Genomic DNA, 117,333 nt, shown 5'->3' on the forward strand with positions numbered 1-117,333 from the left:
GCACACAGTTAAAAGTTTTTTAATATTATTACTAGTATTACTATTATTACTATTATTAATATTAATAATACTTTTTTATTTTCATAAAACGAGCCTTTGTTGACCTTCATGCAATCTAAAACTAATATTATGACTCCATATCCAAATTTCTGTTTATGTAACCTAGGCTATATTGTCTGGTTAAATCAGTACCCTGGTTACGGAGGCCTCATTACACCTGAGATGTAACCTGGCACCTCATGAAGACATAATTTTCCATTGTTAAAAATATGTTCATGTGGAGATAATAATATAACGAGTGAGAAGGCATTGAGTAAGAAGGGTTTTTATAGCTAGATCTCTCTTCATTATAATGTTGCAATAGAGAAAAGCTACTATAGCCTAGATTTCAAAACGTTTAAAATGCTATGGGACCAAGCTGTTGGGTTCTACGAATGACAAGAACGGCGGGGAAACACTACAGAGAGCGCCACTGGCAGCATGAATAAAGGCAGACAACGTGCAGGGGGGTGGGGGTGGGGGGGGGGAGTTCCGAGGCTGGGGTAGGCTCATAGGGTAGGCTACGGGAAAACGAGGTAGAGGCGGAGCTTATCTTTGAGCGTGTATGCATGTGTGTGTATGTGTGTGTGTCCTTGCTCACCCCTCCTCCTTTTAGCTACCCCACCCCCACCTCTCCTGCCCCCCCTCCCCTCTCGGCTGCCCGCCCCTGAGTCTGGAGCAGCAGCAGCAGTGGAGCTTCACTGCCTCTCCTCGCCTCACAGTGCGGGAATATACCAGCGGAGAGCGGAATGGATACGGAAGGGAGCCAGAGCAGCCTGTCCTCCGGCACGGACAACTCCCCCCACGACCCCTGGTAAAAGCCTCAGCCCGTCCGCCTGCCTTTTGCTCGCCTCTCGGCCTGATTTGAGTTCACCTTGGACTTTAGTTGAGTTCAGTGCGGGAGCGGAGCAGCGCCGAGACAAAAGACAAGCACGCTGTGTGTGTGTGTGTCTGTCTGTGTCTATGTGTGGGATGGATCCACTCAGCGAAGGAGACACAGACGCACCGCTGCTTTCCGCCTGTTCCCCCCCCCCTTCTTGTTTGTTTATTTATCTCGGGTTTCCTCCAGAAGGCCACATTGCAACTTCTCCTCCATCATCTGGAAAATCCTCTCCTTTTTTTCCTCCTCCAGGGGATTATAACGGCCCGACTGGCCGATTGGTGACTTCGCAACATGGCCGATGCTTTCTTCTTACTTTATTGATGCTATATTACGCATAATTTCCTCCCGTTTTTCCCATTGAATGTGCATGTGATGTGCTCAAAAGACGGCGTGTTATAATGTGTGATTTACAGCTTGTATTTCTCTCATTCAGCAAAATGTTCATCGGGGGTCTGAGTTGGCAGACAACACAAGGTGAGCTGTCCCGCACGCTACTTTAATAAGTCTGAATGAAAGCCTCCTGTTTACTCCTGTGTTCCACACATACATAGCCTATAGCTTGCATCTCACCAGTGAGGCTTCCTGGAGTTAAAGAGAAACACTGTAGCCTAAATAGTTTAATCAAAGCCTCCTATTCAATAAGGATCAGCTCGTAGGGTTTAGACTTGCCGAGACGCAGTGAGATTAACACGGAAAGTGCATGCACATACGACGACTTTGTCTGCCTTCCTGCGCGCTCCTTACACAGAAGGGCATTTAGTAAAAAGCGATCGATTATTCAGAAGTTATCGCTCGCGTGTTGTGTTCCTTATTGTTACACACTGCTGAATCCATTCATTTATTTTAAGACCCATGGGCGCAAGCTGATGGACGAATACAGTTTCTTCTTGTTGCGGCAGCCCTTGTTATTATCCCGCTGCTGGCTGCTATGTCACAACAGCAATCGTCACCAAGTGTAGCTTTGTTTGTGGTCCGCAGGGCCTAATGGGTTGTTATGTTGAATGGCCAGATAGCCCGTGCATACAGTCTCTGGGGACTGGAGGGACACAAACACAACGTGGTCAGCCAGACCCCATTGTCTCTTTCCAGTCACTGCCTGCACACCACCTCACCAGGGCCTGTAGGAAAAGTCACATCTGATTATGGATTTATTTAATCATGTACACTTTCTGTCTTTGCAGAGGGCTTGAAGGAGTACTTCTGTAAATTTGGCGAGGTGAAGGAGTGTATGGTGATGCGGGATCCCGTTACCAAGCGGTCGAGGTAAGAAGGAGGCGTGTGCCCTTCGCCGTCCTATCACCAGATGCCTCATGCTCTTCCATGCTTTAGGCTACCATTAGGCTGTTTCAGCTGCCGTGAATTTGCATTATGCTTTTGACTTGAATTGCTTGTTTTTCTCTCCTTTTGCAGGGGGTTTGGGTTTGTAACATACGCCGAACAAGCCGGTGTGGAGAAGGTTTTGGCGCAAAACAGACACGAGTTGGATTCCAAAACGGTGAGTTATACCTTTGAAGAGCTGGATGCTGCCAGCGAGTTGTTCTGGGTAACTTTTCCAAATTCTGTGTAGCATGTTTTTTCCCCCCCTCAGTGCATTTTGCCTCCCACCGTATGGCTTGTAAAGTTGAGAAGTGCGTTTTGGAGCAGCCCCCCTCTTCCTCTCTCTCTGCTCATTTCCCTCTCCAAATCCCGGTTCAGGGCGCCAACATGAAAGCGTTCTTTCTTGGTCTTCATTGCCATGGTTACCTGGGGACCTGAATGGGGTAGGAGCCTCTGCTAAACCCTCACAAGGTTTATGCAGAGAGCTCACAAGTTTTTTCTTCCTTTTTTTTTTTTTTAATTGAAAATATCAGCACCAGTTTTCTGGTGGCAACTCTCAAAGGGACAAAGTTTGAGGAAAGAAAACAGTTGTTTCCAAACTGATGTCAGGGGCAAATCTGTGAGGTCCAAGTGAGTCTGAGTTGAATTTAAATATTGAATTAGAAGCTGAGGTTTGTTTGAACAGCTACTGTGATCAGAGGGTTCTCTGTGATTTCCCCTCCTACACTACTGACACATGAAGATTCAAATGTGAGTAAATGGGACAAATCATTTACCAGATATAGAAGTTCGAACACACAATGTGCTCGTAGCTACATAATAATAATAACTTGGAACTATACGGAGGGCGGTGACATGTAGATGTGTGTGAATCCCTGCTGTTGAGTCAAAGCTGCTGACTCAGATTTAAATATCTGTGAATGTTGTTGTCTTGGCTATGTAGATTAGTTGTAGAAATTGGAACTGGGTGTGTCAGTTTGTGGCCTACACACATACATACATACATAATAGGATCATTTGAGAGTGAAAATCGGTGGCAAAGAAAGGCAGCAGAGCCCAGGGGTGGAGAAAGGTAGAGTTGGTTAGCTGTTGGAGCAAGCCTGTTGCCGGGGGTGACGCCAGCCACAGGAGACAGTGCTGTAACTGCACAGCCTGATGGGATTTATGTCTCCATAACAACTTCTCAGCTATTTTGCATCAACTTAAGACACTCGGCTCGGTTGGGTAGCAGAGACACATACACACACACACACACACAGATAATGGTATGTCACGGCAGACCTTTATACTTAGGTGTAAGTGCGTGTGCACGATTATCTGTGGGCTTTTAAGTGCAGTTTTTAAATATTTGAATTTAATTGCAAAGTTGGTTCTTTCTGCGTAGTTGCTGTGAGTTTTATTACAAAATTAGTGTTTCTGTTGTAATCTGTCATTTTTTTTTCAGTTAGCTTGGACGCAAGTTCTAAGCAACTGTAACGTGTTACTCTATGAGTCATATTGACGATTAAACCAAGGTACAGTCTTTGAGAGCCAGCGTGTGTGAGTGTGATGTGAACATTGTTGGCAGGCCACTGGTGGGGTTAGGCGTTGCCCTATTATAAACCAAAATACAGCATAAGGCTAAACAATAATAATGTTAACCACTCCAATGCAGCTGTGGTTGCTCAGGTTGTTGTGGCAGCAGTCTGCGGGGGAAGCACACCGTGGTACCATTTATCCAACCAGGCGTTTTAAACAGGGTTGTGGTTGCCATTTTGTTGTTTACATTTCGGAATATTGGAGCCTACATTTTCTCTATGTGTTTGCAAACCTCTCAGTTAAAGACAATAATGACTGTATTGCGTATCACGATACATTACAATGACAATACATCAATAAAATATCACTGATGCAAAATGACCGAATGTTGTGTAGCAGATAAACAGCTCATTCCTCAAAAGCGCAACATGGTTTCCAATTTTTTGTGCTCATATAAAGCCTTTCAAGAGTACATCATTACTCAACTGTGGGTCAAATTCTGTTTTTAACAACATGCATAGCTTTAAGGGATCATTGACAACCTCTCTGTAACGTTTCCAACACCTGTCCGAGTTTATTTTTTTCTATATTTATTTATTTCTATGCACTTTGTGTCTTCTTGCACCTGGACTCTTTTTTTCCCTCCCTCTCTCCACAGTTAGAGGAGGATAACTATTGTTTGATCAGCAGGAGATGTGAGAAAGACATTCCTCTCTGGAATGAAGAAGAATATTCGAGGCTCTGACCCCCCCCCCCCCCCCCCCCCCTTTCTTTTTATGCTGAGCCTTTGGTTTGAGAGAAAAGGCGCTACAAGGCCTGAAGCAGGAAGAAGAGAGACAAGGAAGGTGAATGAAAGGGATGTAACAGAGCAACAGGGTGCTGTGTAAGGACCCAGGGTTAGAAGTAAACTACATAACTGGTTCATACCACTGGTTACAAGTGGTATTAAACATTTACTGTCTAATGTTATACTGTTACGTCTAGCATTATTTTAAAGCAACAGTCCAAACACCAATTGAACGTAATGATTACTGTCAATACCTGTGCGCCTACGTATTTACATGCAACAAATGAGAGGTTGTCTTTTGCTTTTTAGAGTGATGTTGTTTTGGTTGGAGGTTAGATTTCCTGTCAGAACAGAGTATGGCCTTAGGGCAGTGGTGTGCTGTTGTATTTCTCTGGACAGAGAAGAAGGGCACAACTGGTATTTGTTTTCTCTGAAGGAAATAGTTTACTGGAACCAGTTACGGGTGGAAGAAAAAATGAGACCAGATATTCTATGAAATGCCACTTCTCATTTACTCATTTAATCACTTACTGTGATATTATTTGTGATGTAGTAACGGTACATGAGTTTTCAGATGAGACAAAATATTTATGGGATTTTGTGACATGTTATTTGTCCGCACAATTTTATTTCACTTATTTAGGCAAATAAGTAATGGATTATTGTGCACTTTTTAATTATTAAGATAAATAAACAATTTTTTTTTAGCCACGTTCAAAGTGCAGTAGACAGTACTTGATGATGATTTGCTAGTAATGTGTGTAACATAGTAATTGGTGAGGGGGTGAGAATCTTCACTATTCTCTAATCTCAACAATTAATGTGATTCAATGTGACAATGCATCACGATGCACCACCTCCTCAAATGTCCTATGTATTGCTACATTCATACACATTTCATCAACAAATTCAAGCAGTCAGATATGTATGACCTCCCATTGACATTATCTGAACACAGCGGACAACAGGCAAAAGGCAAAAACAAAAAAGCAGTGAAAAAAACAACAAGAAATATATCTACAAACAATAATCAGTTATTGTCTGTCACTGCATCAATGCAAAATCATCCACATCATGATGCATCGATGCAATGATTAATTTCAACACCCCTAGTAATTGTGTAGTGTCCCAAAATAATCCCTTAATAACCCAAGTGTAACGAACAGTAATTGAAAGAAAATTATCTATTTTATAGAACAGAATGACAAACATAAGGCACATACAGAAGATTCTTTATTTATTTATTTTTTACACCAGGTAAACAAGAATGCCATTTCTGAAATGGTTACAGTAGGTGGTAATTGCTGCTTTTAGCATGACCATCTGTGAAGGTACAGTTGTGGTCACCAGCATGGTGCTTATATAGCGGCTTCCTTCTATTACTGTGCACTTTAACAACCTACAGTATGTGGCATTGCAGTCTGCCATGGCTACTGGTCAAACACTTAGTTAGTACTAGTGGCTAGTTGAGTTCAGATGCTAGCACCAGCTCCCGATGGGAGATTAGCTGTTAGTGCTGACGTGGACAAAACTGGAGATGGGGGATGGAAAGGGTGGAGGAGAGGAGAGTGAGGGAGGCCCAGCTTCTGTGCTGTAATTAGTATAGATCTGAAAAGCAACTAATCCGATTGAGAGACACAAACTGGATTGGGCTTCCGTGGTCCATGCGTGGCCTCAGATCCGGGGATAAAGCCTGGATCCAGGGTTCTCTGTCCATGCACAACCCTAACCCCCTTACCACCACCACACACACCGCCCTGGCGAGACGTCCTAGCGAGGTTACAGGGACAGTGGTTGGGTTGGGGCTTGCGGGGGGGGGGGGGTCCTCATTAGTGAGCTTCGTTAACTAATTACTGTGCCATTGTTCAGTTGTGCAGATTGACCCTACTGGCCTGAGCCCAAACCAAGTCTCTCTTTTGCTCTGCATGCATGCATTGACATGCCAACTCCTTTTGTCTCCTCTTCAGTTTATAGCTTTTTGTTACGCTTATATTGATTATTATGCTATAATGAGGCAGACTGTGGTGCCCTTTATGTCAGTGTGGGTGTTTGCCATTTTGTTGCAAGAATGTGTTGGAAGGTTGGCTAATGTGTCACAGCTTAAATGTCTGTATATGACTCTGTGATGGCAATGCACTTGTTGTCAGTAGAGGTGGATTAGAGTTTCTTTGTGTATTAATGTATTCTTGCCTATTTAATTACATACTGTGCGCCACTTTGTATAAATGTGTTGCTGTTTGTGATTGTGCTACATCATGTGGGTGCTTGTAAGTCAGTGTGTTTGCATGTGTGCCTGTGGGGGTAGCATGGGAGCCCCAGTTCCTCTACGGGCCCATCTGTTTTGTACTCTTTGTCCTGTTAATTAATGAAATCAGAGGGGCTGCCTGCTGGGACGGCCCCGCTGTACCGCCACACTGGACAGGCCCACTTTCTCATGGGCTGACTCTGTTTTCCAAATGAATGCCTTCTCTTTCTCCCTGTGCTTTCTCATTTTCACACTCTCTCCTTTCTCTCTTCCTCTTCCTCTCTCACTCTCTATCCCTATCTAGCTATCCATCTATTGATTTGACGTCCTATTTTTTATTTGTGTTTTCCAGTTTGTAACACTGGTGGATGCGCTGGGCCACGTGAGGTGAATATTGGTCGTAGATTAGTCTAGTCTTCAAAGCTAAACCACTAAAATCATATTGTAGGCTCACTGTGCTACTTAAGGTTGAGTGGAGGTTGGATGTCATGAAGCAGGATGTTAGTCAGACCATTTCACGAACACTCAGTCATAACTCTTCTTTGTCAGTCTGGGAAGAGCAACTTTTTTGTCCTAGAAAGGTTTAAACATCATTCATGCGTAGTTATGTTGTCACCACTGTTGATTGGGACTGTTGCATCGCAGAGCCACTACTCAAATGTCCAGCCTCTGAAGAGCTATTTCTGAGTGTCGCAAACAATGACCTGGCTAAGTCATTTTACTTTTTGCTTTGTGGCCTATCTGTCTTCCCTGAGGCTAATCCGACTGTCTGATAGATGCTTTAGATTTCATTTATTTTAGCCTTCTTCTGAGTACAGCCAGATGTAGAAATGACTTGTTAGATATTTTCTGTTATTTCGCTGAAGTGGAATGTTTTTTTTAACAGCATGGCATGACTGTAGCCGTAGTAGCACTACTACAGATATTGCATTAGGTCTAACCTAGTCTAGTTGGTAACCTTTTGTATTTTAGGATGTCTTTTCAGAGCTTTTGATGATTTAAAAACTATGAAATATTGATGTTATGACAACATGTGAAATATGGATGGAAAATATGATGATATATTTCATGAGACATAAACATTTGTCAACGGATCTTCCTTTACCGTAATGTCTATGATTACATTGCATTAACATGATTGTTGCATCAATGTTTTAGTTTTAGTTTTTCAATTGTTTTAAGAAAAGTGTACGACAATATATAGTAATTTTTTGACATAATCTAGATATGCTGATTACGTACCTCTAATGTAAAAAGGGCAATTTTCAAGCAGAACTGAAGAAAAAAAATCGTACAAATTTCCATTGACAGCAGACTGGTTTTCAAAATCACCACATGTGGTTAAATTTGTAAAAAAAATGTTGTTGGGTGTTTGTGTTTGATAGTGCTGATAGAAACTGAATTTTGGCAAATATTTTACTGAATACACTATACGCGATTGCAGCCTTGTGTCAAATGTGAGATTTGGTTTCTGACCGCTGTAAGAGTGAGCTTGTGGTCTGTCACATAATGGTCTCAGGGTAGCAACTGTACTATAGTTTTGTTAAAACCGGGGTAAAGGAAGCTCTCAGATGCCATATTTCCCAACCACTTTACACCAGGACTGTTTTGTAAGGGTGTGTTATTGTAAAAATATGTATTTATAAGATTACGTGGCACAATAGTTAATAATGGCTAGGTACATTGCTGCCTGTTGTGGTAGTCTTCTAGGTTGATTCTGTAATTGTGTATCCTTCAATGGTCTCTGCACATCTGTTACTTGCACTGTGAACTGCGAGACTTGGAGTATATAGAAATGGCTACATCTGTATTTGCCTTTTATAGTATTTGCATCTTTTGCCCTCATCTTTTTGATTGAAAAAAAAACAGGTGGTGGTACAAAGGTCACCGTGGTGGTAATCATACAGTATGAAGCCACACATCTGTTATGTTCCATTTGGCCCACTAAGCACAGATCCTGTAAGAAATGCTGTGTTGTTGTTGTTTGGTGGTGTGCTCTGTTGTTGCTGTTGCCCATAGTCGCTGGTGGCTTTGTTTGTCCTTGTCACCTTTGTCTTTGTGCTCACGCCAGCTGGAGGTGACTCCTCTCGTCTTTGTGCCCCACTTTAAGGTGCAAAGACCTTCTGCAATCCTTTCCAAGGACGCTCCCGCTGCATTTTACACAGCGCTGTGTTCTCGAAGAGGTACTTAAAGGTCCTCGTAGGATACTTTCGTCTGTAGATTTGTCATCAGAAGCGGTAAATCATCACAGGAAAGAGATGAAAGGATTGTTAGAATATTGAAAGAACACACTCTCCATGTATTGTGTGTATTGTTCACATTATAAGTACTTATTTCTGGCCATTTGGTAGGCTCCTCTTGAGTTGCCAATATCAATTCAATACCTCTGATAGCGGCTGTGTGAGACACAAGGGCTTTTGCTTCACACATCCAATTATTAGAACAAAGATGGAACTCTAAGACCATAATACACTACAAGGTCTTGTGACCTAAAATCATCTCTCTCTCGTTGGCTCTAGTGAGAATAACACAAGATTCCTCACAAATTTAAAATGCCAAGCCAGGCTTTGCATATTTAGCATTATTAAAGGCCAGCTCATTCAAAACTCATTTGCTTCTAATTTTATCTGTAACCTTGACCACTGCTGAGACATTCCATTTGGGAGAAATATGTATACAGTCAAATCTGGTTAATCCAAAATGGAACTTGTCTGGATTTGTGAGATTTATAAATATATATATATATATATATACATACATATCCATCTGAAATGTATTCAGAATATTAAATGCTCATTTTGGATTCCAGACTGCCCTGCTCCATCAAGCTTGTGGCTAAGATGTATTTAGTTGTGTCTCAACACACAATTTAGAGAATATAGGTATTCACGTCTCACTGTGTATTTTGTTCCCTACGCCTGTTTGTTTGGCTGGTGTGTTTGGATTTTTTGGGGCTTGCATAAACAAGGGTCTACTATACATACTCGCAGATTAGCATATGTTCCATTTCTGGACATGCAAGCCTTCAGATGGGTTCAGACTTAGAGGCTCTGGTTAGTTAACAGTGTGATAATTCATTAATGCCCAGGGCAAAATTCCGTTTACACAAGCACAGGATGAGCTACTGAACATATCCGGAGCAGGTAGAGATTTAGTGTCTTTGCTCAAAGAAACTTAAGTGGGGGGGGGGGGGGGGGGGATTTTTTCTATTGCTTAACTTTTTTTTTAACAGTAATATTTTTTTAGGCTCCTGAAAACTCAGAGCCTTCTTTGACAGCTCAAAATACATCTGACTTTTTATAACTAAATTAGGATTTCTTATAAATGATTTTTAACTGATTACATGTTTTAAAAATGACACACTACTTCTGTATGGGATGGTTATCACTTAAATCATTTTCCACATATGAGGTTTTAATAAGGCCAGAAAAAAGCTTTGTTGATTTTGCAATTTTTATGATTATTTTTACACTTACAGCAGTGGGGTCTTTGCTTCTCCAAAACATTGAGACGGTATTGAAAATGTCAACCACAGCTCACTTCTAGTAGAATCCTCTAAATATCTGTAATAATCGGCCTATCGTCACAGTTCATCAGTCATCAAAACATTTAGCATTTAAATACACACTAGGATGTCTTAAAATGTATACGTTATTTCAAAAACAGAAATATTTTACTATTACCAATTTAAAACTCATCTTAACTCATCTCACCCCTACAGATCGACCCGAAGGTGGCGTTTCCCCGCCGGGCCCAGCCTAAGGTGAGTACACCCTGAAGGGGTTAACAGCAAAACGGAGTAGTGATGATGTCATATGTAACCCCTCATCACGCAGTCTTCTGGTTGGCTGGGATTAGAGTCAGGCAAGTGACCAAAGAAGAGCGGCAATCCACTTGTCCAGCCTGACACATTGACCCCTGACCCTAACCAACCCCTGACCATCAGCACCCAACATCAAACACACACACACATGCACGCGCACTAAGCTAAGCTAAACTAAGTACAAGCTTAACACAAACAAATACAAAGTCTCTTTATCACCAGCATCTACCTCCTGCCTAATGTGATTAGCGGTAAACGATGCCTTCTTCTCCTTCTTCTGTGTTACTAGCTGGTGACCAGGACAAAGAAGGTCTTTGTCGGAGGACTGTCAGTCAATACCACCATCGAAGATGTGAAGCATTACTTCGACCAGTTTGGAAAGGTAAACTAATAAAAACAAATCTGGTATCTATTTGTAGGCTCCTGTCTTTCAGATTATCTAATGCAGTGGTTCCAAACCTTTTGTGTCAGATGAACCTTAAAGGGGAACTACGCCCAATTTCAAAATTTATACATGTTATTCCTATGGTCCAAAAATATTAGAAAACATAAACAACTCTCTCAAATCGCAAAACTAGAGTGCTAAAACTCAATTTTACCATCAAGTATGAAGTCTGCTCCCTAGATAATGAATTGGGAAAAATGTTACAGATGACACAGAGCACCCAGGGGAATGTTCTGAGTATATGAACATTTACTGAGACACACTACAATAGAATACAGCTCATTTGGGTATAACAAAGAAAACAAAATCAGTCTCCAATTCATAGTCTATTGAGCAGGCGCAGACTTTCTGGCTTTAAAGGAGAGTGACAAATATTGATTGAACTTTCCTAGGCCATGGAAATAACATTGGAATTCTTCATTCGGGTGGTGTTTCCCTTTATCAACAACCTCCCAACATCATGTTACAAGTTTGTTTACATTCGGTTGAGTTCAAACATGATATTGTTTAACTAATCATGATATAAAAGTGGACATGACACTGTATGTTAAAATATTTTTTAGGTTAGGTTTGGTTAGGTTTTGCATTTATAGGCTACTACTACCACCTGGACTGGTAGAAGCTGGATGTTTATCTAATAAGTTTAGCTATTTCAATTGCTTGTTTAATAGCTAACTATTTAAACAGTTTATCCATCGCTATTAGCTAATATTCTCTATTTGAACTATTTTTTTTTTAGGTAATTTAACCATTTATCCATCAGCCAACATTTTCAATGGTTAATTCTAACCTTCATCCATCACTTTTATCTAACATTAACAGTTACTCTATGTATCTCTGTTCGCTTGCTAACATGTTCTCACCCACTCTGAATCGCAACTTGTGGTGTTCAGGTGTTAAAGCTGGCACAATATGTGGTCATATTTTTTATATGAAAACAAAATTTCTATTTCATCAAATGAGCTGAGCTACTCCACAATCTTTCCTTGTACCCCCTGGCAACTGCAGAAGTACCCCACGGGGTAAAAGGACCCCTGGTTTAGAATCACTGCTCTAATGGACTGTGCACCTTTGATAGATTATATTCACGTGTTGCCCCTATCCGTTTGACATCTCTCAAAGTCGAAAGGATTGTATTTTTTTGTTGTTGTGACTTTTCATTTGAGTCGAGGCACCAACAGAAAGTGCAAAAGGGGCCTAATTACAGAAAACAACCAGCTATTGTTTAAGGGGAAAGAACTAAAACAAATGAAAATAAAATGCTGTTTTGGCCATTGATGGTCTGGTCTGCCAGCTAGAGTATTAGTTAGTTTGTTAGTTTATATCTTTTGTTTGCTGTTTTGCTCTCACAAAATCTCGTGTTTTTGGCTTCTTCATTTGTCTTGCTCCTTTGAATGAAATTTGGTGAAAGGCAAACACATGCTGTGGAGACAGATGAGTGGCCGGGGAGAGGGAGGAAGAATAAAAAGCAGCAAGAGGAGGGGAAGAGAAGAGGGAGATGGGGTGGGGGACTGAAAGGGAAGAAGCAACCTCCCGTAGAGAGAGAGGGAGGGGGGCTAAGAAGGGTTGAAGGGCAGAGAAAAGGAGGAATGTTGAGATAGGGAGGAAGAAAAGTGGCTATGAAAGGGCAAAAACACCAATCTGATGGGCCATAAATGTAAGCCTATCCAACCAACTTTGGGAGGTTTGGGAGTGTGTTTGAGTAGAGTTCAGGCTCTTCAGTATTAACTAATCAGATGCAACAGCTGCTCCTGCAACAGCCCCCCCCCCTCCCCCCCACACACACTTTACCCAAAATCAGCACCTCAGACACCAACTCCTCTCCCATCCCACATACACATACCCTGCTCCAGTCCCTCCCAGCTTGTTGCCGTGGTGACCTGTTTTCGTCCATTGTCCCGCTGTAATCCAGTAGTTTTTTTTGTGTGTTTCCTTTAAAAAATGTGTAAGGAGTGCATTTGCATGAATGGAAAGCAGGGTGTGTGCGTGCATGAAAGTGTGACTGTAGCTGCAATGGGAGAGAAGCTTGCATACATTTGTACAGACTGTAAGACTCACAGCCAGTGACCCCAGCTGTCACAACCATTAAGTGTGTGGCTCTACTGTTGGTGTAAGCAGGAAAAGAGTCTGAAAATTAACATTGCTTCAGAATTTAGGCCTAATGGATTGGAATAAATTAACAGCACAAACCTCCTTCTGCATTGTGTCTGGCTGTGTTTTCTCTCATTTGGCCTCTGGCTCATGTGTAGGGTTTTACCATATTCAGGTGCTAGTTCAAATTTACATAATGTCTTCTAATTGTGGGTCCTGGGTCCAGCAGGATGAGGGACTATTTGGACTGCTTGGACACGTGAGACCAAAGCTGTATCATGGATAGCGCCAATTCCAAAGTGCATTCCTGCTGAGCGGGAGGTATTTCTTGTTTATTATCTGAGCCTGGTTACAAGGTGCAGGTTGGGATGGAGTAGGACTCAGTGTCCTGTTTATTTTCGTACTGTGGCACCGCCTCGCAAAGGAAAACACAGAATGCACTATGTATTATCTGCAACTCTTTGATACGTGCAGTAGTATTTTTTTTGCAGTATACTTCTGAAGGCACACCTACATAAACTCCATTAGGCTCACTGGACTGAAATGGCTGCTTAGTTGACACGGCAGGTGTTTTGGACCAAAGGCAGGAGTCAACGGCATGTGTTAATGTGGGGTTTCCTAACTGAACAAATTGGAGCTCCTGTTGCTAAATGTCACCAGACCAATAAGACTATAGCAGTCATGTTTGTGTGAGACATCTGAATGTCTGAATGCTAAGGTGAAGGTCTTGTGATCCCCTCAAACTGGGGGGAAGTTGAGAACACCTCTCCTCTTTTTGGCTGAACGCAGAGCCCGTCTGATTCAGAGAATTGTGTTTTAAACTGGTAATTAGGCAGAAAGGTAACTTGAAAATTATCATTTCAGACAGCAATTCCCTGTTTTCATGCCTTTTATTCTGCCTTTCGTACTTCACAAGGAAAAATACCATAAAAATCCTTTTTCTGAAATCAAGTGAGAGAGTAAGTCAAAGCAGTTTGCATAGGAAGGAGTGAATAAGATGAGAAGTGCAGCATGGACAGGGCAGACGGGAAAAGTTGGGACTCCACTCACCCATGTGAGTTGGCGATTAGGAGGCTTGACTGAACACTTTGTCTGCTGGCCTGTTTAGAGAGAGATGGTTGGAGAGAGAGAGCGAGGAGAGAATGAAAGAGGGCGATATAAAGAGACAGAAGGGAAAAAAATGTGAATGCCACCTTTCATAATCTCGCAGAAAGTGTATAGGACTTGTCATCAAACGCTTGTTTTTCAGACAATAGCTGCACGCTTCACTAAAACCTGGATATTTTTAATGCTGCTCTCGGAAAGCTGCGTATGATCACAGCTGACCCCTTGTTTTTCGGTACATCTGAGAATGTCAGAACTTCATGAGAATATGACCTTAACTTTTTTTACTCTTTGCATGCATGCTGACTAGTTAGTTACTGAGCCGCTGCTAAGCCAATCTCAGACCCCCACAGCTATCCAATCAGATTGTCTTACATCACCCTGGGCAGTGGACATCGGAGATCATCTTCTTATTGGTTTTGGCAAGGGCAAGGGGCTGGTGTGCGACCACAGCATAAGCTCACACACGTGACGGAATATTTCTCAAGTCAGCGTGCCATTGTATGCTAATGGGAGACAATAAGATGAAACACATTAGCATGACTGCACAGCGTATTATCTTTGGCTTCCGGCTTCAAAAATGTGGCTTAACAGCTCAAAAGCTGCTCGGACCAACCGTCGGTCATCTCTTCCAGAATAGATGTGGCTAATGCTAACATGAGGGCTAGCTGTGCAACGTGTAACTCTACTCTTATGATAACATGTTGGCTTGCAGCTGTCCACTAACTGTCCTGTTCCCCGGCTCTCTGCTGTGTCATTGAGTTTGGACAACCGGAAGGGGGGAAGGCATGAGGGAAGAAGAGGAGGAGGAGCAGGAGCGGTACAAACTGAATGAAGGACAGAGAGAGGAGGGGGTGCTCTGTGTGTGTCCAAGCTATATGTTGACAAGGATGAGAGTTAAAAGGGTCAAGCTGTGGACGCAACGCAACCTTGATCCTCTCCGTGTTCATCATTTGGCAAGGAAAATCTGAAAATCTTTCACTGGGACCGGTGTTATCTCCACTAGTAGGATGCGTTTTACATTTGAAGTAAAGGTCAGAAATTGGATGGCCTGGTCATACAGAGGCCTCTGCCACTCATGTTACACTGGTTTGAGTTTCAGTGCTTGTTACCTAATGAAAATAGCCATGTAGTCATACTCCACATGTATCTCCATGTGATATAGGGAGATCTGTGTTGCAGATTTTTGTGATTGTTGTCACAGTACTTGTTTTTGGCTAACGACAGAAAACAGAAGGTCATTTCCACTGCGATCCCAGGCCTTGGCCTCTCTCTCTCTCTCTCTCTCTCTGAGGGAGGGAGGGAGGAGAGGGTGAAAGGGGGGAGGAGGAGGAGGAATATGAATAGGGCAGTGGAGTGAGAGCAAAAAGGAACGTGTAACGAGAAGGAGAATGAAAGGAGAGTGTGTTGACAAAGAGCCCAGTTCACTTTGTTCTATATACTGATTCAAAATGTTCATTTATACTCTATCAAAACCACACCTTCTATTTTGTTTTTATCACCCAGTTATTAATCAGTTTCCCCTTTTTTCGTTTTCTGTCACATGCTTTCTCTCCCTCAACTTTTCTCCTTTCCCTCCATTCTATTCATTGAAATTAGTTGGGGAGGGAGGGGGGCAAGTTTTTTCTAATTGAAATTCTTTACAGGGTCTCCATGGGAATGGTAAACTTTGTGGAGAGGGAACAGCAAGGGTGAACAAATGAAAGGGGGGAAAACGAGGGAGAGAGAGAGCAGGACAGAGTTTGTGAGAACTCAGGATAAAGACAGAGACCGAGCAAAGGATGGGGAAGAATTTTTTCCCTGCGCCTCGTGAACGGGGAACATTCACTTCTATTTTGCCTTGATGGATTGTATTTCATATTATTTTTATACAGCCCCCCCCCCCCCATTTCCCCATCACTCTCCTTCTTCCTTCGTAGTCTTTCTTTTTCTTTCCTCCTTTGTCACCTGTCACCCCTCCCTCTCTCCACTGCACCCTCTCCATCTGTTTTCCCCTCTTACTCCAAATGCTAAAGAGGGACAATGGCACCCCATGCTGTGTAATGATTGTGTGTGTGTCAGTGTGTTTGTGTGTGTGTGGGAGTGAGTGTGTGTCTGTTTGTGTGTATGTGTGTGTGTGTGTGTGTGTGTGTGTGTGTTAATATGTCAAAGCTTATCTATTCTTTGCTTTGTTCTCACAGGTCGATGATGCCATGCTTATGTTTGACAAAACAACCAACAGACACAGAGGTACACACACACACACACACACACACACACACACACACACTAACACACAATTAGTTAGTAGGGAAACCTACAAGAATCTGTTCTTATAAATGAAATGAAAACTCTAACAGCGTGATAGAGTCACTGTGTGAACGTCCGCAAAAAGAAATGTATCCAATGCAGGGTCAGGAGAGTTCCAGGCCAGACGGTACTTAACAAGACAGATGAGGAAAGAGGGAGAGAGTAGGGTGAAGAGTAGGGTGGGGTGAGAGAAATTGGGTGTGCAAATTGGTAGAAGACAGTATATCTGGGCTCGGTTTTTGATGGACCACGCCCCATGCCTGCTCCTCCTGATGCCAACAGCTTGATTGACAGGCAAGCAACGCGAGGCTTGTACTGCTGTCGTTTAGCTCCTTGTGTTGGAAATGGCTGGCCCCAGTCTTATTATATCCACTGTAGAGTTTTCAAAAGTGTGTGAGATATTGAATGTGGGCAAGTGTTTGTGTTAAAAAAATGACTCTTTGTAGAAAGGGAAATTCTGAGTTTTTACATAATTTTTTTATCCATATAATTGTGGGATCTGGGGTCGTCTTTGTCACAAACCAGGGTACTGCAAGTGTTGGAATAAGCTTGTGTGTGTTCCAGGCTTTGGCTTTGTCACCTTTGAGAATGAAGACGTGGTGGAGAAAGTGTGTGAGATCCATTTCCATGACCTCAACAACAAAATGGTACGCATGTCAGCAGCAACGTATCTTACCAACCTACAGATTTCTATTTAAGAATTAAAAGTTATTTAATCAAAAAACATCCCAACATTTTTTTATCATAAAGAGTTGAGCATTATCTACTTAGTGATGTTAGGATTTGTTTGAGCTGCTTTTAGTTTTTCCGCCAGGGTGTCATGTTGTGTAGTTGTGTCTTTCCCTCAGTATCTTCTACTAAACATTGGTTTCCTATGCTTTAGGTGGAGTGTAAGAAAGCCCAGCCCAAGGAGGTGATGACACCAACAGGGTCAGCCAGAGGCCGCTCCAGAGTGATGCCCTATGGGATGGACGCCTTCATGCTGGGCATCGGCATGCTGGGTAAGATCCAAAATCAGACGTACACCTGAAGCAAATAGGCTGAAGTCTCCTTAAAGGTTTTATTCATTAGCAGTAGGTGTTGTTGTTTAGAGCGGAAGCTTAACACAACATGAACACGGGACACTTATGGACAGTTTTATAGAAGAGGTCTTTACGTAATATCACAATTAGTAATGTATTTAACCGTTTAAATTAAAGGGTACTTTCACATACATAATTGATGAGTTTGAGTTATTGCTGGAAGTTGATTTTCTTCCAAATTTCTAATTCTTGTAATTCAAAATATAGGCCTGTTTTAAAGCTACATTTAAACATGTAATTGTATTTTTCAACGTGAGAACGGTTTGATGTGCATTTGTCTCAATAATAATGCATTTGTCATGGACAGCAACTTGCTGAATGCACTGCAAATTTCACGTGTATACTGGCCTATTTAGTGCTTGTTATCTTTTTTCTGCAATACAAAACTAATAACTAAATAACTCATGCCATGTTAAGCATGTCGTCTGTGGCTCCTTGATGTAACTTGTGAAATGTTAAGAAGCAAAATCCGGTTAACTTGAATTAATTTTGGCTTTTTGGTTAATGTTAATCTCTGATTTTTGAATGCTCAGCCCCAGTGAAAAAAATCATGATCTATGATGTAAACATTTAGAGGTCACAGGCTGAAGGGCACTGGAGTTATACATGGTTTGAAAGCGTCCTCATCGAAAACAACAAACTGAGAGCTCTGTGTGTGGGGCATTTGTTGTTGTTTGGCTCCCTCTACTGGACATTTCACATTGTACTTTACTGTTTACTTACAGTGTCTCAGTGATGGCTGTAGATGTTAGTCATTCGGTCGGGTTTGTTCATAATTCCTCTTTGGTGATCCTGACCCTGAAAATCTGTTATGATAATGTGGATGGTTTAATCATCATACTAGGTGTCTTACCTAATAATGGCTACGCTTGTTTGTTTTTTTAATTAAAGAAATTGCTCACATTTATAACAAATGATGATAATGTGACATCATGTACTTTGGATACTTGCTCCACAGTAGCAGAGAGAAAAAGCAGACAGGAGACATGTATTGTTGCATACACAACATTAACGTCTGTAAAGGCTTATGATGACAATCCTACTACTAGTAGGCAGGTTTTCTTCGCATAAAACTAATCAATATGTAATCTAATATGTTACTCATTTTCATGTTAACCCGCAGATCAATCAAATTGAATACAGTTTCTGTCTTTATGTCATCATGTGTCCTTATCCAGCTAACGGATGATTATTTCTTATTTTAACAGGTTACCCAGGATTCCAGACTGCTACATACACCAGCCGTAGTTACTCTGGAATTGCTCCTGGTTACACTTACCAATTCCCAGGTAAGTCCATATACATATAACATAGAATGCACTGTCTCTGTCTTTTAACAGGAAGAAGTAAGTAAATTTAAAGGATACAGGTTGTAGCATGTAGCTGATTTAGCTGTAAAGTACTGGGATCATGAAAGGTGTACGAACTTCCAGAGTGCATGTGTGAGTACACACACACACACATACACACACACACACCACACACACACACACACACACACACACACCACACACACACACACACACCACACACACACACACAAACACACACTTAATACCATCTTAAATTTTTTTAAATTTTTTTTAATTGTTCCTGTCTTGCTTTCCGTAGCCTCCTCCTTCTCTTAAATTTTTCCTTGCGTCTCAGATCTCAAATGTTCATCATTTGCCTGTTTTCTCCTTATATTCTTCTGTGTTTATTTGATCTACTTATGTAACCTCCTTTCATTTGGCTGTGCTGCCCCTCCTTTTCCTTTGCTCCTACCTTCCTGCCTGTCTGTCCTCACAGTAGAGGTTTAACTTTTTGTACTTGTGCCGCCATGTTAGTATTCTAGTGTGGCTAAATGTCTTTGTGTGTGTGTGTGGGGGGGCTTTGTAGTCTGACCGGTGGATGGTGACTGTATTTACAAAGCGCTCTCTCTTGACCTTCTCTGTTTCTAGAATTCCATTTAGAGAGGACCCCCCTCCTGACATCATCCCACCCCCATGAGCTGGCAGGTCAGTGGCTCCTCATTCCTCCAAGGGCCCCGAAAAAAAGAAGAAGCTATTTAGCAGCAAAAAGTCAAATGAAACTGGTGAACCGACTCTGCCTTTGATGAGAATTATTAGGTCGTTTACTAGAATAATTAACCATTTTACTCAGGTAATAAAGTAGGCAAAAACACAAGCTCTGTAGCTTCCTGCAAACACATCTTTAGAGACATGTGTGATCATGTGACTCTACAAATGATCCTTTAATCTTACGATAAACTTTCTGTCTGTGAATCCTGTGGCTATATTAACAAAGTGCCAGTTATCTTACCAGTAAGAGTTGTCTTTAATTTCTTGGCTAAGAGTTCCAAGCCAAGTTCCTCTTAAGAGCTATTCGCAAAGCTGCTGAGAGCAACTTCTATTGCGAATTCTTAAGATAAGAGAACAAGCGGGGGAAACATTTAAAAAAAATTCAATCAAATTTAAATTTTTATTTAAATGTGCAATTAATTCATACAAACAATTTAGTGAAAATTTAAATTTATATTGTAGTTTAATTATATGATACATTTCATTTTAAAGCAAAAGTAAAAAATTAAACACAACCAAATTAAAAGATGACATTAAATTAGCATCATTTGACGAATTGTGAGCAGGTCTTTAATGACTCGGGAGTTCTTTGAACTGCCTCTAAATTCTCTACACTTATAATTTCACCTAATTCAGCCAGTTAGGAGCTACTTGTTTTAGTGAGTACAGCCGCTGTATCTACCTGCAGCTCTGCCTTTATTCTGCCATCTAGTGGCCCTGAGTTGTACTGCCATTCTCCTCTTTTTTTTATCATAAGCATTATTTTGTTCCTTATTTAAAGAGCCTAAAGTCTGATTTTATGGCTGGTTATGTGCAGCTGTGTTTTGGATTTTGCCCTCTCCACTAGCTGGATTAAAATCAGACAACAGATGTTTGTGCACATGTCATCTCAACCGACACTGAGCTGTAGATATTGACTCATGATGTGAGTGATTCACAATGACAATGGAATAATTTGGTCTGTTTGCAATCCTCAGCCATTCCCCTGACTGCGTATGGACCAATGGCAGCAGCCGCAGCAGCAGCAGTAGTTAGAGGTATGTGTGTGTGTGTGTGTGTGTGTGTGTGTGTGGAGAAACAAGCGGAGACAAAGAATGTGTGCACTTGTGCATACACTTGCCTTAGGTAGAACTGTGTACAATGTCCTGCTTAGACAAATAAAAGAGTATTTTTAGATGCATGTATGTGTGTGTGTGTGGTGTGTGTGTGTGTGTGTGAGTGTGAAGCCCTCTAGTGAAGAATCCCAACTTGTCTCCTCTGTCTCTCAGGCTCCACCCCTTCACGCACAGCTGGTTTCCTGAGCACAAGCAGCCCTGGACCAATGGCTGACCTGTATGCTGCAGCCAACCAGGACTCAGGAGTCAGCAGCTACATCAGTGCCGCTAGCCCCGCCCCCAGCACAGGATTTGGCCACGGTTTAGGGGTAGGTCACATGTCCCACCAACACGCACACACACATTTCAGTACATGCTTGGATGCACGTATTATACCCAAATCTAATAGAACGTGTCTCCACTCACTTGGTCGGTGTATCCCCAGGGACCTCTGATTGCTACTGCGTTCACTAATGGCTACCACTGAGAAGACTCAGGTCACTGAAGATGGGTGGGCCTCTCTTCTGCTGATGAGCCAATCAAAACGCTGGCTGCCCTCTAATGGCACAACCCGATTGGCCGGCCACAGGCTCTTCCTGGCTCTCCTGGCTCCCTGTGGCTTCACCCACCGACTGAATATCTTTTTAAAGTCCCGAACTCTGTTTTGCTGTAATAATCTCACTTCAACATAACGTCCCCCGTCTCTCCTCTTTTGTCCTCATGTAGTGTAATAACTAGACCCCCACCCCTCTGTTATCCATTATTTTCTTTTGAAGCTGAGGAAAGAGATCTGCAAAAAAAAAAAAAAAAATCTCAGAAGGTTTGTCAAAGTCACAGAGGACTATGTTGAGTTTTTTTTTATTATTATCTTATTTCAATGTGATACTTGTTTCATTATGAAATCCTTTTAAGCTGTTACTGATGTGAACAGAGAGAGAGAAAGCCGTGCGAGATGGGTCTTTGTCTGAAAACGATTTTTAACAAAGGAAGAACAAAATCCAACAAACTCCTCTTTTTAACTCAAGCATCACGGAAACATGAAAAAAAAAACTAAACTAAAATGTATATTTTGGTAGTCTTTAAAAACAAAAACCTTTGTAATATTGTTATTAATATTGACATAATAATGATAATCTGTAAGGTATTTTATTCTGTAATTAGTTTTAAAGCAATGTTTTTATGACTGTAAGATATTGTACATAGACGTTGGGTTGGGGGGTGGGGGGTTGAAGGGGTTACTGAACTGGCTCGCATGTCATTGGTTGGTTTGGGAAGGGTTAATGGCTATTTGATTGGCTGTCATTTACTACTATGTGTGGTCATCTCACTAGTTTAATCAGTATGCATATGGTATATGTGTACACGTTGGCCAGTCGGCTCCAGCGATGCTACAGAGCAGCACCGTCGACGATAGCTGTTGAGAAATAACACTTCCAGGAGTTTGTCTGGCACATTCTTTCACTTAAGTTAAGTTTGGTCACACACTCACCCCTTTGTTTGCTTTGCTTTTTGAAAAAAAGCAACTTTGACTTTTAACTTTAAACACCATGATGAACCAGATTTCTTGCATCTTCATGAAAACTACTTCAGATTAAGATGACGGACTACGGAAGTATCACAACCTTAAACAGGAGAAATCAGGCGTTCACGGGGTCGGGGGTTGACTTGACTTCCTCTTTTTTGAAAATATATATATTTTTAGCGCAATTCACTTCTTACGTTTTTTTTGTTTTTATTGTTTACTTTTTTTAAATAATTCTTTTATGTGGTGTTCTCCACCGGGAAAACAAATGAAGGACATTCTCAGAGAAGCAATTGTAGAAAACATCACAATCATGTTCTGTCTTCTTATCGCTTTTGAACGTGCATGTGATTGCGTCTGAGCGTGTGTGAGTGACTGTTTGTGCGCATACATCAAGGTGTAATATGGAACTACTTTTGGCAACGAAGGAGCATTTCGACGCCATTTCTTTTGGTACTAAAAAGCACCCTATTCCATTGTGGCTGATCTGCTCCTCTCCCCTGCTTCACTCCCATTTCATATTTAGGTTTAACAAATTTGTACTCCTCTGGAACCAACATGTTGTTTATATAGAGTTGCTGCTCCGTGTAGTGGTGAACAGAGGGGGTTTGGGCAGGGAACCACAAATGGAAAAGGGTCTCGCTCCCAGTCGGCTCTGATACGGGACCTCAGTACAGACGACACTGGCTGGCAAGGAAAGTCAAAAAGCTGGAAGAAGTTCAACATTTGCAAAAACAAGTAGGCTGTTTGTTCAGCCTTCTTGCTGCAGCCTGTTTGATGTTCAGCACAGCAGAACACTTCCTGATCCAGCTGGTTGTTCCTCTGTCAGAGCACCTGGGACATGACATAAAACTACTGCTGGACACCAACACTGTAACTTTTTAACTTACAATAAAGCAATAAGTTATTTTTTACCTTACAAATGAAAATAGTACTATTATTGCTAATAGCAGACGACGCAACGTGTGGATAATTCTGCGGCATTATGACTTATTTTCAGGAGAAAAAAAAAAGAAATTATATTTTTCTGTTTTGAGATCTTGTTCCCCTTGTATATTGATTTAATAATGCTGTCTTTTGTTGTGTTGATGTAAGGAAAAGGGCCAATGCTTTGAATGGAGCTTGTAGCTCTACGAGCGCAGTTAAAGTTTAAGATTTGGGCTGTCCCCCGCCAAGCTTTACAGCAATGCTTTTCTTTTTTTTTCTTGTTTTCTTTTTCTGATAATTTCAATTTTAAAATCCTAATAAATTATTCTAAAGCATTTGATTGTGATGTTTTTTTTTTAAATTATTATTATTATTATGCAGTTGACTATATATGTAACATTTCTGAATTTAGAGACACCAGGTGGAAGTATTCAAAAAGATATCCCCCCCAGGCAGATTTGACCTGGAGATGCACCAAAAGTGGTGCATGCTACGGTGATTTTCTGTTAGGTTGTGCAGCAAAAGTTGAACTTCGACCTAAATATTGTGACCTCCACGACGCGCGTTCAATGGGTATCTGGCATTGAGGTGGAGGTTACGTTAATTGTTTGCATCTCTGAATTCCCAATTAAAGCTCTGCTCTCTTAATCATTGTAGGACTAAAGTAAAAATATCTTAAGCATGGCAAAAATAACTGTGAAGACACCAGATTAGATAACTAATATTTTGCTAATCAACACTCCGATGTACTCGCCAGAATCCTAGTAAAAAAAAGAAAGAAGGACCGATTCCAAAACCCTGATTTTGTCATCAGAGATCACTCAAAACAAACACGTTAAGCAAGGAAAGATTTCAACCATAATGGATAACTTTCTTGCTATAATATTGTTGAGGTCTTGTGTGAAAAACTACCAAAAGAAGATAAATGTCAAGACTGTATGTGTGGATGACCTTAGTGCCTGCATTACCTATTGGCCAGTAAGCAGTGGGGATTTATATTTGCTTATATGTTGGACTTTTCATTTTTTTAATAAACTTAAAAAAAAAAGAAATATTAATAATTTGGAGGCCCCCCATGCACTGACTCTGAGGACCCCCTGTCCTTGCTGTAAAAGGTTTACTGTGTTAACAACATTCAGATGAAGTTAGATGGCACTGAACCGTTGACAGGGATCGTTTCCATGTGTCAGCATGTTGTGTGTTTCTTTGAGATGAGATGCCAGCAGTGGTAAACAGAGTCGATCCCTCACACTTCATCTCAGGGCCGTCAGTCTCCTGGAAGGAGGCCAGCCGGGTTAGTGATCCCCTTCCACCTCTCTCCTGCCCCCACTCTCCCCACTCTACCCACAAACTTCAATATTTTCAGCTTCGACAGAGGACTACAACCATCAGCAACAACATATCTGTCTTTTTTCAAACATTTTCTAGTTAAAATTTGGACTTCAACTCAAGTTGGATTTTTTGTACTTTCAGGTTCTGGTTATTTGCAGCTTGTTTGTAACTTTTCACTGTTTATAACTGTTGTGTCCCCCCCCGACTGTGTTTCATTTCTGCCAGGTACAATGGCTCTTGGAGTGCTTAATTCGCAAGTTAAAAATTCCCTGAGTGGGAGTGTATTTTTTGACCGGGGCTCTATAGAGGAACAAACACCTCCACCTCCACTCCGCAGCTACCTTTGTTTGACTATTTTTACCTGCTTTTGTCCTGCATACCCCGTCAACATTGTTGCCCTGGTCTTCTCTATCATGGTAAGCGTGGCATTTCCTGAATCATCTTACAGCATGATTTGCAAACTCATGATATAAACATTCAGTTTGTGGCCAAGCTACAGACCAGACTGTTAACAATGTATTGTGTTTCCAGACTTGTAATCGGCCAGCAGGCCTGCTTAGTGTTGTTTTACCCATATTATAAAAATACATACAATTTAACCATTAAAGCATGTGACCAGGTCCCAACACGTTAGAAAACTTAAGATGACGTGTTAAAGTTTCTAAAATGTGTTTACAAATATTTAGTAAATCTTATGTTAAACATTTCTACATTAAAATGTCTACAAACAACTAGGCCTGTTATATATTTTGTTGAGTTGTATAGCCTACTTTCATTATCCCAAATGTGTAACAATGTTTAAACAGAACAGAGAAATAGGAAATTATTATCCAAAATAATAGTCCATCACATTTGGTTGCCTGGCAATGGCGTCATAAAACCTTTAAGCCGCCTACACATAGTACACGATTTGTTCTCTGCCCACTGCTAGAGCAAAAAGCATCGTAAGGTCAAATAGGGGGGCAAGGAAGCTATTTCCCGTTGCCAAGTAACAACATGCTGCTATGTCATTGTTTGCGCTTTTGAAAAGTCAGCGTCTACCAGTTCAAAGTTGAAATAATTTGAACTTTGAGCGCAGTGCAAAGCAGCAAATCAAAGCTTATAGGAAATCAACAAATCAGATTGGACAGAGAGTCTACCTAGCTGTCTGGATTTACCCTGCAGAGATCTGAGGAGCAGTTAACCATAAGTCCTCATAATCCACCGGAGTTTAAAATTACAGCACAAAGGTGAAGGGACATCCGCATAGCGTTTTGGTTTCCACACCCGGGATTGCTCTCATTTGGCCGGGAATTCCACCGGATGTCACTCTTCCGTTTTCGGATGTCCCTTTACCTTTGTGTTGTAATTCTAAACTCGGTGGATTTATGAGGACTATGGTTAACTTCTCCTCAGATCTCTGCAGGGTAAATCCAGACAGCTAGCTAGACTATCTGTCCACGACTAAAACAACCTTTTGAATACTACACGTTCCACCAAAACAAGTTTCTTTCGGAAGCAATTTTGCAGCGCCATTGTGGCTCCACTCGACGCTTAGCACTGCCCAAGATGATTGTGATTGGTTTAAAGAAATGCCAATAAACTAGAGCACCTTTTTCTCCCATCCTGGAATGTTGTGTGGACTAGCCAGACCCTCCTCTGGGGCACTGTGGAGGAAGGTCTGGCACTGCAAGACTATGTAACCTTTAACCCCCCCAGTTGCTCTGACTTCCGGGGAAACACCAGATGATACATGAGAGAGTAATTGTAAATCTTACAATGTCACAGAATTAAATCAGTAACTTTAATACCGATTTTTATCCGCCACACTGCATAATTGTTTCATTATTTTTTATTGAGAAAGTTTTTACGTACAGTGATTTTTTTATTCTCAGTCTAGGAACAGCTATGATCGTGGGGACTATGATGGGTCAAGGCGGCTGGGAAGGAATGCTCTCTATGTAGCTGTTGCCTCCATCATCATCGGCCTCCTCATCATCACTATCTCCTGCATCGTTCATTTCTCCACTGTAAGACACACTCCCGGGGTTGGCCAGCATGACAGTATAACCATTACCATGTGGTTATTATATTCACAAAACTACTTTTACTGAGATAAAATACTGTATCCACCTACACACATATAATACATGCTGATGTTTTTGAATTTCACTGTCATTGTCAAGTCCTCTTGTTTGCTTATTTATAGATTAAAAAGTATTTTAAGTATCTACTTCCATAACCTCCCTTTGTGGTGAAAATCTATGGAGACACAAAATTTTCCGTATTAAATAAATAAAATAATTTCCTAAACATTTTCAGAAATTGTTGCATCTGTAGGACATATTTTAAACACTGTCATGTGACAATTTATTTCATAATTACTCATTTGTTTATTTAATATTAAACACTTTGGGGTTTCAGGCATTGTATTTTGTGTCCAATCTGCAATCATGACACATGATGGAAAATGCAGCACGGAGGTGAAAGAGAAAAATCTAATCGTATATGAAATCTGAATGATGTAGTGCGTTAGTATGTGAGACAAAATCGCTGGCAGATTTGAATACTGTGGTTAACTACCAATACATGCAATTTAAAAGATATTGTGTAATGTGAGCATTCAATGTACTTCTGTTTGTGTTCCAGATGGATTTTTAGAGTTGTGGAATGGGAGAGAGGGGGAGAAGAGAAATCAGACAGTTGAACAGGAAAGTGTGGATGATGCGAATGAAAGGACTATGACTCGATCTCATGTTTACTTCAACCTGTCCATCACCTTCTGTCATGTTTACCATTCTTCACATGGACAATCAAGGATGAAACAATGTGGTGAATTTGTTCATTTCTGTGATTAATGTCAATAATGCTTTGAATTTTAAAAAAAAAAGGCAACTTACTACAAATGTGTAGCAAATCCATGGTCCACAGCAAGGTTTTGTTAGGCCGTGACTCCAAAGACCCCGTTGTCTTTTGCTCAAAACATTGCTAGAGCTAGATGATGACTGTAAACAGTCTACAACTTATAACCCACTTTATCCATGACAAAACTAAATGATGTTAATAAACGATATTCCAATAAGAAAAGAACAACTTTTTCAAACTTCTTCTAGACAGTGCCATTAATCTGTACAAAACTTGGCACTTAGCATCTCCCGTATGACCTGACAACATTTTGTTAAATATTTTTCATCAAATAAAAATTGCGCATGTCATGCACAAACAAATTTGTGTTGCTAACTGTTTAAACACCAACTTTGCCATATCTTAGCAAAAATAAATGCTAAACCCAAACTTTGGATTATTCCTTGGTATGGCCCTCTGAGGCTCTAAAACAAATTTCACAGAAATTGGCCACAAGGGGGCGCTACAAATACAAAACGTTTAAATCTCAGGAATGGCTTATCCAATTTTTACAAACTTTGATGGGTGCCATCTAGGGCCACTCCTGAGGCTCCCCTTACAGTGGGGTAATGATTGGTTGAAGTGAGCGTGGCCTATGAGACCCACGTTTGGATAAATCACTTACACTAAAGTGAATTACTTGAAATTAACAGGGTAGATGTACATGGGTGGTTGACTTAACTTACCAAATATTACAGATGTGGACCACTGTGTAGCGCTACAATGACGTTGAGCGTGTTTTTGCCTATAACTCCCACATTACACATTGCACATTAAAAAACTTTACATCCTCGTATTCACTGTATCAAGCTGAGTCACCTGATATAGGCCATACCCATTTCCACTCAAAGTTTTTTTCACAATATCAAAACCAACTGTTTCAAACTCGTTCTAGGCCGCGCGACAGATCTGCACAAAACCTGGTATGTAGCATCTCCATCTCACAGCTTTTTGTTGCGTTAAAGCATGCACATTTGACGCCCAAACAACTTTTAACAAGCAAGCTACCAAACACATATTATATCATATCTCGGCCAAATTAAATGTTATCTGCAAAAGACTTGAGAGCAGTGTTTCACGTCTCTCCACGATGCTCTGTACCATATTTGGTGAAGATTGGACTTTAATGGGGCACCTTAATCAACGTTTGTTTTGGTTTTGTAAATGCTATCAACACCAAACCTGTGATGATTGTTTGGCATGACACTTGGAGACTCTGTACCAAATTTGGCAATAATCAACGTGCACAGTACATGATACCAAACAGCACTTGTGATTTATAACTTTGTAACTTAATAATATAACCAGTAAAAACAAACTGTCTTTTGGAGCTAAGAACTAACAGTTTCCCCATTCTGCTGATGTCTCTGTTGTCTTCCTAGCCCTTACAGAAGGTTTTGCATCCAGCGTAGAAGTCCAACATTTTTTGGGGTCATTGCTCTATTAATCCATACTGTTACATGCAGGATTGATACACTGTATGTCATACATGTAAATAATTTGTCCTTTATGTGAGTTATAATGTTCAATATGTTTATTTTTGCACTGGATGACTCCATATATATAAAACTGTTGTAGACAACACAAATGCTTGTGTGGCATTGCTGTGTGTGGGAAATCAATCTGTGAGATTTATGTTATTTACTTGTCTTTATGGTCCTACAACCTTTTTAATGCAACGGCATTGTACCGCCGACCTTGCGGCTCACACCTCTCAATATTTCCTGACATTTGCCTCCACACGTAATGCTTTGGGTTCCGCTTTCACGCGCTCCACCGGTTCGCCAATGTGGACTCCCGTCGGGACGACTGGCGCCATGAGGCCTGGGACCCCGGTCATGACTGCTAGCAGTTCTAGTTGATTATTGATATTTTGTGCTACAGCATTTATCTCCATTGTTATTGCAATGTGTATGTCATAACTTTGGTATGTACAGTTCAACTTGGGAATTTTACTCTGCTCTTTAGATCGTACTAGATCAATTCCTGCTCTACATCAAGATTTTGTCTAAGAATAATTGTATCAACAAACCTCCTTTGTTTCATATTTTTCTATGTTTTACTTTAAAAGGGCAACCCAACCGCTCAGTTGACATGCTGCAAAGAGCACTACACCAAATATGAAAACAGTTGTATAATGGGTTTTTAAAGTGAGACTATGTAACCTTTAAAGAGGAAATAATCAATTATTGGAGCAGAAAAGGTCTAATAGAGTATTTAATTGCATTGTGGGAACAAATATTTTTTAGTGGGATTTGAGCTCAACCGATTCTTGGGAATCAAAGACAGAGTATCTTTTCCTTTACGGCTTCAGTTAAAAAAATAAAAAAATTCTATTCAAATCCGTCACTAACTAAATTGTTGAGGTGCCCCTTTAACAACATACTAAAAACGACTTCCTCTTTCTTGGCGACTGCAGTGAAAATGTCACACGTTTGATCATTTTCATCTTGCTAATGACAGAATTAAGCTATTCCTGCTGTCATGTTCCCTGACTGTTGCTACACTGTTTCCTGTGTGGATTTCCATGCCATGGCTCCAGACTGTACCACATTTGGTGTCAAAGCTATCATGTAAAAGTAATCACAAACCAAAATATCACATTACATGTCTTAAGATTCTCTACATCTGTTGCCTATTAGACCTCGTACCCCACCTCTATATTAAACCTTTAAATGATGTATAAAATTAGGATTAAAAATAAATATATATATTTACAGAAACAGACTCAGGCCTATGTCTTTTTCACCCAAGTTAACTTAGAAACCTCCTTTAAACCTTGAAGTACAACCTTCCTTGCGGGGACATTTTCTTGTAGTTTGATATGTCATAGTATATCTCCAACTAAATATAGAAGATTCCCCCTTCGTGTTGCAGGTTGCCCAGCATGTTACGTGGTCAAGATGAACTGACCCTGTTGCAAGGTAACTGAAACATACTGTATGTAAAGTGTCACTGACTAGAACTACTAGAACGCTTGGGTCCTTGTAAATTACAGAGTGTGGTCTAGACCTACTCTATCTGTAAAGTGTCTTGAGATAACTCTTGTTATGAATTGATACTATAAATAAAATTGAATTGAATTGAATAAAGTGAAGATGCAGATGGGTTCAAGAAGGGATATGTGTTATATCAATCTCACCTTATCATATCAATCTCACCCCAAAACCTCTTCTCAATTTAGCTTTATTGTTGCTATTTCACCATACTTTTTGGCTGTTTTCATACATTTATTTTCACAGCTCTCCATGCAGCTACATTCAAACCTTCATGAACATACAAATTGACAAAATAAAACACACCTGTGAATATAATAAACAAATAAATAAACGATACTGTTTGGGTTTTCACTTTTTGATTAGCGGTATGCACCTATTTCGTCAAACTAATCTTCTGTATGCAGGTGCAATTTGAAACAGTGCCTCTGATGTAACAGGCCTGCTGCCAAGTTTCAGCAGTTATTATAATGCACTTGGACAAATAAGGTATGGCAGTAATCTTGTACTATTATCTCCCATTACTTGAAAGAGCATTGCAGCGTGTCTGTAGTGCCACCTCTTTGATGTCACACCAAAGCAAAACTCGAGAGAACAAGATGAAAAATGAAATGGAGGCCGGGATTAGGCAACTTGAAAGCATGCTTAGAAAGATTACAGATCAAGGTAGACTTTGTGACAGGAAACTGATTGCCTTCCAATTTAATGAAACTCCTTTGTATTGAAAATTCACACAAACAAAATGTATTAATGTAGTTTTCATTTCATTTTTTTCGTTAAAGTGATTTGATTTCCAGCTTTGTGAGACGGCTGTGTTTTCTCTTTCCTACCAGAAAAATGAATCATATTATTTTCCTGCTCGCATTCAACAACATCAACTCACCTGAAGCTGTTTTGCTGCTAGCTGCAATAGCTGATACATTTGGAGAGCACTCCATGACTCACATGAAGTGCTCATAAATAGGCCACTCAAAGCAGCTGCTTCCATTAGCACAAGATAGAGCTTCCATGCGTACATATCCCATGACACATTCCTCCCAGGGAGCAGCAGTTTGATCCAGTTTGAAAACATGAAAGAGGGTAACTGTGGGAATGATGCAGAGCACACAGGGAAACATAAACCTTCAGTTTGGTACCAGTTTGGTTTATTTTAAAAACTGAATTTTGTCTCAGTTTTATGAAAGCTGAATGACTTGACTTTTTATTATTATAGAATATCATAGTATATCCCCAACTAAATATAGAAGATGTAGCTGTGTAAATCTTCTAATAGAGTACTTCAATGCAATGTGGAAAAAGGCTTGGAGAATCATAGAAGATCAAAACCACCAGGGCAACAGCCTTTTCTCACCGTAAAAGCCAAATGAATTAAAGGCAAATGTGAAACTATAACAACACAACAGCACATCGACATATCAACGGGTCCTCGGTGGAGAGGGCGGACGAGTCCACATTATCGAGGGTCTGACCTGGGCGCTGCATACGGACTCAGAAGTGGGAGATGCAAGGCAGAGACTGTTTCACCTCAGACGTATGAGGAAATTCCGGGTACACACTCAAATACTGAGCAATTTCTACTCCTGCATCATGACAGAGTCCGGATGGGGAACATCACGGCTTTGTACGAAAACAGCACCGCAAGGCCCTGCAGAGATTGGTTCATTGGGCTGAACACGCAAGAAGCGCTGTTTAAAGAATATTTACACCAGGTGCTGCAAGGAGAAGGCTAGGAGAATCATTAAAGGTCCAAGTCAGCCGGGTAACAGCCTTTTCCCTCTGTCGAGGTGGGGTAGAAGGTACCGATTACACCAGGCCAGCACTGGGACGCTCAGGAGGAGCTTCTACCCTCAGGCCACTAGGATCCTACACAAGCACACTGCTTCTGCTTTATGAAGTTAAAGGAGCTGATTACATCTCACTGGAATTGCACCTCATATGATTTCATGTGACAAAAAAAAAATAGTAGTGAATTGATTGATTGGTGTCTTGGGGGCAATGGGATGAGCTGTAGACACAACATTGGAATTGCAATGGCTAATGTGGTAGCAAACAGTTGCCCCTTTACACATCCATTCATAGCAATTTAAGCATTACTTCAAAGTTGTGTTTGTGACAACCCGAGCAAATGCTAAGTCAAATATTTACTCTCCTTTACTTTTTTCTTAGGGTTCATCACTGCAACTGACAAAATTAGGCACTTAGTTATGCCATCCATCGTCAATATAAAAACACTGATTATAGCAGCTTTAAACTCAACATTTAAGAGTTTTGTAGAGTGTTGTGTTAACGACAACAAGCCTACGGTTATATTGTGACATTTATGATTACATATGGGAACATATCAGTACTGATATTGCTTATTGTTGATGTAGTGGGTCAGTGAATGTCTTTGATAGTAATATGACAAGCTGTCATGTATTTGTAGCTGTCTGCTGTTGAGATGCACTTTACTCTGTTCCTAAATGAGTTAACACAGCATTATGACACCCATGTCTATACGGGTGCTGCTTATGTCAACACATATCTTTGTCCACTTGAAGTGATGCCCACCAAGCTTATAGCAGCTAAACTAGATGCTTGTCAAGAGAGATCTGATTATTGTGTTACGCTATGTACTGTCTTAATGTGCTTTTAAAACCGACAATGGGACACTGTCCAGAGGCAGTTAAGAACACCCAGCTTGAGAAGTCAATTGTGTAGAAATTAAGAAAGTTCTTAAAGTTAAAAACTTGATTTCCACGTATTTATTTTCACTGTTTCCAATGTGGTGCAGAATAGATATAAAGGGTATGGTTTGTATGCATGTTCAGGATGACATACTGATTGATCATTTACTTGTAAGAGACCTGAAATCAGGAAGACTAAAATATTTTATAGTGATTATAGAATGTACTGCTGTTTACAATTATAGTAAGGATCACATCACTCATGCACTTCCTGAGTGACACACAGCTGCTGAGTGACATCCCTGATTGCACACAGCAGTCCGGGATGGGAGAAAAAGGTGCTCCGGTTTATTGGCATTTCTGCTGACCAATCACAATCATCTTGGGAGAAAAGGTTAACTATAGTCCTCATAAATCCACCTGGAGTTTAAACTACCAACACAAAGGAAGGCCAAGGCAACGGATATCCGGCCTAAATGAGTGAAATACGGCGGAATTTCCGTTAGCAACGGAGCAATCCGGGAAGTGGAACGTCGTGGACATAGACCACTGTAAAATGACTCTCTATCGACGAAGAGGTTTCAGTTCCGGTGCTGCCGGAGTTTCCGCTGGATGTCCCTCATTTCCAGCCGGATGTCCCTCAGCTTCCCCTTTCTTCGTGTTGGCATTCTAAACTCCAAACTAGAAACGACAATCAAATTATATTTTAATCTTTTTTTTGAGTAAAATTTTCATCACACGCTCAACAGCCATTTGAAATCCAGAACTCGCCCTACATCTACATGTTCCACCAAAACAAGTTCCCCCATGACGATTGTGATTGGTTTAAAGAAATGCCAATGAATCAGAGCACGTTTTTCTCTTATCCAGTAATGTTGTGTGGACTAGCCAGACCCTCCTCTGCAGCGCTGTGGAGGAAGGTCTGGCAGACTACTGTGAGATGGACTGAACATGCGTCAGCTACACTCGACAGTGAGGCTAGCACAGGCTGAAACTGCAGTATAGGAACCACTTAGACTTTACTGAATTTCAGCAATGACATCTTTAGTCTTTTTTTAATCTGTCAAGTTATAAAGTTACGACTGAGTTTTAAGGAAAAGTTAGAAGGCTACCAATAACAACCAGCCATTCCTGCTGGGACCTGGAATATGTTACTTTGTATGCCATGTAAATCTCCGCCCATATTGCTTTCTGCATCTGTCAAAATCTGGCAGTAAAATAAGTGTAAAGCAAAATATGTATGGTTTTATGTTCTGTGATTTTAATAATCATTGCACAGGTGCATGGAATTTAAATTTACAGCAATCAGATGACAGATGAAAGTCATCCGATACAGGTTTGTACAGCGTATTTATTTTTCATCTATGTTTATTGTCCCAGGTCTTCTGTCCTTGCTTCTGAGAAGACCTGCTTATAAAAATATGTGTGTCTGCAGTCACGTTTTGGGAGCTAACAGAGAGTTACAATATGTCCTGCCTGCGCACAGCCAAGGTGCCAATCTGTTTTCCATTGGTTTTCTCTCTCAAGTGCTGACTTTGATCCCAAATCCTGGCATTGTGAATTATGTGTGTGATTTTGTGAGAAAGACAAAGACAGAGAAAGAGAGAGAGAGAGAGAGAGAGAGAGAGAGAGAGAGAGAGAGAAAGAGAGAGAGAGAGAGAGAGAGAGCCACGGCAACAGGTTTACAGCCTTATCTGTCACATTCAGTCTAATTCTGCTATTTGGAATTTGTGTGTTTTTTGTGGTATTACATCATGTTTTGATATTATTCACAGTTGATCAATAGTTTGCAACACTGTTGAGGAATTTTACATTGCTAACAGCGCTTGTATCTTTGTATCTTTGCATCTTTGCCATAGTCCCAGAGGGAAGCCGCAGATTCTTGACTTTTTTTCCTGTGAGGCCTATTAGTCTGCACAAAGTTCTTGACCACAGACAATTCAAACCTGTCTACTCGCCAGCAATAATATTTCTGGCCTGTAGAGGGGCCTGACTAGAGGGCCTACTGATCCTGCCTTCCACTAAGTTATACAGTAAACAGACATGGGTATAAATACGCAGACTGTACATTCATGGTTTTCAATGTAATTAAGAAAGCAGAAGAGAAGATCGAACAAATAAAACCCACAAACAAAACACATACTGTATGTCTGTATAGAATACAGAACAAGCATTTCTATTGATGGTCTAAAGACGTTGCAAGGAAAAACAAATACGATTCTTGTAATATTTACCAGTTTAGGCCAATGTCCTAATTCTACATTAAGCCATCATTTTATTTTCATAAAACTAATTTATTTTCCATTTTCATCTCTAACATACACTTGACACAAACAGCACTGTTACATATAAATATACTTATAATAGCAATAGTATTTTTTTTAACATGTTGGCACAAGTTGGTGATTACTGTATGCATTTTTATCTGAGCTCACTTCACATTTAAAAACTGCTGTTTTTAAATGTGAAATGAGTTAGTTTTGTTGCTATTTGCCACCCAAAATTTAGTAAATACCCCGCAAATACTTTTTCAATTTCCTACACTGTTCCAGGTTGTATTGAAAGATTTGAATTAAAACAATAATTAAAATCAATTTCAAGAATTGATTGAAAAATTTAAATTTCCAAGTCTTTAAATGTAACAGCACTTTTCAGCTCCCTCACTTTGTAATTGAGACATTTGCCAAAGTAACTGTTGTGTTTGACAATATTAGCCTTGACAGTGAGTAACTGTATATACTGAAAACATAACTATACATGTTAATAGCTTATTGGAATAAACAGCCTGAATGAACCTTATTTAATTTTCAGAAAAAAAGATTATCAGTTTCACATCATTGTAATAAGATTTCATCCACAGTAAAAATTGGGTTCTTGATTATTTTACCTGCACCTGAAACAGCACTAATCCTATCATTTTCTAAGAGATGACTGCACTTTAAATTGACTGCAGTTTAAATTTTGATTAAACCTACCCCTATAACTGTTTTTTTCTTCTTTTTTTAAGCATTTTCCTTCTTGCATACCAGCCACATGATTTTCATGGCCTTACTCAGAGCACATACTGTTGTGACAACCTCCCACCTCTTTAACAACTTGGAAATCGGAGCAACTTTAGCTAAATAAGATCTCATGAGAGAAATCATTGTGACTGACACAGAAGGATCATAAATTTTATGCAGAAACCTCAGATGAACAACAATTCAGAGTATTAATTTGCAACAGATCATGGTGTGTCCTGTATCCACTATGTCCTAGTGAAGCAATATAATGTAGTGTGTGTATAATGTACATTCAACAAAATGCTGCAATCAAGGCTGGCCCTAGACTTTTGGGGGGCCGGGTTTTGTTGTAAATTGTTGCCTCTTCACGTGACACTGAACCTTGTATATTGTAAATATTAGTTTAAGCACACATAATGTATTCATAAGAAGAGGAAATCCCAGCCCACTTTTTGATCAGTATTTTGAGTACAGCCCCTTAAATAGACTACAGTTAACACAGTATTTGTCTATTACCTCCTAACCCTATGAATGGTCCTCCTCAAGGTCTTTTGCAAAACGTTTTTTTTTACTTTCCAGAAGTGTATGTTTGGAGGGGCCAGACCTTACTCCACAGTGCTGTGAAGAGAGGTCCGGCAATGCAAGACTATTATACAGTGACCTTTCATCCATATAACATATGGCTGTTGCAATATGAAAGGAACTATAGCGCTTCCTAAACCAACTTCCAAATGTAATTTATTTTACCTAAATCACGGGCCGCAGTGCTGGTGAACTGTTGAAGCATAGCTTGTGAAGATACTTATGCCAGTTTGTGTAGAATTTGTTTCTTGTCTTATTCAGAATATTGTTTAACTTATGTGAAATTCTTTTTTACCACAAAATCCTGGGAGTGCTGGTTTTGTATGGGACAATAAATAATAATAATAATAATAATAATAATAATAATATTAATAATAATAATAATAATAATACTTTTTATTTGGAATGCACTTTACATTTAAGACAAACCTCAAAGTGCTACAGGTAAAAAAGCAAGGTAAAAACATCATTTTAAAATATATATAAATATATATATAAATAGTGCAAAGACATTATTGTGCAAGGTTAAAACTCATAAGTTCTGCTAAGAAGAAATGTTTTTAGTCCTTTTTTAAAGGTCTCAATAGTCTGTGGTGCCCTCAGATGGTCAGGGAGGGCATTCCAAGTCTGAGGAGTGGCAGATGAGAAGGCACAATCACCCATGGTGCTGAGCTAAGTTTTCTGGGGAGAAGGGATTTCCCCAGACTTCTCATCAGGATCCTTGCAGCACTATTTTGAACAATACTGTAGTTTCTACAGACTCTTGTTAGGGATCCCGATGAGAAGTGCGTCACAGTAATCCAGTCTGGAGGAGACAAAGGTGTGGACCAGTTTTTCAGCATCAGCCAAGGTGAGTGTAGAACGGAGCATTGCAATATTTTTGAGAGGATAGAAGGAGATCTTGCAGAGGTTTTTGACCAGAGATAGTCGGATGCATGGGGGATGACTGGACTTGATGTGAGGTGTCAACAAGGATTGCCTCAATTTTGGAGCTGTTCAACTGGAGACATTTGTTTCTTCCACACCTTTATCTCCTCCAGACAGGCGGTGAGTGTTGAAGACGATGATGCTGTTGGTGAAGCTGCAGTGGGGTGTGAGTCAGATTTCATGTACACTTGTGTGTCCTCAGCATAACAGTGAAATGAGACTCCATGGTGGCTGATGACGTGGCCGAGGGGGAGGATGTAAATGATGAAGAGGATGGGGCCAAGGACTGACCCCTGGGGGACTCCGCAGGGGACTGTGTGTTGCTGGGACCTTGCGTTTCCAAGTGAAATGTACTCTGTTCTGTCATTGAGGTTTGATTTAAACCAGTTCAGAGCAGTGTCAGTAAGTCCAGTGGTTTGGTGTAGCCGGTTGAGGAGTATGCCATGATCCACAGTGTCAAAAGCAGCAGACAGATCAAGGAGTATGAGGAGGGAAGGTGAGCCAGCATCAGCCGCCATTTGTAGGTCATTTGTGACTCTAACCAGGGCTGTAATGTAATGTAGAATCTGTGCTGTAAGCAGAGCGGAAACCAGACTGGAATTTTTCAAAAAGGTTTTTATGTTTGAGGTGGTCCTGGAGATGGGTGGCAACAACTTTTCCAGTACTTTGGAGAAGAATGTGAGATTGGAAATGGGCCTGCAATTTGTAAGTGTATCTTGATCTCAGTGGGGTTTTTCAGATGTGGTCTGATTATGGTAGTTTTAAGGGCAGATGGAACATTGCCAGACTGGAGGGAGTGGTTTATTACAGTAGTAATCAGAGGGCTTAGGGCAGGGGTGTTTGCTTTGACTAAAGCTGTAGGAAAGGGGTCGAGGGCACAGGTGGTGGGTTTCATCCTTTAAAAAATTACCTTAGTTGTCCATTTTGCTGTTTCTGAGCTTACTTTTTTCCAAAAACGGCACAAAATGTTTCAGTTTCTATCAGTGTTTGGGAAATTACATTTTTATTATGTTACTGTCTCATGTTCATTAAAAATTTGAAATCTTTTCTAGGGGTCCCTAAGCTCTTGCTAAGAGCGCTTAATGGGTAAGACCCTCTGGCTGCAACCCTAATTGTTTCTCTCTCTGCTTTGTCAGCGGATTTTCAGCCTTAAAGACATCTCTGTGTTGAAATCATATTTTAAACATTTCATATGATAGTGTTACTCACTGGAAACCCTGCCACAGTAATCATTTCGCAGCTTACTTAGATTGGTCTTATATTGGAGTATCAATCAGACGAGCTAAAGGGTAGGCTCATGTAATGACTTTAAAATCCAATGTGGTATATTTCCAATTTGTGAGCCAGCATTAGGGCCAATTCGTTAAAATCTAAAACCTAACATGACATGATAAAAAACTGTCTCCATAAAAAAGTCTCCATGTGACTCCCGTTGGTTTCAGGACTTTATGGGGCACGTGCAAACCCCCGAAAAGTAGCAGAGACGAAGGATGCATCATGATTGAAGAAAAAAAATGAAACAAACATGAGACTTGGACAGAAAAGGGTTCCTAGTTTGGAAACTGTATACACTTGCTATGTAGTAAACATAGCAAGAGTAAGAAAAACAAAGTCCTTGACTGAGTCTTAATTTAGGTTCCTCTCATGATAGCTGAGCACACCTCTGTTTGTTCCCATTCTTGTGTTGAACAGCCGAAACTATTTGTTTGGCCATACTCTGCGATGCAGAAGTCATTGTTTTGTCTGACAGGCGGCTTTGCTTGTTCTTCGTAACAACCTCGGCCCCCCTCCCAATCCTGTCTGCAGCAGGAGCCCTGTGTAATTACATCCAACCCATTCCCCTCTCCCTTACGCGTGATATCACTGCTGATAGACTAGCACAGCCCCTCCTCTCTCTCTCTCTCTCTCTCTCTCTCTCTCTCCTCTCTCTCTCTCTCTCCCCCTCTCTCTCTCTCTCTCTCTTTCTCTCTCTCTCTCTCAACAAGTGTGCACTACTGCCTCGCCTTCAGTTGTGTGTAGTGCAGCGGATCAGATGGAGAGAGAAAAGGAAGAGGGTGAGACAGAGGCAGAGATGAGAGAAGGGGAAAGAGCATGATAGACAGCTGAAGAGGGAACTGCTGTTCATTTAAACAGAAATGGATGATGGCTTACTCATACAGCGGGATATTTATCCAGAAGACAAACTGTTGGCTGAGTCTGCGAGGTAAGTGAGCAACTGGTATATGAATCTAATGACTTTGCTCTGTCATGCGACAGCACACAATATTCAAAAGTCTTGGCGAGCTGAAGTAAACATCCAGGCAGTAAAAAAGGTGTGTTTCCCCACAGGACTGGAGGCAACCTAAGCGTCTTAAAATGTGACGTAATTAGACACTAAATTAAGCAAAGATACACAAAAGAGATCTCTTTGTTCTTGGTTTGCTGCATCCTCAGACTCTCTGGGGAAGTTTTCAATTGTTTGTGATGAATAACAATCCTCCTTAATCTCCTAAAAATGAAAGAACGGAAGCTCCTCTCCACCTGTGGGTTGAAGGCTGCACCAAAGCTAGATCAAACACTCTGTGACTTTATCAAATCCACCTGTCACACCCATTACAGTTGTGGGTATATAAAATTCACTGAGGCAGGGGAATCTGTTTAAGATAAGACGGATTGACAAGAGGTGATAAGAGGTCTGGGTGCGACATTGCTGTCAAGGTTTGCCAACAGCTCTAGGTAGACCTTTTTGTGTGTGTTGTTTTTTGTGTAACCCACAGAGAGAAAGAGATCCAAGTGAATAATTCAGTTGGGGATACATCATTTTAATTCATGAGATTTTTCTTACGGCAAGTGACTGCACTCATGCTATTAACTACTTACAGTATTTGAGAATGCAGAGCACAACTTCTGAATTGAGAACTAGAGCCACCATTCTTGAGCTTTAAAGATATTTTCCTTATTGCAACATTAAGGCCAATAGAAACTTATCATTATTAAACTATTGAAACTCAAAATTAAAAGCTCCCACTCTCTGCCTTGTGTTGTGTTTGCCTTATCCATGTTCGTGGATTAGTACAAATATAAACCTTGACTAACATGATCAATACTTTAACTAAATTACGTTAACTGTACTGACTTTCATCCATCATGATGACACACATTTTGGTGTTCTAACAGAATTACATGGAAGAGATCATTGCGTGTCCCCTTTTTTATGGAATTAATAGTGATAGTAAACAACATTAAAAGACAGGTGTTCAAAGTTTAGTGTCTAAGTAAGTGTTTTTATTGCATAGAGATGACTGCAAATGCTCATTTGTTTGAACTATATCTGTCCAAGCATAGGACCTGAATGAACATCGCATCAATTCAGATACTCTAACCTGAGAATTTCTTTGATCAATTCTCACAATAACTGCCACAACAACAGGAAATCAGCAAGTATTTTTCTGATGTTGATTGAATGTTTTTATGAATTAAAAATTATGAGACTCGATAATCAATCTTCAGGTAAACAATATTCACTCTCTGTAGCATAAGTTGTGCTATTCCAATGTAAATTTATGGATATGCAAATTTACCAAATGGAAAAATAATGGGAGTGAATTTTCAATCTAGTTCCTGATATTGTGTATCGGTATTAGCATATGGGCCATCTGTACTGCAGATGTTAATAAGGATTATGAAGAAAGATGAGCACATCAAGTATGTGGACAAGTGTGGAAGAGTGGGGTAGTGCATGTGAAACAAAAGCTATGCAGCATCTGATCTGATTGATACAGAATGTGGGTTTATTTTGGTGAATCAAAGTGCAGCCCCACTTTTGGTATATAGTTTAAGGCTTGCAGTGCCCCAGTGGTGCACATAGAAAGGGGATGGGTCTGTGAGGAAACCATTATCATAAATTATCAGTCTAAGGAATAGTTTTGGGGTTAGTAACAGTGACATAGACACTGATATTATCACTTTAAAAGCAGTGCATACTGACAGTTGTGGTAATGGAGTGCATAGTCCCGATCAGTGTCTTTTAAGCAGAAAACATATTCTTATTATGTGAGAGTTGTATACGTGTGAAAGAACAGCAGCCTATGCATATTGTGTGGTTTATTTTTGCAGCAGCCAAATGGTGGTTGTGTCAAATTTAACAAAGCTAACCGCAGTGGACTTCTAAGTGGAGTACTTAATTTGTGTAAGCTTGATTTAGGAATGGGCACAGTGTGAAGCACAACACAAACCTCAATAACAGCTTTAGTGGTACAGATTCACTAACAGATTTACAATTAATCAAATTACGAAAACCAAATGACATGCAGTAAACCCAGGGTTTTGGGGCCTTGGGACAGTTGCCCACTTCTGTAATCCAGACCTGCCAACGATGTCTGCAGGTATGCATTTCAACCATGATTCCACAGTACTTCAAGTAGAGGGGGGGAACTCATCTGTGGGGTGGTTGGACTGTTTGCTCTCCATGGCACATGGTTGGCAACCCCAGATCTATTTCCTTTCCTGTGGTTATTGCTATTATCAGAATAAAATGTTTAATTACAAGCATGACTTTTGGTCACCAATTTCATTTGACATTTAACGTAAAAAATAAGCACAGAAAGGTTTCTGCAACTAGTTTGGGCTTTTTGTCACACCGGCTCAGATGCAGTCTCGTATAATGCAGCTATCTCCCTGCGCATCTCATGAAAGTTTAATATGTTAACTGACTGACACAAAACTAGTTTCTATGTCCTATCTCATACTCTGCTTGTGTTTAATTCCTCCTAATTGTTCTATTTGTTTCCTCTCCTACAGACACCGGTAGGAATTTACTGGAATCATAATCTTTTGATAGTGGGAAATCAACATTGCCAGAAAATGCTGCAAGGCTCATCTATTTGGCGGAGTGGTGGTGTGTCACCCTAAAGAAGCTAAAAAGAAAAATAGAGCTTTGAGGAGTAAACATTCATCTCTGCAGTGAGAGGTACAGGCAGAGACATTCCTGCTGTTGACTTATCTGAATATTAGGCAAAACCAAATGTGTATTATGCCAAGAAAAACTCCCCTCTTACAGTGACAATCCATATTGATTTTTTTTCGCCTCACAATACCTTAAGCATCTATAGACAAGAGTAATCATAAGGATACAAAGTTCAACAAATAAGTCGAAAATCAAGACATTGGTGATGATCAATCTTAGTCAATCCATAATAATAAACTAAGGACATCATGGAACCAACTTAAAATTTGAACATTTAGGTTGATCAACACTGAACACTGCAGTCCAGTCTTCAATATGGAATCTGAAGAGAGCATAACAGGACTTTCTACCGCTGCGTTGGTGGCCATTGGCTGCAACACGTTTGTCGCCATCCTCCTCCTTCTTCTCTTTCTAATTCTCTACCGAGCCTGCGGGGTCCCCTCCAGCCCGAAGAGGCTGCCGGTCCTGGCTCTGAGTGGAGGAGAAACCCAGCAGGCGAATGAGCACAAGTACCTGTTGACCTCCTGACTGCAGAAACATGAGTCAAATGTAGCAATGGAGCGATGGCCTCGGCGCACCGCTCCACAGGAGAGGGGACCGAGGGAGCACTGGGAAACAGCTCTGCCTCACAAAGATAGCTAGGATGAATTGTGGAAAAGTGAGGAGACTATTTTTTACCCCGCATTTCACTTGTCAGACCTCGTTGCATGGAAGAATGACTGTATATGTTTAACACACGCATGCACGCAAGTACGCACGCAAGCACGCACGCACACACACATCCTGAAGAAAAAGGACATGGCCACAAGGATGGATGCAGGTTACAAAAAGAGCGAGATAATGGAATGTTCAGTTTACAAAGAGCGGCTGGCCTGTTCTAAATATATCCTCTTATTTCATACTCTCTGCTGAAAATAAGAGAAAAACAGTACATTGCTGAGAACAAGGACTTGAGCCTGTGTGCAGTGTGTGTCATTGTCACTCATAAATACCAGCGATCTGTGAGGCATAGCGACTGGCTGAGGGTGTTACATAAGGACTAGAGAGGCTTAGTTCAGATTTGTGTCCTCTTCATTTCGATCCTCACACTGACATCTGCCTGTAGCTGTACGTGACGACCCACACTCTGGACTGAATCACAGGATGCACATACAAAGCAAACAATCATGTGGAATTCTACATATCACAAACTGTAACTGCTCACATTCCCTCACATCCCACCACAAATTATCAATACTTAAGCATTTTACCTGTATGGCTGGTGCGGCAACTTCCTACTCAACAAGGCATGTTGTAGAGTTAAGAGATATAATGTGTATTTTAAACTTAATACCTTTCAGGGTTTGAGCTGATATCTGAATACAGTAGTAACAAGTCAGCAAGGATTTCAGGATATATATATTGATGTTGCTCACAAATTATTTATTATGTATTATATGAAATTATGTCTGTTAAAGCTACAACTGTGTGTGTAGAATTTGAAAATGTCCAACTTTGGGGCATCCAAGTGGTGATGAACTGTGACAGCAAGGTAAACTACAACATCATACACACTACCAATCTACTGAATCTGATGCAGGGAAACTCAGAGCATCGGGCTGAAAGCAATAAATACACTGAACCAATTCACCTGGGATTGGCTCATTTTTCTACAAACTGAAACTTTGGTCATCCGAATAATCAAGAGATCTCACTCGATAACACATATTGATAATAAGAGTACAAGTACACAAGGGTGGAAATAATACATTTGTTTCCCAGAAATTGTGACCTTTGTTTTGCTCTTTTTAACCACAAGACCACTCTTCCACCTAACCCAAATGTGTCTACAACAGTCTACCAAAACGCAGCATTTAAACAAACACTAGGACAAACAGTTTTAGACCAAACCTGCAGTATGCTTTCTATTATCGCAGCAACGAGGTAACTGGTCCAGCTCTATTAAAATGATTACCCCATGGCCACAATTATTTGTTATGCATTGTCAGTAAAAATGAGGCGATTGAGAAACCCTTTCTAAACTTATGGAGATGAATGAATCACACTTAAGGGAGAGAGTGCTGCATGTGTTTGCAAAAAGATGCGAAAGGCGGAGGAGCTCGCTGTAGCATAGAGAGAAAAAGAAAGAGAGCATAGTGGCAGCATTGGGTGGTGCTTTACTGAAGGACAGGATCATTAAGACAGAGAGGAATGGAGAAAAAGACGGACACCACCATGAGTCAAAGCAAAGTCCTCCCCGTAGATGGGATATTAAAAGGCTTCAAGCTCATCCCTGGACGAGTGCCTAGGACGGTGTGCCAGCCAGGATAAACGGTCTGGATATGGTCCAGAAACGCTCAATCTATTACGCTAAAATATCTCCCCGTTCACTTGTAGTAACCCGCCCCCCCACTTGTACAAAACATACGAAATAGATTTAATAAATCCCTGCAGGGGAGGTCATTCAAGTCAATGGAATTTTAATGTTGCATGTTTAACATGTATTGAGTACTGAAGTATGAATAAATGCATAATTAATTGAACATGAATATTTTCTAAACACATTAAAGGGTAACACTTTATAATAATGGTACATGAATTATCATAAATTACTGCAATTCACTCATGTAGTACTTCATGAACTGTCAGTAATGTACAATGATAAATAGTATCTCATGCAATACCTAATGCAGGAACAATATGTTAATTAATTATCTTACTTAACATATTGTATTAGTATTTTTCATCATGATTTCTGATTTATTAATGATCTTCATGTCAGGTTATGTGTTATGTGTTTTGACCAGTTTTATGAATATTTTCTGCCTCACTCCCCGGTGCTAAGAGACTTCAGTTGGGATGAGAGTGGACAAAAGCCCCGGGGACACAGCTAGTCCCCAGCCAGCGACTACAGCAACCCAAACCCTAGGGGTTAAATAGGGATATATGTGCCCCCCGGGATTTCTTTTGGAAAAAATGAACCATTAAATGGCACTTTCTGGAGAGTTTTGTGCAAAGAAATGGAGAAATCAAGTCTTACATGATACGTGCAAAAGTGCAAGGTTAAGAGCCTCATTATTGTAGGTATTTCAATCAGGAGAGATATGTTTTCAGATATGCAAATAAGCTCAAATAAAATGTACAATGTAAAGTCTTTGGCGATTAGACTCAATTGCTATACAAATCTTTTGTCTATGAATATATATATATATATATATATATATATATATATATATATATATAGGTTAGAGAACCATCAGATCCCCAGATGGAATCTAGACACTAGAGGTGGCGATGAAGGAGCCCAAAGACCAGACCGAAGGAGGCAGCAGAACGGTCAGCTGAAGTAGATGACCGGAGGTGGAAGGGGAGGTGGAGGGTTGCACTGCAAGGACAGCTTAATAGCAAAGGGGAAACAGATTTTTTAAGCAGGGTTGTGACTCTGTGATTGGCCCTTGCAATTTGTTGTATGATTCAGAGTTGTTTACTAAGAAGGTAAATGCCTCCAACAGCCGATTCCATTTATGATTAAGAGTTAGGTCTGGCTGAAAGAATTCACACTGCGCTACATTAGGGCATGTAGCATTTACATTACTGTTAATCAGTCATCATTTGATTACACATTGTATTACCTTGTTATGATATGAAGAAGTGACCCATACAATGTGCCAAACGTAATCAGTCCCTTGCGGCCTTTTTTTGAGAATGTTGCGCTCCAAAATGCTTGATGTTGCGGGAGCTTTTTGTAAAACATTGCAATAAAAGTTGCAATGTTTTTTGTGTGATTGTTGCACTGAAGTTGCAAGACACAGAGAAAGTTGCAAAAAAAGTTGAGATTTTGTATAGTTTTTTTAAATTAAAAAGAAAACAGAATAAGAATAAGAGAAGAATAAAGAGAATAAAATTTACTCTGGGCTGACTTTTCCTAGGACCTTCCCAAAAAGGCTCAGGATGCTGCAAATGTTGATATAATATGAAAAAAATTATGATTTATTAAATGAATCAAATTTGAACATACTGTATGTGTCACTGGCATGTTGATCTTAACATTGTTAGTTAATTTCCTAACCTGGCCTGGGCTGGGACACACATTCATTCGGTTTGATAAAGTACTTATTGGATTTTAACTTATCGTTGCATTTACAATAACGAGCATAGCTGTCCTCGATTTAGGTCCTGTTATATACGTCTCATGTCCGTTTTTTCCTGCATCCACCGTGTGTGTTTGTATGTGTGTGCACGTCCGTTGCGGGGGGAAAATGTGCAACAGTCCCGCCCACTGCAGAGAGCTGACAAAATTGAAGCAGCAGCCACTTCAGCGACTTTATAGTGAAAAAGCGTTAAAGCGTACAAGGCAGTAGAAGGTCTTCTCAAACTTTTGCGAGCTTCCACATCCTGCGCATATTTAATGTGACATATCTCCAGGAGGCAACTGACTGCAAGCAGCCACATCCGGACACAAACGAGCAGGCTTATGTGCTGGGGCTGATCCCCGGAGGCAAGTTTTATTGTTGCAGGATACTAGGAGAAGACTCATCCCTGATTGGCCCGCCCTGATATTCTTACCCTAATTATAACCAATCCCACTCCTCTTGCCTAAACAAAACACTCATCTTTCCTAAACCTAACCAACACAACCAAAGCAGGCAACAAGCACTAGCCACTCAGGCTGTGGCTCAGTAGTACAGCGGTCGCCTGCCAATCGGAAGGTTGGCAATTTACATTTACATGAGTCTTCCCGTACCATCCTGCAAAAAAATAAATTTGCACCCCGGCCCAATTTAACCACTGCTGAACCCAGCCAGCACAAACCCCAGCGCTAACGGCAATAACATTAAGTCTAATTATCCATCGGGGAGCAGACCATATTAAATTGAGGTGCGCCCAGCCCTCAACCACCGGTGAGGAAAGTCTCCCAGTGGTGGGAAGAACATCAAACCTCTTTTCCCCCGGTGCTAAATAAAAACAATCAAGAGGGGACAGAGACATGTAAATTATACTGTGATGTTATGGTTTTAGCTGCTCGTTAATGTTAGCTTGCTTGCTCACTAGCCGGTCAGCTACCACTACAAATAGAATGTAAGTAATTATGTTGGAAAAACTTTGGCTATTTCATTAGGATGCTATAACATGAATAAACATTTAATGAACGTAACGTGAGTAAAACTTATAAATAGATTAACTCGTCCGTTAAGAGATGCATTTTAATTGGTATTGGTGGTTACAACTCCCATGGTCCCACACAACTTGGAAAACATCAAAAGTCCATGTTCATGGTTTCGTAAAGAGAAAATTACATATTACATGTTTAAGAGAGATCAGACAAAAAACTTTTAATAAACATATACATAGCTTTCTTGTTATGTTGATGCTGTTTATTGTTGCAAACATTGAGTAGAAGACGTATTTGTTATCTTTCATTAAAGAGAATAAAAGATTGTACCATGTTTCCCTGTTGGGGAGACTCGGTGGCTACATTAATTTGGGCTTTGTTCTGGTTCCCTCAGCAGACTTAGGAGCTTCTCCATCTTGGCTACTTCCACTTCTGGACCTTTAGGCTGCTCCTGACCTTTCTTGTACTACACACACACACACACACACACACACACACAAATCTCAGATTATCTTAAGCATACCAAGCACTTAAAGAGACCACAGCCCCAGCAGGCATTCAGTTAAACAGAGAAGAACACAACCCAATCAGACAGAAATAGAAATAGATATAAGGTCAATAGCAGCAGAGTGGTTATATTACTTCATTTTATAATAATTTCTTTCCGCCATACTGTGAAATGTTTTTTGAAAATATGGAAATACTGCCTAAAGTTGCAAAGGGCAAATTTGTTTGTGGTGTGTTATTATCACTGGCACATTAAATACTCCTGCGTGTAGAAGAGTGTTATATCATATGGCTCAATACTGTTCCTGTTCGGCTGCAGGAGGTCATCTTAACTCTGTTAAATTATGTTTACCAGGCCTATCATTATTGAGGCTCATTTACTATTGTAACAGGAGTTTTCCAAACTCAATTGGACTTTGATTAAAGAAGCCTGAAGTTAAAAATAGCTTCACTTGACTTTAATCAGGAAATTAAACATGCAGTTAAGAGGTAACATGCATAAAAACTTGTAGCACTGAACTAATGTAAATGTAGACATTTATACAATGATAGTACAACTTACTGGATATACTGTACAAATATGATAGACATTTACTACTTTCATAAAAACAGAGGTGATTCGTATTTCATATAAACAAAAACTCTACAAAACGCTACTTCTGAATATATTTGACTGTCTTGGTCTTACCAAGACAGCCAACAAACTACTTAAATGTAAAAAGGAAGCAGCACAGTTGATAATACAGACTGCTGGAAGGATGCTTCAAGGTGCTTTCTATGCCCTAAAACCTTTCTTTTTGCACGGCAGATTGTGACTTTGTTAGAACAGGAAAAGCACAGGTGTAACCAATAACATTAATGAGGGCTCGTTACATTCAAGTGTCCCAGTAAGCCATGCTTGTGAGCCAGCATGCACAATACCAGGACCATGGAACTACAACTTCTGAAGGGAATGCCGTGATCATTAGTGTTGTTTTCCTACAATAACATTTGCTTCCTAGGTATTCTGATTGACGATAAACTCTCTTGGAGAGAACAGGTTGGTTTTGTCTGCAATGAGGTCAATAAATCTCTTGGGATCATGAGAAAAATAGAAGTTTGAAAAAGAGTTTGTACACAATTGAGGTTTCTTAACAATATATTCTAGCTTAATTCATCCTTATTTAACATAATGTACTATTGTATGGGCCAGTATGTTTCCTCCGTATCTGTCCAAAATATTGTTGCTACAGAAAAAGTTAATTAGATAAGCAACTTTCTCCAAAGCTGTCAAGTGCACCACTCTTTTTTAAGTTGCAGTAATTTAATATTTTTGATATTAGCATTCTTCAAATCTGTATATTTGTGTTTAAAACGAAATATAAGAATACTGATTTACCTTTCATCCAGTTATCGAGTTATTTTGTTGAGGGAAAATGTACATTATGTTGATTCCTCTAAATTACATCCCATAATGTCTGCTATAAAATGCTGTCTATTCTAATCATTTATTGTGTGTAGTATGTTCACACTGGAAGAATGACAACCTTAGGGAAAGAAAATACTGGGTTCGTACACCATTTCCAAGCACTCCTCAAGTACTTTCAAGGTCCATTTTAAAGCTTTTTACGGCACCTTACACTACCGTAAATAACATACCAAAGTCTATACAAAACGTTGTTTTCAACACTTGTCTTATAAGTGCACCGATCAATTTTGAACAAGCTCTGTGTGCTTACGTGATTGCAAGATAAATGAGGTTGGAAGACGGTAATATTTGCGAACGTGGTAAGGCTTAATGTCATAATAAGTATTTTCTCCACTTGTCTTCTGTTGTAAACATGGCGTTGTATAACTTTGGAAATGTAGATGTAGGCATTTGAGCCATGTCAATAGAAATACTGCTTCTTTTCATAAATCCAAGGAACTTATTGTAGCTGTTTGAGAGCTGTTTGAGATCATGCGTTTCCAGCCCAGGGTAACCTGTTGTTTTAGACCCATTGTTTCAGAATCCGTATGCTGCCTGGCAGAATTTATGACAAATCCTTACACACGGATAGCGCAGAGGTGTAGCAGAAGGTTATACAGCAAGATATAGTTATGTTTTTAAGCCTAAATTAAGGTAACTGGTTGTTTTGGAGTACTTAGACTAACAGTGATTCATGGCCTACGACTGAGAAAAAACAAAGTAATGTCCTGGTGATTAATGTGATTATTGATAGTGTAGTGAATAGCGAAGTGGTCTTGTACGTTTTTTTGTTGTTGCTGAAGACAGTTCAAATCCAGCGTGACAAGGATCATCCTAATTTCTTTCAAAACACATTTTTCTCGTGGTAAAATGTTGTAGTAATGTAGTGCTCAGATATGCAGTCCAGTACAGTTTATATTGAGGTACAACATGCAAAGGCCAGTAAAATAATTATGAATATGTAGCGAATCTGTCGACATGGGTAGCCGTTGATAGGTTTACATGGCATCTGGACAGGCTTGGAAACCAATAGGTGGAAAAACCAGAAGGCACTGTCACTCCCCGATGTAAGTCGAGTACAGATTTGAGTCGCACATTCTCAGATTTAAACGGTTTACGGCATAACGTGTCATACCGAAATTTGTGAAATCAATGAAATAATAAACTTTTCTCATTTCAAACAATAACAGAAGCTGGAAATCATTTCAAAAAACAATGTAGCTATCTATGATTGTTTGATTTCTAACGTTGGCTCAAAACGCCATTCAAGTGACAGCCTTTGTTGTGTTTGATTGCTAGCTTGTAGCTAAGCTAGCAGTGATTTCAAAAACATTTTAGCTATCTATGGTTGTTTGATTGCTAACGTTAGCTCAAAATGCCATTCAATAGACAACCTTGTTGTGTATTGACATTACAGAAGTCTCTCGTTAGCATCTTGTATGCTAATGTTGCAAAGTGGCGCATGCATGACTCAAATCTGCACTCGACTTCCATTGGGGAGTGACAGGCACATAACACTGGGATGCAGGGCCGCCACACCGCAGCAGACTCGCTGTGGCAGGCCATGGTAAAGCTGGTTTTATATTAGACGTTGGGTATTAGTCACATTCAAAAAATCTATTATGTAATTTCTGCATAACACAGCCATATATTGTTTGTACATATTTGGTCCATTATGTGCTGTAGAAAATGCTACATTGTTTATGGAAAATCAATAAAAATTGTTAAACAAAAAAAAAAATCTGTTATGGAGTTTGACCTTCCAATATAAAACCAACTTTACCATGGTACAGGTAAAGGCACTGTTTTTGACGTGATTTATCATAATATTTTGATTGAACAGGTTGCAAAAATCAAATACAAGCATCTTCAAGCATTGTATCCAAAATTCAAGCACTTTTCAAACCGTGTGAAACACAACATCAAAATTCAAGCATTTTCAAGGATTTCCAACATCCGTATGAACCCTGAAAATACCAGTATGCATATTAAAATATATTACATTTTTAAGTGTCCCGTAAGGCAATAAACAATGGAAATACACAGCACAAAAACAGGATGGTGGGTGGTGCTGATGATTTAGACAACAAAAAACAATTTTTAGCTTTAATTTGGTCTTTGTCTGTGCACCTTTTACTAGTAAAGTCAATTCAATTATTGTATACTAACTATTAGTCTCACTTTGCCAGACCTTGGTCTGGCTAGTCCACACAGCATTCCGGGATGGGAGAAAACCGTGCTCTGGTTTAATGGTATTTCTTTAAACTAATCACAATTGTCATGGGGGTGATAAGCTCCACATGGAGCCGCTGCAAAAAAGCCTCGGGAAGGAACTTGTTTTGGTGGAACGTGTATTTTCAAAAGTTCTTTTAGTCGTGCGAGAGAAAACTCAGATTGGACAAATAGTCTAGCAAGCTGTCTCAATTTACTATGCAAAGATCTCAGTAGCAGTTAACCCTAGTCCTCATAAATCCACCGGACTTTAAAATTCCAACACAGAGAAAGCAAAAGGTAACGGACATCAGCGAAAAGACATGCATTCGGCAGAATTTCCTGCAGCACCGGAGCAATCCCGGAAGTGAAAAATTGAGGACATAGACTAACTAATAAACATTAGTAGTAGTTATTTCACAGTATAAGTATGGAAGTGTGACAAAGTGACACACTGAAATGTGACTGGCCCCTCAATACAGTTAAACAAATGAGGGGTAACTTGCTATCTCCTCCTTTGAAGCTTTGAAAATGTATATTTTGGTGTAGCTGTTTTGAAGTTTGAAATGGATACAGCAGGGGGGCTGATCCAGACAGACATCAAATCTTGAAGCAACATAATATCTCTGCCATGATGAATGGCTCAATAAAGCTTCCTTCACAGTGGAGAGAAAGGCTGACTGGACACAACACCGCACCTCAAATTAATAATGTAATAATTCATAATTTATTAATTGAAAAATAATATAATGTACAAAAATGCATCATCTCCTTATATGTTGACCTGAGTTCTAATTCATTTGATAAATTCCTTGCTGTTTGGCTTACCACAGCGGTAAAACACCAGACTTGTTTTGTCCGCATAAAACAAATGTCTACAGATAGGAAGCCCCACCTGTGTTTTAAGGCCCAGAATGGTGTCTGCTTATTTTCTAGCACTCAACATTAACGCAAATGATAACGCATAATACTGCTTTTATATTATAACTGCCTTTTGTGATATGTGGGCTACAAAGAATGAGGCCACTAAAAAAAGAACAGATGAGATAAACACATCCAGTCTCCATACAGAACAGTGTTGTGTTGAACACAGACTGAGGTCATTTGATGCTAGTGGTCATCTAAAGATGGACAGAGATGCATTTGGAGTGTGTGTCTAAAGACACCACAAAACCACAGGCCTCTACAATTCCGTGTGTATAGCATAACAGCAGGCACACCTGACACTACCTCATTGGTAACTGTAGCCCTCAGGCTTATAACTGGGAAATAACTACTCAGTTCAGCACAACGGAGAGCATTTTAGAACATTTTAAAACATACTTTGGCAAGGTACATCCTATAGTAGATTTCTGTTATCTGATACTTATAGTTAGAGTTCTAACATTCGCCCTCTCATTTTGGAAGCTCAAAACAATTAATTAAAAACTATTTGAGGAGTATGGATTACCAGGCCAGTGTGCCAGTGTTTTGGGTATATTAATGGGCCACCATGCCCATTGTGTAAGTTTTAGTGGGCTGCTTACATATAGACATATAACTGATAATATTTGCTGTTGGTGTACGTGCCTGATGCTTTTTTGCCACACAGCGTTCCAAAATGCTCCGAGCACTGTCCGTGGTGCTGAACTGTGCAATTATTTACCAATTGTATGCTTTAGGGCTACAGTCTGAGGTCGCTAATGAGGTACCACTAGATGTGTGTGTGTGTGAGATGAGTGGTTGAATGAGAACCGTTTGTGTGTTGTGCCCAGGCCCCGCATGGCCCATGCTATGTATTATGCACAAAAACGTGAAAATAACTATGTATTACTCTAGTCATTAGAATTTCTTTTAGTTTACATGTACCCATGTGATCAACACAAAGGGATCTAGAGAGGCTGCAGAGCTAACTGTAAGTGGGCCCTGATTAAAGTGTTGTGACTCAGTGTGCTATTAGGTTTCCTCCTGTGTTTAAGTTAAGTACTAAAATATATAAATGTACCGTATATAGGATTTATATATGAATAAAAGCAAACATAAATAGGAACTAACCATTGATTGTTAATGGACTAAAGCGGAATTTTGTTTTACTATATAACTAGAACTTAACTTGCTTTTCTTCAAGATTATTCTCCCCATTATGTCTTGGCAGTTATTGCCAGTTGGACAGCACGAGTGCCAGGGAATATAGGGATACAGAAAACAGGATGATTTGTTTAAAAGATCCATGCAGTTACCATGGGTACCCGGTCACAGTCATGTGATTGGCCTTTTAAACCACTGGGCCACCAGTAATCATGAGTGGGGGACCCAAAATGCAGTGGCAGAAGCTAAGGATAGGTCCAACAATTTAATGAAAAACTCAAAAACGCACAAAAAAGATAAATACAAAATAAAAATACATAAAAATAAAGTCCAAGTAAAAACAGAAAACACAGGAAGACTAACAAAACCGCTATCCAGACAGAAGACAAACACACACAGTACCACTACAATGATCTGACAATGGACAAGGAGAACATCAAGACTAAATGCAGAGGGTAACGAGGTAACAGGAGGCAGGTGAGGGCTGGGAAACAGGTGGAAGACATCAGACAATCACAAGGGTGGGAAAACTAAGGCAGGAAGTAAAACTAAACAAGACGGCACAGAAAACAAGATTATCATAATAGAATAGGAAACATAAACAGAACAGAACATACAGGACATATACAAGAAACTCACAAGAGACCACAAGACAGAAACTACAACAAGAGAGCAACCAAGGACTAAGACATGAAACAAAACATGAACAGGATGAAACAGAACCTACAAAACAAGACCAAAAATAACACAATCACAAGACAAGACAGAAAACCAGGCTAAGAAATTAAGACAGGAAAACAGACTACCACAATAAGACAAAACACCCAACCCATAACAAGAATTATTAGTAAAATTAGTAAAACATAACAATATTTTTTAACAATTTGTTTTCTGTTTCCCCTTCTAGTGATCTTTTCGTGAAGCCTTTTTTAATGGCAAAGAATACTCTGACACTCTGTGGCTAATTGTTGACTGGCCTAAACCAGCATAGGACGAGAAATACTGTATTGGTGATTATTGATGCTCATAATGAGCTGAACGATGTCCTTCATTCCATTGTTATTTGGTGAAAGAATGAATCAATCTGATCTGCTTTCATTGATGTGGCAGTTATAAATAACGCAAAAGGGCAGATGTACTGTAGATTTAGATAAAACACATTCAAGTGCAATGGTAACGATGCAGAACCATAGTGCTGCTTTAAGTAACAGAAGATTTAATCCCTAATTTGCAATGTGGACAAGCTCCATTCGTATGTGCCAGCAGAGCCTCATTATAGAGACAAAGCAGCAAGCGGAGAAACATGAAATGGTAAAGCAGCTGCATTTGAAAAGACAGGTTTTCCTTACCACTTATAGGCAGGCTTAAAATGGAGTGAATTAACTGTGTAATTGAAAGTCCCTCACTGGCAACTTGATAATTCTTACCTTGGGTTTCTTGCGGAGGTTAGGGGAGAGTTTGAAGCTGCTGACATAGCCTCGGTCATCGCCCACTATGACGATAGGATAGATGGGATTAAACTCAATGTGAGTCAGCTTGGTCTTCTTTTTGGCCACCACGGGCTGCTGGCAGATGGCCTCATATTTGTTGATGTTGAGGTCAAAGACATGAACCTGAAAAAGATAAGTGATCAAAAGAATGAATTTGTCATTTATGATATATATATATATATATATATATATATATATATATATATATGAGGTTGGCATTAACAATAACACTGACTGAAGGTTTACATAGAAACCCTATAAAAACGGACACATTTTGATGACCACCATATTTATTTATTATTATTTTATTATTATTTTATGCAGTACGTCTTAAGATTTTGCCTCCAGAGTAAGTAAGTAAAGGCTAAATCTGTTGCGGCAGACTCCCGTTTAATATGTTTGTGTTTGTGTTGTTACTGTGAGACTAGTAGAGCAGAAGCCTCTTAAGGGATGCATCTGACCATCTGGTACAATGAAGGGTGTTCCCTGTAATACAATGAGTGTGCACATCTGTTTGCATTAGCGTATGTATGTGTGTGTTGTCTGTGCTGGCAGCCCCAATACAAAATACTAGGCATCGGTATCCAGAAGGAACCAGATCTCAGATATTCTTCTTTTAGCCTATAAGTGCATTTAGACAATCTGTCAGCGACAAATGATCCCACTAAAAACACCGCCCACTCCTTTTACCAGAAAAATGACTGTGCCCGAGCTTCTGGGGTTCACACCGGCTATGCGTACCAGCACAACAAAAAGCATTGCAGTCATCACTTGCAACCAATTCTCATATGCTACCAGGGTATGACTTTCTGTAACCTTCTGTAATCACTACAGCCTGGATCTGCAGTGGTTTTGCTTTTGAAATATGAGCACTAGTGTAGTAAGTTAGTCATGACTGATTGCACTACACACTGACTACATTTCTAATTCACACAACAACCTAGAGTAGGGATATACTTTACTGTGTTGAAATGATTGTCTAAAATGTATTAAACTTATATTGTATTAGATATTGTAATTTAATTGATTGTAGTATATCAAAATAGCTCAATTATTTAGTCATTTTTTATTATTTAGGTTGATATTGTTGAAGTATCAGATCTGGAATCCTAGCATGTGCAGATGCACGTATACTAACTGATATACGAGGCAGTCCATGTGCAAAAGGTTAAGGAGGATCAGCACAGAGCGCAAATATGGATTTGGAGACTAATCACTGGAGAGTAAGCCTGGACCTCTCATTATTTCATTCTGACGGTTTATTTCCTCAACAGTCAGCTCAGATGGAGATGCAAGGACAGACAGAACGAGAGATATTTGTTTGCACTGCACAACTCAGTGTCATTCTTACACCTCTTGCCAGGCAAGTCATTATCCTAATGAACACATGTACAAATGCATGTACACACACACACACACACACACACACACCATTGTGTCTGTGACATTTTGCAGTGTGGCAGCAGCAGGCCAGGTTTTCATCAACAGAAACGTCAAGGGGCGCACAGCTCATGCTGAGTCACTCAAGCTCTACCAGAAAACAACAAAATGTACTGCAAAGAAACTGCTATCTTGGGGAAGATTATGAAGATTAATCTCATGCTCTGCAACGCATCTGACAATATTCTGCCATTCTTCAAAATGTGACAGCGACCAAATGTCATTCAGCCCTGCCTTGGACTGAATGTACAACCATTACATAGTGGGTCCAGTTAATTCTACACATCTGTCAGTTTACAGATGACATATACACTCATCTCAAAATTTGACATGACATTGAATACTATATAGCTATATGTAATCAGTAGCTCACGTAAACAAAGTCTAAGCTATTTTCGCCCAAGTGCATCCTTAAAATCAGACTGAAATGATAGTTCAGTTTGGAGTTTAGTACACTTAGAAAAAAATGGACCTACTGACCTTGATCAAATCCAATTTAATATTCTTGTCCTTCCTGCTGCTTAGATAGGATATTGTGCTTTTAAAATGTATGCCAACTGATGAGCTTTTAATGAGTTTTTTAATAGCTGTTGAAAGTGGCTTTTGATCCATTTTCAGAGAATAAATTACAATACAGGACTGAAATTGAATCTATTTTATACAGTCTGGGGATTTTATATGCTTTCTAGAAAAGTCAATTAGATTTTTTTTCCGTTCTGTAGGATGTTTACGATTAAATAAACTGCTTGTTTTAGTCTGTGTTAAAGATCAGCTGTATGCATTGCCTGTTATTTATCTGAGTATGTATTATGCCAATGGTGACTGAATTCTGGCATTGGAGAGGACGGACACGCATACACACACACTATCACATAAGGTGTCTCTCAAAGTGCTTAGCTCTCATTTCCTTTTTGTCACTTTCACTCGGCTTTACTTGGCACACTGGACAGGAAATGTGTCAGTCACACAGTACTCTGGACTTCATACCGTGGTACAGATTGTGTGAACACAACAGATGGGGACAGACTGCAGCCCTACTAAGAAAATATGTGGACATAAGCAACACGGCATCCACTGAAAATCCTTTTGGCTGGAATCAATAACCATGAAACCATGTTTGAACAAACTAATTTGCCTGAGGCTATTCTGCATTAATCTGAGGCCTAGCTTTATGGATACAGTATGGGTTTAGTCATCTGTGTCTATAACTATATTATAAGGATAATAATGAAGTGGTTGGCAGGTGGTAGATGGTGCAGCTGTTTATGATTTCTGATTATCTTAAGTACACAGCAGATGTTTGGTGGTGATATAATCCCAGCCTTCAGACAAAGCATCTTATTGGCCCTCATATAGGTCTGAGATGTGTTTTACAGTCAGCCTATATCACATGGAGCCATAAAATGATCTTATATTTTCATGTTATTTTACTATATATTAATATATTGATACAGATCATTAGTAATGTGTCCCTTCTTCTAATCCTAAGGAAAAACAACAGCATGTATGATAAAGTCATTCTATAATGCAATGTAGACATTCAAATCTGCTTTTTCAATTATGTAAAATTCTTAATAAATCTAAACAAAAATCATGCACTATGGTGTTCTGAAGGCCACAACAGGTAATACATTTTATTTATAATTCCCTTTACATTTCAAAAGGAAATCTCAAAGGGCTACAGTTAATAGGGAGTTAAAAACAGTTTCCAGAGTACGATAACAATTGACAAGCAAAAATAAAACACCATAAAACTAAAATTAAAACAGTGACTGTTTAAAAGGCCTTTTGAAATAATAGTGTCTTTAAAAACTTCTTGCTAAAGTCAAGCTGTGGGCTAAAATTATTTTTAATTAAGACTGACTATTACTTACTGTTCCATCTGTAGTGACAGCAGCGAATACAGTGGAGGAGTATGGAGACCAGGCAACATCACCAACAGCTGCATTCAGATCAAAGGTGAACATTGGAGTGCTGAAAAAACACAAAGTCTACCTCGGTCAGACAGGAAATCTGTAACTTTTTATTATATTGTACAAAATCTTATGTGTCATGGTAAATGGTAGACTTTATTTTTATGGTCAAGGCAGTGATACATCTGTGATTTTTTCCAACAAGTTTCCAAGGGTGGAAAATCATCTTTAGACAGATCTTTAATCTGTCCAGACAACGGGTGAATATCAAACAGAAAGGTACTGCACACTGTTTCCTCACATTATTAACTTGTGAAACACCACTGGAAGTAAGATGAAACAGTAAAATATTTCTAGGAATCCAGGCACATGCAAGTCTTCTTCAAATATTAAGGAGGGACGGCGTGTGTAAGCAATATATACAGCATAAGCAAGATTTTTCTATTTCAATAGATTGCAAATTTGGTCGGACAGGACAAACTTACATGCATACATGAAAGCAATTTGCACTCACAGTCTGTAGGTAATTGGTGTTTGATTTACTAAAGTAGAAACTAAATGCATATCCAACACCAGAGATGGTCTTCTAGGCACATTCTACAAGTGAAGTCAAAGACCCTATTCAGTGGTAGAATATGTCTACCATCAGCAAGCCCGGAAAAATAAATCAAAATGTTGCAATGTTGAAATTGGTTAATACTGACATATGTGATGAAAAATGTCAGTGCACATGTATCATTAAGCATACTGAGTGTCAGGATCACACAGTTTCCTATTTTTTCTATGTCTTATTGCCTGTATCAACTTTTGTCTTCCTAAAAGCTCAGTTTTTTGATTCGGCATCTTATAAAAACTTAGTTATGGGTTCTTACCCTGTCTTTACCCTAGTGCACCCACCCCCACAGAGCAGCTTTCAGGCATTTTTCTGTTGTTTGCTAGCAGATGGAATTGACAAGGAGGCATCTTCACGCAATGGAGAGCGATGAATTGTGCATTCACACTTCAACCGCTATCATTGAGATTTCTACAACATACTGGTTATTTACACAAAATTCTTCCTTAAATACAGTTTACTCACAAATATTCACACATTTGGAAAAGAGGGGGAGTAAAACAGGAGTCTGTGCAAAACATACCCTCACAAATTGTAGGAACTTTAATAAACAAATCAGAATGAACAATCAATCACAATCACACGCTTCCCATTACTTGTCCTGGCCTCCCTTAATAATTTTGTGCAGGTTGACCCTCAGATGACAGACAAAATAACATGCACTCTGGCAGGTGAAGAATATGATTAAAATGAGGTGCAAAAGTCTAATAAATCTTTGCCCAGAGTCTTTCAAAAGAGGTCTTTTACAGCAGAATGCATACTGTTATCCATGTGTCAAAGCTATTAGGATAAATTAAGTTTATATCTAGGCTGATTGGCATTTATCAAGTTAACCTTTTGTGTGATAAGAAATTTGATGCAAGTCTTTTCTATTACTACTTCAGCTCATTCAGGACTGACTAATGCCATGTGATAGTTTTATAGGATATATTGGCATCACCAGTCAAACAGAAATAGCAGTTTTCAGCGTAAAGCTTTGACACACTTCTGAACATTGTGGCAAAGTTTGTGAAAAGTTATTCGATCCAGTCATGCCCTCTTCTGGAAACAATATGTCTTGTATCTATGGAATGTCAATCCTTTTTGAAAACCTGTCTCTCATAATCCGAGGACAATTACTATCATTATTTAGTCAAGCTACCTGTGCTGACAAGAAGTCGGAGGCACTGTGGGTTAGTCAAATAAGCAAGGGAAATTATGCTGGGTCCATAATGAGTATAAGAAGATAATAAAAGATTAATATACTATAATATACTGTTATATAATGTAAGGATATTATGAATGGTGATTATCTTGTCTCTTTTTCACTGAATACATTAATAATGTTGCTAACCAAAAAAATATAAATACAGTTTAAAAGTTGCTATTCTGTCACCCCAGCATTTCCTTCCCATGAGAGATACATTACATAATTATCTTCCATCTTCTTCCAGCCAGGTACCTTGAATAACATTATGCTGAAACTAAAATAAAAATTATACTTCGCAGTCAATTGAACTGAAATAACAATAAAAGCTGCAGTTACTGGGAATCTAATTCCATAGAAATGGACAAATAGAAATTAACTTAAATACAATAGCCAGCTGAGTAATTCTTTTTCCTATGTATTTATTTTACATTTCTTCTCCTTTTCCTCCAAATTTGACACAACCAATTCATCATGCACTTTACTTCTTGTCACTGCTTAACTCCCACTGTCGGCTTACAGCCAGCCATTTGTCAAGTGACTTGGCTCAAGTGCAACACATATGGGGCTATAAGCTCCTTCTTCTCATCCAAAGTTAAAGAGTTTCACAGAGACTGTATACTGAGTATTTCTCACCCTCCTCTTCAAATGCACCACAGCCAACCAGTAGGAGTCACTAGTGCAGCAACAAGCACATGATCCCCCAACAGCTTGCCACCAGACAACACTGCCAGCTGTGCTTGGGGACACCCAGTTTAGCTACAGTGTCAGAGATGGAACCCTAGTTGCTGTGATGGTGGGTGAGCACGATTACTCAATAATAATAACAACACCAGGCTATCTGAATGCCACATTTTTCCAAAATGTACTACAACTTAATTGCCATGGACATGGTGTATGTACTTTTTGATATATGAAATAAAATAATGAACTAAATAACTACACAGGAATGAAAATGACATTTGATAATAAAGGAAAACAAAACTTAATACTGTAGAGACTTCTACTAAACTTAGATAAAATATAGACAACATAGAATCATTCCTATAGTTGTGATACAATATACTGTTAGAGTGATGTCATATCTACAGTAGATGCAAGTATTCACTCTTTTGCTTTTCTTACTTGATGGAATGGTCCCAGATCTTGACGGTCCAGTCTGAACTGCAAGAGATGAAAACCTTTGGGTGGAAGTGGTTCCACTTTACAGCATCCACTGCCATTTTGTGGGCATCATAGGTCTCCAGGAACTGGCTTGTGTAGGTCTTGGAGCACTAGGCAATAAAAGCAAAGTGTTGCTTTGGACAAAGTTGTTATATAAACAAGGGCTGCACAAAATGGGGAAATCTAAAATTCTAATTGCAATTGTTTTGACTGATATTGCAATGATATTTTTTGCATTATTATTCTCATTTTCATTTGTTTTTAACCCTGTGCTTTTTGTTACATCTGTAAATCTTGCAGCAAAGTGAATTTCTCAGTGTCCAAAACAAATTTCTCCTTATTAAAATTATCATGGTGTCATTTTGCAATGATCTGTACCAAACAAAGATTTTTTTGTAGAATACGACTAGGCTGGGACATGTAATCTGGTTAGTAAAAATGTGAAAATCAGAGAAAAACGAGGCCTAACAAGACTGACTTGACAAAGTTCCCCCTGGTGCCACAGAATACATCATCCAACTATTTTCACAAGCTGAGTAGTACTGTTCACGACTAGTGAACAGATGAAATATAAAAAAAGGACATGATTTGAGTCGAATTTAAAAAAAAAAGTTTTCTAAAGAAGTCTTAGGAAACTTGGATAGATTATTTGTTTGAGAATGCTTTATGTATCTGGTCACATGCAATTTTCCACTGACTGCTGATGGATGAGTCTTGCTGTGACATTGCTGATTAGAGAGATGCCAGACATCTAATATACGTGAAAGTTTTAACCAAAAGAATAGAGAAGAGAGTAATCCAATCATCGGAGGTTCATAGTAAATTGCCCTATACATTTCCACAATTTGTTTGGGATTGACAGAATAGAGTTTACAAAAGCACCTAAACAACAGCAGAGTTAAATTGCAGGGATAAATTAACTGGACAATCCAGGATTACAAACAGCCACATAGCTTGTGGAGACAGCTGTTGCACTTCCAAGCACTGACAGCTTGATTGAAAAGATTCTTTATTTGTCCTCTCCTTTGGTTTCTGTGCCACTGAACCTTGAAGGGACAAGCAGAACATATTTCTTCACAAATACTGGGTGCTTGTCTGCCCATATGTCTGCAAGGTGGATTAGGTAAATTAGGTGATTTCACAAAAGTGCAGCCACGGTGTAGCATGTATCTAAGCAATCACAAGTAGTAGACTAAAAAGGTTTCAAAAGTGTCTGATCACAATTAAGTCCAATGAGTAGGATAATCAGGGATTTCATTGCATTTCAGATTTTGTTATATTAGAAATTCAAGGATACTTCTTGTCTGCTATGAGAAGATACTGCAAAAATGGTTTTACTGAAAACAAAAGACGTGAATAGACACTTATGGGTGTCTGTATTGAATACTGTTATACACCATGGTGCACAACATTAAATATGGTAATTTTATCTTTTTAAATTTCACCTAATGCAATGGTAAAGCTCTTTTATAATATGTGTGCGCTCTTGCATGTCACCTTAAGGTGCAGCCACTTAAACTCTATCATCTCACTACTGAACATTGTATTCTCTTTATGATAATGTGAGATAGTTTTCCCTCAAGCACTAGGGTTTATAAATAGACATCAGCCAATTTCAGTGACATGTGTATTAGTCAGTGAGCTGTTTTAACAATATTGTGTTATTACATCAATAAAATTGGACATTTATGAGTGTCTTTCTTCCTATCCTATGGAACCTAAGGTAAAAAAGCATGAGAAGGTGGAAGGCCAGCCAAAAACTCAAAACAAATCAGCTGTCTGATGTGGACAGAGACACCCTGTTTAAGGAGACATGCACAAATACAATCTTTGGTTCTTGTTGACTGTCTAAATGAGTGATATCAACAACATGCTTAATGCAATTTTAGGAGTGACCTAGGGGGAGTGATTTTAGGAATGTCATCCAGCCAAAACCAACATAGTAGAATTCTATATACATACCTTGTGTATTTTCCCTTCCTCTGTGCCAACTAAGAAGAGATAGTCGATCTGTTTGTGAAAGTCAAACGTTGTACCACAGGCTGTGGATAAGAGGCGTCAAGCACTTAAATTAGACACGCACTGTTACAGACAGCCTGATGTACCATCAATTTCATAAATTCTGTGTGCATGCACAAGACTGCATGCAGAGTAATGGAGACCTTACTGATGCCAGGTTGCACTGCACCCTCTGGCCCATCAGAGACAGCACCATTTAGTGACAGTCTGATAACGTCTGTAAAGACCAGCTCATTCTGCAAGCATGCAAACACACTGTGATGCAGTGATAGATATACTGTGTAGACATGCAAAATATAAACATAAACAAAAAAAAAACACTTAAACAATTGCAAATGTGAACAAACCCTAACAAAGGCACAGTTATCCGGAGTGCACATAAAACACATGTAATTAGCATCTTGAAAGTTAATATCTATATTTTCATTTTACAGAGATAATATGAGAAGAGAAAAAAATACCTTTAATACTACCATATATTATAGTATAGTATATAGTACAATTTACAGAGATAATATATGTAACTAGAAAGAAATTCCTTGGCTAACCTTGACGAGTGTCCAGGACACAACTCGGCCATCAGACGACACAGAATAGAAATTGTGGTTATTGTCCATGTCATCTTTCTGCCAGCGCACCTGAATAAAAAATAAATGAATAAATCTACTGAAAAAGGGGAAAAACGTTCATGTGCATGATCAAAATATTATTTGACAATGAAGATACATTTATGTGACACCATCACACAAAATTCTCTGTTAGGTTAGAGTATGATAACTCAGGATTGCTGCATGCTTGGTATTAGAGAGTAAATTAGTCCACTTCCAATCCCAACTAACTGTTTGGTTTAGCTCTTAAAATTGCAAAATGTCCAAGTAAACGCATAAATGATGTAATAGTGCAAGGGTAGAGTGACTGGAACTAGACACACACCCTGAATTCCCAACGCCTCTACCTTGTCCCCTCCTCTCACCTGCCAGACGGGGTCTGTGTGCTTGCCAGTCTTTGCTGTACTCTTATACAGCGGTTCCAGTCCCTCCTCTTTCAAGTTGTAGACAGCCACACAGCCGTTATAGAAGCCTACTGCCACCAGGTAGGAATGCTGCTCATGGATGTCGAGGCATAGGATGCCAGAATCTGTGGGGTAAATAAACTCTGGGAAGGCAGAATTCTTCAATGAATAGTAGACAAGCATGCCATGCCCCTGCTTAGTGAAGTCGTCTGGCCGGCAGAGGGATAGAGGAGAGGGGATGGAAGGAAAAATCAGGTCAAAAACCAAATATGCCTCAATAAAAAAGTAACAATTAAATATCTGATAATATTTAGGTCAAATTAAAACAATCTTAAAAATGTTAACATAACTGCACACTCATAAATCCTCATTTTTATCCTCTGTGCTTACATGATCCCATTCCCACAGCAAAAAGGTCCTGGTATTTTTTGTTCCTGTTGAGGGCAAGTATATCAATCAGCCATCTGCCCTTCATGTAACAGCAGAAAGGATAAACAAACATTGAAATACAAACACTGATAAATGAGGTATACCATCAAGGACATCTTTAAAACAATAGACAGTGGGGCAGTTGCAGCTACATAGTTCATGAGCAAACCTACCAGCAGAGGGCAGTGACAGACAGTCTTTTAGCTTTGTCATATTGAAACTTCCACAAAGGGAGAAGGGTGCCCTCTTGGTCCCTGAACTCATCAGAAGCATCCTCAAAGTATTTGAAATCTAAAAGGGTATAGCATGGGGGAAGGGAGAAGTGAGGAAGAGAAGCGAGAATAGCAACTTGAGTATCAAATGGGATTGTAGTTTATTACTGAGTCACTTGACAACTTTACTAGAACATACAGTACCTTGTGCTATGTCATCAAAAGTATTCTGATTGACCATTCGTTCAAAGATCTTGGATGCCTTTCCCACTTTGGAGATGTCATCATTCTGCAACAGAAACAAGACAACATTTTAGATAAACTTTAAACACTGCTATATCTTCATTTAGCTACATTATTAAATTATCATAGAACAACATGAGAACATTAGTATGATGGTACAGCTTTAAGATGAGTCCCAGGAAGTCATATTGTTAACTTTGAAGATACAACACCATGTTTTGATGGCGATTAACAATGTATTGTAAGTCATTGTATGTAACTGGTAACATTAATACCAGATATAACTGGACTAAGATGCAAATATTAGATGCATGTTATATTTAGGAAGCAAAGTTGGTGAGCGCTCAATTTACCTGAATCTCCATCAGCACCATCTTCTTCTTGCTTTTGTCATTATCGTTTTTTGATGCTACAGCTTTCTGCTTCTCTTTATTTTTTTCTTGTTGCTGTAGCTCCTTCACATATGCATCATAGATCTCCCACTGAGAATAGAGTTATAGTCAACTGCTGTGAGGACATCTATTCACTGATGCTCAACAGTGTGAAAAGTCTGGGAATCCAGTACCTGATTAGCAGTATCAGAGAAGTTGCTGCGTGGAGGAGGTTCAGTCTGGCAGCTTCTTTCCTACAGGAAAATAAAAAGGATTCAACTGAAACTAGGCACTAGGCACTAGGCTATGAGTATTGTATTATACACACATCAATATTATGTTTTTCATACCCTCCAATCTTTAAACTTTCCCTTTTAAATGTCAATTATCTCAAATATTGTGTAGAAAATGTCTGTTGAGACAAAACAAAAGATTCTCCTTCTCCTTCCTACCCTCAGTGGGTTATTGAGGGTCTGGGATGCCCTCTCACTAAAGTTGAACTGGTTAGAAACTTTTGGCTCCTTCCTGTCAGTTTTGGATGCAACACTGTCTGGTCTGTCCTCTTCTCCAGCTTCCTCCCCTCCATCCTCAACGGGTGTTGCCTGTTAAAAACCAACAGAGGAGAGTGTTGTAGTCAAACACATTTGCATTATCAAGCATGTGAGAAAATGTTGATCAAAAGGACCGTGTCATGCATTGTTTAAAATGGAGCATATACTGTCCAAAACAAACCGGTGCTCTGATCTTAGTTCATCAAAACATATTTTTACCGGGGTTTCTGGTTTCTCCACATCCGGTTCTGTTCCAGTGTCAACGGTCACAGTCTCTGGACACATTAAAAATATTAAATCATAATCTGACTGTGTAGAAAAAATGAACATGTCCCTCTTTGACATGTAAACTCTGAGCATGTCTTCAATTTTATAAATATTCACATATATTGAAAGTGACACCTTGTGGCACCGAGTATACATTACATCAGAGAAGAAAACAACCTCACAAATCAAATGTTTGAGCACCCCAGGTAAAAATTTGTATTAATGTCACAAAAAATTAGATTTTATTTCCATCATTTACACTTTCAAAATAACAGAAAATAAAAAATTGGCGTCTGCAAAAGTTTGGGCACCCTGCAGAGATTCTAGCATGCACCGCAGCTGAGACCTGACAGCGTCATGGATTGTTCTCAATCATTGTCTGGAAAGACCAGGTGATGTCAATCTTAATGTTTTAAATTCCCAGACTCATCTGACCTTGCCCCAACAATCAGCACCATCGGTTCTTCTAAGCAGTTGTCTAGAAAACTTACACTGAAAATAGTTGATGCTCACAAAGCAGGAGAAGGCTATAAGAAGATAGCAAAGCGTTTTCAGATGCCAATATCCTCTGTTCGGAATGTAGTTAAGAAATGGCAGTCATTAGGGAACCAACAGTGGAAGTTAAAGGAAGATCTGGAAGACCAAGAAAAAATATCAGACAGAACAGCTCGCAGGCATGTGAGGAAAGTAAGTAAAAACCCACGTTTGACTGCAAGATCCATCCAAAAAGACCTGGCAGACACTGGAGTTGTGCTACACCATTCCACTATAAAGAGATACTTGTACAAATATGGTCTTCATGGAAGAGTCATCAGAAGAAAACCTCCTCACCACAAAAATCAGTTTCTGAAGTTTGCAAATGAACATATAGACAAGCCTGATGCATTGTGGAAACAAGTTCTGTGGACCGATGAGGTTAAAATAGAACTTTTTGGCCAGAATGAGCAAAGATACATTTGGAGAAGAAAGGGCACAGAATTTATTGAAAAGAACCTCTGTCCAACTGTTAAGCACGGGGGTGGATCAATCATGCTTTGAGGTTGTATTGCAGCCAGTGGCACAGGGAACATTTCACGAGTAGAAGGAAAAATGGATTCAATAAAATGTCAGCAAATTTTGGACGCTAACTTGATGCCATCTGTGAAAAAGCTGAAGTTAAAGAGAGGATAACTTCTACAAATGGATAATGATCCTAAACACACCTCAAAATTCACAGTGGATTACATCAAGAGGCGTAAACTGAAGGTTTTGCCATGGCCTTCACAATCTCCTGACCTCAAGATAATTGAAAATCTATGGATAGACCATAAAAGAGCAGTGCGTGACAGACAGCCCAGAAATCTCAAAGAACTGGAAGACTTTTGTAAGTAAGAATGGGCAAAGATACCTCAAACAAGAATTTAAAGACTCTTGGCTGGCTACAAGTAGCATTTCCAAGCTGTGATACTTGCCAAAGGGGGCAGTACAAGGTATTAACTCTGCAGGGTGCCCAGACTTTTGCAGACGCCATTTTTTTGTTTTCTGTTATTTTTAAAGCGTAAATGATGGAAATAAAATCTAAATTTTTATGACATATTATATGCAAGTCTTATCTGTCAGTTGATGCCTTTTGAAGATTTTTCCATCTTTTCTTGGCTTCTTTATGCACATTAATACAATTTTTTACCTGGTGTGCCCAAACATTTGAGCCCCACTGTATACACTATGTAACACTGGGTACTGTTATAGAAGAAGCTAATTTATATGTCTTGAATATCTCACAAAGTGTTACTGTGATCTGTAAACAGAATAGTATTGCAGCATGTTTTGCTAACTACCATCAGGGAGACCCTCCTTGGCCCTCAGTCTACGAGCCTCATCAGAGTCTTGATGCAGGAGGCTGCCCTCCAACACAAAGTGAACAGCCATCTGATCCACAACACTGGTTTGCTTGTAGGAACGTTCCTGCGAAACACAATATGCAAGGATGTAAGGAACAGCAAGCAGAGAAACCCGTTAGTTTTGTTTGATTGTGGTTAGGTGAGAAGAAAATCTGTCAATGAATCACATACATGGTTTCAGACACATTTGTTCGGTTTTTAAGTATGGCTAGCTAAGAGGGAAGCAAGAATGTCTGCCCTTCTCATGAAATAATCTTCAATATGAGGTGGCTCCAGTATTGCAGTGATGCATCTATAGTGAGTAATGTAAAGTAAAGTAATGAGGAGTTAAAATGGATTTAACTTTGTTACCTTAAAGCTGTAGCGGACAATATTTTGGGGGGCATATGGGTTGTTTGCAGTAAGAATCCTTGTGGTTTCCTCTTTCAGCTCCTAATGATATAATTAAAACATAAAGAAAAAGACAGAGCACATAACATCACAGGTTACACGTGCCTGACTAATTTGGCAAAGGTATTGTTTGCAAAAAAACAACTAATGACCAAAAGATGATGATGAACTATTCTTGGTGGAAAAAAAGCGTTATGCAACAGAAACAAATTTCCTCAACATAGCCCATGTGGATGTCTTAAACTTGAGCAATGAAGAATTCTTACAGCCTCAGTGAGCTCCAGTTGATCTGGAGGCTTAATAAGTGCTTTCCCAGACCATTCGTCCCATCCATCACCAGTATCCACTCCCTCTTCCTCATCCTGTAAATAATGTTACATACAAATAGATTTGTCTTAGTTAAATTAAAAATGGCATCACTTGTAATAGCACATTTCTCATTGTTCTTCCTACTGCTGCCAAATGCCAAAATTCTGAACTTTAATCAATTTCTGGAATTTTGTCCCGAGTTTGTGATTGGAATTGCACCCACCTTTTTCTTACTTGCAGCTTTGGTTGACTTTGCACCAGGTAAAATTACCTTCTGAACAGTTGAACCCTGTTGGAAAACAAAAGAAAACAAGATTAATGTAATGGACTATACTATATATTAAATACGGTAAAAATACCGTATTTAAATGTGGTAAAATTTACTTAACATAATAGTTCCTAACGTTAACTGTACTGCTTTTACTTTAATTAGTTACTGTGATGTAGCATAAACATGATAATTTTGCTAGCTAAGTTAGCTAGCTAGCTAACGTTAGGTTATTTAACGCTAGCTAGCTAAACAAAGTTGGCATTTACCTTTCTCATTGACGCTGCGACGTTAGGCCCTGGCATTGCGAAAAGAGTGCTATTTAATGACTTGACCAACAAGCTATTTAGCCTTGTCAAAATAGAGCACAACGACACAAAGTAAAAGAAAAGAAGAAACCTTTAAATAAGTAATGTTAGCAACAGAAGACTCGCTTTTCTGCAGCTGACTGGTGCTGTATATAGGTTGCCAAGACAACCAGCCTCCGGTCAGTCAAAAAAGTCAAGATAAGTCCCACCACACGGAGCTCACACGTCGGGCTCTCGAGCTTATAATGTCTGTTTTCCAAGTTGTAAATTACTGTACCTTACATCACCTACATTTTATTTGTGTCAGCCCATGAGAACATGTTACAAGTTTTGAAAGCCAAAAAACGGGGATAAATGGAAACAGTGTTTTGTTCTTGTAGGGTGCTCATATTTTTTGAAGGAAAAAATATAGGCAACATATTTCTATTTTATCCAAACCGTCTCTGGTTGTCGTATAATGATTAAACGGATAAAACCAGAATCAATTAATTGACTGTAAAAATGGTTCATAGGATACTGTAGGAGGCAAATAAAAATTAAAAAATAGAAAATGCACTATATACTTATATAACTCTTTTGTTAGAATAATTATGCTTAGAACGGTTTTGCTAATTCTTTGTTAAACCACTAGGATCCAAACTGCTGTTTTAGTATTTCATATGATCGTTAATCATGAAAGCTGAGTGACAAAGAGCGACATGATGTATCCCTGAAGGCAGCACGCACAGGCTAATGTGGAGGAGCCTGAGATAAGAAGAAAGCTAGACTGCATGAACTAAATAACTAACTTTACTCCCAACTCCTTTAAAAAGACACCGTCATTTTCTGTACTTATGCTGAAGTGCTGTAAACTGACTCTACTTGCGGAAAGTAAAAACACTTTTAAGATAACTCCAGTGATTTTGTCCATTCTTTGACAAATAATGATCCTAACATCTTTCTATTAAATATTGTTAATTTACCATGAATGTACTTCCCTACGCATTTCAACATGAGCTCCTTTGTGATTGGTCAGACTTGTCATGAATACTCAATAGACCCGGAAGTGGGGCGGTACTGCTGTTTTGCTGTCGAGTCACCTCTGTTAGGATGGAGGAAAACGAGCTGCTATCATGCTGAAAAACGAAGGATCCAGACAACCAAGCATCATCAACCAGGATAGTTGGGCATAAGTCACCGTTTATCTTGACTGCGGTATTGTTTTTTGTAACGCTTTGCCAAAATGATGGAAGAAATAGACCGGTTCCAAGTACCTCCAGTCAACGGAGAGACACAGCCTTTGGTAAGAGGAAAGACAAAAACACATCGTATACAAATAATTCTTTTGAATGCATACGGCAACATTTTAGTTTCGCTTGTGTGTTATTATCGTGACAGCTGTGTGACATAATCTGCGTGTGAGAGCAATAACCGATAGCAATCTACAGCTTTGGCACAAACTGGAGCGGATGGGTGTAGATTGATTTTTTTTTTTTTTATAGATGAAAGGATAGCGGCTATAACGTTTTATCTCTCTCCATAGAGTTTGCATAAATAATACATATGAGAAAATTACAAAATAAAAATCCTTTACTTTATTGTATCATGGAAATGAAACTATGCATTTGAACAAAATCATGATTTTATTTTTTAAATCCACATCAGTATGCGCGTTTCCATCAAAAGCTGACATTGCCCACTGGTTTTACATTTCGTCATGTGGTGACGTGTTATTTGTTTGGGATGGCTGTCAGCCCAAATGATCGCGGGAACAGGAGCTCTGTCCACACCAATACTGCAGACTACAACCCTCAGGATGGTTAGCCCGAGCAGGCCCATAGTAAGAGAATATCCCCTCCCATTGGTTGAGACAGACCTGCCAGTAAAATTAAAATAGATATGTCTCATAAGTAGCCAGTCATGACAAATGTTTTATTGTGTTTGAATACCAGGATAATATAGGCCCAACCTGCAAATTGGACAAGATCTGACATTATATGACCACCAATAACTTACTTTTCTTATTCCCTGGATTTCATTTTAAGTTGAGCTTTTATTTCAGCAATACAGCTTATCACCATAGATAGTTCTGATCGGCCAGCCTTATTCTCAACACTTAAAAAAAAAAGAAAAAAAAAAGACTGCTGTTTTAGACTGCTTTTTTTGAAGAGTTTTCCTTAGGGGTTTAGGCAAAAGCAGAGCTCCAAGGTCTACTGTTCATTACCATACCCATGATGCCCTAACCCATGAGGCTAAACACCAGCAGCTATAACAGAACAACAGACAATCCCCACTACAGAAAGTCTTCTGCTTCTTTCATATGCCGCAGCAATTGCCTCTCCTTATGAAGATTTAATCAGTCTGCTCCCGTGTTTCATCCAGTAAGACTTCCATGGAATAAAAACCAATATCAGAGAGACACATGGACTGTGGCCGCAGTGTGTTTTGTGGTCAGCTTATATTCTAACACTCAAATCAAATAGTTTATTCCTTATCACGTCATGTAATTATCATGCCAGAGTCAAACAAAAATGTGGGTCCCTCACTTTACATGTAAACCATGACTGATTGTGTTGGGATGACAGTTGCTCTGCATGCTCTCAATGCTATTATCTTCATTGTGATTCCTAAACTGCATGAATACGCTTGGCACCTGCATCCTTGTTGTGAATACATTTCACACAAATAAAACAGCTTTTTATAGATTTTTGATTTGAATCACTTGAGTTATTTTCTATTATCAAAGCTGTTTCAAGCACCAGATTGCAAATCATTTTTAACCTGCCTTTAATTTAAACCATTTTTTGTTTTCTATAATGAAACATGGTATTCCAGTAACTACCCTTTTACAAATTGTCCCATCATTAAGCAAGTAAGCAAGGACATTTGAGAATGATTACTGTAGGCTAAATCTAATTGTGACAGATGCAGCCCAGTTTACATCGTCATAAGGCTAGCATTCAACTGTGTTATTGGTCACCTGATGTATCAGCCTACACTTCTATTGGCCAGTGGGAGGCTGTGATGTATAAGCCGTCCAGTCGCTTGGTGTCTGTGCTGTGTCAGCAACCTTGTGGCTATTCATCATCAGCAGCAGCAGCAGTAAAAGAGTTGTAGGATAGGGTGATGAAACCGATACGCTGAGAGGTCATCTCATTTATATGTGGATGTGGTAGTGTGTACACATGTTTTTGTGCGAGTGAGTGCAGGTGCATGTGGATGCATGTTGAAGGTCAAGGCCATCAAACAGGTTTTGACTTTTAATAGCAAAATCAATGTGTCACCCCAAATGTTTAGGCCAGGTTTTAATCATTCGTCAATGACTGTCAGCACCCACAAATGGTTTTACAGGGAACTATTGGTTCTTAATGTTAGTTTTTAAAAGTGCCCTGCCACACGTATTTCATTACTTTGTGGTAATATCTGAAGTTGTACCATGGGCTCTGTAAGATTTTTTGTGGAAAAGAATGCCTTGGTTACCTTGTTTTAAGCCATTCTAGCATGGTATAGAAAGCCTGTAGGAAGACTCCGCTCCATTTGTGCCAGTTATCAATAATATTCAACGAGCTAAGCTGCTTGACGCTAATTGGCTAACAGCTAGCCAATGAGAGCCTGGCTATCAGCATCCTTTACCCAGTGTAACTGGGCGAGCTCATGAATAGTAATGAGCTCAGTGAACATGACGTCAGACTGACCAGCTTTTGTAATTGGCCTGATTTCTCCGCTTATTTCTTTTCAGTGGCTAGAGCTGACAGAGAAGGTAGCACTTTATTTGCACATTCACAACAAAACACAAACACATATGGAACTAACATATTTCAAAAATGCAAGTAAAAACGTTTTTCTGTGGCAGTGCACCTTTAATGGCCTATTTGGATGAGCTAACTGTTGTGACTGACTTTTCAGCAAAATGGTGCACATAAGGACTTATTGACGTCTGGGAAATTTTGGTAGCAATTTTTTTTAGGCCAAACTTTAGACTGATTTAGTGTAAGCTGTTCTTTTTTAAGAGGAGTTTTAGCTTGTTTATTGTGGACTACCTGCTGGTTGCTATCTGATGCTTTCTATGTTTAAGAAATGGCATTGAATTCTGTCACAGACAGCTTAATACTGAATCCCTTTTATTACTCATCATCATCATCACTTTATTTATAAAGCGCTTTCACATCAGCAGTAGCTGAACAAAGTGCTGTACATGAAGGCAGCAAACACACTCATTGTCAATTCTGCTAAAAAAATTTAAAGAGATTTACTTGACAGACAATATGACCCTACCTCATCACAGCATCTGTGCATGGTGGAAGAAAAGTGTGGAAAAACAAGAATTAATAAAAAAAAAATCCTTTGGATAAGCGTTCTGATCCAAGGGAAGGGCCTGTCACAGAACAGAGAGAGCTCATGTTTGTGCTTATTACAGTGGGAAAGCCTCATCCGTGTGCTCTGCTTTGATGGCTCCAACTATTGTGCATACCGTAGTCTCATCAATTATTCTGGCTAAATGAACACCGCTTTATAGCCAGATATTACCATGGGGATTGGTTTAATGCTAAAATCTTAAAAAGGTTAACTAAAAGGTAAATTAAAGAAGATATGTGCAAATCAAAGTCAAAGTCTGCTTTATTGTCAATTTCTTCACATGTCAAAACATACAAAGAAATCGAAATTGCGTTTCCCTCTATCCCACGGTGGAGACAAGACATTTTAACCAATTTGGTCCACAGACAAACATAACATTCAAGTAAACAATATAAAAAGTAAAAATAAGAAGATATATACAATGAGGAAAATAAGAGCAGCAAAATTTGAGTTAAAAATGTGCAATTATGCATACAGTTGACAGTCAATGTAATGTGCAAAAGTCCTGCGGTAGCATAGTGGTGCCGTTTATGTAAGAGCAGCAGAAATATGTTCCCAAGTGTTTTCAGGACAACAAAAAGTGTGCAAAGTGTGCAAAGTGTGCAAAGTGTGCAAGTGTGCAAGTGGAGTAGTGCAAGGCAAGGCAGCCATTTTGGGTCCAAAGTCCAGGATATTTATATAACTGAGGGTAGAGGGGGGAGAGGGGGGAGAGAGTTCAGCATCCTAACAAACAACAACTAATGCCCTTAGACCTAAGAGGGTTAAAGACACTTTAGATTTAATGAATTAAAAAACAAACATTATATGAAGTATAAACACACCTAAGCCTGTTATGTGTCTTTAAGGTATCTAACACTTTAATTAAACATTCTATTTTATATTAAAACATATTTATAAAAGTAGCATACTGTATGTCAGTGGTCTAAATATGAGTTTTCAACTTTCAACTTTCTTAGCTTCAACTGCAGTTATTTAGTTATAGTCATTTAAATATAGCAGCCATTTCTCTGTAGAGAATGCAGAGTTGTTGAAAGCCAAATGCCTTCGTCCATGTGGCCCGTGGAGATCCTCAACAAGGGGAGGCCTGTAGGATCAACATAATGTGGAGCTCTGTCAGCAGAGAAGGCCAAGCTCTGCCCGGCTCCCCTCTCTCAATCTGGGGAAACTGTGGCTCCAACAGCAACCCCCTCTGTTCTCCCACGGCCTTCTCGCCATGCCATCACTGCTCGCACATAAAAGAGAGAGAGCCCGCTACATAGGCAAAACACTCAAGCCTATTGATGCTGCAAACCAGGCAGCAACAGTATAGTAGCACATAGAATTGGGAAACCTTGCCAGGGTATTGGACACAAGCAGCTTCTAAAAAAAGCGCAGATTTTCTGGGCTATGTGGGCCTGTGTTCAGTGGGTTGCTCTGGCCACTAAGTTGATTTTGCCCTCAGTACTGTTTTCAATTTTAGGTGTCCATAGGAAGTATTGAACTAGTTAATTTAAATTGTATTACTCATAAACAGATTGGGTCCAAATGTAATCCCTGTCAGCTACTGAATTAGCAAACAATGCCATCTCTGAAGAAACAGGATCCTGGGATATTTTTCTGAAAGATACAAGATTGTACTAAAATAAGATTGCCACCTGTTAGTTGCAATGTTGTTATTTAGTCAATCAAAGCTAACATGCGCTGTACTGTGCCTTTTTATTTTTCTAGGATCCAGTGGCATCCTCCACCTCAGAGACAGACCCTGAAACCAAGGGAGAGACTATGGCCATGAACTACAAGCCCTCACCACTGCAAGTCCAAATAGGTATCCCAACTGGCACACTGCAAATCATTACATGGCATGACTCTCACTCTATAATCAAGGTTCAACAGTAAGCAGTAGCAAAGACCGCAGAGCCCTCGTAGAATTGAAATAATTTAACACATTTGTGCATGAAATTTGCCATAGAGCTACCACCGTTTGCAAATTGAATTCAGGTCAAAATAAGCACAAACATTCTGTTCGTCATTAGTTTATATCTAGTACCAAACAATATTTTCTTCTTATCATTATTAGTATTGTATGTCAGTGAAATTATATTCCCCAGCATTGCAATTTACGTATGCTGTCAGAGGTGTCGGAACGTTTTTTTTAAGCTGCCTCTGTTGTTGTTCCCCCGCAACATTGTCAAAGCCTTTGTCACGCTCAGGATTTCTCATTTGTATTTAGTCAAGGACTCTGTTCCAAAAAAGTTAGCTGAACGGTATTGTTTCCTGAAACTCACCAGTCAATAGCTCCAAAATATTCGGTTTTGTCAAAGGATTACATCCTCTAAAACATATTTAAATTAAATTAAAGGTTGTGCCTGTGCTGGCTATACAGGCTGTAAACTGTATGTTTGTGTAACAGTTGTATAACAGATAAAATGACTAACAGCCAGTTTAACATATTTGATTGTTGTTATCACCAAATTAAATCATATAAATCTACAGCTAATGGTCATGAAGATGACATGTATTCATGTGTTTACTGACGGCTTCACATCCTGTGGTTGCCCAGAGAAACAGAGGGACCTTGCCAGGAAGGGATCAGTGAAGAATGGCACTGTGGGGAGTCCTGTCAATCAACAACCCAAGAAGAATTCCAGGACAAGGTAACTGCTTCATATGCCTACTTGTTTCCTGTGATGGTGACCAACTTGACAACAAAAGGCACTCTTACTCACAACCAAGCTTTTTAGAGAAGGGGATGTTTTCGTGGGTATGATTGGTGATAAAAAAGAGGCAGTGCACTGAGCAAAAACCCAGTATGGCCAGCAGCATTGACAACTGGATCATCTGTCTGTCTAATCCCACTCCCTTGTGGATTAATGGAAATATTAGAAAGGTTACCAACTAGTCTGCCCTCCGAGTCTCAGAGGGGAAAAGATAATCTGGAAACGTCTGCAGTCTGAAGGCTACAGATTAGCCCCAATTTTTGTGTCTTTGTGGTCTATAAGAAGAGCGCCATGCTCGGGCCAATCATCTTGTTTCTGTCATACATGATTTGAAATGTTTGAAAGTATGTTTGTGGGTATTTCAGTAACATTGCATTTCACTGCTTGGGGAAAAGTGTAAAAGACTTTTGTTGATTATTGAATGCTTTTTCAAGTTTTGTCTTCTGTCTTCTGCGTGTCGTCTTTTTGTTCCGTCTTGTTTTCTGTGCTCATCTACAGGTTGGTGGTACCAAACAAAGGCTACTCCTCTTTAGACCAGAACCCAGATGAGAAGCCCCTGGTAGCACTGGACACTGACAGGTATGTACATTATTCAGTATAAGTTCTATTACACTAAAATACGACACGGTTACAACAAACTTTTCAGGCTGATCTAAAAGTAGAAAAAAATGGGATATTTGCTAACTTGAAGTTTTGTTGGTCTTACTCTGTCATAATGGTACATTAATCCATAGAACAACTTGGGAGAGTTCTTAACAGATGGGGTCCTAAAAAGGGGCAAAGCCTCTCCCAGGGCGCCGGATTAGAGGATAGCAGGGATGAGGATTTGGACAGGGAAAAGCGGCTCAGAAGGAGTGCTCGCTTGCACCCTGTAACAGCAGGTCTGCATTTGACACAAATGAGTCCCACCCTTTGTGCCCTCCATATGCTGCTACTCTCGTGTGAAATGAGCACTCTGGAAGCTAACCGAGCTTACATCATGTACTGCATCATACACACCCTCTGACACGCTTTCTGACTCACAGTCACACAGGACACCCGTTTGTTTATTGTCTACATTTTAGATTCTCGTGCAGAGACTTTGCACAATGTTGCTCTGTTCCATTTGTTTACAGTGTACGAAAGGCGGTTTACTCATTTAGAGGAAAAAAGCGGCATTAGCATGATATTACTTCTCGTTAGATCACATTTTATATAAGAAAGGTTGACATTTATGTTGTTGAACATGCGCTACAGTATTTTAAAGGGACCATGGCATACATTGTTTTAATGTATAAGAGAATAACCCTGATGAGGTCACCACGGTTATTTAGATACTGAATAGAGACTAAATAACAGAAAGTCTGCATTACAAATTGGGACCAGAGAGTTTGAAAGATTTGGGCATTTAGCAGACAGGAAGGGTAGAAGTACAAAAGAGCTTACAGAGTTGCATTATGGGAAATGCAAGATCCAGCATTTTTTTAGGCTTGCTTGACCCATACTTGGACTAAAAGTCAGGATATCTCTCCGTCTGCTACTTCAATTTTAAACCATTCTTTAAAAATCTGAGTCTAGCAGCAAGCAATACTAAATTGCTAGACTACCCCTTTAAACATTCAGTTGTAATTTTCCCATTTTTCACTATTATTTGCACCCTCTTCATTTGAGACGCTTGTGTCTAACTGCTGCTGTCTCCTGTCTTTCAGTGATGATGACTTCGACATGTCCAGATACTCCTCATCAGGATACTCCTCAGCCGAGGTGAGATGTCTGAGGGACCAGGTATCTATACACGCATTATACTGTTTCACAGCATCATTTGCTGAATCCACAAACATCACTACCTGATCGCCCACTTCCATTGTCACACCCTTCACACCAGGTATATGTGCACCCATTTGAAAAAAAATGTTTTCTGGTTCCTCCAAGGATTCCTATTCCTCTGTAATTATTTATCCATAATTCTCATCCAAATTCCTGTTCATTTCTTCCCCTTAGAGTAAAATCATTTGTGTTTGTTTGTGCTTCTTGCCCCACACCACTGCTAACAATGACCTTCCTGCTCTGTGAAAAAATGTATTAATTTGGACCACCATGTTTTCGAACATCAATGATGAGGTTTTTTTTAGAACTTTTAGAAACTAATTTAACTAACAAGGTAGTTTCTAGCTTAAGGATTTGTCATGAAATGCTGCTGATGCCGTGCCTTGTCTCTTTTGCCTCTGCAGCAGATCAACCAGGACCTGAACATCCAGCTCCTGAAGGATGGTTACCGGCTCGATGAGATACCGGATGACGAGGACCTGGATCTGATCCCCCCTAAAGCAGTCAACCCCACCTGCATGTGCTGCCAGGCTGCTCCCTCCACAGCCTGTCAAATTCAGTAGCAACCCCCCCCCCCCCCCTGCCAAAAAAAAAAAAAAAAAAAGCAACAACAAAACAACTACTGACCAGTGGCAGAAAGGAGGAAAAACTATCGACTGGCAATGGCACAAAGGGAAATTAAGAAATGGAGATAGGTCAAGTCTTGAGAAAAGAGTCAATATGTACAGTATCTGTGCACGTTCCTCCTATGGCAGGATCTGTGCATCCTACTTGATTGATGGCAGAAACATTACCTCTAAGGAAAACATGTTACTTTTGCTTCTTCTTCGTTTGACTTCCATTTCATGCTTGGGAATATTTTTGGTTTACAAGGACAATGAGAGATTGTGCGACACTGTGGAAGAAGGCAAACAAAATCAGTTGACTGAAACATATACATGAATTGGTGACAAGGTTATCCATTGAATCTACTTCTTCTACTCATGTGTCATTGACGGTCAGCTTCGATAGACAAGAAGAGATTGGGAGTTTTGTAGTGGCCATTTTTATGTTCTCTCTTCATCATTTTTTTCGGCCAGTCTGCTTTGTCCTTCGATGTGTATATACAGTATGTGTCAAACATGAAAATGACATGTGTGTGTGTCTAAATATGTCCAAGAAAGTAGTGCTAAACCGTCATGCAGCTGACGAAACACTAATGCTTACACTCACAACACTAAGTTTTCCAATTTTCTTTTTCAAGTTTTTCTGTAAGAGTACACCATGGTTGTACTGCTTTTATTATTTCAAATTTAGTTAAAAGAAGCTAAAACAAATAGTTTTGCATGTTGCCTGTTAACACTGTGTCCAAATGACCCGTCTGTTCAGATGATTAATCAGTTTTCATTGAAATCGAAACACATCCTTGTGCCGATGAGACCATTGTGTGAGGCGTTCTTTTAAAAACATCAAGTTAGTAATGTTTAGGTTCACCCACTGTAATATCAGTAGATATAGAGAAACTATTATTAGAAAATGCTCATGAGTTAGTGCGCACTTTCTTTGTGTTTGTCCATGTTAGTCTCAACGTGAGTGGGTGTGTACAAGGAGCACAAAGCGGTCATCACCAGTGAATGTGGTTACAAAGTAATAATAAGTGGTTTAGAATACGTGCAAATACATAGAAAGTTGTGCATATTTGGCCATACCTGTTATGGGTTCTGAAGAACCTATAAAGTGATTCCATATTGCCTGGATGGAAATGAAATAGGATTTTTGTTTTCATAAAAAGACGAAGTTTTGTTTGAAGTGTATTTGGTTTTTATGGTTGTACATCTGCACATATTCCCCCTGAGTTTTAATATAACCAGTTTGTCTGAACTGATTTGGGGACAAGAACTGTGTATGTAGCACCGGACACAGCTGTGTATTGTCAATGCTTTATGCCAATGGATGTTTCCCATAATGTTGAAAAGGAAGTAGTCCTTGTCATTAGGAAGAACTGAATGCATACTGTCTTCTTGTCATGTTTACATCTCTACAAACATCTCTAGAGCTCTACAGACATCTATATTCTAGTAGATGATGGTCAAAGTCACTTGCATGTGTATCTCCTCTGAAACAAATGACGGTAGAAGATCAGACTGGGTTTCCCAAAAACATAAAACATTGTGACTATTATGACACCTGAAAAACATTTTTTATTCAACATAACTTAAATCTAGATAAGCATTTATATCTGGTAATATAACTGCAGCAGCAAGTATGTGTGCACTTTACTATGTTGTTGTATTCTGTTATGGTAATGTTAACGGATATTCTTTTGACTCACGTTCAAAGGATTTGACATCTAGGTGTGAAATTACTTCTGAAATACTGTGCGCATCAACTATTAACAATCTTATCTTTATTATCTTAATGGATATGTTGCAGTGTTTTGGGGAACTTTGCATTAATCACGCTCTGCTGATTTTGTTAGCACGTTTATAACTTGGTGGTTTTTAATTTTTCTGAAAATCCATGTAATAACGACTGCAGCAAAAGATAGTGTGTAATGTATGAATCCAAATGACTGCATCTCTTCGATGGGAGTGTTTGAAGAGGTGCCAGCTCTGCAAGCATATATGTAAGCATGGTCAAGAAAGAGGCTTGTTTTTGCTTTGGTCAAAGGAATGAATGAATATACCATATGTGGATAGCAAACTGAACTAAAGCTATTTGGAAAGAACAAAATCCTAAGTGTACCCTGTAAGAGGGAATCTCCTTTTTGTAACACTGATATACTGTACCTGATGCAGCCTCAATGTCTCTGCAGCATTTGAGCTAGAAAAGTAAACACGCATAACAATATCCTTTTTAAGTAAGGTGCCATCTGTGTAGATAGTAAGTAGAAAAAATACATGAATAGTACAGTAGGTCAGGAAATATGTCACTAATGGAGCTACTAGCTAAAGTGTATATTGGACCAGTAGCTTTACAGTTAACATTGGCATTGAGAGACTTACTTTCTGATTGACTATGGTGCTGATTTTTGTCTTCTGTCATTAACATCATCCTAATAGATACACTCACAAACACACAAACACACACACACACACACACACACACACACACACACACGTGTGGACTACCGGCGTCCAACGTCGTCTCACTTGAGACGTAGCTTCACTAATCTTTTGAGTTCAGACTCTAAAATAATGCATTGTAACAGAAGGTATTTATTTGCAGTTGTGTGTTTTTAATTTATTTTTAAAGAATGGAAAATAGTTCATTTGCAGCCAGATGTTTTTTTTGTCAGGTGCTTATTAAGATTGTGAACTGGTTCCATTTAGATTTTAACAGTGTCAAAGTTCTGTGTATAGTGCAACATATCAAAAAATAAATATTAGATACCTGACATGATGTGTGTGATAGTGCTATTTAGTTTAGATTGTGTGTTTCTGTTAGTTTTTGTAATTGTACGTTTTTTGCGATAAACAATGTCTTACATACAGTATTTCTGATTAGGGGGTGAAGTTTCCAAAGCAGCCTATGTTAGTTCTCAAGTGCTCCTGTCTACCAGCTCTTCTGACGGCTTCAAACTGTTGTCACTGCAGGAGATGAAAGAAATAGCTTCTGTATGAAGCGGTTGGCCTGCCTCCCACACATAGTCTCTGTGATGTGTGATTACCTACTGAGGTGACTGAATCTAACATTGTAGCCAGGAAAGAGAGGATGGGAATGAAGGATAGATCGATGAAGACTAGTGAGTGTGATGGGTGGGGGTTGGGTATTTGTGATTAGCCTTGAGTTGATCCCTCGGGAGCAGATGGTGAATGGTGGCTTACCTACAGAAGACGCCCTGAATTCCAGGAGCTAGTTTGTGTCCACACTGCAAGCAGTGGCGCTGAAGTTGACGAAGACATAGTAAGAAGGCTCATGAGACAGCAGCGCTCAGAGACAGGTGAGGAACATTTCCATGCCCAAAATGGTGCCAGTAGAACATAGCTGACTTAATGGGTTTAGATATGATACATTATTGTAAACTTTGGGAGCCTCCTTATGGATGTCCAGGTTGGTTGAAAATGTGATAGTCTCTTGTAAATGACAAAATGGATGGCCCATCTTCAGCCACCTATTCCTGATGAAGTTGTCAAGTATATCTCTAATAGGAACTGCAAAAATCCTCAGCATGATCAATGTAGCATGTCAATTTGAATGTGTCTGGCCTTACCTAAATGTAACACCAACCTTTCCGCATAGATTGAGACCATTACATAACTCAGGCAGGACGTGACATCATGTTGCTGAGAGACCTGGGTGTAGCCTCCGTGGTGCTACTTCTCTGTGTCCAATGTGTGCACGGATCGGCTCTCCCTGCCATGTCCTCCTATGAGTTCACAGCCTACCGGATGCAACAGTACAACTTGGCACAACATAAGCATGGTAAGTTCAGAGAGTAACACTTTCTGTCCAGTGGTGGAAAATAATTATGTGCATTTACTCAAGCTTGGTATTTAAGTACAGTTTTAAAGGTACTTTACCATGCATTTTATGTTGCTTTATACTTTATACTATATACTTTATGCTACATTTCAGAGATACATTTATTTTTTTCTCCACTATATTTATCTCATTTAGCCATAGTTACTTCTTTAAAGATTACAATTTTACATAAAGTTAAATATGATACTCTTACATACAAGGCATTGTTAAAGACATAACCAGTAATTTTCCAATATTTTTGGCTTGAGACCCCCTGTGCAAAACCCAGTGTCTAACAATATTTCCCAAAAGCAATTAGAGGAAAGTCTGGAGAATAAACATACATTTGTGGTGATGATTTTTCTTCTTTCCTACCCTATTAATCATCTTATAACCACCTGGATATATTTTGTTAACAATGTTTGTTCACAATTTGTCAATGTCACATTTGACCTATTAGTACAAAACCCTATTTTTCTTTAGAACGAGTACTTTTGGCTGATAATACAAATGTGAATGTGAATGTAGGATGTGTAATTGAGTTTTTTTTTCTTCACGTTGTTGTATTTGTACTTTTCCTGAAGTGAAGGATCTTAGCACTTCCACCACTGCTCACCTCACAAATTATTTAGCGCTTTTGGGGTGATAGATGCTTCAACATACAGCAGCTAAATAATTGTGACAAGGGTTTCATTCACTGTATTAACACACAAGATAACATGGCCAATGATAATGGAGATCACATGTCAGCTCATCTGAGCTACTGTAAACATAAGGACCTTTATTGACTGATAACAGTTATTGAGATTTCATTTTTAAATTTTCTTAAATTGTAAAAAGTAAAAGCATGCATTGTGCATTATGTGTTTGTTTAGAGTTTTCAAATAATGCTTACGTTATGTTGTTGGATAATTATTACAGATGTGGAGATATGTATTTCAATAATGTAGTTAATTGAGATGGAGTCAATTTAAGCTATTATTGTGTCTCATGTATAGCAATATTTCTCATAAGCCTGTCGTGTTTGCATGTAGAATCTTCATACAATTTTACATAAAATCTATAGCTGTCAGATAAAAGTAGTGGAGTAAAAACATACCACATATTTAATCAAAGTGGTTTGAGTTGATATTTGTGTTCATTTTACCCTTGTCTTTTTGTTTGTCTGCTGAGGTTGCCGTGGAGCCATCGTGGTGGCAGAGGCACGCTCAGCAGAGGAGCCGGTGCTGACTCGCCGCTGTGTCATCATGAAGGTGCTGGACTTCACCACAGACAAATACCTTGAGGCCAAGAGGCAAAATGCTGCTGCCATCCTGATCCTGCTGCCCAAAAATATCTCCAGTATCCCCCAGGACACTGTACAGGTAACAACAAGTTACAGGTAGTTATAGATAACAAGTTATCCAAAAACACCTTTGTGCTGCAGGACATGCTGCAAGGCAACAAGGAAAAAAATACAGCCTCTTTTCTGATCCATCAGAGTATAATATCTTATATCTTATATCTCAGTGCTCCAGGGTATTATGTAACAGCTTGCTCAAGTGTTATGATCACCACACCACAGAGTATAATACAATTGCTGCTATATAACAATTGCTATATGCCAATGAAAGAGTTGTTTCAACAATTCCTTTTTACCCTCGCAGTCTTTCATGGTGAGTGAGAGTAAAGCCTTGCTAAAGGAGACGCTCATGCCCGTGTATGTGGCGCCTGAGGATGAACAGCTGCTTTACATGTATGATGAGGTCAAGCAAGCTGCAGCCACCCGGACCTCATCTATATTCGTCAGAGGTGAGAAGAGCAAGAGGATATTACATTTTACAGTAAGGGAGCTGAAAAACAATACTACACTGAGGTTTGTATGCTTTCATTTTGGCAGTCCTTCGAAGCATGGTCACAGCTACAGCCTTTCAGATCTTAGTGAGCAACAGTGTCCCTATTAAGGGCTTCACTGACAACGCCATTGCTACACTGGAGGCGAGTATGGAACTATGCAGAACAGAGCAGTAAAAACCTGTGATTGACATTCTTTAAATTTCAGTCAAACTTGATTAGTTTAGCTTGTGATTGATCCTCAGTCCTGCACTGTGTAACTGGTGATGTTTATTTCAGGGGGTGCTCCCCGGAGCAGGGGAGGATGTACCCACTATTGTCATCACTGCCCACTATGATTCCTTTGGGCTGGCACCAGTGAGTCACATAAAAACGATGAAAAACTATTTCAGCACTGCCAGTATAACACTATATTCATGCATATGTGTGTTTTTGTGTGTAACACAGTGGTTGGCATATGGAGCAGACTCTAATGGCAGTGGGGTCACCATCCTGCTCGAGTTGGCGCGTCTCTTCCAAAAGCTTTATAGCAGCTCAAGCACCATACCACCGTGAGTAACAATTATTTCCATAGAGGGACCTTTTAACATTACAAAACATATGTTATTTGGTCATTCATGTGTCCAAAGCACCCAGTAATGCTAACAGTGTTAGCACTAGAAGCTATGAGAGCATACATTTTTATTATGGGGTAAAGACTATAACATGACAATCCTTAAAGACGCTGCCAAAACCAGTAAAAAGGAAACTATAGTGTTTGGTCCATTCAGGATAAAATGCTTGTCTGTAAGACAATTTTCAAATTTGTTTTTTGGTCTTTTAGATATAATTTAATGTTCTCCTTAACCGGAGGAGGAAAGTACAATTTCCTTGGCACAAAGAGATGGATTGAAGAGAATCTGGACCATGCTGGTGAGTCTTTGGGCTTTGGGACCAATGTTGTATCAAACTATGGAAATTGGTCCACAGCACTACCATATTTGAATATGTTTTGGTTTATTTCATTTGTTTATTAGTTCAATTTCATCCAAATCTTTTTTTTTTTTTTTTATCTCCAGAGACCAGCCTGCTTCATGACAATGTGGAATTTGTGCTGTGTTTGGATACACTGGGCAACAGTGATGAACTGTACGTGCACGTGTCCCGCCCTCCTAAACCCGACACTCCGATGCACTCTTTCATGCAACAGCTGGAGGAGGTAACACGCTTTACTGCTAGGTCCACAATATGGAGTAGGTCTTTCTCAATTTTTATGGACTTAGATGTGTGATTACTCCTCCAGGTGGTGTCCTCCAGATTTCCCCATGTGAAGGTGGGACTGGTCCATAAGAAGATCAATCTTGTGGAGTCCACAGTAGCGTGGGAGCATGAGCGATACAGCCTGCGCAAGATACCAAGTTTTACTCTGTCACATCTGGAAGACCCCAAATCTGAGCTCCGTGGCTCCATGCTAGACACCATGTAGGTTCTTAATTCGGTTAATGATGATTATAACTAGGTGCTTGAAGGCCTTGTTTACTATGAGATAAAATGAAAAGATGACGCAAAGAGACACATCACAGTGGTCTCTGTGTCTTCTCACAGGTCACAAGTGGATTTCAGGAAAATGAAGCGTAACGGCATCATCGTAGCAGAAGCACTGGCACGTTATATGTACAATCTCTCTGGCAAGGTGATTAAATGCATGAAAACAGAAAGCATGTCTCCAATTACAAAGACTCCAGTTTCTTTGTTCATCCGCATTTTAATGATTGATTAAGCTTCATTATCTTCCACAAGGGTTCACCAAAAGATGTTCAGGTTTTCAAAGGCCAATTGGTAAGTTCCTGTTTTTTTCCCATCATGCAAAGGCAAGTACTGACCTCTGGTGGTAGTTTGTAGGTATTGCAGAGTGTTTGCCCACTCAGTAGCCTAGGTCTGCAAAATAACCGTAACTTGTTCGTTTGATTAATTTAAAGATTGGGGGCACTAGATTAAGACCATTGATTTAAATAAATTTGGACTGTAAAGTGTAGAAAGTTATTTAAATATTTGTTTCTACTAGTAATTGAAAAAAGCAATGTGAATTTCAAATTTTTATATGAAATTTTCTAAATTTTTTTTTTTTTTTTTTTTCTTTCTAAATTCTTGATGCAGGACTTTCATGACGGCCGTATGTCCAGTCTGATGTCCTTCCTGACGTCAGTCCCTCGAGCCACCCAGCTGCTGGATAAGGAGCCCAGCCACATCCTTCTGGTTAACTCACTGGAGCACGAGTTGAAACGTTACCTGCAGCAAGTTCACAGACATGCCTTCCGACAGGACAGGAGGTAAAATGTGGTAGTAGAAAACACATACTGTGCAATGCTTTCCTACTGCAGAAAGAAATACAACAATATCACTACTGATTGACTATATTTATTCCTACAGGGACCCTGATATTACCTTTTTTGATCAAATGAACCCACCGGTAGTGATGTACAGGTAAATATCTGTGTTCGTATGCATTTTGTGCATAAATGCCAATTTGATATTTGGACACTGACACACTTTTCTTCCAGAGTGAAGCCTGCTGCCTTTGATCTCTTCCTCGGCGGCTGCATTGCTGCTTATTTGGGGATTGTTTACTATACCATTCAGGTTTGTTTATATATCCTTGTATATTGTCCATTCATATTGTATTGCATAGAACCTTGTATGTTGTTGTATACTTTTAGGTAGATGACACGTGACATATCAGGTTTGTTTTCTTACAGTATCTGTCTGTTCTCCATTGCAGAATTGTGGTTATCTCTACACAAAGCTCAAAGCAGCAATGAAATCCAAGCACGAGTAAATAAGACTGTGAATACTGAGTCTATGACCAGGGTTTTGAAGTCTGCATTTCAAAATGTTGGAGCTCTGCTTTGCTGGCTGTGCAGAACATGAAAGCAAAGCAACAACAATCTTCTAAGACAAATCACATGCACAACTTACAAAGTGTGCATTTGCTTTTGAAATGTATTGTGTCCATACATCCACTGTACTGTAAACCATTTATTATATGAACAAACTGGAATTTTGAGAGATGTACTGCAAACACAATAAATAAAAGAGGAGTTTGGGATTTGCCTCGCGTCAAAGTATACTGTAGAAGGGAGCACAAAATACAGATCAGATTTGATTGAAGTATCCGTACAGGACGTTGCTGCCCCTTCATTACTATGATTCCCCATGCCCTCTGCTCTGCATCTGCTGAATTGGATTTGACTGAGCTTCACGTGGCAGTCAAACAAGGGCCAGGCACTGCAGTGAGATGAACAACCAGTTCCTGTCACAGATAACTCAGTGAGAGCAATGGAGACACAAAGGCACCCTACAGCGCTTGGTGAATTATTGATGCTCATGTGGCATGCTGACAGTGAATAGAGGTGACCCTGGTTGGTGGTGGTGATAGTGGGAGATTCTTAGAAATCCCATCCCTCCACTGGATTGTTCCAGTTCTGCAAATCCAAGAAGATTCTGTTTTAACTATGAAGTGGCTAAACAGCTGGGAGCTGAGCTTTTTATTTGAGATCAGTGCTGGATGGTTTGTAAAGGCCCTGGGAGGGAAGTATGTCATGGACAGTGACCCAAGGTATGTGAGTCTCTGCAGGGGGGCTGGGACTATTAGAAGGGACGATTAGTGGCCAAGTGCTCAGGTAGCACAGAGAGATGTTCTGCTTCAGCAAAGATGCTCTTAATCTGTATCAACTTCCAACATATAGATTCATCACAATAGCTACAAGTAAAACAAAGTTATTAACATCTATTTGTTCATTGTTGAGGAGCACAAATCCTATGCATGCGCAAATACTATATTGTGATGCACTGAACCCAGAAATAGTAATATATACCAGCAAAATAGGTAGCATGCACAACTCAGCAACCATTTTAAGCAGAACCCCCTGCACACATATTAGAAACAATTAGCAGGAAAAACAATGAGGGTAAAAGAACAACAGATGCACAAGTGAGGGAAAGGGAGGAGCTACCAGGTGACAGGGGAGGAGAAGGATGCTCATGACTTTCAGGCAGACTGGAGGGAAGCACCAGTGGAAAATAAGTAAGACAACAAGTGAAGATGGCTCCCCAGCTCTACACCACCATGTACAAAGAGCAGTTTGCCTCTCCCGGCAGACCAAAACGGGAGCAACTTCGACCCACCTCTGCCCACCGCAGGAACAACCCCCAGCCCCGGCCGGTAAGAGGCACTGCTGCATGGATTGTATGGGTTTAATGGGACAAAGTAATTATTTATGATGGTGCATATACAGTATTATTACTACAATAAATGAACACATTTTTAGGTGGAGCATTTAAGGCAAAACATGTCTAATTGGGTTATGTATTATTGTCACTCTCTTTATTGTTTTCATTTAGCCCGACTAATGTGTCTTAAACTGTTTGGCAGGCTGGTTGTTAATTTTCACATTTCCCTGTGCTTTTTAGTGAATGTTGTATTACATCTATTATTCAGTACTTCCTCCATCTATCTATCCAGACATGGGGGGAACAGAGCTAAGACGGTTACAGTGTCCCTACTGTGAAGGGAAAAACAATCCAAAAAACCTACTTTACAGTTTCCAGTGTATTATAATGATAATAATACACAAAGGAAAGCCATTTAGGATAAATGCAAATGGTCTTTTAAAACCTGAAAGCTCATTATATTCTTGAGTACTGAGAGAAAGGAATATTCTGGGACTTGGTTTAGTTAATGAGAGTAAAGAAACAAATAGGAATGTAAAACATAAATAGGAAAGGTAGGCTGCATGTAAAGAAGGATGTTCAATTTAGTGAGTAATAGAAGGAGAGTGATATCCAGTTTCTTCTTCCCCTTACCTTATCTATTTCTACCCATATGTGTTGTGTGTTGTGCCTTTCCAGGACTTTCTGTTTCCCCGGAGTCTTCAGGCCAACTACAGGTCATGCCACACACTACCCCACTCCCCTTTGGACAGTGGACGTCCTCTTCTCCCACCTGTCAAACATTTATCATTCCATAGTCCAGTGACGACTTGTCCACACAACTACCTAAACACAGCAAACACAGGCAAACCAAACCGCATGCCCCCTGTCAACCCATCCACAGCACAAGCTCTGCCCTCTGCTGATGGACTGCAGAAACTACAGCTGAATGAGCCTCCTTCTGGCACTGGCTTAAAACTCCACGCTGCTTTGAAGAACCCAGTAAGGTAGCAATAGATTAATGTAATCTACAGGCTAAAGACGACTCTAAATACACAACAATGATCCTAACTGATTTTCTTTGCATTAGAGTGGATTATCAGAGGAATGTTCATCCACTCTCAGCACAGCAACTCAGGTGAGGGTACGACCTCTGACCCCTTCTTGGGACCTTTGAACCCTGAAAACACTGGAAAAGTTGATGAGCATTATTGAGTGATAATTGAGTAATTCTGGAAAAATGACATTGTTTTTGACAGACATCATCCAGGTGCTCAAATTCAGACAAGACCCCAAACCAGCAACCCTCAACACCACTTTCCGGTGACACGATACTGGAGGTCAAGTTCTAGTAGCAGCAATGATTATGGGTGCATATTGAACTTTATTTGAAAAAAAAATGTCTTAGTGTGTCAAAATATAATTACGACTCTAATCTTTGATCTGATGGTCTCTCAACAGCGGGTGCTACAGCTGCTTCCATGTGGTGAAGCCCTACCAAGCTGGGCACTACATCATACACCCAGAGTTTGTGTCTGAGTGTCTATGTTAAGACTATTAAAGCATTGGCTTTCACAGTGGGGACTGGGGGACCCACAGAGGTCCTTGAGGGGATCGTTAACTTCACTATTGTTTAATTCTCCACTAATTAACCAAGCGAGACAAAGTGTCATAATGAACAATGTAACTGTAGGCAGCCCTCTCGCCACTTCTATCTCCCTACATAACAGCATGGTTGCTTTTACATTCTGTACTAAATCAGCAGCAAAGATCTTCCCATAAAGGGTTTGTGGTTATTAAACCAAATCAGGCATTGTAGCCCTTATGTGTACCTGTATGTGACATAATTTTATCTATACTGGAGAGATACTTTTCTACATTTGACATAGGAATTATTTGTTGCATGTTTGGAGAGTTGCAGTTTTAGTACTGCAAAAAAGTAACTTTACTCAGGTGTGTTACAGACTCATTATGGTGATTAATATAGGTTATTTCTAGTTATATTATAGTAGACAAAATATACTGCACATCACATATAGACCTCAATTTCCCATAGAAATATCTTTTCTTTTCTTTTAACTTTGCAAATTGCAGTGTTTTGGCACACTTGCCTCTTGCTGTACATCCAGTGTGTTATGTGAAGTTTTTAACTAGAGTGACTTGCTCAAAACATGTAAAACAGCGTAAACTGTAAATAATGGGAGAATAAACAATTCTCTGTTCCCACCGAATGGACTACATTTCCCGTGCTACGGGGGGCGTAGACAAGGCGGATACGCATCAACATGCTTGATGCCTCGGGTCTTTTTCTGTGAACTGTGGCAAACAAGTTGTGCTTGGAGCTGCTGAGGGGGCTGCTGCTAACCGGTAGGCAAACACTATTTCTAATGAACAGCTAAGAGTAAAACAGGGAAAGCGTACACGACAATAGAATATGCCACTCCACATACACGGATTGCGGGATATCTGCCCTCCGTTAACTTTCTTGCACCACCCACCACCGCGCACAACAACACGGCTTTGTATGCATCGGACTATAGAAGTTGGGGGTAGACTACATTAGCAAAGAAGACATTATTTCTTGTAACTTAAGTTACGACTGTTACATTATGTTTGTTTGTAGGTCTATTGGATTTATTTAGCCCATTACATTAAAACAATATGCATAGGCTTAATACGAGTAGTTCAGCTCTTATAACGTTAAGATTCGTTAAAAACAGACACATCCAAAGGAAAGATCCTCAGTCTACTTTTGGTGCTCTGTAGAGTTCTGCCGTGTATTTATAGACTATAGTCAAGTCTTTTAGCTTAGTATGACACTATGGACTGTAATATTATTAATCATGGGCTATATCCCTGTAATCAGCGCACTGGATCAGGTCATACATACGAGCGAATTTTTCCGACTGTATTAGCACTTCTGTGTTTAGTTTTTGTTTGTCAGAATAGATAGTGAATTTGCTGAAATGGCAGATGAACCCTCTTGATCACACCATAAACAAAGAAATGCCCTAGTCTGAACATTTGCTGTGTTTTCACACCATTTTAATGAGAAAAACATGTCTGTGTTAAATATTTTTGTTCAGAAAACCCACCATAGGCGTAAAAAAGGTATTTGTGTAAAGGAATTACGATTAGTCAGACAGAAAAGTAACCTGCAACAATTTTGATAGATACATTTTGATAGATGTTTTGTCCATATTAAATATAGGCCTACAGTGGGTCATTGTATTAGGCAGTGTTGGGTTATTGATGATGTGTTGTATATTAAAGCATGATAATATATATCATCATTTAAGTCATTTTAAGCAAAACATTTCCTGTATTCAGCTTCCTCTCTGGTTCCAAATATTTGCTATTAGTTACTGTAGAGCTCTAATGATTGTTTGATTATTTAATTGACAGATAAGCAAAAAAATCAATCGATTAATCAATAAAAATAAAATGCAGATTTATCGATAAAGAAAATAAAAGTTATGAATGAATATTTTGGAGTTGGGCTGTGGGTTGAATGGTTGATTGAACTGAAGCAACGTTAAAACATCCCCTTGGGGTCTGCAAATTGTGGATATTTGAATTTGTAATATTAATATATGTGAATTGAGAAAATAATCATCAGATTGATTGATTAATTATGAAAACAATTGTTAGTTGCGGTATGAGATGATACATTTAAAATCATTGATTGTCATAGGTTAAGTTCTTACATATGTCCTTAAAAAAAGAAAGAAAAAGGCATGAATAAATAAATACAGTAAATCTTCCCCGTTTAATTCCAGCAGCCTGAGTGGATCTTCAAAAAACCTATAGTTAGTTCTCTGTTAATTAATGATGGGCTCACGTTATCACTCCTATTGTTGGGGGAAATCTATACCAAGGCTGGTTGAACACAGAATTAGTCAATTAGATTGCTAATTAATAGCATGCATTTTTTATTATCGACCGTCGCTGCCAGGGCAGACCACGAGGGTCAATTGCAGTTAGGACTAGTCAGCTAACTGGGAATCTAGAGAGGACTGAACTCCCTTTAGTCGGCTGTGCACCTAAGTCTAATCTTTTCTGATTAGCTTAAGCAACAATACCTAACATCAACTAGTTTATTACCCACAACTGTTTTTGCTGTATCCCTGCAGGTAATGATGGTCAGGGTTAAATGCAATTGAAATTGACACATATTTTTTTCCAATACACGGAAACATCACAACGCGTACCAGAGCCAACACAAAAAAAAAAGACACAGAGAGGAAATCTGGGAGGGAGGGAGGAACACATGCAGGAACAGACACACACAAACACATACCTAAACAGACACATAGACACAGACGGACACACAAACCAATCACATGCGTAGGTTGAGGTTGACCTCAAGGAGTTGGCCAATTGAAATTAACACTTGTCTTTTTTGGGCTTAAATGAACCAGGTAGTTACTAGTTTTGGTTGGTCTGACTTGAGGGAACACAAAGTTTAGTATTCTTCTCTAATCTTCCCGGCATTGGCAGAGTTTTAAGGCCCAAATCCCCTTTTCTGCTCCTCTACTTCCTTACATACAAATGAGTTTTCTTTCAATTTAACTCATATGTTAGAATTACTGCTGGGAACATCCACTTTATCCTCTTATGGGTAATTGGCAGTAGATTTGTTTTGTTAAATCTCAGACACATCTTTAAAGTTTACATCCTGACAGCATAATACCTCTAAGTGCTGTGGAATAACCTTGGGGCAGCAATGCAGAGCATGTAAAACAATTCTAGAAATGTAATGGAGGCTTTAAATGACAATGAAACAAGGTACACTGGATGTCTCTAATAGTTAAGTGATTTTAAAGTATTTCTTGACTAACCAGAACTGGGAATCAATGTTAGGTGAATTTTTTCTACAAAGGCTCCAATCTTTATGTTTTATTTTGACCAAATATTTACCGAAAAACATTGTCAATATGAGAAGATGAAATATTGCAAAAAGGTCTAAACACTGACTTTTCAAAGCTTGTTATCTTTCTCTCATGACAGGAAAGCAAACAGGCGTAACAACGTGCCAAGAGAGCAGCAAATGAGCTTCTTAGGAAAACATTTAAATGATCTTTAGAATAGCAACTCTCAGATTTGACCACTGAACAACACAAGTCATGTACCAAGTTGTACCTGGAGGAGCGGGAGGAACAATTACAGATGTTATCCCTAAGCAGAAACACAGCAAGGACACTCAACCCTTAGTTGGAGCTGGAGTAATCGGCCTGGTGCTGGTAATTGCAGCAGTGACCGCATGGTGTTATTACATAGCCTCTCTACGCAAAGCTGAGCTGCTTAAGACCCAGCTTCTGGATCTGAATAAAGATGGCTACATTATCCGCAACCAGGGAGGGTCTATTGTTTTCAGAATGGATTTCAGGTTGGTATTTTTTCAATGGTCTTTAAATATTTATGCTTGTATAATAATGTATATATAATATAATGCACATTTCAGATACAGTACAACAGAACATTTATGTATAATGTAAATGTATGCATGCCATTTAAGATATGTTACTGTTACAGACAGAACTGTGAGGTATGTGTTGAGAGAGATTGCTTGTAAATGTAATTATATTTAAATCTTGGCAGGTCAGGTACGCTGAATTTGGATTCATGCTCTAAAGAAGGGGAAATGCTGAGCTGTGAACGCACCACTGATAGAAAACTAAACTTCTTCATTGAGACAGTGCGACCCAAAGACACGGTACAATGCTACCGTGTGCGTTGGGAGGAACTGGTTCCTGACATTCCTGTTGAGCATGCTATGACATACAAGTTTGCACATTGGTATGGGGGTGCAGTGTCAGCAATTCAACACTGGCCTATTTCTATTTATGGCCAACAGGCTCCCAAACCCTTTGTTACTAGTGACATCTACTCAAACCGCAATGAATTTGGTGGAATTTTAGAGAGTTATTGGCTTTCATCCAATGCCACGGCCATTAAGATAAATAATTCAGTGCCTTTCCACCTGGGCTGGAATGACACAGAGAAGACCATGTCCTTCCAGGCGCGATACAATGACAGTCCCTTCAAGCCAAACCCAGGAGAGGCACCGTGTGCTGAACTTAGCTACAGAGTATGCGTGGGCTTGGATGTGACATCCATGCACAAGTACATGGTCCGCAGATACTTCAACAAACCAAACAAAGTGCCAGCCAAAGTCATGTTTCGCCATCCTATATGGTCGACCTGGGCTCTACATAAGACTGACATTGACCAAGAGAAAGTCTTGACATATGCTGCCAACATTCGCAAGTATAAGTTTAACTGTAGCCACCTGGAAATAGATGATCGCTACACCAGCCGCTACGGAGAATTTGAGTTTGACCCAGCAAAGTTCCCCAATGCCTCGGCCATGTTCCAAATGCTAAAATCAAATGGATTTCTGACGTCACTGTGGATTCACCCTTTTGTTAACTATGACTCAGAAAACTTCCATACTTGCGTAGAGAGGGGGCTATTTGTCCGGGAGCCTACAGGCCGGCTGCCGGCCTTGGTGCGCTGGTGGAATGGTATTGGCGGCATTTTGGACTTCACAAATCCAGAAGCTCGCGATTGGTTTTCCTCCCAGCTACGTTCACTGCGCACAAGGTACGGGGTATCCTCTTTTAAATTTGACGCTGGGGAGACCAACTACTTACCGTGGAAATTTAGTACCAGAACTCCCATTCGGGACCCGAGTTTTTTCACAAGACGTTACACAGAAATGGCAATTCCCTACAATGATCGAGCTGAGCTGCGCAGTGGCTACCAGTCTCAGAATATATCCTGCTTCTTCAGACCAATTGACAGAGACTCTGTTTGGGGCTATGAGTTGGGTCTCAAATCTCTTATCCCCACAGTGCTCACCATCAGCATTCTCGGCTATCAGTTCATTCTACCAGACATGATCGGAGGGAATGCATATCTAAACCGCACAGATGGGAATAGTGCATTACCTGATCGAGAGCTCTACATCCGCTGGCTGGAGCTTTCGGCCTTCATGCCCTCAATGCAGTTTTCTATTCCGCCATGGGAATACGACAACGAGGTGGTTGAAATTGCTCGGAAATACACAGCCCTCCATGAAAGTATTGTGGCGCCACGGGTCCTGGAGCTAGCTGGGGAGGTGCTGGACACCGGGGACCCAATCATACGGCCCCTATGGTGGATTGCCACAGGTGATGAGACAGCCTATAAAATCGACTCCCAGTTCTTGATTGGGGATGACCTCATGGTAGCCCCAGTTTTAGAGCCCGGAAAGCAAGAGCGTGACATCTACCTCCCTGCTGGCCGTTGGAGAAGCTACAAGGGAGAGAGATTTGATATCAAGGAGCCACTGCATCTCACAGACTATCCTGTAGACCTGGATGAAATTGCTTACTTTGTTTGGGTGTAGCAAGAAGGGAATCTGAACAGACTTGATTAGCCTTTGCTGCAATTTTCTCGTAAGAAAGAAAAAAATTAGCTTTTATGTTTATAGAAACAGGTTGTTTGTTATGGAAAAGCTTTTGTGCAATGAAATACGAATATTTTTTAAATTACAACACTATGTTGCATCACAAATGTAAAACTGTTTCACTCAAACATGCTCCAAACCTCTTAATTCTTAATGAATGGATACGTCATCTTTTTGTTGTTTTTGCATTTTGTTGTTGTTGTTGTTTACATTCAGAACATTAAAATAGCAGTAAACAACTATTTGCAATGTAAAGATATTGTGGAGTATTGGCGTCCTGAGCAAAGAATGAAGTCACAAGTCCGGTGTTTGGTGTTTTTTTGCCCCCAACATCTCCTTCAAGTTGCTTGGAAGGCGACGTTGGAAACAAAAACACCATTCAAACTCAATCCCTCAATCTCACAATCCTTCTGTTTTTTGTTTTGATAGCCAGTCTGGCTGCATGTTAAGTTTATGTGAGTGCCTTTTGCGTCAGTATATGACGCCGATGGCCGTGACAAAGCATCACTTTTCAATGAGGTGGGAAACGGTCTGTGAGAGCTGTGTGGAGGCAATCTCAGTTCACGTTTTCAGTATTTTGAGTACAGCCCCTATAAAGAGAGACTGTAAATAACATTTGTCAAAAAGGGAATATGTAAACTGTGAATAAAGTAAAGCATTGTTTTGCCATAAAGTTAAATTTAAGCCAAACAGATTGTATCATGGGAGAACAATTGAAGGGGTGTCATTATTGTCATTAAGCAGACAGTAGGTTACATAAAACCTAACTATAAAATTTCAGTTCGACTGAGATATTCTACTTTCCTATGACACTAATGACTCTTCTGCTCCAAGATACTTTTCAGGATGTCAGGTTTAATGCTTCACTTATCAGGATAAATGATTGAAGTTTAATCATTAAAAACTGAATGTGCTCTCATTTGTGGAACACAGTGTCATGTAACTACTCCTTGCCCAGAAGAAGATGCCTTTTATTGGGCACTAAATATTTTAGGTTCTTCCTCAGGTAACAGCTTTTTCTGGCTGTAGTGTGTTTTGAAGTGTGTCTGTCTTCATTACTTTGCAGACTCTGAAGTCAGCTAGTTATAATATAGTGTATAATACATTGAACACAGTAACCTAAGTGATAATGGTCTGATTACTTTATACTTACAGTATGTGAAAGTTGACAGATGCAATGATTTTAGCAGCATTTAATAATCAATTTAAATGGTACAGTATACTTTGTGTTTTGTTAATGTGAATATTTTGTGACTGCAGTGATATCTCAGTGCCATGTGTTAATAATTACTGCAACATACTATATGTGCTTTGTTTTTATGCTATACATTTTTTCATTGTATATGTAATATTATTGTTAATTTAACCCTTTACGGGGGGAATTAAGCGTTTTATGCACAATCACATGATCAACAGTGTGTACCACAAATGCAACAAAACAAAATTTTCCATTATGTAGCTGCAAACTAAAAAAACTTTTTTTTTTCAGCAGCACATGACTTTTTTCGAAGTACAACCAGTAAAGAATAATATAGGTATTAACATGGTCCGGCTATTTAAATAAAAGCTTCTGAATACCAGACCCTTTTAAACGTGAAAATGGCTTCCTGTAGTTCATTTGTAACCCTTTAAAAAAATGTTGAGGTGGATTCTTATGAGCTATAAAGCTGCAATAAAAAAAGGTGTTATTGTGAAGTAACGTAAACGAAACGTCCACATTCTTATGGTGAAATGTTCTTATTTGGCAATACAATTTTTTTTTTTAACGTATGCAGCATACAGGTTGACCTTTGTGGGTTGTATTTGTGTCTTTTGACATAGTTTCATCCTAACAACACTTACTATTTAAAGCAGCAGGCCAACCTTGGAGGCTATTTCTGTCTCAGACTCTCTTCCCGTATGACGAGACTGAGAGGCTGTATATCTTGGACTGAATGTTTCTTTGCTTTTCCTCTTTCGACCCAGTGTGTGCTGTGTACCTCGAGTTATTGTAACTGAAAATGGCACTAATTTGTCAAGAGTGCATATTTGATGTCATTTTGTATAAACATATTCAAATAAATCAAGTTGGACCTTTTCCTTATTTTTAATTTGCACACATTCCTCTTTGTTTTTAATGTAAACATCACAAAAACATAAAGCACAATTGCACTAAATTTTGCTACTATGACTACCACTACCAGATGCCTGATTGTAAATCCTCTAAGAATGAGCACTATATGTCCAAACTTTACTTATTTACACACACCTACACATGAAGTTCAGCTTAAATTCTTTCAGGAAGACTATGCTTGAAATTTCTCTCTTTCCCAACCCAATTAGCTGCATTGTCATCAGCTGAATGTGGGCATCTACTCTCTCAATTAAACCAACCAGATTTCCCACAATCTCCATGAGCTATCGCATACTTGCATGCAAACTCTAAATCTGTTCGACTCTCTGAAGCTGACAGTTTTCATTTCAGGCAAAATTTATGCCACCCTCCCCCATCTCATTCACCTCCAGTTCTCATCATTCCCAGCACCCAGGGTTCCTCCATCAGAAGCCTCGCTTCACATCACATCCATCCAGATCGTCAGACTTATTTAATCCCTTCATCCCCTCCACCAGTGTCCAGACTCCATCAAGGGGATATTTCTATACCCCTTATAAATTAACAATGGGTGGAGTCTAAGTGCCAAAGACTCTAAACATATCAACCTATTATGCACCATGTTCATTAAATGTATTTCACTCTTAAATGAAGTCTCTCCTGATTTAAATAAAATACAAGAAAAAAAGACACATGGGCATGCATTTCAGATTAGAAAACTAACCGTGCCACAAGTGAACCAAAAACAACCTGTGACCTCTTATGAGTCTGCAATACATGAAAACTAATGGGTCTATCAATTCAATATTGAAAGAGTTTGGCACCTGGCCTATCACAGGGTGATAATGACAAGGTGATAATACAATTGTGCAGGTTATTTGGAGGCTGTGTTCAGATCAATAAAGCATCTGATGGTTCATGATGTGAGGCCAAAGAGCATGTGATATGAAACGACCAGACACTAAAAATAGAAAAAGAGATAACAGGAGATAATAGCAGCAATACTTATTAGAATTACAGTCATAAGAATGATTGTTCTGTCTGAGTTCAAGCAGCCTGGACCATTTCTTACATCTATAGTCGATCTTTCATATGTTTCGGGAATTTATTTCTCTTCAAAACAGCGGGATGTGCTTCAGAACTACTTAACTTTATTTGCCAATCCCTCATCTTTTTTCAAAATTGATCTTGACTTGCAGCATGTGCGGGTAGGGCATACATTCATTGATTAGCTGTCCATGTGTAGCAGGGATCAATATTATTTGTTGGTTTGCTTTCTGCAATCATATTGTTTGGTTTTCCCCATCTTTCTCGATTGCAGGCATGGACAAGTCATTTATGAATGAGCTTAAAGGGGGACTTGGAGATTTTAAGGAGGAGGGTTGAAAAAGAGAAGTTTAGAAAAAGGACCATTTTACGCAAAAACAGTAGGCCTAATTAATTGTGTGCTTTTTGCTTAGCTCACTGTGTTGAGGAACATGATTTATTGTTTTCGCTATTTCATGAATTTGTTAATTTAAATGAATGAGATAATGCATAGCTACCTGCGCTGATAGCAGTAAGAGTGGAGGTTGAAGCATGAAACTATGATGCAGAGTTTTAAAATAAAAAAGTTATTTGTGAAAGAGCATTTAACAGATATTGAAAATGAAACAAAGACATACTAGAATCTGTGGGTGTTTTGGCCATGTGGTGCTGCAGACGTCCAGAAGGGTGCAGTGTAGCTTCATTGATAAACTCTCTTTGTGACGTGTCAGTGGACCATGGTCCAGATGTTATGTGTTTGCGCACACACACCACACACACACACACACACACACACACACACACACACACACACACACACACACACACACACACACACACACACACACACACACACACATAAGCAGGACACAAAGCTGGCAGAGCACTTCCCCCTTCCTTCCCCACCTGCGAGTCCACCTGTGTGTCCATCTGCAGAGGAGAGAGCGCCAGTTGTTCTGGTTATGAGCCAGTGTGTCTCAAGTACCTTCCTATATCCTCCTTCCATGAGCGTGTCTGCTGTCTGTCCTCCCCTGTAAGGCATATAAATTACAGAGAGAGAGAGAGAGAGAGAGAGAGAGAGAGAGAGAGAGAGAGAGAGAGAGAGAGAGAGAGAGAGAGAGAGAGGGGGGGGGGTGCTTGGAACAACAACCATAAAAACATTAAATATAGATGCATCTTTTGCAATTTCAAACTTTCTTTTCTAATCAGAACTAGAGTTAATGTCCTCGGATTTTAGGAATATCTGACAATACTTAATGAAGAAATAATGACCATGATCAAGATTTAGTGTTAAAAAAGAATGATTTAATCACTAATGTATGTCACTGTGGCTTAAAATGCTAGATTTGACATTACAGTATCTCATTACAGCTAAATTCAGCTTGACCACAAATAAGCTAATTAATGAATACTATAAACTGCAAACAATATTAAAGATGAATACAATACACAATAAATAAACATGATCACTACAATAATTGCAGAGGAACAATAAAACTACTGAATCCATCATCAAAATTGTTGATTGACATAATTATAAAGCAAAATAAACAAAGGCAAACAATGATGAATAGGCATCAGTTTATTGAAAAAGCTTTCCAGTTTCTTGAAGCTAAGTGTGGAACGAACGTTTATTGTGGAAGACCACAGGGGAAATAAAACCCCACGGCCGTCTCTTGTGTGAAATGAGAATCTTTGTCCTTAACCCAAGATTTTCACTCTGTAACTAGAATGACCTCACATCTGGTGCTGCCATGGCTTGTCTGACAGGAATATGTCTGTCCTCGCTAGGTAACAAATGAACCCAACACCCCAGAGACTTGTCTTGCATCTGTTTATCTTTTTTACCTGTCGGTTCGCTGCACTGCATCAGGCTTACACTGCTCAGCAGCCTTTGTGGATTTCAGAGCATGCCTTTGCCATTACAGGGACAGAGATAGTAGGTGTTGGCTGGTAGCAACATTTGTTAACTTTTATCACTGGGTATAGTTCTGTGTTTAAGTCCAATAAAAAAAAATTTCATTGTTGCCTCTTGATATCCCTATCTTCACGGTGACACAATGTTCTTTTTTATTGGCTTTCTTTTACTATTTTTCTTTTGCTGTTCTTCTTATGTCTGGGGTATGTATAAGTTAAAACCGTTGGTTGATAAATTGATTAGTCAATTGACAGAAAAAAAGGTTCAAGCAAAAATGGCAAATATTCTCATGGTCCAGCGAGTAAATGTGCTGATTTTTTTCCCTTTTTCTTTTCTAAACCAAACAATTGGGTTTTAGACTGTTGGTCAAGAGAAACGAGAAATTTTATGACATCAGCTTGAGCTTTATGTGGATTTTTCACTATTTTTTGACATTTTATAGACCAAGTGAATAATCACTTAACCAAGAAAATAAATGGCCAAGTATTGAATAAAACAAAATCATTAATTTTAGACATTGCTAGTTGTAGCCCTGGACTTTGAACCTGACTGAAATTGTAATTTTACTGTTGTAGATAATGATAATAAAGCTCTTTTGAATTTTGAGTGCATGCAGATAGTTTGAATAGAGTTAAGAAAAATGGCGACAGATGTGCTTAAGCAGTAAAATTAAGGACCTAGGTGAGAACAACAGGCAGGGCAAATCCCCTGTGCCTTGGCGGGGGTAAGAGGATGAACAAAATGTCAGCCACTAAGGAACAGCTGCATTATTGAAACATTGCGTTGCTGCTGCAGCCTTGCACAAGGTTGTTTGATTGATACTGTTTTAGAACACTCCTGTCCTCTCATGCTCATGGGGTTTACCTGGGGAGAAACCAGGGGAGGAGGAAAGGTGCTTAGGTGGCTCATCTGGGTTTTGAAGGAAAATTGGTGCCATCCATCAAACACTGCATTTAACAAACGCTAACGCAGGCATGGCCAACAAAGGATTCGTATATAAGGCAGCGAACCTGAAAACATGTGAGGTGCAGGGACTGCTGAGGGTCTATCAATCAGCCAGTCAGCTCCTTTATTTAACAAGCGAGGGCCACAGACCCCGAAGGGCCACACTCTATATTCTGGCTGGTTGGGCTGGCAGTCTTCTCCTGTAAAAGGAAAAAAGGGAAGAGAGGAATGAAGGGAGGAAGGAAAGAGGGACATGAAGGGATTTGGGTTGGGGTCGGTGGGGGGGGGGGGCGGAGATGCAGAAGGGTTTGGCCCGTGTCCCCTGGCGTGCTGGTGCGCTTCATCTTCTCAGTGCAAGGGCCTGGAACTGCTGCTTGATGGGATTTTCAGCCCTGTGGCCTCCGCTGTCCCAGCATCCATCTGGAGGGCTGCCGTGTGCACAGCGAAGAGCCAGCTACTCAGCGACACAGCCATAAAGAGCAACCCGTAGGCCAGCCAATGCCACTGATCTGAGGCTCGCAGCTCTGTTCAGTGGACAGGCCAACACTCAGTGGCACACATTCCTGTCAGGGACACAGGCTGATCCCTAAGCTACTGTGTGCTCAGTGGAACAGAAGACACGCTCTGTGAGGCAGCCCACATCCAACCACTGACTCCTTCAAAGCTTAGAAAATTGGAATGGAACAAGGACTTAACTATTCAGCTTCCCTAATGGTGTGGATAGGACTATCTCCCCTCTCTCTTCTGGTATATGTATGTGTCACAGCAATGAAATATATACAATGATACTTATGTCTGCATTACGGCACTTTATCGAGACGTTATAGTGCATTCAGTATCTGATTAAGGTAAGGAGCAAAAGTAATAGTGGCACTTTGTAGATGATCCAAATGTTCATGCAGTTGAATAAGGCCATGATAAAACCTTTCCTGAAAACAATGCTTCCTTTGCACGTTCAATAAAAACACTGTGTCAGATATTTTTTTACAGAGAAGTTAAATTTAATACCATAACGCACAGCATCGACAATAATATCAGCTCTATATAATTGAAAATCAAGACCAAATATTCAAAGAAAATCATTACTGTCTCTCATTACTGGATCCAATTTATGTATGCCCCTGGGGACACAGTAGCAAACAATGGTTGAGATACTGTATGCAGTAAATTGGTGGTGAATGTGCACTGGATCCCGGGTGATATAACTGATGCGTATGTGGAAAGTTTGGATTAAAAATGTTTTTGTTTCTCCTCAGGGCTACGCGGCATCATAAGCATTTTTTTCCTCTCCCGACGACTGTAAATTCAGTGAATGTAGCCCTGTGGTGGGTAAGGTGGGCAGACGGCAGACTGTATAAATAAACAGAGTCTGTCTGAGGGCAGCACTGTGGCCCCCACCTGCCCACATCAATCAATATTACAGCGGCCCCTGGCAGCCCAATCGCCCTTTTATAGGCCTTTGAAATGATCAAACATCTGCTCATAACCATATTTCATATATATATGGATGGATCAAACATACAATATCAAATTCTGATATATCATGCTGCACAACAGGATGTAACAACAACAATACGGGACATTTACTCACAAGTGTGTACAGTGGCAGATTTGGGGCTATAAGTATAGCCTTGAGAATCAGTGGGCTTTTTAAGGCTCACCAAATACTCAATAACTCAATAAAGCCAAAATGGATGAAACGTGTTTCCCAATAATCATTAGCAGTATTGTTGTGCCCAAAAGACTTGGGTGAGAAAACACAACTCAGCGTCAACTATTTCCCATTTACTGTTTAAAAGTCGTCCGTGTTAATGGAAGCTCAGTGAACATGATAAAAGTTGAGCCCAGTAACTAGTTTGGCAGCTGTAGTAGACAAAGGTTACTTGGGCCTGGTCCACGGAGGGGGGGAATGAATCCAACTGGTCCAAGGTTAATGGTGGCCTGGAACAAAATGGATTCAATGCCAGGGGCGTGCTGACAGGTGATTTGACATGAGTGAAGGTGGGCCATCAATCTCCTGTTGGCCCCTGTGACCCTCCCCCGCCCAGCTGTAGCAGCTAGGAGGCGCCAGGTGTCATGGTGCCCTGACCTGTACAGGTCTCAGATAGCCCACCTGCTGTCTGCCTAAAGCTCCCCCTAAGGCTAGAAGAGACTCCCATCACTTCACGCTTGGCTGGCATAATGAAACTGTGATTGGGAGATAGTGAACTGTGACAGGCAGTAGTAGACTCAAAGTCTTCAAGCCAAATTCAAACCACTCACTCCAGGTTGCCTTTTATAGCTTGCTTTTCTCTTGAATGGGTCTGACAATTTAATGGTGCAAAAATGATAATCTGCCAGCCTATCTTTAAAATGCTTTCATATTCTGTGTGGCTATTTTTTCGTGCAGTGCAGAATGAAGGGATTTGTAACTTATTCAACCTGAGGAGAAACATCAGGTATGCTTTGGCAAAAATGTATTTGTGTAGCTTGAGTGTCATTATGCACATGTGTGTACATGTGCTTGCAATGTCCCCCCTACCCCCAGGGAGGCTCAGCATCACGTTTAAAACTGACATAAATTCCCTGTCACAAATCCCTGGGGTAGCCAGGCTTGTAGGGACAAAAGCAAATATTTCCGTTCCTGATCATGGCCAATCCCTTTTAACATCCCCACCCACTGACCACCCTCCCTACCCTCCTCTGAATCTACCCTAGCACTGCAAGCCAGCCATTTGTCACAAAGTAATTATAGAATTATCGATTGGCAAGCAATTAACACCTTTCTTCTCTTTTTCCACCCTCCTCCTTGCCCCACCCAACCCCCTCCACCCCATCCTTTAATTTGAACTCAGAGCGAGAGAGAATAAGAAAGGGGAAAAAAGCCGTGGGAGTAGCACATTTAATCCTGCTGGCATTTCCTAGTTCTCCTCAAATTAATAGGGCGACAGGGACAAAACGGCTTTTCTTTTTCTTCCTCTGTTTCCTCTGTTATTTCTCTCCTTGTCTTGCCTGCTGATCTATCTTTAACAGACAGGGAGCTGCTTAGAGTACAGCCAAACACTCTATTCTGGCTAGAATGACTGAATACACCATTAAACCTCATTTAAAGAAAAACACCTTGCAAGCTTCATAACAACCACATATCTTCCAATATAGATAGCTATAACAATGTTGTTGAACTCTCAAATAGAAAAAAGATTCAACTAGTACAGTAGTTTTCATATTTTACAGTCTTTACTTTTACCTCTTCTTCCTGTCCTGTTTTTCCAGCTGCCACTGGTAGTATTGGTCCAGATGGACTTACAGGGGAAAAGTGCTAGAACCTCCGGCTGGCAGATGTCTGAGTCAAGATGGATGTCATGGAACATCACCTTAGTAACATATGGATAGGGACAGGGGATTTGATTCCCCTTCTGGCAAGTTTGATAACACATCTTCTCTTTTTTGTTTATCAGTCTCCCTGCCATCTCACACTCACCAGACTTTCATATTCTGCTTGCTGGGTCCACTAACAGGGATTTTAGTGATTGAGATTTTTTCTTCTTTTTTACAGCTTATTAATAGGATATTTTTCTGCATCTGAAACTGAGGATAACATGTATTCTTAAACTATGGATCAGACCCAAAGTAGGTCATGGCTCTACTTTTAGTGTCTTCCCACAAAGTAAAAGTACCAATAAATATTAATGAGTCTGTATCCTAGGATGAGAGACACAATTTCTAATTTGAGTTCTGCACTGAAAAAGAACCCCTGAGTTACAGGGTTTAATTTTCCTCTGGTTTCTCAAGAAAGGGGTGGGGGGTGGGCAGAGCTACTTCTAAATTACAATTCATGTCATCACACCAGCGTTGGTTGTGTGTTGTTGTTTTTTTCTGTGGGGAGTAGATGAGATGGAGCTGCTGTTGTCCGCGTTCACATCAGTGGTGACACAATTAGTCATGCTCATAAAATAATGACAGTAATGAAGCTACAGTAACTTTCTTACTAACATGACCTGGTTACTGAATAAGGACTATATTTTATTTTGGTAAGGATCTTAATTATTCATATGTGATCACAGCAGAGTATTTCTTAGTTTAGATTTATGGGGACTATATAATGAATGCAAGGTCACAAATACAGAAAAGCATTAGATTTAATATTTTAACAGTCTGGATACTGGTACTCCTATGCACATTAAAACAAATACTTAAAATTATTTGGAAAGGCAACACTTGGAGCTCTCTCTTCCTCCCTCGAAATGCAGCTAGCCTAATGTGAGTGGCATTCATTTGACAGCAATTTAGGAACAATTTGAAGCCATTGCGGGACCTTTCTCTTTCATGCTGTAGTGTTGATCAATAAATCCCCACAGGATGTTATTCAAACACATATACAGCAATATGCCTTCCTGAAAAACACTGTGATATTGACCCGTTTTTCTTGCCCTGCAGGCCTTCTTATTTTCACAAAGAATGGGTAACCCAGGAGACCGACATTGTTGTGGGCCTCTGCTCTATGCAGGTTTTCTGGCTTTTCTGACTCTAACACTATAGCTCTCTGTCACAGTTTCTTTAAAGTCTTCTCACATGTTTGCAATTTCTTGTGTATGGTTGACATCAAGAGAGTTTTAAAGGAAACGTGGGACAATCTATGTGTGGGTGTTTCACCTGAGCTTGTTTGTGCCCCTGAATTACTTTTTGTGCACTTAAGATTTTTGGGAAATTCTGGAATCTTCATCATAGTCATCATCATTTTGCAATTGTACAGAAAATGCATCAGAGGTGGTAACCAATACCGACACTCAAAATTTCACTCACAATTTCTGTCCATTCATTGACAAGTGTTACTGCCTCCCAAGGCTAACTGCTGAAAGTAAGAAAAATGTTATCCAGCATCAGACTCTGTACTGGTGTTAATGAGGGAATACTAAACTAATCAGTTTGTTTTTATGGAATTGGGAAAAATGTCTACACTAAATGTGAAAACTTGTAGCGACAAATACACCGATGATTATCACCGGACTCCCCAGCTCGCCTCAATGCTCTCATCAATCTCAATTCCAGCAGCACCAAAAAGCAACAAATACCACACAGATAACGTTAGTGAAGTATACAGCTGCTGAAGACAGTGGAACATTTAGAAACTAAAAAGTCAAAATTTTCCCTTAAGATTTGGTGGAAAGCAAAACTGAGCTACATATAAAAGGAGAGAAAATATGAGACGTCTGCTTCAAGTCTGTCTGCGGGATGTGTAAATAGGCAACTTTTTGCTTACACCTTCGCCATATCAAATATTTAAGGTGATAATATTTCAGTGTTGTGTTTACAGCTTGATGCGCTGCCCTAGAGGGCAAAAGAACCCAAACAATTATTGCAGGTATAAAGCTGCATTAATCAACTTTTGGCCCCCACATAGACACTGACACTGGTAAAACACGTCTTTTTCACAGCAGACACTTTGACTTATTGTAGCTTATTTCACACAGCTGAAGCAAAAAACATTAATGATGACTCTGCTCCATTTTAAAACTGGTTCACGTTTCCAACAAAAAATCCAATTCAGTTCAATCCTGTTCAGTATGTACATATTAGTATGTTTTTTTTCAGTTTCCATTAACAAAGGTTTTGGAAAGTACCTGGTAGTCAAAAGGTGTATTTAAAACGCAGCAAACCACTAATCAATCAGAGAGAATTGTCACTAGCACGACACGGGACATCCTGCACAAATCCACAATGTTTTAATCGGCAAGCTACCACATAGCGACCACAAATTTTTTTACTCACTCTCTAGATTTAAAAAAAATATTCACAGGGTGCAGCATCCCTCTGTTTCATTCATGATGAAAACGTTCAGTGAGTGTTGCGTTGAAGATGTTGTGGAAGGAGTTGCATGCGGCATTGCTATGGCGAACAGCTGAGAATCCTGCCTATACTGAGGGGGTGATATGCACAGTGGGAAACAAACAGAGAAAAGTTCTGGTATCATAATAGTGAGTCGAGTTGAGACGAGCTGTACTATACAGTGGAAACAAGTAAGCCATGCCAATGAAATAGTACACTTAATGCTGCAATCATTGATGTTATTAAGAACACTGGTGTAATTGTATCCGCTAAATGTAGGCTTCAGTAAGTTTAATATTTACTCCCTCAATCTCTGATCTGGTCCACAAAATCCAGGAACATTTTGTCTTTACTTGGCTAAGAGGTTTTAAATGAAGAAAGGAACAGGCTACTCATTACTTTTATATTAAATCTTGTTTAGGATACTGCCAGCCTGGAGCTCCATGGGATGCAAGATATAGTGTGCACTCAAAACACTTCTTCTTGCTTTTTTGTTATGAAGATTATTATTGTTATTATTATTATTGCCCTAGTTATTTGTATACATTCTCCTTTTTTCAGAAATTTGTTTGCTTTAGCTACCGCCCTTTCAATATGTGTACAAATGGCTTATGTGAGCTTGTAACAGATCAATACCAAAAGTATTGATCCTATAATACCTTTGTCATTTAGCAAACTATTGATTGAGAGAAGAGTGGGATCATAAATGATCAATATAAAAAATGCTGTCTCCCTCTTTTGTATTGTAAAAAAATGATCCCATTTCTTTTTCAATTTACTGGTAAATAACTACAGAATCACATAATTAAAATCACCTATGGTCAAAGAAGAGAGTAGTTGTTAGTAGGCGTTGTTAGATCTTGAAACATTGGGGGCTTAGCCCAAGTCATCTAGGGGGGGTCAGGGGGTATACCCCACCCGGGAGAAAAATTTGTATTGTGGGGCAGAACAATAGTTATAATACGTATTCCAGTCTTCAAAAATGCCTGCTGATTGGATGCAGACTTTGTGTGTGTGTGTGTGTTTTTGGATAATTGAATTACATGAAATATTAGAAGCTATTTGAAATTTATAGATTTATAAAAGTCACCACCAATGATAATTACAAATTGGAATGCTAACCAACAGTTTCTAATATATTAACAACTTGTGTAAATGAATGTGTAAAGTTTGTATTATAATGCTTAAAGTGTTTTGTGATTGCCTTGTAAAAAATGTTTCACAAATAACATGTACCATTTCAGATTTTTTATTCTATTATTCTTATTTTTGTATAAAAAAGAGAGAGAGAGATCCAGTGCCAGGCTATTTATAAAAGATTCAAGGCTACCCCAGCCTAATGATGCCCATGGCTGTTGTAGTGCATTTTACACCCATGGATACCCATGTCCTGCTACCAAATTTCTTTCCACTTACTGTATCAACACAATCCCAGTGTTCAGAGGTAGTGGTAATACCAAAATATAGTGTGAACACATCAGAATGAATCTGGAGATTGACCATAAATGTATACTACTTTCCTGCAGCAAAAGAAAAACAAGGAGGAAGAAGCCTTAGTGACACATTCACCAATGGTTGCCAAACATCTGTGCTTCATTTTCACTTTGATGTCAAGTTGTGGAGGTTACACGATCAGTGTTAGTTCACATAGTCATCATGTGAGAGCCATTAGTTAGTGTTGATTTCTGCTTGGTGGTGCAAGGTTGGAGTTACACATAATTTATCCAGTGGATGGTGTGAATCGTGCTCAACACGTGTGATCCATGTGTCTAAACCAGTGACATGACACTCCCGCCTTGTATCCTTATTATTGAAAAGTATTGGCATGATCACTGTTAGCGACACCTACGATGGTAATACTGGTAATACTTTTTGGTAAAAAAAAAAAAATATGTGGCGTTGTCCCTCAGTACTTGGAGGCTGCAAGTGACTACCTACAGTTGTATGTTAATTAAAACTGATTTGATCTTTGTTGTTGCAGTGTACCAGAAAAATGGCAGCAAAGTGTGATGTGGATTCTCAGTGGCGACAGCAGGCGTATAACAGGGAGTCATTTAAGTCCTTGGGAATAGTAATTAAATTATTATGTAGTATTCTTATTTTTTCTATTTAAAGAGCCATATAAAAATGCTAAACATTGGTCCAGATGACAACATACAGAAAAGTATACTATACACACTGAAGAAGGCACAGTGCACCTTTTTCCACAATCCTTCCTTGCAATCAAATGTTTCACTCTAAAACAAAGAACACAGACAAACAAACAAATAAGAGGCTTTGACAGGGAGACCAGCACAAGACAAAAGGGACCAAACACACACACAGACAGAAGTAAGAAGGCCTTAGCACAAATCTACAGCATGGACTTCAAGAATCCAGCAATGCTGAACCAAGTGTCAAAAATCCTTCCCGGGGCTCCTATGCGAGCTGTTGAGAGCTCCTTGTACACGACAGAAATGAAAGGGTCCAAGTATGAATAGACAAGTCATGAAGTGGTTTACAACGGGTTATAATCATTTTCTTGGCTGTAAGTCCAGCAAAAACAGCACATTTTTGAGTTCTAGAGAGTTGAGGGCTTACATATCATTCAGAATCAAAGCGTTGACAGTAACAGGTACGGTATCATAAATCGGGGCAGACATTTTGGATGCAACATTGTTCCAGAGATGACCAACAGGAGAGGAATCCCAGATCATGTGAAGATATCAACCTTAAGCTTTTAGTGGGCAGAATGTGCATAAAGGACTGTTAATTACCTTCATGTGATGCATTTTCACAGGGGTGAGATATGTTCTGGGAATAAAATTGTAGTAAATCTGTTGATGGTCTGGATTGCGTGATACTTCCGGAATGTTAAACCATACATCATGCCAGTCAAGATTGTCCTGGGCAATCACATACCCAGATCTTCTCAATAGGAAGGCCAGAGCGGCCAGATATCATCAAGAACTGACAAAAACTTGATGCCATACCACAGGATTTTGGATGCACATTTTGGATAGCACATTTCTGCACAGTCAAACTCAAAGTGCTTTACATAAAACAAACATTAAAAAGCAAAGAGCAAGATAGGAAATCAAAAAATAAATAAAAATATTGATAATTACAAATATAATACAAGGTAAAATACAGGAGTAAAATTAACAGTTTATTTTTTTACAATTTTTACAATATAAAAATTAAGAAGAGGCAACATTAAAAAGAAAGGTCTTCAGCCTTAACTTAAAAGAGCTGAGAATTGTGGCTGACCTGCAGCTTTCTGGAAGTTTGTCACAAAGGTATGGAACATAAAAACTAAACACTGCTTCCCCCTGTTTAGTTTTGACTCTGGGGACAACAAGCAGACCTGTTCCAGATGACCTGAGAGGTCTGGGTGGTTCATAGTGCAATAACAGATTAGAAATATATATTGACCCTAAGCTATTTAGGGATTTATATACCAGCAGAAGTATTTTGTGAGCAATAGACATTTAAGTGGCACATTAAGTCAATGCAAAAACACTTTCTTGGTCTTAGTTAGGACTCCGTTAGGACACCGTTCTGAATCAGCTGCAGCTGTCTAATTGATTTTTTGGGAGACCTGTAAGGACATCGTTACAAAAGTCAAGTCTACTAAAGATAAAAGCATGGTCAAGTTTTTCCAAGTCCTGCTGAGACATAAGTCCTCTAATCCTTGAGATATTCTCATATATTGAAGCTGAGTGCTGACCTTTAATCGTTTGTCCTTTGCTCCAAAAACCACCACCTCAGTTTTTTCTTAATTTAATTCAAGAAACTTTTTGGCACATCCTGTTGTTGATTTGTTCAATGCATCTAGTTAGTTTTGGTATAGGGCTATAGTCTTCTGCTGTTAAAGTTAGATGAAGTTGTGTATCGTCAGCATAACTATGGTGACTTATTTTATTGTTTACCATGATATGAGCTAGAGGAAGCATGTAGATGTTATCCAGAAAATGTCTTTCTTTTACTGATCCTATAATGTTTGCTAACCAAGAACTTGTTGTTTCAAAGACTTACAAATATCTTGGTGTGCTACTTGATTCTCACCTTACATACCGGGAACATGAGTCTAATTTAACAAAAAAGTTAAATCAAAAACTTTATGTTTATAATAAGATCAGATCATATCTTTCTTCTTCTGTTTCTGAAACCTACTTACATGCAATTGTGTTTTCAACCATGTCCTACTGTCTTCCCATTTGGTCACTTACCACGAAGGAAATCACTGAACCAATTGCTCGACTATACTATCGAGCTCTCAAGATTCACTGTAACCTTCCAAAGTGGTCTCACCATTGTATTACTCTTGAACGCTCTGAGGCTCTGACTTATGAAAACTTTAGAAACAGCCACGCAATTGCATTTTATTTTCAGATTCAAAATACCGCCTTACCAGCACTTGTTGCACCTTTTCCGACACACGTGAGACCAGGTCGCCTCACTAGGTCGGTCTCACAGGCACTTATCCCAGTTCCCCCATACAAAAACAACTTTGGTCAGAAATCTTTTTTTTATACATATACAAAGATTTGGAATGACATTCCGTATCGCATCAGAACACTATCATCTATCACATATTTTAAAAAGGCATACAAACAGCTCCTTTTTAACAGTTACACTTGCACACATTAAAAAATTTGTTTATGTATTGTCCAAGCCTTGTTTGCACTGACCGTATTTGTTCAGCCCAGCTGATGTTTTGTATAAATGTCTTTGTCCTTATGTAACTGTATTGTGGATTTCATTTGTCAAAATCTATTTTTCTATATCGATGTCTTGTATTTATGTTTGTCCTGACGTGCTGTACCATGTTTTATGTTTCTGCAGAACAGGAACCTGCTGAAAACCAGTTTTAAACTGAGTCAGGCCCGTTTTTATATTGTAAAGTAATGTTACTTTTTCTAACTTTCCTGTATAATAAATATATGAAATGAAATGAAATGAAAGATGTTGAACAGAAGAGGTCCTAGTACCAAGCCTGTGTGGAACTCTACACGTCGTGTTTGTATTCTCAGATACATAATTGCCTGTAGACACAAAGTAGTCTCTATTCTTTAGGAAGGATTCAAACCAGTTTAGAACTCAGCCGGAAAGGCCAACCCAGTTTTTCAATCTTTCTAGTAACATGTCATGGTCAACCGTGTCAAATGCAGCACTGAGATCAAGCAACACCAAGACTGAGGTTTTGCCACTATCCATGATTTGGTGGATGTCATTAAATACTTTAACAAGAGCTTTCTCAGTGCTGTGCCAAACAACTCAAAACACCTTTGAAAACATCTGTTGGTAGAACATCAAGACAACATGAGGAAGTTTCCAGTTGTTTCATAATGTCTTCCAGATTGTTGTGGCTAATCTTATGAAATTGGGTCATATTGGGAGCTGTTTTTCCTGGACACCATGACAACACAGGTCCCGTACCTGATATGGAGGCACTAGCTGTTTGTCGAATTTTCTGAATTTTATCTGTGAAGAAGATATCAAATGAAATGCCTTGGTGTATAAAAATTTAGATGCTACTAGCACCGGATGGTTTGTTAATCCATCAACAGTAGCAAACAAAGTATGAGAGTTATTATTGTTTCTGGCAATAATCTCAAAGAAGAAGGACCGCCTTGCATTCCTCAGTTCCAAATTATAAATGCGAAGTCTCTCTTTAAAGGTGTCACAATGGACCTGAAGAGTAGTTTTTCGCCACCTGCGTTCAGCTTTTTGACACTCTTTTTTGGATCTTACAAGTGTGGCATTTCTCCATGGAGATCTTCTCTTATCAGAGACAGTTTGTACCTTAATGGGAGCAATGGCATCAATAACATTTGTAATTTTACAATTGAAATTGTCACTTAGACCCCAGAAAGGGCGGGTGTGTAAGAGAAAAGCTAAATAAATGTTTCACTGGCATTCTCAGTGATGTACAGTTTTTTCCATACACTTGTTTGAACATTTTTTTGTACAGTGATAGTACCATTAAAGAAAAGACAGGAATAATCAGACAGAGCAATATCAGTCACCACAACAGTGGAAATGTTTAGACCTTTGGAGATAATCAAGTCCAGAGTGTGCCCCTTATTGAATGTGGGCTCTGTTACATGTTGAGTCAATCCATAGTTCTCAAAAACACAACATAGTTCTTTAGTCCCTCTGTCTCGGGGGTTGTCAACATGAATGTTAAAATCACCAGCAATAACCAAACAGTCAAAATCAATACAGATTACAGACAGCAGTTCAGCAAATTCTTCGAAGAAGGCTGCACAGTATTTAGGTGGTCTGTAGATATTAAAAAATATAGCTCGAGGATAGGACCTCAGCTGAAGAGCCACATATTCTAAACAAGCTAAATTTCCATGAGATAAATGTGTACATTGAAATGAGTTGTTAAACAACATGGCAACTCCACCTCCTTTCTTATTAGCTCTATTCTCACTTATAAAGTTAGAAATTCACTTGTGAAGTTAAGAGGAGCTGACTCAATGAGTACAGTAGCATCGTTATTATTGATTAAAGTAGTTGAGTAGTTGTTGTTACATAGTGGTTTCACTAATTTGTTTTGTCTGTTCTGATTCTTTTAAGAATATTTTTTGGTTTTTTTTACCTTTACCTTTTAGAGACAGTGGATAGGCATGAAAGGGGGAGAGAGATTGGTGATGACATGCAGCAGGCCGGATTTGAACCTGTGCCGCTGCAGAAATTAGCCAACATTGGGCAATCGCTGTTACTTGGTGAGCTAGAGGCTGCCCCATCTGTTATTGATTCTAACTGGAATGATGGCGCTGGTCTGTGGAAGTGAGTATGTGCACATGCCACAACATGTAGACAGTCAATCATGAGTCTGTGTTTGCGGGGCATGCCGCAAGTTCCCACAGAACATTTGGTTGCCTCGTGTATTGGGATGAATACCATGATACCAAAAGAGGAAAATGGTAGATTGAATGCGTTTTGTAGCAAGCCCTTTAGCACACCTCCTGCCGGGGTGACAATGCAAGAAAAAGCTGAAGAAATAATGTCCTCTCTGGATGAAGATGGTGGTGGTAACAGCTCTTCAGAGGCCGGTCACGATCCTTACCCCTCTTACTCCTCTCTCCCGTTAAATTGGAACAGCCAGCAGTGGAGAGACTGGAAGAGCCAATTTACATGGCTGTTTGTTAAGTATGGAAGCTTGGGGTGCGTCGCTTAGGCCTAATTGAACGGAGGAATTATGGTATTCTGAGTAACTTTAAACGTTGTTCAAAATCTCGAAGACAGGCTAATGCTTTGTTTATAGAGTATTTGTGGGATGCTGTTTGCTATTTGACCTATCAATTCCTGTCGAAAAGAAGGAACCCAAAGCAGACACAAGCAGCAGAGCCAACAGCAGAAGAACCAACAAAAGGCACTGTGAAGCGACGCCAAAAAACACAGACCGCTAGCGGCAAAAAGCGGGAGAGATTAATACCTCTCCCTTCCGCATAATCGTGCAGATCCACCTGGCTGTGCGACATTACTGTCGTGCCGTGCTCTACTTTATTCCTGTGGGAGACGTCAAGCGACTTTAATGCGCCCGTACAGCATTTGAAAAAATGTTGCCCTTCAAAAAGCTGGCCAATGACCATCTTTATGCAAATGACTCTGTTTAACGTGACATAAACAGCCAATAGAGTTTAGCACAGGGGAGACTGGGGGAAGTCTCTCGCGGGTCCTTTGTTCTAGACGTACTACTACAAAATTGCTCAGGAAACTTCTTTTCCGGAGCTCCATCACAAAGCAGTGGTACTCCCCACAATACCGCCAGGCAACTTCACCGCGTATATAGGGTGAACCCAATGGCCACTACGTGGCTTCTTCCTCCGGAGGTTGAGCGGAGCAGCTACAATGATCCTTCAGTTTTTAAATCATGGCTAAATGACTGCTCAACAAAATTCATATTTATACACATAACTTCTCCCTCCAAATTTCACAGCAGAATTCTAACCCCGATTTAATCCTTGATTTGGGATTTTAAACTGTAATATAGAAAACAGACTTTTCTCGGTTTTCATTGATTTAAGCATTTTGTACAGATTTTTCCACCTCCAGTCCCTTTTTACATGAGCAACTTTATGAAAAAGTTCATAATAGTCATTTGACAAATGTGAGTTGAATTGATTGAGCATTAAAATGCAATTCTACTCAATACATGTTTTGCTGCTACATTATTGGTCTGGTGTGAAATGGTGGCTAAATGGCTAAGCTAAATATTGCAACTATTACTTGTGGCTGCTGTTCAGTAAATGTTACACTGTTTCGCTTTAACATCACTGCTAGCACAAAACCTCTCTATTAGACAGTGACAAAGCTCTAATCAAACAGTTCAGTAACAATTAGCTGCATTGGGAGGGTTAAGCATCAATGCTGATCAGTCTGTCATTGTACTGTGTGGGCTTTGTATAATGACTCGTTAATTTGTTTTACATAATGAACAAATTGAGAATACTTTATTAGTACATTGACCAAACAGGTTGGTTAAAATATCATTCATCCTCTTTATTTCAGTGTAATGACCTAACGAGATAGTGTCTTCTGAATTTGTTTAATGAGGATGAGAAAAAACTGGTAGAGCAACAGGTTGACCTTCAGGAGGTAGTGTGAGAAATACTGGATGGAAAATAGAGTGGTGGGAATGTCGGGTGGAAAGGGGGCATGCTGGCAGACAGAATGGAGGACCATGGCCTTGGTATTGTTCCCAGTCGGGCCAGGACCCACGAGCACAAGGTGGACACCCCTCATCAACCCCTGTCCGCACCCCTACACTTGCCTTCCAGGCTCTCATTTTCTACATGATTAGCTTGCCACCTGTCCTCCCGCTGGCCCTTGGCCTCCGGGCTGCCCA

General features: G+C 39.6%; 7 protein-coding genes across 14 annotated transcripts; 6 read left to right on the forward strand and 1 right to left on the reverse strand.

The window, feature by feature from the left end:
* The first annotated feature begins 603 nt into the window (after positions 1–603).
* LOC116687390 (RNA-binding protein Musashi homolog 1) lies at positions 604–22,762 on the forward strand. 4 transcript variants are annotated; one of them, XM_032512741.1, is made up of 14 exons: positions 605–853; positions 1,356–1,396; positions 2,104–2,185; positions 2,333–2,417; positions 10,511–10,552; positions 10,902–10,994; positions 16,433–16,481; positions 17,106–17,188; positions 17,425–17,542; positions 18,832–18,912; positions 19,564–19,620; positions 20,661–20,720; positions 20,952–21,106; positions 21,187–22,762. In XM_032512741.1, the coding sequence occupies exons 1-14, from the start codon at positions 789–791 to the stop codon at positions 21,262–21,264; spliced, it is 1,089 nt and encodes a 362-aa protein (XP_032368632.1). In that variant the 5' UTR covers positions 605–788; the 3' UTR covers positions 21,265–22,762. The 4 variants fall into 4 exon arrangements, with proteins under 4 accessions (XP_032368634.1, XP_032368635.1, XP_032368632.1 ...); XM_032512742.1 differs by having other exon boundaries at positions 21,223–22,762; XM_032512743.1 differs by lacking the exon at positions 19,564–19,620 and having other exon boundaries at positions 604–853.
* A 1,777-nt stretch (positions 22,763–24,539) lies between these two features.
* Positions 24,540–27,383, forward strand: LOC116687403 (transmembrane protein 233). Of its 2 annotated transcripts, none has more exons than XM_032512764.1 (4): positions 24,540–24,677; positions 24,784–24,974; positions 26,433–26,567; positions 27,187–27,383. In XM_032512764.1, the coding sequence occupies exons 2-4, from the start codon at positions 24,789–24,791 to the stop codon at positions 27,196–27,198; spliced, it is 333 nt and encodes a 110-aa protein (XP_032368655.1). In that variant the 5' UTR covers positions 24,540–24,677; positions 24,784–24,788; the 3' UTR covers positions 27,199–27,383. The 2 variants fall into 2 exon arrangements, with proteins under 2 accessions (XP_032368655.1, XP_032368654.1); XM_032512763.1 differs by having other exon boundaries at positions 24,572–24,699.
* A 20,283-nt stretch (positions 27,384–47,666) lies between these two features.
* dnai1.2 (dynein, axonemal, intermediate chain 1, paralog 2) lies at positions 47,667–70,169 on the reverse strand. The gene is made up of 20 exons (XM_032512736.1): positions 69,910–70,169; positions 69,596–69,661; positions 69,330–69,425; positions 69,025–69,105; positions 68,611–68,737; positions 66,746–66,801; positions 66,428–66,577; positions 66,170–66,229; positions 65,958–66,086; positions 65,566–65,650; positions 65,323–65,440; positions 65,111–65,154; positions 64,682–64,929; positions 64,257–64,346; positions 63,857–63,944; positions 63,652–63,731; positions 61,651–61,799; positions 58,688–58,787; positions 55,311–55,496; positions 47,667–48,117 (listed from the first exon to the last, which is right to left on the reverse strand). The coding sequence occupies exons 1-20, from the start codon at positions 69,943–69,945 to the stop codon at positions 48,016–48,018; spliced, it is 2,091 nt and encodes a 696-aa protein (XP_032368627.1). The 5' UTR covers positions 69,946–70,169; the 3' UTR covers positions 47,667–48,015.
* A 799-nt stretch (positions 70,170–70,968) lies between these two features.
* Positions 70,969–82,161, forward strand: fam219aa (family with sequence similarity 219 member Aa). 3 transcript variants are annotated; one of them, XM_032512755.1, is made up of 6 exons: positions 70,969–71,230; positions 75,991–76,087; positions 76,823–76,916; positions 77,478–77,558; positions 78,668–78,743; positions 79,190–82,161. In XM_032512755.1, the coding sequence occupies exons 1-6, from the start codon at positions 71,171–71,173 to the stop codon at positions 79,346–79,348; spliced, it is 567 nt and encodes a 188-aa protein (XP_032368646.1). In that variant the 5' UTR covers positions 70,969–71,170; the 3' UTR covers positions 79,349–82,161. The 3 variants fall into 3 exon arrangements, with proteins under 3 accessions (XP_032368646.1, XP_032368647.1, XP_032368648.1); XM_032512756.1 differs by having other exon boundaries at positions 78,668–78,722; XM_032512757.1 differs by having other exon boundaries at positions 78,668–78,843; positions 79,190–79,324.
* A 304-nt stretch (positions 82,162–82,465) lies between these two features.
* zgc:109965 (Nicalin-1-like) lies at positions 82,466–88,149 on the forward strand. The gene is made up of 16 exons (XM_032512738.1): positions 82,466–82,707; positions 83,007–83,189; positions 84,402–84,592; positions 84,875–85,019; positions 85,108–85,205; positions 85,341–85,418; positions 85,509–85,612; positions 85,885–85,973; positions 86,120–86,259; positions 86,344–86,522; positions 86,646–86,733; positions 86,841–86,879; positions 87,198–87,370; positions 87,471–87,524; positions 87,602–87,680; positions 87,820–88,149. Exons 2-16 carry the CDS (start codon positions 83,045–83,047, stop codon positions 87,874–87,876), a joined length of 1,659 nt encoding a protein of 552 aa, XP_032368629.1. The 5' UTR covers positions 82,466–82,707; positions 83,007–83,044; the 3' UTR covers positions 87,877–88,149.
* Positions 88,150–88,849: 700 nt separating this feature from the next.
* Positions 88,850–91,433, forward strand: LOC116687396 (uncharacterized). Of its 2 annotated transcripts, none has more exons than XM_032512754.1 (5): positions 88,850–89,262; positions 89,949–90,256; positions 90,340–90,387; positions 90,509–90,589; positions 90,711–91,433. In XM_032512754.1, exons 1-5 carry the CDS (start codon positions 89,143–89,145, stop codon positions 90,799–90,801), a joined length of 648 nt encoding a protein of 215 aa, XP_032368645.1. In that variant the 5' UTR covers positions 88,850–89,142; the 3' UTR covers positions 90,802–91,433. The 2 variants fall into 2 exon arrangements, with proteins under 2 accessions (XP_032368645.1, XP_032368644.1); XM_032512753.1 differs by having other exon boundaries at positions 88,852–89,262; positions 90,509–90,619; positions 90,711–91,427.
* A 91-nt stretch (positions 91,434–91,524) lies between these two features.
* On the forward strand, positions 91,525–98,779 carry myorg (myogenesis regulating glycosidase). Its single transcript, XM_032512737.1, has 3 exons — positions 91,525–91,616; positions 94,260–94,638; positions 94,851–98,779. Exons 2-3 carry the CDS (start codon positions 94,376–94,378, stop codon positions 96,640–96,642), a joined length of 2,055 nt encoding a protein of 684 aa, XP_032368628.1. The 5' UTR covers positions 91,525–91,616; positions 94,260–94,375; the 3' UTR covers positions 96,643–98,779.
* The last annotated feature ends 18,554 nt before the right edge of the window (positions 98,780–117,333 follow it).

The sequence above is a fragment of the Etheostoma spectabile genome, chromosome 4 (assembly GCF_008692095.1).
Source record: "Etheostoma spectabile isolate EspeVRDwgs_2016 chromosome 4, UIUC_Espe_1.0, whole genome shotgun sequence".
Lineage (NCBI taxonomy): Eukaryota > Metazoa > Chordata > Actinopteri > Perciformes > Percidae > Etheostoma > Etheostoma spectabile.

Coding starts and splice junctions, on each gene's coding strand:
- LOC116687396 (XM_032512753.1), top strand. CDS start 89,143: ATGGCTCCCCAGCTCTACACCACCATGTACAAAGAGCAGTTTGCCTCT. Junction 90,257..90,339: donor GCTTTGAAGAACCCAGTAAG/GTAGCAATAGAT, acceptor TCTTTGCATTAG/AGTGGATTATCAGAGGAATG. Junction 90,388..90,508: donor CTCTCAGCACAGCAACTCAG/GTGAGGGTACGA, acceptor TGTTTTTGACAG/ACATCATCCAGGTGCTCAAA.
- myorg (XM_032512737.1), top strand. CDS start 94,376: ATGTACCAAGTTGTACCTGGAGGAGCGGGAGGAACAATTACAGATGTT. Junction 94,639..94,850: donor GTTTTCAGAATGGATTTCAG/GTTGGTATTTTT, acceptor AAATCTTGGCAG/GTCAGGTACGCTGAATTTGG.
- dnai1.2 (XM_032512736.1), bottom strand. CDS start 69,945: ATGCCAGGGCCTAACGTCGCAGCGTCAATGAGAAAG. Junction 63,732..63,856: donor TGCAGTGCAACCTGGCATCA/GTAAGGTCTCCA, acceptor TCTTATCCACAG/CCTGTGGTACAACGTTTGAC. Junction 58,788..61,650: donor ATCTGGGACCATTCCATCAA/GTAAGAAAAGCA, acceptor GTGTTTTTTCAG/CACTCCAATGTTCACCTTTG.
- zgc:109965 (XM_032512738.1), top strand. CDS start 83,045: ATGTTGCTGAGAGACCTGGGTGTAGCCTCCGTGGTGCTACTTCTCTGT. Junction 86,523..86,645: donor GGCTCCATGCTAGACACCAT/GTAGGTTCTTAA, acceptor GTCTTCTCACAG/GTCACAAGTGGATTTCAGGA. Junction 87,681..87,819: donor TTGTTTACTATACCATTCAG/GTTTGTTTATAT, acceptor TCTCCATTGCAG/AATTGTGGTTATCTCTACAC.
- fam219aa (XM_032512755.1), top strand. CDS start 71,171: ATGATGGAAGAAATAGACCGGTTCCAAGTACCTCCAGTCAACGGAGAG. Junction 76,088..76,822: donor ACCACTGCAAGTCCAAATAG/GTATCCCAACTG, acceptor GTGGTTGCCCAG/AGAAACAGAGGGACCTTGCC. Junction 76,917..77,477: donor AAGAAGAATTCCAGGACAAG/GTAACTGCTTCA, acceptor GCTCATCTACAG/GTTGGTGGTACCAAACAAAG.
- LOC116687390 (XM_032512741.1), top strand. CDS start 789: ATGGATACGGAAGGGAGCCAGAGCAGCCTGTCCTCCGGCACGGACAAC. Junction 10,553..10,901: donor CCCGCCGGGCCCAGCCTAAG/GTGAGTACACCC, acceptor CTGTGTTACTAG/CTGGTGACCAGGACAAAGAA. Junction 10,995..16,432: donor ACTTCGACCAGTTTGGAAAG/GTAAACTAATAA, acceptor TTGTTCTCACAG/GTCGATGATGCCATGCTTAT.
- LOC116687403 (XM_032512764.1), top strand. CDS start 24,789: ATGGCTCTTGGAGTGCTTAATTCGCAAGTTAAAAATTCCCTGAGTGGG. Junction 24,975..26,432: donor CCCTGGTCTTCTCTATCATG/GTAAGCGTGGCA, acceptor TTTTATTCTCAG/TCTAGGAACAGCTATGATCG.